The 119479-nt window shown below is 49.7% G+C and overlaps 1 protein-coding gene across 1 annotated transcript; it reads right to left on the minus strand.

Annotated features, from left to right (window-relative positions):
* Window positions 1-6782: 6782 nt before the first annotated feature.
* PAPPA2 (pappalysin 2) lies at window positions 6783-94612 on the minus strand (the record flags this gene model as incomplete). The annotated part of the gene is made up of 22 exons (XM_080348536.1): window positions 6783-6857; window positions 8991-9089; window positions 22798-22869; window positions 26115-26224; window positions 27312-27444; window positions 28048-28216; window positions 33753-33966; window positions 35769-35946; window positions 37555-37726; window positions 46648-46867; window positions 47090-47225; window positions 50249-50386; window positions 51571-51764; window positions 52017-52108; window positions 54222-54350; window positions 54895-55387; window positions 57154-57275; window positions 58853-59045; window positions 59782-60075; window positions 66967-67112; window positions 88045-89107; window positions 94129-94612. The coding sequence occupies 22 exons, from the start codon at window positions 94610-94612 to the stop codon at window positions 6783-6785; spliced, it is 4926 nt and encodes a 1641-aa protein (XP_080204662.1).
* Window positions 94613-119479: the final 24867 nt, after the last annotated feature.

The raw sequence follows: 119479 nt of genomic DNA on the forward strand, positions 1-119479 counted from the left end.
CCTTCTTCATCCAGTCCCAAGATTTGCACTGGGGCTCTGCACATATTTCTGTTCTGCTTCAAAGCCCTTGCGTGGTCAACCAAAACCCTGCAGCATCATCAGCTTCGCTGGGCTGGACTCTGCTCCCTCTGCCTCAGCTTCCCCATGGACTGGGAGATGGACCACCCTGAAGGTCAAGGGGAAAGCCACCATTCAAGGTCCTTCAGCAGCACTTTTGGACAGTTAGATGGGATTCAGCGTCCCCATCCTATGATGGACCACTCGGTCTGCTGGTGGGGCTGTGTTTTTCCTGGTTGACCACCTCAATGTCATTGCACCCACTGTGCTGGCAGATCCTGCTGATGTGGCACATCCATAGGGGCCTTTTTCATGATGTTCCTGGCTTTGTGAAGGCTTCCTTCTTTGTTTCCTCCCTCTGGCTTTGCAACTCAGAATTTTGCCCAAATTTGGATTTTTCTTGCCCAAATCCCTCAATTAAGACATGAGCCCAGCTCAGCAGCCTGCCATGGGGTCCCAGACCCAACGGGGAGGTGGGGGCTGCAGACCTGGCCTTGGTGGGATGTGTTACCTGGGGCTTGCTCACGCAAAACAGCCCTGAGATGTGCCCATCCCTGCAGAGCTGCCGCAATCCACGTCTGTCCTACTGTTGGGTCTGCACAGAATTTTCTCTCTTGGACTCCTGGTTCTTCCCTTGTTTTATTTCTGAATTAATTGATGAACCTCTGGGTCGTTATCATTTTTTTTTGCTGCACCCGTACCTCTGTAATAGCATTACTACCTTTTACTTGTTGTGGAGTTATTTAACATATAAAGATGGTTTGGTCCTTTTCTTTACAAAGATGGCTACAATTCCTGTTCCTTGATGTTCTATTAAAACTCTAATGTGACGTTTTACTACTGTAGATTGAAAGTAGGGTGCTTTAGGGTGAGATAACCATACGGCAAGAAACACAGCCCCCTTCTGGATAACTTTAAAAAAAAAAAGGTTTTAAACAATAGCAACAACAACAACAACTAAATCATTGTAACACTATGTAAAACTCCAGATAGTAATTTAACTGACTATTAAATGGAGCTGTTGGTAATTTGTGGCTCTGGCAAACTGGAGTGTTTGTTTGTAGTTTTGGTCCAGTTGGTGTCATCTTTTGGTAGGGGATGAATCACTCCCAGCTTTCGAACCCAGGCACGTTTTCGCACGAGTTGGGCATTGTCCTGTCTGCCCACAGGGTGAGCTGAGTCCTGAACCACTCTATATACGCAGCCAGAGCCGTGTCCTGCATCTCACCTCACGTATCTGCTATGCTGGGCACGGGAAGGTGCGATGCCTGCAGGAACCTTCAGGTTTTTAGGGGGGGAAAACTACATTTATATATCCTTAGCAAGGGGCTCTCGGTCCTGGCTTTGCAAACCTTCGTGGATGCTGGGAATGCAGGAGCAGAGTCAATAAAAGCTCCTTTCAGCCTTTTTAGGACATGAGGTGGATGTGATGGTGCTGGCTGGTGGTCAACCACCCCCTGAGAACTTCTTGGTCCATCTGGCAGACTTTTGACAGAGGATTAGCAGTGTCAAGGACATTAATGTTGTAGGAACAATGCAAAAATCAGTGCCTGAGCAGAGGCAAGAGACACGAAAGATGCCTTAAAAGTCCCTTACGGTGCAGTGTTTTGTCTATCGCTCAGCCCATCGGTGCTTGTAGAGGCTGTCCCCTTGGCCAAGTCTGCTGTGCATTGTCACCTGCCCTGCCAGATGGGTGGGACACTCGCTGAGAGCTGAGCATTGCTGCGGGCATGCAGACAGGGTGCCTGGGGGACACAGGAGAGAGGGCATTTAGGGACCATAGCGCAGGAAGCCATAGGAAGCCAGACTTCATTACATCTCATGGAACAATTTGATTTTTAACTTTTTTTTCCCTTCTTCCTACTGCTAAATTGCAGGAAAATAAGCTAAAAATACACCCAATACTTTCCTTCTGCTATTTTCCGTGCAGTTAAGCGCTGTGGCTGCCACTGGCTCATTGCGCAATAATCCGTGGCTGTGGAATGAGACGTGAGGAGGAGGAAGAGAATGGCATGTAGTCGGCGGCTGCTCGGTAAGGAGGTCTCGTCACACCTTCACCAGGGCAAAATCTCCTTGGGGTTCATCTAGTTTGTAAGCAATGGGGGTTTGGAGAAAGGCACCCCAAAAAGGCAGCGGACTGCAAAAGCTGCCTCACCAACTGACACAAAATGGCAGCTTTTTAGGAAGGGTTTGGTAACATGTGTGCATTGGTGGAAGGGTTGCCATTGGCCAGTGGGCCCTCTTCATCCTCAGAAAGCATGTACCAGCAGATATTTCTGCATTTCAGTGTATGTATGAATAATGTGGCACCTCTGGGGCCCTCACAGAAGGAACCATGTCCCACCAGGTCCTGCTGTCTGCCCTGTTTCTTACCAACTACCTGCATGGTCTTCTCCATTGTAACAGACAGCAAATCTTTTCAGATTGAGTGTGTGTTGCTGGAAGAGCCACCACCCTTGCTCAAACGCATGTCCCCCTCATCCTGGGGATGCAGGGGTTGGTGTCTCTTGCCTTGAGGCCGGGTGTTTGGCAGAAAGGAGGGGACGGGATGGGAAGACAGCTTGTCACTTGGCCACTGCCGTAGACAGCTGCTCTTTTTGATTTAAATGCGAGACCTACAACTGGTTTAAAGACATGACAAGGGAAATCAAAGATAATGAGGAGACTCAGGATGAGTTGGCTTTTCCCTGCAGGCGTAGAGCCCCTTTGGCTTTTGGGCATCTCCATTCCAGCCCCGACCTCTGTGTGTTTTTCACTCCTTTCCAATATTTCTGCCTGCTCAGCCGTGACTCACCGTCTCCACCTTCTCTTTGCAAGTGAGGCATGTGGTGAAGGAAAGAGAAATAGCTCCTAGCACAGGTTTGGCTTTTTCAACCCCTGTGCTGAGCTGCAAAACAGCAAAGGGTTTCCTTGAGGGACCATCTTGCCCTTGTCTGATGGGGTGGTTGAGGCTTGAAATGTCCCCAGAACAAGTCCATCGGAAACGCAGCCCGGATTTTGTTAGCTGCCATTTGTGCTTGCTTGTTCTGCTCATGGAAAACAACCCGATTTTTTCTTTTTCAGGGCCATTTTACTTGTTCAGTTGAAATTGTCTTTAAAAAGAGGGGAAAATACCCATAAATGATGCACCAAAAAACCCCTGAACAGTGGAAAAGCTAACAGGCTGGTCCTGTTGCAGATGTGGCCACTAGCTGTGACCACTGCAGACCATTGTGGCTCAGTGGCTACATAACCAGCATTGTGGGAAACCTGGCTGGCTGGGAGCCACTGTGAATTGCAACAAGCAAAGATGGGTCATTTCATCAAATGCTGCAAATCTCGTTTTCCAAAGCACCAAAAACACTGATTTGGCCAACTGCACTGAATAGATCATTTGTGGGCATCTTTGAAGTCTTAACCCATGAGGACCCTGTGGATGTCTCCTGCCTTAGTGAGATGGGATGTTTGTGGGATTTGGGGCTGTCCATGGGAGGGGATTCAGCTGGTGCTGTGGCATCAGTGTGCCCTGGTCCCTGTCACTGTCCCCGGTGCACTGAAGCAGAGATGGTACCTCGGGCTCCAGCATCTGATGTTGAGGATGGAGCTGCCTGGGCACCATGGGATGCCACCCACCTTGTGCAAGGTTTGCCCAGTCTGTATGTACAAAGCTTATCTGCTTGCTTAAAATTAAAAAAAATCCCGAAATCTTTAAGTAAATTTTTGTCTTTGCTTTTAAATCACTTGCTGGGATTCTCTGTCCCAGGTAGGTGGTGTGTGAAAATACACCCCCCCGCCCCTTGAACAGGGAGAGCATTGGAGGGGTCTGTGTGTGCTCCCAACCGAAAACCCAAAGGATGGCTCCCACCAGGCTGAGACAGTGCTGGGAGAACCCATGATTTGGGACAGAGGAGGGCATGTCGGACCAAGGAGCAGCCAAACCCCCTCCCACACCCGGCCTGGCCCACCTTGGGTGAAGCAAGGAGGCAAAAAGAGGTGGAGGATGAGAAGATTATTTATTTTTTTTCATAGATTTTTATAAAAAATAATTATCAAATACAAAAAAATAAAAATAGCAGCAGCCTCCCTTGTGAATAAAACCCTAAAGGGAACAAAAAAACGCTCAGTGTCGCTCTAGAAGAACAATATTTCAGTACGTAGAAGCGATTCGTTCACGAGAAGCACAAACCTCCGTCAGCCAAGCCAGGGCCTCTGCCCCTGCACCCAGTTACCCCATCCCTCCACCCACTGGTGAGCAAGGACAAGCCATCGCTGGGACCAGGATTTTCACACCAAAAGGGTAAAAATTTGGCATCTAAACACAGAGGCATGAAGGTAGTGCTGACACCAGGCAGGGAAGGGTCTGTTATCGCAAGATGCAGGGACTTGAAGTTCTCCCATCTCCCTCTGCGTGTCACCCTCATCCCACATCCCCACCGTCCCCACTGGCTGGGGTTCCATGTGCCCTGAATATCCCCATTCCTGTGCTGGTGGAGCAGGACAGGCTGCTTGAGTTGCACCTTCTGGGGGGGTATCAGGACCAGAAGAGTCTCAAAAGGCTTTTTCTAAAAAAAGTCCTTGGTTTTGGGTGTTTCTTTTTTTGATCGGGCAATGGATCACTGTCAAAAATTGCAGCGCTCTGCCAAACTGACAGGACATCTGGGTGAAAAGCCCGGGTGTTGTCACCTGTGCATGATGGGAACCAAAATGTCAGTGTGTCCCTGCTGCAAGATGCGGTGGGACCCATTGTGTCCCCCCCCATCATATCTGCCTCATCCAGGGCAGGAGGTGACCTGCCATGAAGGCAACAGGACACTTGGGATCACAAAAGGACTTGGAGGACAAGACATCCCCTGACTGGACACTGGTGGGATGTTTGGGCTCCTCTGCCCTTAATCCTGTCTTCCAGCCAAACACAGCTTCAGGAGATGCCTGACAAAAAGGGAGGGGGAGCCAGCGAAAGGCAAAGGATGCCTTGAAAATCCCCAGTCTCTCCACACTGTGTCACCCTCTCTCTATCACTTGTGCGCTGGAGAAACCCGGTTTGGAGCCTGTCTCCACTGGCACAGGCTATGCTGAGAAGATGCAACTGGGAATCTGTGATCCTACACTGCGGTCCCTTCTCTGCTCTCCTCTTCCTATCCCTTTTTCTGCCTTTTTTGCAGCACAAAACCATCATAGAACGCCAGCTGGAGCCAGGCACCTTCCCTACCCACTGCCTCTATGGGGCCAGGTGGCCAAGCTGAGCTTCTGATAGGGACAGAATTTCTAGCTGGGCTTCTTTGGGGCTAGAAGATTTTAACTTAGTGCCTATAGAAGTAAGAGACTCATGAAAACCAGCGACTATATGTCCACCATGATGGGCCCAGACACAGAGAGGGGAAAAAGGAAAAATCTCTATGGGAAAAACGTGATACTCAAAGTCTCCTGAAATGTCACTGGGGTCCTGTCTTCTCCTTGCGTTAGAGGGTCTGGTCTCTCCTCCCAGAACTGCTGACAACACTGTTGAAGCTGGTGTTTGGAAAGGTGATGTGGGGAGAGGAGGAGAGGAGAGAGAGGAGAGGAGGAGGAGAGGAAGAGGAGAGAGAGGAAGAGAGAGAGAGGAGAGGAGAGAGAGGAAGAGAGAGAGGAGAGGAGAGGAGAGGAGAAAGAGGAGAGGAGAGGAGAGGAGAGGAGAGGAGAGGAAGAGAGAGAGGAGAGGAGAGGAGAGGAGAAAGAGGAGAGGAGAGGAGAGGAGAGGAGAGGAGAGGAGAGGAGAGGAGAGGAGAGGAGAGGAGAGGAGAGGAGAGGAGAGGAGAGAGGAAGAGGAGAGGAAGAGGAGAGGAAGAGGAGAGGAAGAGAGAAAGAAAGAGAAAGAGAAAAAAAGAGAAAGAAAGAGAAAAAAAGAGAAACAAAGAGAAAAAAGAGAAAGAAATAGAAAAGGAAGAAAAAGGCCCACCTCATGGTCCTTCATTTAGAGCATCACACAGCTACTTGGAGTTGCCCACTACATCCCTTTCCTTGTTGGGTGCACGGTGGCCGGGGGAGCATGGCACAAAGGGACGGTGGCCTGTCCCTGCTCCCGCTGCCACCCACCCTGGGAGGTTTCTCCTGGCATGGCCTGGGGATTTGGCTTCTCTCTCTGTCCTCCTTCCAGCTCCTTCTCAGCCAAGGAGGGGAAATTCCCTGCTCCTCCCACCCCAACCTGCACTTTTCCCGGTGGTTTGTACTTCACAGCAGCATGGGTGTGTGACAAAGGATATCCTTTCTCAGCTTCATCAAGAGCAAAGAAAATATAATATATATTTATATATATTATATATATGTGTATATATATATATAATTAAGTTTAAATATTGGCAGAGAGATCACAACTACCTCGCCCTTGCTAAAAGCAGCCTGTACAGCAGAAGGGGGTGAATAGTGACAAAATCTAGAGCAAAGACAAGACACACAGATGCCAGACCAGGACAAATGTCCATGGCAGCAGCTGGTCTGTCACTGTGGGAGCCCAGCCCAACATGTGGCTGAGGTGGCACCGGAGACCTCGAGCGTGCACGGGGTCCCCATGTCCCGGGGAGCAGCGATGGGGACCACCATGCACGTGGATGCTCAGTGGCCTTGACCGTCCCCTCCGTGCACAGCCACTGTCCCCCTGCCCGGCTGTTCCTTACACCCCTGGTACTCCGCCGGTCCCCAGCAGCCCCCGTTGCTGCCCCATTGCTCCTCCAGCGCTCGCCTGTGACCAAGAGAGGCCCTTGGTGGTGTCGCTACTGGTTCTCCTCTGCTGCTGGGTCACGGCACGTGCACTCGTCCTGATCACAGTCCGCAGCAAATGGGATCACCTGTGGGGACCCAAGGGAGATGTCAGTCTCTGCTTGGAGCTCCCTGAGCCTCCAGCACCCCAATGCCCCTGCAAGTCTTATCCACCCCAGTATGGACGTCTGAGCCTGTGGTCCTGTCCCTCCAGAGCTCTGCATCCAGCTCTGGAGCCCTCAGCACAGGACAGACATGGACCTGTTGGAGAGGGGCCAGAGGAGCTACAGAAATGCTCAGAGAAATGGAAAGAGTTGGGGGTGTTCAGCCTGGAGAAGAGAAGGCTTCGAGGAGACCTTATTGCAGCTTTTGGTTCTTAAAAGGAGCTGATAAGAAAGATGGGGACAGACTTTTTAGCAGTGCCTGTTTCAATAGGACAAGGGGTGATGGTTTTAAACCACAACAGGAGAGATTCAGGCCAGACATGAGGAAGAAATGTTTTACAATGAGGATGGTGAAACACTGGCCCAGGTTGCCCAGAGAGGTGGTGGATGCCCTATCCCTGGTGACATCCCAGGCCAGGCTGGATGGGGCTCTGAGCAACCTGAGCTGGTGAAGATGTCCCTGCTCATGGCAAGGGTGGCACTAGATGAGCTTTGAAGGTCCCTTCAACTCAAACTGTTATATGATTCTATGATTCAACCTACTCCTGGCTCTTCCAGGCTCAGCGAAGCATGAAGGTAGCACAGCCTTGTCTTCTACACATCTTGGAGGAGCTCAGCCAACCACCCAGCTACAGGGGCTGTCCTCCACACTGCCTCACATAGCAGCCAGGGTAGATGTGCTTTAGAGATGAAGAAAACACAGGCAGTCTGGAGTCTGTGCCAGCAGAAATGGTCTTCAGTGCGCAGGCAGTGGGTCCATCTAGGGTAACTCCCAAGCTGTGCTGCTTTGAGACATCTCGTGCAGGTCGAGAGGATCATCGCACATTGTTTTCCCTGCGCCACCTGTATGTGGTTGAGCAAGGTTGTGTGACCTTAGCTGGTGGCAGCAGAGCAAGGCAGGAGGCACCAGCAGAGCATGGCAGGAGGCACCAGCAGAGCATCTGACTCTTGGTTGACAATTGCCCGGCCATGGGAGCTGAGAAGACCATTTCCTCCAGAGGTTTTACACCCACCAGGCTCAGAGCCAGCAGTATTTCTTACTGTGGAAGCACATTTGGTTTTTCACATCTCAGACCAGTGAAAAGCTGAAGCCTGTTTGGTGTTTGAATCCCGTATTCCTGTGTCTGTCTTAACAGAGACATGCTGGAGGCTTGTGCTGTAGGAAAGTTGGGACCTGGGTGGGGTATGAGCTGGGGCTGGGTCTCCTTGAAGCCATGGGACTGAATCCCCCCACCTTCCACTGCAAACTCACCCTTTATTTTGGCCAGAGATCCAGATATCTCAGACCTCCTGAGAGCCATGCCTTGCTCCAAGATGTCATGATATTGCTGGGGATGTTTCACTCATCACTTGGGTGTAAAGTCTTTTCTCTCCTATCTCAACTGGATCTTCCCAGGATTTTATTTTTCTTTTTTTTTTTTTTCTGTGTGTGTATGCGTGATGAAAGGAAAAATGATTCAAGCTCCACAACAAAGATGAGAAGATCCAAATTCACATATTTTTGCAGTGAGAAATTATCTCGTGTCCTATGGTTTGTTTTGCTGTTGGATATGCTTAAAAAGAATGGGCTGTGAGTGCTGGAGAACAAATTAGATGGGAGGGGAGGTTGTGATGGGAGACAAAAGAAGGGTCTGTGCAACCCCAATGCCAAGGTGCTCCCTCTATGCTATTCCCTCTTCCTTGCCTCCCCAGGAGAACTGGAAGGGAAAGACAGCCCACACAAAAAATCTCCTGAGATTGCTCAGTCATCCAATAAGGTGACACCATGGCTAGTGCTACATCCTATGGAAGTCATTTCTTTGGAACTCGTTTCCCAAAACAAGAGGGAATCCCATGAACCTCACTGGGAGCCAGACTGAGCTTTCAGTCCCGCTGGCCAGAGCCCAAACCGTGCTATTCATCAGTGAGATGACGTCTATCTGCTTCAGCTGGCTTGGGTTTAAAACCATGGGTTTGTTCTCTGTTCGTGGGAGAATTGCATTGCAGGCCCGGCTCCACGGCCAGCGGTCACCAGGTAATCCTAAATCCTGGCCATTGCCATGGAAGATGCTCACTTACCTTCCTGGAGGACAGTGTGGAAGAGCAGCAGTCACCCCCGTCATACTGGCAGTACGCTCGGTTGTTGATGGTGTCGCACCAGCCGTCTGCTTGGAAGGGCTAGGCAGAGAAATGAAGGGGTTATTCAAAGGCATAAAGTTGCCCCCAAAAGCAGAGATCCCAGCTCCTCAGAAAAGTCCCTGTGCACCTCTGATAAGGGCCAAGGCAACACCATACACAACCTCTTCAAAACCAAAGGGCACCAGAAGGCTGGTGAGACATCTGGTGTGTATGGAGGAGCTGTTACTCAGAGGGCAACAGCTGTAGCTCGAGGATCAAGGAATGGTGTCAGGAGACAAATCCACATGGCTAGAGAGGACCCCAACCTGAAAGACGTAGGTCCCCAGTGCTTCCACTGTCACCCAACCAGCAGTCAGTTCACCATCTCATCTGCTTGTCCAGCTTCTCACACCACTCTCACCTGTCTGCACAGTAATCCAGCTCTTTGCATGTCCACAGCTGGGAAAGGGCTCTGTGAGAAGCTGACCCAAGTCTTCTCTCCACCACACCTCCTCCCAAAGAGATGGCCCTGAAGTTGAGGTTGGTGACCTGGCTTGAGCAGCTACATACGGAGAGGCTGTTACAAAGCTCAACAGAACATCCTGCTAGAGGATCTACTTCAGGAAGGTGAGTTCTTTATCTCCCTTGGAAAGGTTAGGCAATGTCAGAAGTTCCCCAGAAGTACTTGCACTCAAGGCAAGCCAAGCATTGGCAAGTGCTGGTTGCAAGAGCAATACCTTTTCCAGAATGCTCTGGATCTTAGCCCAAAGAACACATGCCTAAATTCCTCTAGACTCTCCACTGGAGGCTCTAGCCCTGTCCCCAGAACATGGCTCCACCAAATCTTGCCAGGTTGGACTACAAGGCTACTTATCTGGTGGCCAGCTGGGACAAAGAGAAGGGATCTTCATTTAAAACTAGCTCCCTGCAGGCAAAATCCAGCTCTCGAACTAGCAGAGAGGGCACCAGCCTACTGATAACCTGACTGATAACCTGAAATACTGGCAATGAGGCCACCTTCCAGCTTCAGTCTAGGCCATCTTCCTCCTCATGTCTCTTTTTCATGGCCCAAATCTCACCCTCTGTAAGGAATCCTTATGGTTCAGTGGTGAGGGACTTTGCATTGCCAAAATAATGGTGGCTTCTCTTTGCGTGGCACAGCCCAGTGCCCTTTGCCACTCTCCTGTGGGTCACTGTCAGCTCTGCCTGGACTACCAGGGATTTGTAAAGCCCAGCTCAGATAAATGCTCCCTCTCCAACAAGCCTTCTTTACCTTCATCTCTAGCATGACAACAGAAAGCTATTGCAGCAGGTTAGCTTTCTGTCCAGAAATGTTAAATGGCACAAGCAGCCATTCAGAAATCCTTTTTATTGTCGTTTAGTTATGTGAGTCATCTGATCAGAGAAGAGAAACAAGCAACTGGAGCTGAGAAGCAGCCAACTAGGGCTGAGGAACAAACACTGTGCGACTGGTGCAACACAACAATGTCCGTGTGAAGGATTTGCAATGAGCCGTCAGGAACAATCTGCAGCCGACCTTTATTCATCACAGACACACATCAGCACTGCCAAGCAACAAATGAATGTGCTAACAGCACCGAGAGGCCATTCATTAACTGAGTGATTAGTAATGAAATGCTTCTCCTGCTCCAGGCTCTGTGATGGTAGCTACTGGCCCAGCGACCATGGCCAACCTCCAGCACTGCTGTCATCAGAAAGGGCTCTTGGGGGAAACCTGGCCGCCCCTTTGCTCATGAGAACAGCCAACCTTTTTGCTGGATCTAGTGGCCCCAAACTACACCTGGGCTTCAGAAAACACCTAGAGGCAGCCGTCGATGGACACCCATCTGTGGCTCCCCTAAACTGAATGGCAGCCAGCTGAAAAACGTCACCGCACTGCAACAGCCCGGCATGCACAGCACCGAAGCCAACATGTGGGACTAGTGATAATCCCAATAACTCTCACGAAAAAGCCAAGCCAAAACCAAGGAACCAATGTGGCTTTTTGTCATCATGACTCACAAGGAACAGAAACGGCCTCAACCCAGGCTGATGTCGCTTTAGGAAGCAGCAGCAGGGATTATGGCAAACCACCGAGTCTGGCTGTGCCATCAGTACCACCGTCCCCATGCCAAACCCAGGCAGCCACAGAGAGGTGGCATTTGCCCGTTAGATCTCACACAAGAAGAAAGAGTGCACCTGCCTACAGCTGGGAAACTGAGGCACAGCCGGGTTAGAGAGCTCATTCAAAAACAAGAAGGGATTTGGCTCCTATCATTGCTGTCACAAACCACATCCAGAGGAGACCAGGGTGCACCGTCACCAAGGCAATAGGGTTAATCAACACTCCTCTTCCATTGAAAAGCATCAGTGGGTCTGAAATGATGGTGAACAAAGGTCTCTGAGACATGAAGTAGCTCGGGCACCAGGAGGGCTGGGACAGGGATGTTGGGGCTCACAGGTGCAGGGGTGCAGGCAGAGAAAGGCTCTTCTAGGTGTGATTTGCTTTTGCAGCCTTCCCCGCAGCGGAGTTTTTCCTTCAGCTTTGCTCCATATATCATGACTCACAGGCAAAACAGCGCTCGCCGCTTCGGTAGTTTCCATACAATTATGGGGAGGGTTTGCCCATCGTGCTGCACAGGTCTGAAATGATTTCCAGACCTTGTGTGCAAGGTGGGGGGAGAACAGAGACAGGGGACAGGACAGGGAAGGAGAGGCTCTCCATTTCTCCCTACACCTATTAGGGCTAATTGCCCCCTCCTCTCAACCCGCCGGAGCCCGTACCCCACCCTAAACAAATACAGGCTCCTATGGCAACACTTGTTGGGGAAACTTAACAACTCATGCTCCAAATTACGTTGGAAAAACATCTGAGAGGAAAATAAAAAATGACTAATTGGACTCAAGGCTCAAGAGAGCCAAGCGCAGTGCTTGGGAACTGCTGTCCCTGCTCCTCACCCAGCGCCTGAAGCACAGGGAATCCCATTGCTTTGCCTCATCGAGGATTTCCAGATCATAGAATCATCAAATGGTTTGGGTTGAAGGCACCTTCCCAGCTCCCCCATTGCCATCCCTGCCATGAGCAGGGACATCTTCACCAGCTCAGGTTGCTCAGAGCCCTGTCCAGCCTCGCCTGGGATGTCTCCAGGGATGGTTCATCCACCAGCTCTCTGGCCAACCTGGGACAAGCTCTCACCACCCTCAGTGTAAAAAAATCTCTTCCTCATGTCCAGCCTGAATCTTCCCTCCTTTAGGTTAAAACCATCAGCTGTTTCCTATTGTAACAAAGATGGTTTCACGTTTGCAAGCAGAAAGAGCAAAGTAAGGTGCTGGTGGGTGACCCTTGGAGGCACAGGTGCCCTCCTACTTGCATCAGTCTCGTTTTGGTCTTCAGAAGTCACAGCAATGAGGACACAGGCAATGCGATGCTCTAACAGCAGGTGATGTGAGAGAGAAAATCCCACACAGAGTCTGTTCAGCCTCTGCTTGAGCCATGTGGCTCTACAGGAAGCAATGCCAGCGGTGGGAGAAGGGAGGTTGGCCATGTTGGTGACTTGCAAAAACACCTGACAATACTTTAAGATGCTAGCAGGAAAAAAACCCACCACATCAATGGCCAACCATGGCACACAAAGGCAATGGATGTGAACTGGGGAAATGGCCAGCTGGGTTTTAGTTACCAGAATACGCATCCTCCAGCATGCAGGGAAAAGAAACTCGTTCAAATGGCTCAGATAAACTGGGAAAAAATGAATACGGTAACCGCTGCAACTGCTCCGTGCCGCGGTGAGCGATCAGGAGCTGCTCGGCGAGGCAGCGTGCCACCAAGCCGGGCTGTGTCAGCAAATCTCCCCGCTCTCGCCATCCATCTTCCTTGTTTACCCAGCCTGGAGCTTCCGCGGGGCGTGTGGGAGCACGTGGAGGTGCAGATCTGGCACGGCCGGGCCCCAGCCCCGCGCTGCCGCCGTAAAAATAGTAACTGCCAGTCAAGCGCTTGGCAATTGAAATAGGCTAAAAAAACACAGGCTCTCAAAGCTGGGGACAGGCACAAATTAAAAGAGAAAAAATTATTCTTTTTTTTTTTAAAAAGAGGGAAGAATGTCACAGGCAAAGGGGGGATGTGAGGAAGGGTGCTGAGATCCCGCTGCATCCTGGGCAGAAGCATCTTGGAGGACTTGGTGGTGCTGTTTCTCTTGAGGCTGCCCAGAGATGCTGTGTGAGGAGCAGCATCTCTGCATGGCCTTTTTCCACCACCCCTGTGGAGTCCCCAAGCGGGCTGTCCCCTCCCCAGAGCTGGTGTCCAGCCCCCAGTGCCATCAGCAAGGTGGGCAGGCTCCAGGTACTTTCCTTCAAATCCACCTTATACCTAGGTTGATTCACTGTGAAAGAGAGTGAAAGGGTGCAACACAGCGAGGGAAAGACAGAACACAAAGAATAAAAGAAAAAATAGAAAAATCACAGATGCCATCAGTATCACAGATATTTCGGTGCTGCGTCATGGGCACTTCATGAACATTATTTCCCAGGAATGCAAGTTTTGCTCCGGTCGAGTAGACCTGAAGGCCCGGTACCTTGCTTTTGGCAATGACCTGTTCCAGATGCTTCTGAGGAAGGTGGAAAAAAAGAACAACAAAAAAAAATAATCAGCGTGCACCTGGCCAATTGTGTAACTGAAGAGCTGAAATGAAATACTCTCTTGTTGGGATGGAAAGTGCTTGCGATTTCAATCTGCCCATAGCTAGAGAAAGCCCAGAGCCCAGTTTCAGGGGATCAAGTCCAGCCTTAATAAGGAAAACATTTCCCTCAGGCTTTGGGAGGTTGCGCAGGTCCTGGGCTTTGCCACCATGCTGCTCCGGTCCAAGGAGGATGTGCAGTTTGCTTTCATGTGTGGATTTTGCTGTCCTTGCATCCTTCCCTTTGGGCACCAGTGTTTCGGGCATTGATCTCGGTCCATCTGCATGCTGAGACACGCCATGCAACCCTGCAGCTGGGGAGGTGCCGGTGTCCTTGTCCTTCTCAGCTGTTGCTCTTAAAGCAGTCCCAGAAGAACATCATTTCAGCAAGGGATACAGGCAGGGACCAGCTCTGGAAAAGCTGCTGCCATCAGATTCATGCCTTCTGCATCAGCTTCACCACCATCAACTCTTGCGATGAGTCATTAATGGTGGAAAGAGACAGGAGGAAGGTGGCGCAGCAGGGGAGAGAACGGTGATAAACCTCTGCTGGAGAAATGTCTCTCCTCACTGTGCACATGGTCTTGAGGGATGTCAGCCCAAACCAGGGCTGACAGAAACACAGAATGTGAGCCTTGATTTGCCCCGGGGCTGATGTCCCTGCTCATGGCAGGGGGTTGGACTAGATGACATTCGAAGGTCCCTTCCAACCCAAATTATTCTATGATTTTATAAAGACCGCTCCAGGGGTCTAAGATGCGCAAGAGAAGCCATGTCCCAGGTGCAAGGCAGGGAGGGGGCAGGGGTGTGTGGGGAAAGGTAAAAAGCAGGAGGCTTGGCCAGGGATGGGCAGAGGGCAGCTTCTCCCTGCCAGCTGCCTCTCCTGCCTTCCTTCCCACCTCAGCCCCTACCCACAATATTTCAGAAAGCTCTGGGAGGTCCCTTGGAGGACTTGAAGAGTACCCAAAGCCTTGTTAAAGTTCTGGTTCACTTAAAAGCTCCCATGCATCCACCACTCCACAGTCTTAGCTTGCTCCCCAGAAATTTCCCCTCCGATCCCTTCAAACCACTGTTTTCCCCACATAACACAAGAGCTGGCATCTGTGCCTTCAGCCACAGATGTGGCAGGCACTAGTAAAAGTGATGCTACGGCACAGTGTCCCCAGGACACATCCCTTTCCTTGCACACACGCTCATAAGGCAGAGAGCTCGGCCGTTCTTGGCTCCCCCCGCTTGCCCAGGGAAGTTGACTGGGAATGCAGACTGTGGGAGGAAACGACAATGTTCATTGTTTGGATTAAATATTTTTCTTGGCCCTCTCTCTGTTGCAGTGTGTCTTCTGGGCTTTTTTTTCTCCCCCCCTCCTCGACACCCCCAGCACACTCACTTTCCCTCTCTCCTTCCTGAGCCTCTCCAGCACACAAGGAGGAAACCAGCTCTGAAAAACACCGAGAGGGACGGAGAGGGGACAGGGCTGGCTTCTGCTCAAAAAGCGTTTTGGGATGTCTCGCTGCCCTGAGCCACTCCGAGCAGCGACTGAGCACTACCTGGCCCATGGCAGCCCTGCTCTGGAAATCTGGCAAGAGGCACCTGGGACCAAGGGGCCTGAAAAACAACAAATAAATTCCTACAAACCCAGCACTTCATCCTCTATTTTTTATGACTCCCAGTTTTCCCAGTTTCTGTCCACTGAGCCATTCTTCTGTTCCTTTTGAACCATGGGGGGTGTCTCCTGGAGCCACATGCCTGCAGAATGGCTTGTGTGTAGACATCAAGGACCTGCCCCATCACCTCAGACATGGCCAGAAAGCAAAACAGAGAAACTTCAGTTGTTTCCAAGCTTGCTGGTGGCCCTGAGCCGCCCACTTGTCAGCTCAGCATGCGGACTGCTTTCATTGCATCTCAGGTCTTCAGGAATATCTGCTCCAGCTCCAAAATCCTTCTCCCCAAGCCTTGCTAAGGAAACAGAGGCTTGTTGCTTGAGAAAGTACTCCATGTACTCTCAGGAATGCTTCAAGGAAGGGGTGACAGGCTGGAAGGCGGCATCCTGCTGTCTGGTTTCGGTCTATGTGCCACCACTTGCACTGCTGTGCCCGAGGCAAGGAACAGCCCCGCTCCCAGCAGCCTTGGTATGCAGCTCCAGGTGTTCTTCAGGACAAAGAGGGTCCTTTGGACACTGTTTTCCTGCAAACATCTGGGCACTGTTTGAATCGGTCTGGCTTCATTTGGACGCGATCAGTGTCTGAAGGGGGATGAAGAGCACAGGGTTTAGACCGCTGCTTGGTGTCCAGCCTGAATGCTGCTGTAGATGAACACACTGGGAGAGCAGGTCCTTGCTTTCATGGTGTCTGAAAGTGCTTCTGTGTCCCAGGCCAGGATTTGGTTTGGACACATTTCCGCAGAAGTATGTGGCACTTTGGGCTACTGCACAGGATGTGTTTATCCCTGTCCTGCTTTGTGACTCTCTCCTCGGGGACTCCACATCCCAGCAGACACCAATCTGGAAAGGGCTTTGCACAGTCCATGGGGACAAGAGCAAAGAAAGGGATGGAAAGCTGGTGTAGATGAGCACCATATCAGAGCAGCTCTTTGCTTCCACTAAAGAATTCTGTCTGTGCTCTGTTGTTTTTTTTTTTTTTTAGGGACATATGGATGAGGTTACTAAGGACATGTTTTAGTGCCAGAGTTAGGTTATGGTTGGACTTGATGATCTCAAGGGTGTCTTCCAACCAAAATGATTTTATTCATGGCAGGATCCTCAGCCTCATCCTTTTTGCACCCTGATCTCAGTGCTAACGGGAGAAGAAAAACACAAGCAGGCAAGAACAAGCCAAGGGGAGCCCAGGAAGATGCCATGTGTGTGCCAATAGTGCCCCTGGCAAGCACGGTGGCTCCTGGAGATGGGTCCCCAGCACTCACCATTCCCAAGGTTGCTACAAACACACACGAGAGAAGCCAGGGCTTCCCATACCACCAACACCAGCCCGCAATCCTGCCCTCAGCAGCTCGCCTGCTGCCGTGGATTAGATCTCCTGCCAAGCCGTTTGTGCAAAATATGTTGCAGGATAGAACGGGTTATGGAAAACAAGCCCTGAAAACCACAAGGGCCTCCTGACCCACTTGTATCTGGTTTCTGCCAAGTTCTTGTTACAGATCTTAAACAGAAAGAAAAACAATGTACAAGGGATGAAGGAGCTGCAGGGGAATGAATGTTCGTGTTAGAAGAGCAGTTGGCTGGGCTGCGCTTGGGGATGTTTGTTTATGATCAGAAGTGACCCATTGATTTTTTATTTCAGCGGGTGCTTTCAGTGGTTTTCCACTCCCTCTGTATCACGGGCTGTATGACTGTGACTGTTGGGAGAGGAAAAAGTAGGACATGGGCAGAGATGGAGGAATGGCAGAGCTGGAGAAGGCAGTACGTAGCCATGGGTTGGGGCATCCCAAGTGCAGGTTTGGAGGAGCTGAAGTTGCTTCTGCCTCTTTGGGTCTCCGCCACCACCGGTGTGGTGCCTGAGTGCTCTGGTCCTGCCTGTGCCAAAAGGCTCCTCTCTTTTGGGGCCATGCAAGCCTGTCCTTGCACCATGCTGGTGTGTAGTCAGTTTGTTTCCCTCCGTTTGCTTTGTCTCTTAAGAAAATGAAGTTTCCACAATCACACTCCACGTGCGTGCAGGGGACAGAGACCTTCTCACAGTTTAGGAAAAAATATGTCTCAAGTGAGATTTTTGGAAGACAAATAAACCTCTTGGGGCTCATCCCCTGAAAGGCTATATCCCACACTAAGCAGCCTGTGCTGCTCAACCCAAGAGTAGCATGAAAATGTACCCAGCAGGTACATAGAGAGCTTGTGTTCCACCTCCCCAGCATGAAGGGCTTTGTCCTCACAGCTCAGGCATCAGGTCTGGTCACAGAGGGAGTCACAGCTGTTTTAGGGTCTCCTTGAAGGCAGCTGTGGCATCCCCTTAATCATTTTGATTGCTTTCCCCAATTCTGCTCCATCCTCTTGAGATGTGGAGCCCAACATGTCATGTACTACCCACAATTCAAATGTACCAGAATCTAGGGCAACTCATAGTCCTGTTTGGTCACCTGGATCACATAGACTTTGGTGACACTCTTGAAGAAATAGCAGTCACATCCAGCAGGATCCTCTCTGCATTTTCAAAGCCAGATGGCAGATAGAGGAAGAGTGCAGGCTGGATAAAGATGACACAAAATGCTCTCATGGCGACAGGAGATGAGATAATGATGAACATCACAAGAGGGTGACTAAATTCTGGGCATACCTAGTTGCTCTAGAGAGTCTCCTTGGAGATGCAGGGGTGCCTGTAATCCTCACTGACTTAAGCTCCAGGAAAGCAGAAGGTGGTCTCTTTCTGGGAGTGGAGCATCCCACCAGCATCATGTTTCTGCCTGGTTTCCTGCACTGAGCTTTGCCATGGTACAAAATCAGAGCTCCCAGGTCTGGGAGGACGGACAACCAAGGGGCCCCAGCCTCATGGATGGTGAGGAGCAGAGGCAGCTTTGCCCAGGGAGCAAGTCACACCCTGTCCCCCATCACGCTAAAGCACAGTGAGATCCTGGTTTTAGATGAGACTTCCCACTGTCCCTACCACATCTGCCTTCTAAGGGGTTAATTCTGGCTGACAGGTGCTGGACACAAGCCACAGACATGCCGAGCAAGGGTTTTGTGCACACCGGTGGGAAACGCCAAGGAACTATTGGGGTCCTTGACTACCTGTTGCATGGAGAGACTCAAGAACAACTTGTAACCACAAATACACTTCAATCCTTATCTCATCGTTTCCATCACAATACCTCAGGAAAACCACAAAACAGGGAATGAATTATAATTTTACAACCATGATAACATCACCGGCAACAGGCATGAGGGCAGTGAGACCTTGTCCTCATGGGGGGAAGACCTGAGAATTTCCAGCAATTCATGACAGCTTTCTGCTATGGTCCATCTTCACCCAGGGTGTGAGGCAGAGACCAAAAGTCTCTGCACACAGACAGGGCTGCTCAGAGCAAAGCAAACCTCAATGAGAGAAGGCTTTTTCACCTAAATCACAGCCACACTGTGTGGGAGACAGAGGGGTGCAGAGCTGGTGAGCAGCACAGACTGGAAGATGCTCTACAGCAGCCATGCTCATGCATAGACTATTCTGGACCATGGCAGGAATAGTCCAAGGGAGCAACCTGGATCACCGTACCTGCTGCCCCCTCCTCCTCTGAAGTCAACTGCATCGCTTGCTCTTAAGCACAGGAGGAGAGCTGAGAGTTGGTCACCTCGTGATTACTTAGGAGAACCTGCTCCAGATGCTGCAGACACCTCCCTCAGCAATAGAGCACACCACCAGGACCACGACCACCTCCTCCCAAACCACAGTGGGAAGGAGGGAGTTCCTCTCCTCCTCCACCCAGCCCCAAGCCCCCTCCTCCTCTCTCCTCCAGTGCTGCCATCTGTTTTTATACTGATGGCAGGGGATGAGATGTTCCACTGGCCCTCAAGACGCAAAGCGTGCTTGGTGCTAACTTGTATTCCTGATGGGCTCCTGGAAGGGTTTGCATCCCTCCCCTCCCTCCCTCGCTGAATTATGTGCTCCCTACTCTGGGAATGGGGAACTTGGCAAAATGCAGCGAGAGAGCGGGAGGCAGATGGACGACCTGACTAATGGGAAGAGAAGGGAGGTTGGGAGAGGAGCAAGAGGGATAAGCAGGCAGGCTGATCCGTTGCCAGCGCACGCTAAAGATGAGCGAGAATCTCTCTATAATGCCACTGCAGAGTGATCTGAACTTCCCAACACGAGGCAGGGCTCTGGCTGGGGAGGTTGGGGCTTGCCACCGCTGTCATGGCCCAGCCCAAAGTGACTCCAACCAGGGACAGACCGTATGAGCAGCCAGGTGACCTGGATTTATCTTATGTAGGGTAGTTCCCCGCACTGAGGCACCCAGATGAGAAAGCTGGACAGGTTGCCCAGAGAGGTGGTGGATGCCCCATCCCTGGAGACATCCCAGGCCAGGCTGGTTGGGGCTCTGAGCAACCTGAGCTGGTGAAGATGTCCCTGCTCGTGGCAGAGGTTGGACTGGATGAGCTTTGAAGGTCCCTTCCAACCCAAACCCTTCTGCAATTCTATGATCCAGCACACATTTGGCAGTCGATGGAGAGACAATGGCATCTCTGAGGGGTGACTCAGACCTCAGGTGACCTGCACAGTTCATGGGAGTAGCATTTCACTGCCTAGTGGAGTGCAGAGACCCGGCTGCTAAAGGAGGAGCCTCCAGTGAGGGATTATTGTGAAATGAGGAGGAACCTGGGAGTAAGATGTCCCATGGACATGATAAGTCAAGCTGAACCACGTCAGACCCAGCAGGAGCTCTGTTCTGCAGGGGCAGAACATTTCCCGAGCAAGTAAATCAAGGGGAAAACAAGGCAAGGGGGACCCCACACAGCAAGGACAGAATACAGGTTATATTCCATCTCTACCTGCATCTCCCTGTCTGATATCCCCACTAGAGACTGTGTTCCAAGTGAAACAGCCTCCAAGAACTGCAGTGCTTTTGGTCACAAGGATGGAGACAGGAGAGGAAGAGGAGTGAGGGTGCAAACAAGCACAGCTGAGGTAGAAACAATATTCAGGGCATTTTCTGTGGTCAAAGGAGGGGACTGGTAACACCTCCCTTCTTCCCAGTGCCAAGCAGCAGCTCCCAGAGCAATACTTTGAATAAGTTGCTTTTGGTAAGAGTTATTCTTTATGGCAAGACAAGGACTATTATAAAAGACACATGAAAAAATGTTATCTGAGAAGACTTGGCTTATCAGCCCAACCTTAGAACTTGCAGCATCATAGAAGAAAAGCCAACGAAAAGAATAATCAAAGACACGTATGTGAGAAGTGAGGAGGAGGAGAACAGAGAGGAGGCAGCTGTATCAGAAAGGAGAGCATCAGAGCAAAAGAAACTATCTGAGGATGAATCTTCATTAGTATTACAGTGAGTGACTGTGACCTTAAAAAATAGGCCTGTGCTGAGGAAATCGCTAACGAGGAAGAAGACATTATTCCACAGAGGAGGATCAGGATATCTCACAAAATGTTAGATGACCCGAAGACTAGAGAGAGAAACAGGATGACATTCACTTGTATAAAATTGAACGGCAAAGCTCTTGTACTGATGGTAAAACATCTGCTGTTAGCTTGGAGCTCATCAGTTGGAAACAAAGGACACAGAGAAAGATCTGGGTGTACTTGCTGACCTCAGGACATCTCTGAGCTGCCAGACTGATGCAACTTGCAGAAATAACAGATAAAGTCCTGGGTCCTATCAAAAGCGACATTTCCAGCACAAGGAAGCTTTGTGCAGGGCTTTGGTGAGACCTCAGCTGGAAGACTATGTACTGCCTGCTCATTCTTGCTAATTGAAAGCAGAAAAGACATAGAAAATTCTACAAGAGCAAATAAGAGCATGGACTCTCCACCTTCTGGTAGGACATTGCAAGACTTTGGCTTGCCTAACCTCCTGTGTGCTAAGCCTGCTGCCTAGGATTGCTTTCCAAGAGTAAATGAGGATGGCAAGTATCCAGGAACAGAAAGAGGTTGTGCTGGCTGTGACCATGTTTGGGTGGCTAAAGAGAAGACAGTGACTGTTACCACGAGATGCTGGATTTCAAGTACTAAAGTTTTGTACAATAGTCTCTCCATCTCGCATGCAAAGCAGCCGGAATTTTTCACCATGCTCTACAGGACGTCTTCTTGAAGACATAGACCCAAGGTGAGTTGCAGGAACCATAGAGGAGGAAAGGCTGGGGTAGGTCAGGTGTACCTGAGCCTAAGGGAGCATTCTCAGACCTGTGTGGGTTTTCTCTCACCTGAGCTGCACAGAAAGGGAAGAAGGAACACCTCATGTCCCATCTGTTTCTTTTTTTTGTGAGGACTAACTCTCAGAGAGCACACGGAGCGGTTCTCCCTTGCTAGCAGAACCAGACAGGGTAACACCACAACTACCTGGACTGCTCTGCCACATAAGCCCATCCTACTTCAAATACACTGCCCCAGAACCAAGCTAAAACCTATGGATCAGAAAGACCTGGAGCCCCCAAAACACTAAGCTCTGATACTCAACCACCAGATCCCTCATTCCCCTGTGCTCGCAATCCACACCTTCCAGTAGAGACACACAACGCAAACATTGAGTTTGGGAAACAAATGCTGCACCTTCTGGTGACCACAACATCTCCTTCCTGGGGACGTGCCCCCTGCAATATCGCCCTTTCTCCCACACTTCAGTCAAAAAAGAGCTGAGCTAGGCAGAATCAGTGAGCAAAAGCCATCATTTGCATTGAAATGAGCACATAAAAAGAAATAATCAGCAAAACCCAAAGCTATTTTTGGTGTGCAAACTTCGTTTACATTTTCCTTTTTGGTAAAAATCCCAAATTTTCAATGTACAACATTCCAAAATACCCCCCCTTTTTCCTTTTATCCTCAATCATAATAACAACTAGTGCTTGACAAAGAACTGCCTATTTTTCATTTCCTTTGCGAACTGACTCCAAACTGCCTATGATTTTCTCCTGCCTGGTCATTACTCAAAGCAAAATGAGCAGCTAACCAATTTCTGCAAGGAATTCTTTGTCTGCAGATTCTTCAGGAGCGGTTTGTTTTGCATGTACAAGGCTGGAAATCCTGGTTGTTTTGGTTGGACGCGTGAGTCATGCAGGACTTTTCTGGACCTGCCTTACTCTAGAACTGCGGTTCTGGTTAAGGAAATATTCAGGCTTGGAGTCAGCATGGGCTTTTTTGGGGATACCCCTTGCCAGTGAAACCCTTTTGCTAGAACATTCTTCCCGGGCTGGCCAAGAAGAAGCAGGCAAGGAAGGAAATGGCTTATTCTGTAGTTTTTGTTCCCCAGCATCGCCCTGGCTGCAGGGAACTGGACCCAAGGATGCTTGTTCTGGTCTCTGCTCTGCCAGCAAGCCCTGGCCCAGCTCAGAGCAAACATGAAGTTCAAAGCCCTCCAGCTTTGTGCTGGAGTGAGTTTTCATTGCCAGGAGCTCTCCTGTGAGGAACAGGCAGCTCGTGCTGGGGGGAACTTACCTCGCAGGATGGGATGCAGTGGATGACAGAGGGATCTGGGTACCACCGCAGCCGGCCCGTGCAAACGATGTGCTGAGGAGGGAAGGAGAAAAGAGCTGTTAGGTGACATGGCAGAGGGAGGTCAACAGCCACTGACACTCTCTGCGTTGCTCATGGGGGTGCAAAACAGCAGTGGCACCCCCAGGACCTCCCCCTGCACCCCTGCCCAGTGGGAAACCCTTTGAAGCCCATCAAACTCAAAACAGATACACCTGGTTCACCCACAAACAAGGGTACATAGAATCATTTTCATTGTAAGAGACCCTCAAGGTCATTAAACCCAACCATTAAGCCAGCACTGGCACTAATCCCATGTCCCCAAGAACCTCATCTCCACATCTTTTAACTCCTCCAGGGACGGGGACTCCACCACTGCCCTGGGCAGCCTGTTCCAATGCCCGACAACCCTTTCCAGAAAGAAATGTTTCTCAATATCCAACCTAAACCTCCCCTGGTGCAACTTGAGGCCTTTTCCTCTCATCCTGTCCCTTGTTACTTGGGAGAAGAGACCAACACTCTCCATGCTCCAGCCTCCTTTCAGGCAGTTGTAATTGTTCAAGGCAGAAGCTAGACAGACATGTGTGTGTGTACATGTATATAGATACACAACAGATAGGACAAAGGGAGATGGCAGAGACCACCAAAGAAGTGGGTTTGGCTGGCAGTGCCACCTCATGGTGGCTGGCTTGGCCATGAGCTGATGGGATGAAGCCACCTGAGGTCACACAGGCTGAGTCTGCCATCACCTCTCTGCATGATGCTGTATTCACCAGCTTCTTGCTCATATGGAGTAGGGGCTTAGCCAGTCAGTCATCACTCAGTACCTGCATCCATTTGCTCACCGACCCCTGCTCAGGCTCTGACAACTGGTCCTGGGAGGACTCACCTCCCCACACCTGACCTGGAGCAGATACACCAGACTCACGTTCACTCGCGGGGCTGAGGTTATCTCTGGTATTTACAAGGCACAAACTCAGCTGTTGCAGCCAACTGGATGCAAGAGCGAGATGCGGAGGGCTCAGTTTCACTCTGCTGGAACGCCTTGTCCCGCTCGTTCAGCGGGGTTTTGTGGGGAGCACTCGTGATTATACAGGGGGGAAGAAAAGCCCCACCACACATGCAATTTCCTCCTTGTAAAGCTCAGGCAGACTTTGAAATCTGAGGCCCCATAAAACGACGGCTGGCCTGCGAAAGTGTCCTAGGATGCCCTTCACTGTGCAGGAGCTGCTCGGAGGGGTATATACATTTTCTCCTCGCCTTTCTCTCGTTTGAAAGGTACAGCAGCAGGACAGAGCAGCAGGGCTGATGGGGATGGGGCAGCTCTGCCCATGCAGACCTGCTGCAGGTCCTTCTGCATGTTAGTCCAGACTGTGATGGGGTTGGGGCAGAAGAAGAAAGTTTTTACACTAAGGGTGGTGAAACACAGGTTGCCTGGAGAGGTGGTGGATGCCCCATCCCTGGAGACATCCCAAGCCAGGCTGGACAGGGCTCTGAGCAACCTGAGCTGGGTGAAAATGTCCCTGCTTATAGCAGTGGGTTGGACTGGGTGAGCTTTGTAGGTTCCTTCCAACTCAAACTGTTCTATGATCAGATCGAGGTGCTGGCTGAGCCAGCCAATTCCTGCTCAGCCCAGAGGATGTTTGCATTCTAACCCTACTGGGGTGTTTCATATGTGGCTGTTGTGCAACCTGAATGGCATTTTAGCTTACTCGTGTTAGAAGATTCATATTCCAGGCTTGAGGACAAACATCCTGGGCTGTGGGATGCAATGAATCAGAGCTGAAAGCAAAACAGGACCATGCCCCTCCCTGAGTGGCCTCTAGGGGTTTTGCCCCATCCTCTCCATCACCTCAGGACCACAGCAGCTCCCAGGAATGGCAGGGTTTGGAGGAGCAAAGTGGGGAGAAGAAACAGGAGCTGGGGCAGAAAAGAAAACAATTTGGTCTAGGGAGAGAGCTCCTGGCAAGGGGGAGCACCACTTCTTAAAATAACACCCCTCCTCCTCTCTGCAAAATGCCTCCCTCACACGAGAGCCCACAGCAGCAGCAAAAGAGCAGCCGAGTGCCACCGCCTCGGCGGGCCAAGCCATCCGATCCCTCAAAGGCGAGGACTCCTTCCAAGGCTCGTGCTTAACCAGCCCACACCCCCTGGGCATCCTCAACCCCCCGGCAGCGATCCGCCATGGGTCTGATTCAAGGCGACGTACAGTAGTATCCGCAGGCACGATGCTGGGCCTCCTGCGGCTTCCCGGGAGGAGGGGAAAGCATTTGGATGAGAAGATTGTTTGCTTTACTTTGTTCCACCTCCTTCCTCATGCATCTCATTTTTTTTTTTTATTTTAAGAAATATTACCCCGGCGGAGCTGCGTTTTGGGAAAGTCGTGCCCATGAGGATCCAAACTATTTGAGCTATTTGAGCTGTTTTGCCTACAAAATGAGTAAGAGGATGGGGAGGGAAAGGCTCCCCCCGTTCCAGCGGCAGAGGCAAGCGGCTGACCAGCGGGTCCTGGCAGCCAGAGACACCTTCCCTGGCAAAAAGATGCTTCTGCCTGGGGTTGGATCTCTGCTGCCAGGTAATTGGGGACCTGGGCTCATCCCGTGCCAGGGGTGGCTTTTGCTCTCCCAGCACCCTGGCTGACAAGAACGGCAGCTTAGCGGGTTTAGGCATGTGGCAAAGTCCTGAAAAATCAAGCAGGATTCCTGCATTTGCCTTCATTCGCTGCGGTATCCTGCGAGTCCTTGAAAGCTGGCGTGGGAGCTGATAACTTGTGCTGAGCTTTGGTGCGGGAGAGCAGGAGGCCATGCAGTGGCATCGGCAGGGGAGGGAAGAGAAGGAAGGAGGACCTTGGCTATGGAACCTGGCTATGGGGAGGAGCGGGTACCTCCAGAGCATGCAGCCTTGGAGAGGACCAGCCAGACCCAAGCTCACTTATGCTGCTTGCCATAGAATCATAACACCATTTTGGTTGGAAGAGACCCTCAAGATCATACAATTCAACCGTTAACCCATCCCTGGCACTAACCCATGTCCCTAAGATCCTCATTTCTGCATCTGTTCAACTCCTCCAGGGATGGTAACTCCTTCCCTTTCTGGGAAGAAATTGTTCCTAATATCCAATCTAAACCTTCTCTGGCCATTTCCTCTTGTCATTCCAAGTCTTACCCTTTTTCACCAAAGATGAAGAGATTTGGATTAAAAAACACCAGACAGAGAGGACAGGGGCTCCACTCTATGCTGCCAACAAACTCCCTGCTAGAAGGATCCATCTCCCCATTTACCTGGACTCTGGTGGGCTGCAGACGGTGATCCATCGTCTCGGCAGTGAGGTTTTCGGGCAGTATGACAGGGTCGCTGGGCGGTACGATGCAGGAGGGTACGCACTCTGCACCTGCAGGAGGAGACAGCTCTGAGGACTTCAGCAGGAACCAGGCAATGATGTTCTACAGGAAGGCACTGGACCCACACGTGTCTGCTCCTTGCAGAGGCAGACGTAGAAGAGACCTTTTCCCTCCCAACCTGGGATGACAATATCTTCCTCAAATCCTGAATTACACAGGAGCCTACAGGAGCTGTGGCCAACTCCCTTCTCCCAGATGAGAGGAAAATTGAACACAGCCTAAAAGATGGATTCAAGTCCCAGTGGCAGAACATGGGATACAGCACAAAAATAAGCCTGGTCTGGACACTGTGGGATGTTTGTTGACAAGCTAAGAAGGATCATTCATAGCTTTTCTGCCATGCTGAATTCCCACTGCCTTCCTATGACCCAGGAAGAAAAAAAAAAAAGCTGCAGAAAACACCTTGGATAACTAAGCAGACCCCAGCCTCACATCAGGTCTGGCCAAGGCTTAACCTTAGGCCCTGCCCTTAGACTCGCCTCAGCTGGTTTTCATCAGACCCGGGTGACCGGTGTGTTTGCTTTGGAGTGATGTGGGCTTTGCCCAAGTGCTTGGTCCGGCGGGATGCCAGACAAGATGTAACGACTGTGACTTGAGCACTGCAGCTTTTCCTGAAAGCACAAAGCGACCAAGTCCTAGGGAAAGAAATGGAAGATGTGGTCCCTCGTCTGGTGAAAGCACCCTGTTACACACAATTGTCACAGCAGCTTTTGTCTAGGATCTGCCACATTAACCCTGCAAAACTCAGCAGCAGTAACAAGTAGAGAGATCTTGGGGAGATGGAGGCATAGAGATTAGGAAAGCTATTGCAGAGGGCTGGGTTTGCCCTAAGGACAAATCTCTGCTCCTTCTGAAAAGAGAGATGCTTATAGCAGGGCCAGCTTTAGCTTTGAGCCTTGCCCATGGGTACCATGCCTGGCTCTGCATTTAGAAAAAGGATGGAGGAAAAAATAGGATTTTTTTCATAGATTAAGTGGGGATTGGTACAAGAAGAAGAGTCATTGTGACCTTCAGCTCTTTAGTATGGCTGAATCAATATAAGGTTTAGTTTTCTGTTTAGCTTCCATTGGCCCTCACCTATGCCATGCCCCTGCTCACACTTGTACTCCACGAAATTCAGCTCAGGGGGTGGTGGGCAGGTGCCCCGTAAGCTCTCACACAGCTTGAACTCCTCTGTCCATAATCCCTCCTTGGTGCAGATGATGGGAATCTGCCAAACAGAGGGAGAGAAGCTGGTGTTACTGCTGACAACTGCCAGTGACGTCCTGAGGGAAGTTCTCCAGGGCAGCTGGGTTTCAGCCATCTGCTCCAGCCTGTGTGTGCTTTGCATTACTTACCAGAAAGCAAATTGCTTGCCAGCTGCTGCTGGATCCCACCAGAAGGAATCTGCCTGGTGGGCAGCAGCTTCCACACCCTGGCAAGCCCCTCAGATGGCCAAGCTGTTGCAGGGACCCTCTGCACAGCTGGGTACAGGGAGCCCCACTGTTTTCCAGTACTGATCTTTTTAGCAGGCTGTGTTATGACAGGGCAAGGGGTGATGGTTTTAAACTAAAGGAGGGGAGATTCAGGTCAGACACAAGGAAGAAATTTTTGCCCCTGAGGGTGGTGAGAGCCTGGCCCAGGTTGCCCAGAGAGGCGGTGGATGGATCCCTGGAGACACCCCAGGCCAGGCTGGACGGGGCTCTGAGCAACCTGAGCTGGTGAAGATGCCCCTGCTCATGGCAGGGGTGGCACTGGGGGAGCTTTGAAGGTCCCTTCCAACCCAAACTGTTCTATGATTCTACAATTTCTGCCTTGCCACCAAGTCACTCACCTGCTGTTCCTGTGGCTGGCAGCTGAGGACACACTGGCTGTCCAGCTCGAAGCCCTGGCTACAGTTGTACATGCCCTCGAAGACGGGAGGGGGCGGCTCGCAGACCACGGGGACACAGTGTCCCTCTTCCCACTGCCCACTCTCCAGGCACTGGATCTTCAGGAACTTCCTGGAGACACACAGACACCAGACGGGGCTGCAGCACCCCAAAAAATTCCCACCTTGGCCACACCAAGCATCCCACAGAGGCAAGAATAGCCTAGAGGACATCTCTGCTGGAGCACAACCAAGCCCCCTGCCTGGGACTTGCCCATGCCATCCCACCCCTCACCATGGGCAGGTCCTCCTGAAGGGACAAGCTCACTCTCAACCAGGATCTTTTCTTCCCCTTGCACTGGATGCTTTTCCCTCACACTCACCACCCCATTGCTCCCCACCTCTCGCAGTGCCCCTGAACCATTCATCTCTCCTCCCCATCCCCCGGGCTGCTTTGTCCCACCGCCAGCAGCTACAGACTTTGCTGGATGGAGTGAACCTCCACCAGTAAATCCTGCTGGCCTGCTCCCAGCTACTCCTGAGGCTCCTCTTTGTATCCCAGCCAAATCTGTCAATCCTGCTGTCGCACTGCAGCAGACCGATACCATCCTCTGCTGCTAAAACAGCCCAGGTGCAAACTATTTGCCAAAAAAAGGATGAAAAATAAAGGAAGAAAAAGTCCAGGAGTGGAGCCCACACTCTTTTCAGTCTCCCATCCTTGGCAGCGATGGAGACACCGCATCTTTTACATCAAAACCCCGTGAGGGCTGGCTGAGGACTACTCTCCCAGAAGAGGACACATCATTGCAACCCCAGACTTTGACGTACAGGTTTTGACAGCGCTGACGGGCTTTACCTGAGCCAGTGCTAATTGCTCCATCCTTAATGAGACTTTTTCCACCCCTGCTCTCCTGTGCTTTGTTACCAGACAGTCTTGCTCCAGCTGCTTGCCCCTGCCCTCTCCCAGCACCAGTGCCAGCAGGCAGAGCTCCAGGCACCACATTATGGAATCTATAGCATGCTGTAGGTACAAGGAGGGGGGTTTAACTGGGTTAGAGAAATCCCTGGAGGGAGGCACTAAGTTGCCCTTTGTCCTGAGTGGCAGCAGTCACTGATAGGGGGCAGGGATGGACACCCAGCTGCACCCCAACGCACCGTGCAGAGTCACACAGCCCAGAGGGGACCCCATCTGCACCCCACAGTCAGACCTGGGGCAGGAGCTGGTGCCCATACCCATCATATTTCTGCTGCTGGATGGGAAGTATGAGAGATTTTTCAAACATTCTTGACTTTCTAAATATTTGCAGCTCTTCAATTTCCCCTCAGAAATCCTTCAGAAATCAGGGCTCCATTTTTCCTAGAGACTATGAGTGGGACTGAGGGTTCCTGCTGTAGTGAATTCCTACCCCAGCAGGTACCGTGGAGGCAGGGGGAGCGTATGGGACGTGGCAGGTCTGCCAGCACAGAGCTCTGCACAAATCTCCCCACCAGACCACAATGGGACCATGGTGAGGCCACCTGAGCAGCAAGTGGTGCTGCACAGTCACCCTGAGAGCCTTGGATTGACTGATGCAGCTATATGTTGTTTTGGAAGGATGCTGAGGAGGAGCAGTTCTGGATCCCATTGAAGGCATCTCTGGTTTCAGCCCACCCATAACTTCATTTTCTTGGCTGCTCTCCCTTTCCACTAGGATGATGGTCACTGCCTTGTGAAGATGTTTCCACCAGACCTTGCCTCTTCCAACATCTGAGCACTTTGCTTTGCCCACATTTAAAGGCAAGTGAAGGTACTGATCCGTGTTGGATGCCCGGGTCTTCCAGCAGTATTTTCCCCTTCTTGAAGTGCCTGGCAGGCAGGGTGTGAACCATTTGTATGACTTGCAGAAGGAAGATCACCAGGGGTCAAGCTGATGGCGTTATGGCAACAGGAGCAAACTGGTGGTGCAAAGCCTCATGCAACGACAATGCCCCAGGCACTGAGCAAACTCCTTTGCAAACCAGGAGGATCCCAGCCACTTGCTACTTCTCACTTCCCCACCATCCACTGGTGTATAACCGATACAGCCATCATACCTCCCTGTTGCTCCTCCAAATTGCAGCAGAGGCCCTTTGCCCAGGAGCTGTGGGAAGACCTGGGGAGAAGCATGGAGCATGGGGAGAACATGCCGGGGAAGCTGCAGTTTGCACAGGTGCACACTGTGGTTCAGGGCTCCACCATCTTCAACTAGGGCTCCTTGTCTTGATGTGGTGCTTGAGCGATTTCAGGGCGGGGCTGGCACTATGCACAGACCACATCCCACATCTCCCCAGATATAAATACAACCTCATAGAAGCTTGAAATTTCCAGACCCTCCATCTTATTCTGATCTGGGTTAGTAGCATTTCTTGAGGATTAATGAGGAACCCAGGAAAACCAGAGTCAAAGCTTTTCCCTCCAACGAGGAGGGATGGCTTTTGGGAAGAGGAGGCCAGGGAGATGGCTGAGACCGGCCAGGGCTGTGTCCAATGTGCCGGCACAAGCACTCGCCTGGCTCTGGGAGCTGAGCACACAGGAGCCTGGCTGGGATCCAGCTGCATACTGGGGTGGCCAAGCTTGGGGGAATTGATAAATGAACATAAAGCCTCATCTCACATGGCAGGAGACTGACAGCCTCAAAAAGATTAAGGGGGAAGCAAGGAGATTTGCTGGTAAATTGAAAGAAAGCAATTGAAAGTTTGTAGGACCTCCACTGCCGTGCTCCAAACAGCCTGGGCAACCCGGGCTGTAAATCTTCATCACCTTCGAGGTGGACGTGACACAGGAATCCAGCTGACAGCTTGTGTTTTCTTTACCTGGCTGCTTGGCTCCCTTGGCTGTGCAGGTGTTTTGCTTTTTTTTCCTGTCAGGGCCAGACATGGGCAGAAGAAGCGAGCACCCCACACCTCAGCACGCACCACAGATGTACGGTGGCCCTGTGCCCTACGAAACGCTGATGCTCCCTGGTTGGGCTGTCCTGCTTTGCCCGCTGTGATCTCTCCAATGTGTTTCCAGCCTCCAAGTCTGCTAATTCCTTCCAGTCTCTTTTCTCCTCCACGTTCTCTCGCTCCCTGTCCCTCTTTCATGGTCTCCATAGTCTTTGAACAGGGAGAACAGGTGAAGGAGACAACATCTCCATGGAAGTTCATCATGGGGCTGGGCTGTCTCATGGCTCCCTTGATTTCTGGTCAAAATGCAGGCTAAGACTTTCAAAGCTGCTTGAAAAGACTTGGGTGACCCAGTTATTCTTTGCTGTGTTCCCTCAAGCTAGCAGAAGGGGCTCAACCCCTCATAAAGATAAGCTTTGAGATCCCCAAAAATCTCTTCTCTCCAAGGAATCATCCCACATCGGGCAAGTGAAGCAACAAGGTCTGACCCCAAGGTTGTCCCCAAACTGAGAGCACCCTCATCCTCTAAAGGATGTCTGAGATATTTCTGTTAAAGAGCTGCTTCAGATGGCACTTTGTGGTGGAAGCAACAGCCAGGACCATTGCGGGCGTGATGCCCATTTTCCCCCAAGTATCTGACCTCTGACTTTCAGGCTGGCTCTTTTCAATGCTGCAATTCTGGATTCTTGAGGATTCCCTGTTGACAAGCAGTGATTTCTAAAGGACCTTTCCTCACCTAGGTTAACAGACAAAAGTATCTTCTCCAAGACAGTGTATTTCTTCAGCCTCTTTCCCTTCCACTTCTTCATCCCCTTTCTTTTCCAAGTATTTCCAAGGTTGAGCTAGTTGGCTGGCATGGGGAGTCTTCCATGTCAGCCATGGATCATGCCTGACTTTTCTCCAGTGATCAGTACACACGGGGAGTCTTACTGGTACCTGTCAACACCTGTATGACACTAAATCCTTTAGTAAGGCTGGTGCTTGCTGGGTTGGTGGACAACAGGGGGGCAACAGATCAAGAATTGTGTTTGCTGAACCCAGAAAGAACTTAGAAGACTTCAGAAGTCCCCCAAAACATCATCAGCTGAGACCCTGCTCTTTTAGCAGCACGTTGGGAAACTCCCACCCCACTGGTGCCGGCCCCTTCCAGAGCTCTCCATCACCTTCTCCAACAACTTGCTTTCTCCAAAACCGGCCTGAACAAAGCAAGGAACCTCTGGCTCTGGCAGCTCCCATCCTCTGCCTGCCAGGGCTGGAACACTAGATGGATTTCCAGCAATCCAGCACTTGACTGGCCGGCTTACTGGCTAGTAGCTGTTGCTGGCTACACGTGCCAAGGGGTTTGTACTCATGCTGAGTACGCACGCAGAGCTCCAGATGAGACGGTACACCAGCATTTACACTTCCAAGGAAAGGCTTTTGCTCTGAATCAGACCACTCACATAGCACTTAATATGCATGATAAGAAAGCAATAAATTTTCTGTTAATAATTTATTTTTTTTGCTTACTGTAATAGGATCATACCCTACCATCAAATATATCAGACAAATTAGTAGTAATGATAATACCAAACATGAAAGCATCATGTCAACAGGCATTGCTATGAATATGCAAACCACTTTGCATGTTTTTCCTTGACTGGTGTCACAGGCTGCTCAGACCCATGGGGAAGTCACACACACATCAGAGGAGCATGGGGAGCTCCCAGAGGGCATCCTTCTGACCAGCAACTGCTGCAGCACGACTGAGGTGGCCTAACTTTGCAAGCTGCATTTATCTGGTTGCATGGCCAGTGCCTGAAATGCCACAGGCACACAAGCTGCTCCACAGTTTGCAGAGCGGTCCATGTGATTGTAGCCACCATCATAATTTGCTCAGCTCCCCTTGGCCTAAGAAATGCTCCTAATGCTGCAAAAAGCTGTTTACAGAAACCACTTCCTTCATTACGAGGCAAGAAATCTGGCAATTGCTTCCCAGTGCACAACAACTCTACCCCAGAGCAATGTAGAGATGAAGTCTGCATCCAATTAAAACTGGAAGGGGGCATTAAACAATTAGCACATAATTACCTGATGTGGGCTAGTATCAAGACTCTGGGGAGGACCTGGTCAGTGCCAGGGAATCTTTAGTGACCGTACCCCACGGGGACTTCAGCTGGAGGCATCGCGGAAAAAATTTACTCCCCGAGTGTCACGATACTGCCTGGGCACAGGGCTAGTGAATCACCAGGAATTTTTCCCCCTGAAGCATTGGGAAAAATCTTCTCCAAATGAAATGTCAATGCTTAGGATTAAATTTAGCCAGGAAGTACAGCAGGTAAAATGTTAACCCTGACAAGAGGCAGTCATTCATTCTTACACCCCCCAGTGCCTTGATCTATGTTTTATCACTTTTAGGAAAAACAGCAGCTCCAGGAATCTTCCAGCATCTTATTACATCTAATTACCTGAGAGTCCACAAACACTTCTGTAGATGTTTAATTTTCAGCAACTGACAAATACGTTGAGGTGCAGGGGAAAATTCGCGTGCTTTAGGTTAAGGTACTTAACGTACACATACATACACGAACCAGCAGCTTGCATCTTGTTCCCACCTGCTTTCCCCCAAACCAGGGGAATTCCTCTCCTGTCTCAACAAATCTGCATGACTAGAGCAAGCTGCTCTGCCTTGTACTTATTAAATCAGCTCTTTCGGACAACCAGTGTACCACCACCTTGTTGGGAGGAGGAAAGAGATGGTGATAACAGATCCACCACAGACTTACTTCTTAGACTTGCCTGCTGCATTCTCAGCCACGTGGTATCCAGGCTTGCACTTGTAGCGACAGATCGAGCCCACGTCATGGTTGCCCTGGAGGCATCGTGGGACCAGGAGCTTGGCGTTGGCCACTGCAGGAGGTGCGTCACACTCCAGCTTGCAGTAGGCTTCGGGGAGTGACCAGAGACCGTCCTCCAGGCAGGTCAGCCACTGGTTTGCTCCTGAACCCAAAAGAGAAATGGCATGTTGGGGTTACAGCTGACTTAGGGATGGAGTCCTGCTGGGGGAAGCTCAGAGCAACCAGCAAAAGTCCTCTTGTTAGGGTGGATACTGATGCCAAGGGAAGCAAGATCATGGACTTTGGGTAAAGAGCCTTTTCTTAATGTCCAACCTATCTTCCTGCCATTCCCTCAGGTTCTGTTGGTGGTCACCAGAGAGAAGAGCTCAGCATCTGCCCCTCTCCCCTCATGAGGAAGCTGTAGACCACAATGTGGTCTCCCCTTAGTCTCCTCTTCTCTGTGCTCAACAAACCCAGTAACTTTAGCTGCTTCTCATACAGCTTCCCCTCCAAACCCTTCACCAACTTCATGGCCTCCTCTGGACACTCTCCAGTAGCTTTATATTCTTTTTGTGTGATCACTGCTGTGCCTACAACTGCTCTGCGAGCAGGGACTAAATCTCGCCTCCACGTTGCACCTGTGCTCCCAGCGGACCAGCACTGTTGAGGGTAGGCCCCCACCTCTTAGCACCATGCAGCCCTGTCATCCTTTCCTTCCCTATTCTGGCATCTATGAGCATGGAGAGCCTGCCCGTAAGGACGTGAGCCTTTGGGGAGAACAAGCATCAGGCACGTCCCTGCCTTGACAGCTCATCCAAGTTGGCTGGACCTCTGCGAGGTTACCCCCCCAGCTTGGCAGCCTCGGCCAAGCAGCACCAGCCATGGCGTCAGCTGCTGGAGGTCACCCAGGGCGCTCCACCACGGAGACATCTTCCCTCCAAGGGAGCCCGTAGCAAACCTCCCATTGACTTCAGTGGGAACAAGAGCTGAAAGATCAGATGGAAGCCCTGCCCTCAGCTGACCCACCCAAGGCAATGGGCATCGGTTTGTGCAGAATTTGGGCTGTTGAGCTGTCGTTTGTGCGCTACCCTTTGATCAGTTCATACTGGGGATCTGCCAGCATCCCTCCTGTCGTGAAACGAGACCTTAATTCCCTGCAGTTTTTGCTCCTTAGATTAAGTTAAAAAAAAAAAAAGTAAACGATTTTCATACGTTTCAGCTTAAATGTCTCTATAAAATAGGACGCCCATTAAAATGATTTGTTGTATGCGATTGTTCAGAGCAAAGGCCCTGGTGGAAACTCACACAAAGTCCCAATGCTTGAAGCTGTCAAGGCAATTACCCCCAAATCCCCCCCAGCTCAGCCTCGCATAGACAGGAACAGTAGCTCTCTTTCTCCAGCTTGGCTTCAAAACATTCCTGCGGCTCCTGATGGAGTCTGCAGAACGAGAGCCAGCCCGTGGTGTGTCTGGGGGACTGCTGTGTGTCTGGGTGGACATCTCCCAGCCTGCTCTGCAGCTGTGGGCATCAGTCTCTACAGCTTTATACAGCCCCAGGCCTCCTGAACCACAAGATTTCCCACAGCCACCAGGCACCGAGCCACCCTGGGCTCTCTGAAGTCCTTTCTTGTCTGTCTGTACACTTCTTGTCTCCTTCACACCCATAAATGCTGGAGGCTGCCAGACCTCACCAGCTATCAGGACAAGACATCGCTATACCTTGAAGGTGGATAGATAAGGGCTGTCAGCCAGGGCATGGCAGTCAGAGAGAGTGTCCTCATGCTCTGGTGTCCCCATTTAAGGGAGATAGATGCCCACCACTTCAGGAGGTCTCTCAAGAGCCCACCTGGCTGGCAAAAGCCAGGATAACTATGAAATTCAAAGTTGCAATGCTTTGTTTGAACATCTTGGGACATGCATGGAAAGGTGGCACCAAAAAGGGATCCCTCAGCACTCCAAACCATACCTTGAATCTTGGCTGGGTGGATGCAGGAGAAGGAACATCTCTTCAGGTAGGTGGTCCCCTTGGGGCAGGAGAACTCAGCGTAGTACACATGGGACTGGTCAGGGACACCACAGTCGACAGGGTCACAAGTCACAGATCTGTCCCACTGTCCTGAGCTGCACGTCAGCACCACCTCCTGCTGCAGAGAAAGCAAAGCTCCATCAGAACCCTTTGAGTGAGCTCTCAAACCTACTAGTTTGCCACCACAACAGAAAGATCTGACTGAGGTTTCAGGACAAGGAAGACTCTACCCCAATTTTGACTCTCCCGATGTGCCTTTTCTCCTCATTCTGGACACTGAGCCATGAAGCCCTTACCTGTTCCCAGGGTGATGTTTGGGGGTGAAGGCAGTGAATGGCCCTTGGGGTAACACACAAGTCACCTGCACAAGAGACCTTTTAATGTTTGGTCTGTAGCTGCTGGCCTCCAGGTGTAGAGAATGCTCAGGAGAGAGCTGTGTATGTTTCCTCAAAATGAGGAGGGTCACACGGTCAAACCAGTCACATCACTGGAGGGTTCAGGACAGGGCACAAGCTGCCATCTGCTGTGACAGCCACATGGCATCTGCTACCAAATGCAGAAAAACTGTCACCTGATGCAAATTGTTTTGTGCAGTTCCATTTCAGAGAAGGGGAACATTTTTCATAGAATCACAGAACATTTTGGGTTGAAAGGGCCCTTCAAAGCTCCCCCAGTGCCACCCCTGCCATGAGCAGAGACATCTTCACCAGCTCAGGTTGCTCAGAGCCCCGTCCAGCCTGGCCTGGGATGTCTCCAGGGATGGTTCATCCACCACCTCTCTGGCCAACCCGGGACAGGTTTTCACCACCGCCACGCCAGTGTAAAAAGTTTCTTCCCCCTATCTGGTCTGAATCTCCCATCCTTTAGCTTAAAACCATCACCCTTTGTCCTATCACAACGGGCCCTGCTAAAAAGTCTGTCCCCATCTTTCTTACAGGCCTTTTTTAAGTACAGAAAGGCTGCAATAAGGTCTCCCTGGAGCCTTCTCTTCTCCAGGCTGAACACCCCAACTCTCTCAGCTTGTCCTCATCCTGACCATGACCCTGTCAAGGTGACTGCCCAGACCTGACTCAGCTCAGCTCCCATGGACACATCAGTTCCAGGTCTCCTTGGTCAACAGCCAAGAGCCTTGGTGGCTTGTGGCTTTTACGAGGCATCTCCCAGCCCTCTGGAAAGCAGGACAAACTGTTTCATGGTGACCCCTGTGCTGCCCTGCTGGCGTGGGCAGCATTATTACAACACAACACAAAGGAAGAAAAGCTCTCTGTACTGTCGGCTGCCTTTAAATATAGTTGCTCTGCAATGACATCATTTTTTCCTGCGCCACTGACTTCAACTTTAAGAAAGAAAATGTCCCAGGGATGTTTAACCCTCCCAGCAATGGCTATTTAGGAACAGAAACATCTACCTCTCCCTCTGCAGGAAAGCATCACCCTGGCTGGGACATCCCCTGCAGCAGCTTTTAGCCTGGCAGAGCCATGATCTGCATGCAGCTCTGGGCTGGGAGAGCTAGGACTGTGGTGAGGGAAGGAGAATGGTCTCCAGAGCAGGACCACCAGCAGGGAGGTCCAGCACCAGAGTTTCCCTTGTGCTGAGGTTTGTTGGAAAAGCAGCAAGGAGGTCAGGGCTGGAGCAACAAGGTGTCCTAGGGTCACTGCAGCTACCTCAGTGTGGTTAAACATTTCTTAACTAGCACCTGGTCTAACAGGTTATGAGGTGCACTCACCTGAGTGGAGCTCAGGCTCTTTCCATCACCAGAACGGGGGATGAAGCCTTTTTTGCAGGTGACAGTGCACACCATGTGCCTGGGGCCGTTGGAGGTGCAGTTGAGGGTGGCAGCGTAAGCGAGCAGGGGCCGCGTGCAGCTCCCCGATCCTGCGCAGACACCGTGGATACAGCTGTAGAGAAGAGGGAAGGGATCAGCAAGTGGGTCCCAGGGCTTCTGCAGCAAGGAGGGGCTCTCTCTGGGTGGCACCCGCACGGGATGCTCAGCAGGTCACAGATGCATACGGAGATGCACACATATCCCTCAGTCCCAGCTTCTTCCAGGCTTGAAGTCTCCTTGCAATCACAAAAGAGTCTGGGTTGGAATGGACCTTCAAAGCTCATCTAGTCCAACCCTGCCATGAGCAGGGGCATCTTCACCCAGCTCAGGTTGCTCAGAGCCCCGTCCAGCCTGGCCTGGGATGTCTCCAGGGATGGTTCATCCACCACCTCTCTGGGCAACCTGGGACAGGTTCTCACCACCCCCAGTGTAAAAAATTTATTCCCTGCATCTGGCCTGAATCTCCACTCCTTTAGTTTAAAACCACCACCCCTTTTTCTCTTGCAACAGACCCTGCTCCGAAGTCTATCCCCAGGTCAGAAAAAGAAGTTGAAGACGCCTTTTTAAAGTCTATGCTGATAGAAGGGCAACAGGTACATCAAACCCTGTATTAGACATCAGAGAATCCACAGAGGATTCTCCAACTGCAAGAAAACACTTATCTGGAGAACAAAACTCTTGTAGATACCAAGGAACCACCCATGAGATGTTCTTCAAATGACACACAGTTCCCCCAGACCTGGCAGCAGAGCTGCCTGAGCTTCAACAGCCACCTCCTCACCACAGCAGCCTCCCACCAAGGACCAGCCCTTTGGTTCCCATCAATTAAGCATCACAAATAGTCCCACAGCAAAGAGGAGTGCTGGCCAGGGTGCTATGGTCTCCATCAGCAAAATGCAGCCAGGAAATTAATTACCCAGCATGGAATGGGGCCAAGACACATGTTTGACACAACAGGTCCCATAAGAAAATGCCCTGATCATCCGGTAGTCAGGCTTTAGCTTTTATGAATTGGTACTAGTGGAGAAAAAAAAAATTACAGGAGCCCTCCTGAAGCAGGGCCAGAGGTGCTGCAGCTTCGGGTGACAACAGGTCACAGAATCACAGTCCTGGGGAGAGAATGGAGGGAGGTGGACCCAAATGTCTCCTCTCTGCTCCCAGCTTTTCACTGGTTTTGTGCCCTGGGTTTCACCCAGGGGAGGCAGAGGCAGCCTTGGCCGCTTGTGTTTGGTCAACCTCTCCAGCCAAGGATGCACAACTAGGAATCCCACAAATGACACCAGGGGGAGAAAAAATAATAATAATAATAAAAAAAATATATATATACACATAATTTCTATAAATCTGTGCCAACACAGACGTTAAGGGTGCTGTTGACTGTGCTGTTGACTCTGGACAGGTCTACCTAGCCAAAGACACGGTGGAAACCTGCAGGCCACAGCCCTGTAAGAGCTGGTGGGCACGGGAGGGGACCACAAAGGAGAACAAGAAGAAAGAGCCTGTTTTTTCAATGCAGACCTGTTTATGAAGTGAGAAATGGTTTCGGGGCAGCTGCTGCAAATTCTTTCACTAGCTTATATTTCCATTTGCTTCCTTTTTAAAGAATTTGTTTTATGAGCACAGCGTTTGTCAGGTCATTAGCTTCTGAGGGCATCTGGTACCAATTGTAGCCCTCTCCCCTCCCCTCCTGCAGTCACCTTCTCCGGACAATGGCTTTGCTCCCTGCCGTGCCCCAGGCACATGCATACACACACGATCCTGTCCCCAACCCCACCACCCTGCAATGGAGTCCTAAAGCTCCCTGTGTGTCTCTGAACAGGGGATGAGCTTCTCCTCCTTCCAGCCTTGCTCTTGCATCCCATCTTCTTCCTCATCAGCCAGAGACGTGTGAGGAGCTGCAGCTGGTGCACACATTGCTCCTACCATGGTGCTTGGTACTACATCAACATATCACAGCAAGAAAGTCCTGGGTGCATCTCAGCACATGGGGACTATCCAAGCCAAATCGCAGACCAGATGTTGGGAAACAGGGCTGGGAGATAAGCAGTGGGTTCACCAAGCGTGCGTAGGCTACAGGACAGCTGGGTGGCCACTGCGGGACCTCAAGACGCCCAACTTCCTCTGCTCCTGAAGTTGCGTTGAGTTACAGAGCATGTGCTCATGACACCGCTGGTTTGGAGGGGGTGGTGGCATCTCCAGGCACATCCAGCTGGGCCAAGTGCTTGTGCGGAGCAGCTTTGGTGGAGCGATGGTATGGCATGTTGTCTGGGACAGCCTTTGTTAAATAACAAATAATGAAATACCAATCGTTTTCAGCACTACTGGGCACACTTTGGTTTCCCACCAGGTCAGAAACGTAACCAGCAGTGCTGGTATAAAGCAGATCAAGAGATCAGCAAGTTTCTTACTGTATTATTATATATGCAAAACGTTATACAGATTAGTTATACATAAGGGAGTGATAATTAAAGGTCATAATATCATAATCTTTCTTCTTATATGCACCACACACTCATGCACACATGCTATATGTGCATACAGATATATTTTAGAAAAAATTAGCCTTCTCTTTGCCCCAAAGATGACTAAATTATCACCATTTTCTCTGTGACTAACACCACCCCATCCCACAAATACCCTGGTTTTACTTTGGAAATGATCCAAAACCTACTGACTCAAGTTCTAAGAAGTTGTTCTCACCCTACATGTAGCTTTGAAGTCTGGTGCTGCTATTCCAGACCTGAAGAGGGGCTCATGTCACCCAAAGCTGTCTGATTTTCTCAAATATATCAGTAACCTTGAAAAAAATGTATCGTCTCTCCCTACAGACTTTACCCTGATGGTTTTCTTTATCGTTATCAGCATCATTGTGACTATCACTGCAATATTCTGGGCCAGGACAGCCTTGAGCCTGATGCTGTACAAGTGCAGGACAAAAAAAAATAATTAACAAAAAAATCCATGTGGCCTGGCCCCATCATTTCCACATGCCTTCCAGGGTTTGGGTAATGTGACGGAATAAATCACTGTTCCCAGCCGCTGGAACACCCTAACGAAGGCTGGACGAGGAAATGGTGTAGTTAGCCCAGTTCTGATCTCAGCATGAAGGAGCTCTTTCTCTTTTTGATGATAAATGAAATTCCTGTATCACAGCTGCAAACTCCTGACATTTGGCCATTTCTGATTCAAGCCGTATAAGATGCGGGACAAGCCAATTTTTTTTTCCCTGCATGAAACATCCAAAAAAATTTCCATTTTTATCCCAGCATCTTTTGAAGCTCAAACAATTTGTCAACAGTGTTTTCACAAAATATCAAGGTTTTTCTCCTAACTTATTTCACATCAGCACCAGCCTGCATGATTTTCTGGGCTCACCAAGCCTATCCATAACCTATACATCAAAGAAACTTCCAGATCTGGAAATGTGTGAAATTCTGCCTAGCAATGGCCCTAACTGCTCTGAAATGATAAGAGCTTTGTTCTGAAGTGAGACCAATTCTACAAACCAGGGCAAAACTTTCCCTTTGGGATCCTTCATCTTTCTATAATAAAAGCAGGAGGCATCTGCCACCAATGGAGCACGTTGAACCAGTGGTGACAACACTGGTAGCGAAACAGTCTGTTGTGACAAAACCCAAATTCTGAAATGCTGAAATTTCCCATTTTGTAAGCAGTTATTTCACAGAACCCAGAAAACAGTGATGAATCCCCAAATCAAGGTAAGCCAAGCCAAATACAGCACAGCTGCCTGAAGTATAAGAAGTCATCCGTAAATTGCTGCAGTATCTACCCAAGCTTTCAACCCAAAGATTGCTGCTAAAACAGCCCTTACCAAGCTCCAGCTCAACCAAGAGGAAACTATTACAAGTTCATTTCATGGTGCAATTTTTTATGGGGTTTTTTTGGGTGGTGGGGGGTTATAGGAGATGTTGATGGAAAGGTAAAGGCTTCAGCCAAATCTCCTGAAGTTATAAGTAATCACTGCACATACCCTGGTGGAGTCTGGATTGTGGCACTGAACATCAGTGAGATAAAAGATGTTTACCCCAATGTGGTCTAGCGAAAGAAAATAGCTAGGAAATGAGGAAAGGTGTTTTGGAAATACTTGGGAATTTCTCCCTTCAGGCATGTTTCTTGGGAGAGGGGAAAGGTCTCACTTTTCCAGTAAATCTGATGGCAACCATCCTTGTGGGAGCAGGCTACATGTACAGACCCAACGGTGGTGATGCTTCTTGATTACAATCTTCCTTGAGGTTGCCACCTCAAGAAAAGATATTTACTTCTGTACGTGACTCCCAAAGAAACTTGGCAAAAAAAAGATAACATCCCTGTGAGTCATCCACTGTCATCCACCTCACAGATCGAGAAAAGGCACCAGTAAGATGTCAAGTGATGTGCTGGCCCCTCCAAAGCCATAGTGGGAAAGATAGAAAAGGAAAAGAGCAGATCAACCTTAATACATTTCCAGAGAGTTTCTTTCCATGTTTTTTTTTTGTTGCTTGCTATACGAAAATAGGTTTATAGAAGCACAGAAAGTGAGGCTGAAGGAGATGTCAACTTTGGGCTAGCTAACCTTATTTCTGCCACCTCCTCTCTTGTCCAGAGAAGTGCACTTCTGATGTACATCCACCACCAAGGACACAGCAATAGCAGAGGGATTTCAAAAGGGAGCTGCCAGCAGAAGCCACAGCTAGATTGCAAGACTTACACTATGAGATTTAAGAAGAAAAAAAAGTATTTATCATGACAGAGTAGAGATAGTGAGAGGATCGGGTCGCTCTGTACAGGCACACACAGAAAAGCAGTTTGCTGGCAGGAGGCATTTAGACCTTTCTGACAAGGATGGAGCAAAAGTAACAACTTTCATCTTGAAATCAGAGACAGCTTCTCAGCAGAGAGGGTTACTGGATATAAGAATAGCTCAGCAGGGGAGATGGTGGACTTGTCCCCTCCTGCAACCTGTAACATGAGATAAGATAGCCTGCTGAAGCACACATTTAATCCTGTTTCTGTGGAAATGGGCTCTGTGTTGTAGTTCACCTTTCCTTGATGTATCAGGGGTTGGCCATGCTTAGAGCAAGTTTATCAAATTGAGTGGCCCTTTCCATGAGGTGACACCAAGCAAGCTGCCTCTAAGCTTCTGCTTCTTGTTGAGCTTCTGCATTTGACTCAAGATCAAACTGATGAAAAACTTTTGTATTGGGAGATCTTTCTTTTTCCCTAGGTGAGACTGGCTAGTCTCAGGGAAGGGCAGAAGTAGCCTTGAGCATCCTAAAAAAAGCCCATATAAAGCATTAAATTGAAGAAGCTGGCTAAGCTGCAGAGAACAAATGGAATTGGGCAGCCAATTAAAATGGTCCCTGCACCTCCACCTGCATGTGTCCCTTGCCATCTTCCAGCTGGACAGTGAAGCCACTCATTAAAACGAATGATCAGGTCCTACAGTGGAGCCTTGGCCACCATTGTCCATCAGCCAGTCAGGGACACACAAGAGGAACACCAGAAGTCAACAAGCTTTGCTGCCAGAGAAGAAGCACCTTGATAGGTCTCCAAGGTAGAGCCAAAGCCTGAGATAAGCCCATGTCCTAGAAAAGGTGGTAATAAGTATCCTAGGCTTGATTCTTGAGAGTTTTTGTCCTCCAGACCATGGGGAGAGGATGTGCATGGTGCAGTATAGACACAACCTGCTCTGATGTGCCTTATGCTACACCTGGGAGAGACAGGGAAAAGATGTCCAGTCAACATGTGCTGTCCTCATGGTAGACAACTCTATGTTGGCTGTGCATACAAGAAGACAGAGTGAGGATGGAGGTACATCTTGACCTGAGTGTGCTTTAGCCCATCAGGGGTGATCCTGGGGTCCCAAAATAAGGGCCCATCTACTTTGTGTACGGTCCAAAACCATAGGGCACCCTAGGCCAGAGGGACAGAAAGGATAGGACAAGGGGTGATTGTTTTAAACTACAAGAGCGGAGATTCAGGCTGGACACAAGGAAGAAATGTTTTACATTGGGGGTGGTGAGACCCCGGCCTCAGTTGCCCAGAGAGGTGGTGGATGAACCATCCCTGGAGACATCCTAGGCCAGGCTGGACAGGGCTCTGAGCAACCTGAGCTGGTGAGGATGTCCCTGCTCATGGCAGGGGTGGCACTGCAGGAGCTTTGAAGGTCCCTTCAACCCAAACTATTCTGCAATTCTATGAAAGACCAGCATCTCTACCCAGGAACCCCACAAATTTTCACACCAGCACAGATGCAGTTCATAAATTGATCCTGCATAGATTTGGCCCCGGAAGAAAGAAAGAAACAAAATAAAACCTGATTGGGGAATGACCCTCCTCTCTTTGCTGAATAAAGTTTAACAATTGAAAATATGTAAACAACCCCTTCCCTCCATCTGATTTTCTTTCCCTGACACCTACTTGCCCTATAACAGGGATGCAAACCAGATACTTCTTGATGCACTAAACCCACTTTTGGGGAACCAGAGGAGGCCACTCATGGAGGAAATAGAAACACAATGCAGACTGCATTTTCTAGCACCTTTCCTGTTAACTTGCCAAGGCATTTCCCAGCATATGCTAACATAAAATTTTTTTCAAAGCTAAAATTAAACACAATGGAGGAAATTAACAATGTTCCCCTGGTTCAGTATATAGCCTGGACCAAGATAAACAGGAGGCACTGTGGCTCAGTTTTAAAATATTAAGAAAAGGATGAAAGTAGAATACTTCGAGTTTCTGGGTGAAAACTCTCTAGAAGTCTGTTTTCTGCTTGACCCCATCAGGTTGTGATTTGGTATAGAAAGCAAAGAAGAGGCCTGATTTGCTGGCAGAGATGGTAGAGAGGGGTCCTGGTGCTGGGAGCGAGGTGTATTGGAGGGACACCACGCTGCCCTGGTCTGCAACTCATTGAGGGTCCAACCTTCAATGCCTCAAGAGAGTCCGAAACCAGAAGACGACTCTTTTTTTCAAATAAAATATGTACTTTTCTAGCATCAAACACCTGCTGCATCCCAACCTGGAGATGGCTGCTTCTCATGAGGAAAAACATGATCTCTTTGTTTTCCGCAGCCTGCAAAGCACTTTGAGATCCTTCAAGATGAAAGATGCTGCAGAAATACCAAGCTGTCACATATTTATTATTTTGGCAATGAGCTTTTCTAGACCGAAGTCAGGAAACCTCATTTCTGTGTTGCTTTTGTTACTGTCCCTTTCTTGGGTTATTTTAGGAAAGCACATGCACATATTGTATATACGAGGCTTGGTGCGTGCGAACAGTCAATTCAGTTCCTTACAGGAATAACAGATCTTCTGTGATCTTTTACAGTTGAGTGTCTCTAAACTTCTTAAGATTTTATATTCCTTGATATTTTTTTCCCCCCAAGACTCCACCTGCCTTATATGAAATGGATTATTAGCCCTTAAAAATAAAAATACTTCTGTTTTGGTGATGAAATAGATTTAAAGACATATAATAAGGAGGGGTTGCTTGAATGTTTCCTGACTTAACAGAAGCAGATCCTTTACTATTACTGAAACTATTGGAGACTGTAAGCCTAACCCCCTTCTAAATATTCAAGCCTTTTGTCCAGAAAAGCAATACTATAAATAGCATTTCCTCCTTCGAAAACTCTGGGGATCTGATTTACTCTGAGTGTTTGCGAAGGGCACGTGTGTTAACCTGCAATTCAGCATTCTGCAGCTAAGCCGACGCCACAGGGACCCCACAGGATGGCAGCGAGATGAGAAGTCAATGTTCTTAAAAGGCCTTTAAAGATGAAAATCACATCTATTTTCCTCTCTATTTGTCCCTATATGAGCTTCTCCACATCCATCGGCTGCATCTGGTCAGTCTGTTCCTCCTCGGAGGCACTTCTGAGGGGGAGGGGGAAGCTCTCAAGCAACGAGAAAGCAAAATTATGTTAAAAGGATGAGAAAATGTAATTGAAAAACCACATCAGTTGGCTGGGGTCTTAGAAGCCTGTGTGTACATAGCTGTAAGGGCTACCCGGAGGAAATGGACTGCATTTCAGGTGGACGCTGATCCTTTAATGTAAGGCTGAGAATAATATTTATATGCTGACTCAATAAGATTTATGTTTCTGTGTAAATCACACATGCACTTAAAAAAAAAAAAAAGTAAAAAGCAACTGCAGGATATTCATGGCTTCCAGAGCTTGACATAAATCACTTGTACCATGATCCCACAAGCTTTTAGACAAACACATGCATGCTCATTCATTATCAGGGATGTTCATCCATCCAGGGCCATCAGCAGAAGAAAAATGACAGTAGCAGTGATGCAATGACCCCGGTCAAAGCCCTTCGCTTCTAACACCCCCACAGCTCCAGCAAAGTTGGGACCCAAAAATTAGTATACTCCTTCTGCCTTCTTTATTTAGTGTATCTTGGACAACAATCCTCTCATTTGCTGCTCTGTAAACACAGGCAGATGTCTTTGAGTGCCAGACATCAATAAATTAAAGTGCTGTTGCCACTATTATTTTTATCACCGAGTTATGACGAGGGCAGTATGAGACTTGGGGAAGAAGGAGACTGAGGGAACAAGTGAAGCTTCATCCTCACCTCCTGCAGTGCGGGGAAGCCTAGGAGGGATGGACGGATGCTGAGCTTATAAAGCACGTGCAGAAAAAGTCTACATTTCAGCTTCAGCAGTAACCCCCAGCGATAACTCCTTTAGCAGAGGGAGCTTGGTTTTCCCACCAGGGAACGGTCCTTTAATGCAGTTTTGTGCAGATGCACAGGCCATGTGCAAAACCTATATTCCTGCCTCTCCTGCAGTGAGATAAGCAAAGACTGTTTGCACTGGATTTTCCAACAGCACCTCGAAAGCCACCTGAGAATAGTCAAGAAACACTCAGTGAACAGAAAAAACAAAACAAAACTAAACTAAACTCTAGGACTGCAGCACAGAGCCCCAGAAGATAGAGGGGCTCTAGATACCCATCAGTACATGCCCCAGGGAGACCATACCTGTAGTGCTGGTGGCCTTGACCCTCCTCGTGTTGCAGGAGGCAGGTGTTGGGTTCAGAAGAGCCTGGCTGAGCTGAGGTCCGCAAGGCCACGGCTGCAATGCCCACAAGCGGGGATGAGAAGTTGAGCAGCACCGAAGCAGCCCAGGGAGATGGGTCCTCTTGGCCACGGGTGATGTTGATGACAAGGGGGTTGTGTTGGCATGACAGCTCATGTATCCCTGCGAGATGGGGCAAAGACAGATGCTGCTAGCTCAACTCCAAGGATATTTTATCTGCTTTTGATTTACCTCTTCTGCTCCCCGACACATCCAAACAGACAAGCTTGGGAAGCAGAAAATGCTGCAAGGGGAGGGACAGGGGACACCAGCACCCAACTAAGCAATGGTGGGTGTCCCTGTTGGGACAGCATGGACTGGTGCCATAGCCCATAGGATGCTCACCCAAAGAGTGGTTCAGCCCATCTACATCGCTCAGCTGGACAGTCACCCTCGACTTGCGCTGGTTGCTGGGGATGGTGCCGTCAGAGGCCAGGAAGACCAGGAGGGACGTGGCCACCACAGGTCTCTCAAAGCACACCTGGGCAGGAGGGCAAGAGAGACCCTGAGAGCGTGCGTGTCAAATACAGCCTTTCTGATCCCGCAAGTGCAATAGGGAGAGAAAGAGGGAACACTGGGAGAGAGCAGGAGCAGGGTGAGGGGACTGGAGACTGCAGATGTGCAGGGCAGCACATGGTTGGGAAGAGAACAGGGAAGGCTGTAAGAACAACCCTTTCCTTACCAGTTCCCGTTCTCCCTTTCACTAGTCTTCCCCATGCGTATCAGTCCTGCCTTCCCATAAATTCATGGCATCTTCTCAGCTTCCACATTTGCTGCTCTTAAAATTGAGCAACACCTGCCCGAGACCTGGATAACCCCTTTTCTGCCCTCCCTTCACCAGGCTCCAACTCCCACCCTGCACAGTGCCAGCCAGGCAAGCGAGGCACCCAGAGAGCACAGCTACCTGTCCTGCCACCCAAATATTTCCATTAAAAAATAAAAAAATAAAAAAAATCCAGAACCCACAAATAATGGCTCCAGTGCCCAGAGTGACTGCAAACTGTCCCTCAGCCAACGCGCGGACAGATTTGTGGGATGAAGCCCTGCCTGCGGGGAGAGCCGACAGCTCCCCACTTGTCTGCAGCCCCAAAGGCTACAGGAAAAACCCACAGCATCAATCATGGCAGGGCAGATGTTGTTCTTTGGAAGTAAGAGGATAGAAATGTTTTTCTCCCCCACCCTGGTGCCCCCCACCCAGTGCTGGGATGTGTTTTGATCAAGGCCCATCCTATGCAGTGTTTTTGTTGAGAGAGGCCAGAAACATAAGGCGAAGGTGTATTTGGCAGGAGGACGAGTCTTGGCTGGCTGAGCACAGCCCAAGGAGCAGACTGCGGGAGCAGAAGGGACAATCACCCCATTTGTGATGGCAGCTCAGCCTCGAGGGGTTGGTGCCACACCAGGCATTGCTCATGGTCTGCTCCAAGGAGCCCCCCAGGACAGAGCTGTAGCTGGGAAGCCCCAAGGAACCAGCCTATTTTAACTCAAGCACCTGCTGCCTGCTTCTCCAAGCAGCTCTGATGGTTCCTCAGGGGAGGAGAGATGGTTGGAGATGTCAGATGAGACTTTCCCTGGACTGCACAGCTTAAGGTGAAGGGTTTAGTCTTTCCCTTCCTACATCTACCTGGAGGTGAAAGACACTGGTTCCAAGTTAGACCAACAGCAGCTGACTTAACTAATATCCCATTTTTTAAAAAAAATATATATTATGTGCCTGGCCACAGCAGGCTACCATCTTAATTTTTCTCCCACTCCCACTTTCTGTTTAATTCCCTGCATGTTCCACATCCTGACTTGCTTACAAGTGATTTTGATTTCTTTCCTCATTGGATGTGTTAGAAACTGAAAAAAAAAAGCATGGCCAGAAATCTGCAAATGGTAACAATTCCCACTTGCAGGCAGACCCAAGGTGCATGGCAGACACATCCTCAAGTGGGACAACCATCCCTCTTGTTCCCAGCCCATTCCCAGCATGACCCAGCCTTTACCTTGCTCGTTGGTGCCACCTCTTGAGAAACACTGTAGGAAGTGATTCCTACCACCCAACGAGTTTTGTGGTGTGGCTCTAACCTGGGTGACACAGGTGTAAAGGCTTTAGTACAGCCATGGGAGGTGGTGGCCACCAAACACCATGCACACGTGGGTACCCGTGTGCATGAACAGCACCAGTCCTGTCCAGGCAGGAGGCTGTAACTGTCAACAAGAAGCTGTCTTTCCTAACTCAATATGTTACCAATCAGGCCAACTCTATTAAAACAGGGAAAAAAAAAAAAGAAAGAAAAAAGAAAAACAGCATATTTATTACTAGTCCATAAATAATTTTATGGGAGGAAAATAATAGCACTCCTAAAGAGAGCATGGAGAACCAGTAATGAAAGTCTTTAATATAAACATGCATAGAGGAAGAGAACTGACCACAAGCTCCAATAAAACTGGAACACGCTTTAACCCCTGCTGAGAAGTGGGAAGCCAGCTTTCATCTAGGTAGGGCAGACAGGGAGACAGCTGCTTTCTCACCAGCAATGGAAGAAAGGAGGTACATTTGTCATGGCCAGAGACTGAAGCTGGAAAGTAGGTTGTGAGCACACAGACAAGGAAGGAGGAGGGGGGGAAGCTGTTAGAAGGAATTCTTTGGAGAGACAGGGGACCTCACAGACAATAGCAATGTTTATTGACTCAGGTTTGACTATTCACCAAGTCATCCGAGCGCCTTGGGGAGAGGTCCTCCCTACACGACCTCAAGCAAAGCAGGGCAAGTTGGCCCTCAAACTGTAGAAGCAGCAGCATGGCAGAGCCTAGCTTCCCACTAATATCAGGCAACAGCCACAAAACCTCTAAACCATGGCTGTGGTCAAAAAAACAACAACAACAAAAAAATCAACACTAAAAATTGCTTTGGCCTAGCCCTCAGCTCTCTCTGCCCTACTGGGACAGAGAGCTTGGACCCTCCAGGCTCCCTTAGCCACCCCCATGATGATGAGCATCCTCCCAAAGGCAGCCCCTGGGCCCCCATCAGGCTGTAGGACCAGTATCTTGGGCACAGAAGTGTCCCTTTTGGTCTAGTCACCAGTGGCAGGAGGACCTGCATGCTACAGCTTGGGGTTCTCAGCAGCAACTTGGAGTGCTCTGGACCTCTCAGACTGGCAGAGTATCTCCAGGTACCTTCTTTTGCTCTGCACAGCCATGGGGAACAAAGGCAATGAGAACTTTAAACCCAGCTTGTGCCCATCCTTTGCAGGTGTAATGGCACAGGGCTTCTGGTTTTGGGCACAGCCATTCTCCTGGCAACCTGCCCCAGGATGGGTTTGCTGTTCAGGGTGAGAATTGGGCAAGACCTGGCCAAAGGTATTTGGGGTTTGTGAAGAGTTCAGCAGGACATCAAGTCCTACCTGAGTGGGTTTTAAGACTGCTGTAGCTCCAACAGGATGGAGAAGGATGGGTATTTGTCCAAGTGCTGGGGCAAAGACAAGCAAATCCTCCTGTGCCTGACCACACATCTTTGCTTACCTTGAGCCAAACTCCCTCACCACCCAAGGGCATCCTCGCCTCATCTGGATCCTGAGCGTTATCTTGGCTGGGAGCACAGGGGAACCAAGCAGCCAGGGAAAGGTCCTTCGGCACATCATGAAGTTGGGATTTACAGACCTGAAAGGAGATGTTTATTTTAATCCAGAAAGCAGCAAGGGAAGTGAAAGAAACAGTACCTACAGAACCTCGAGGAAGACTCAGCAAACATTCAGAAGGATCCCAAGATGGTTCCTAGCATGAAGACAATTAGGATGTGGGTTTCTAATCAGGAGTGACGTCACCACCCACACATGTGCACAGGAGGCCTTTGCCATTTTGAGGTGCTGCAGATATGCTGTTTAAGCACCCTACGGTGTCTGTGGGGCTGAGTAGGAAACAGTGAGCCAAGCTGTGAGATGGTCTTCACAGCCTCCTGATTTTGGCTGGGCTGTTGAGATCTGAAAGTGTGATTCATTTGCCCAAATGCCCATCTTCTGTACCATTCGATGCCCTGTGGTATCCCTGACATCCCCATAGGTCTGAATGGCAAAACCTGAGAGATAACTATGTTGTTCTAGCAAAGCAGACACCTGAGCACAAGGCATCTCATTGAATATGCACACCTAGGGAATCTGATCATGCTATAGGTCTCAAGAGGATTGTTCCTCATATCAGGTCAATAGAAATGTACATATAAAGGGCTAAGTATGACCTCTCTGCACATTAGTCACCCTTCTTCAGCGTGCTTGGAAAGAACATCCACACATCACGATAACACCAATATCAGGTGAAATCCCATCCTAGCCCTCCCAGCCCTGCTCCAAAGCCCATATAAAAGATGGGAATTCTCCCACTGATCTTTTTCCTTGGCTTCCGATCAGACAGTTTGAAAGCAGCACAGATGCTGATAGGTGTGTGATTTTATACTTTCTGGCCCTGACCTTATACGGTATTAGATTTATGGGTTTTTTTTTTTTTTAATTGACATTTGGACTACTCACAAAGTTAAAGTTGTGCATTTTGGCTGGTGGGACAGTGGTGGTCACTGTTTAGCAAACTGCATGGTCAGGGGAGATGTTCCCTGCCTTGATGAAACACTCTTCTATGTATAGCAGTTCCTGGGCTTAGAGTTTACTGTAAGAGGGATGTGAGAAATGCCCAGGTCTTCTACTGGCATGGGAAGACAGCAATGAATGAACAATTCCAGAGCTACTCTGAAGATTTTGGTTTTACCGCAGTACACTCTTGCAGCAGTGACTTCCCCAGTTTTACTGCGTGGGCTTTTATAGAAAAGCCTTTTTTTTGGCCATGCATTCACTCACCGTAACAGCAGGTTCTCCAGTGGCCAAGGCAGCAGGGCAGGACTTTGTATCCTGATGGGAGGCGTAGGCTTTCACTGCCCACAGATCCACGTATCCGTCGGGTGTGTAGGGACCGCAGTCCAGGATGCTGCTCGTCTTCTCAAAGGGCTCACACACACCATCCCCATCGTGCACATAGCACAGGCTTGGTTCCCCTGCAAGGAGACCAGGGATGACCCATTTACAAACCAGGCTCCAGGCGCAAACATCTCCTCCTGTCCCAGAAGGTTTGCTGGCCACTTAACCCTGGGATTTCCCACCACCTGACAAGCTCCATGGATCACTCCAGCTGCAGATCCACGTTTTACTGTGATGAGGTGCATCACCCCGTGCTTTGAAAAGCAGCATGAATAACATACAGTTTTGAGTCCTGCCTAAAAAGGCTGTCTCAATCCATTTGAACTCACCAACACAGTTGAAGCCTTTTTCCTTTTTACACTTCCTGGAACAGCCATCTCCATCCAGCAAGTCCCCATCATCACACTCCTCCTCCAGGCTCCTAAGAGGACGACAGATGTGTTAACATCACTCTTGACCCAACACTCCTGTGCACCTGCCCAATTATGGGTGAGGACCCCATCTCTTGGTTCCATTTTCATAGAAGCAAGGAGAAGAGGAAGAACCACATGTGGAATATGTTAGAGGAAAGAAAACAACATATCTTGCCATGTGATAAAAAGAGGTTGAAAACAGCATATGGGAGAGGGCATGACTATACTGTGGCTTTCTTATAAGGGCTGAAGCCAGAACCACAGGAGAAAACTAAGCTATATACAGTGGAGGAAGTAGAGAACAAAGCATCTGAGTAACCTGGAAGTCTGAAAAAGCTAAAAAATACAGAAAATTGGCATAATTAGCCCCAGATGAAGCAGGTGAGCCAGCCTGGCCTGGGATGTCTCCAGGGATGGGGCATCCACCACCTCTCTGGGCAACCTACGCCAGTGTCTCAGCACCCTGATCTTTTTTTTTTTCCTTATATCTAACCTGAATCTCCTCCTTTAGTTTAAGATTCCTTGTCCTGTCGCAACAGTCCCTGCTAAAAAGTCTGTCCCTGTCTTTCTTATCAGCCACTTTTAAGTATGGAAAGGCCACAATAAGGTCTCCCCAGAGCCTTCTCCTGACTGCACACACAGGATGTTCAGGTTGGACCCCTGGTATTGTTTAGTCCCAGCTCAACATTCTCCCCTAGAGCCAACAACTAAACCCACATGCTGCTCTGCTCACCCCTCCCCCGTGGGATAGGGAGGAGAATTGGGAAACAAAGGACAAAACTGGTGTGATAAGAGTTTAAGGGAACAGTGAGAGGGGAAACAAAAAACAAACAAACAAACAAAAAAAGGCGACCAAAAAAAAGTAAAGAAAAACACCAACACACACAAACAAACAAAACAAACCAAAAACCAAAGAAGCAATAACGAAAAAACAGGCAAAGCGCTGGGTCTCAGCACAACCTCACCACCTGGCGAACCCCGAGAGAACCAAGAGCATCCGGCCCGCCCCCAGCAGTGAGACTCCCCCCCGCCCCGGCCAGCCTTGTTTTATGGCCGAATATGACCTTATATGGTACCGAATCCCCTATTTGGCTAGTTTTAGGTCAGCTCTCCTGGCTGTGTCATGCCCCCTGTGGAAGTTAACCCTGACTCGGCCGAGCCAGCGCAACCCCTGATCCAGACTCTGCTTCTCCGTCTGCCATGCACATGGTGTTCAACATAACACAAGCTCTACAGTCCAATCTACTGGAGGAAGTCAGTGCAGCATGTTCAGCCAAGTACCCCTGGGTGGAGGAACAACCCCGTGCTTCCCTTTGGAAAGGATGACATCTTAGAATCACAGAATAGTTTGGGTTGGAATGGACCTCCCCCAGTGCCCCACCTGCCATGAGCAGGCACATCTTCACCAGCTCAGGTTGCTCAGAGCCCTGTCCAGCCTGGCCTGGGATGTCTCCAGGGATGGGGTATCCACCACCTCCCTGGGCAACCTGGGCCAGGCTCTCACCACCTTCAGTGTAAAACATTTCTGTCCATTTTCATCATCCTTCACTCACACTATGCTTGCTTCACTTGCTAAAAATTATACTCTAGAAATAACTGTGGACATAAGCAGAGAACTGCAAGCAAACCTCTGTTTCACATTTCTCAGTTGGTGTCCTGCTTATTACTCCAAGATCATGACCTTTGCAGATGACTCCTTGTTTCTAACACTATGTTTAGAGCCTTCTGCTCAGCTTGCCAGAGTCCATCCCAAATGCTCTCTGAAACTCATTCTTGACAGAGTTTTTGTTAAGATGTACATGAACTAGATGAAACTGAAAGACTGAAAACATATCTTTGTTTCAAAATAGGGCAGAGTTCAATCCTTGTACTGCAGAAGGTACCAAGTTTCAGGATTAAAACATGACTTAGAGGCCACATTCTACGTTACCAAAAGGTAAAGAGAGGTCTTGTTGATAAATTGAAGGGCACATTAGGTTTGGTTTGTTTTTTCTTTTATTTTTTTTTTGTGTGTGTAGTTTTTTGGGTTTGTTTTTTGTTTTGTTTTTAAAATTTTATTTTAATCTACAAGCCCCTTGAGCTCCTAGAACCTCAGTTGAGAGCTTAGGTTTCTTGACTTACGTGGTCACCTTCCCATCCCCACAGTAGGGTGCTCCGTGGACGTGGACAAGTGGTGGAGAGGGTTCTCCTGAGGTTGTCCCAGAGACTGCCTGCACCTGGTAGCGGTACACCTGCCCAGGCGTGACATCCCTGCAAGAACAGAGAGGACTTGACCAAACAGCAGCAGGAGAACCACCCAGACATCTGCAACAGATTTGCTCACCACAGCTATAGAAATCACATGTTTGTGCCCGGGCAGCACCACAGCTTGACATATATTTTCATACTCTAAACTGCCAGAGGCAGGGACTGTGGGAAGAGGGTCTCTGCCAGGTCATGCAGAGGGCCTGCCGCTTATTTCCCTCGGGTCTGAGCTGGGGAGCTGGCGACATTAACTTGAACGATCATTCTGCTAATCATGTTGATGGGGAAAATGTTGCTGGGTTTAATGAGCTCCTCATAGTTAGCCTGGGCTCCTAGGCAAGGGTTGTGCTAGCATGATGGCTCTGCAACAAGCTTCCTGGATGCTGAATAGGGAATCTGCTCATGGCACTGAATACAGTAAATCCCGTGGGGGGAAGAACACAAAACACAAGCAAAACCATCCAGGGATTCAAAGGCAGGACCTGAGGAGGTCCATCAAAGCCACCCCAGCCACCCACTCAGCCTGTGACAGAGCAGCCTCATCACTCACATGTCAATGAACTGCCGATGTGCCTGTGCTGGAGTGACAGGGGACCCGTTTGCAAAGCGGGGGTCACGGAAGACTCTGTACTGGATCAGCTTGCAGGAGGAGCAGAGTGAGCTGTGGGGCATGGAGGTCAGCAAGGCCGTGTCTATCTCCATCCTCTCGTCAAAGGTGTAAATTTTGACTCTGGACACCTTTTTAGGGATGTTGAGCTTCACAGTAAAGGGGACATCACAGAAGGTGTCCAGGGGGCCCAAATGGATTGACTCTCCCTGCTCTGTCAAGACTTCGATGTCAGACAACACCTTGGGAGAGCCTGTGGAGAGGTACGTGGTCCAGAGGGTGAGGGAATCAGGGTAGACAGGGTGCAGGAAGCGTAGCTCCAGGATGCAGCCATCTGGCTGGGGACACGGCACTGTCATGTTCATGTGGTACAGGTGAAGCTCCGGACTCCAGGCTTGCAGACTGGGCTCACAGGGCTGATCCACATCTGGGGGCCCTGGGCAGAAGGGATGAAGACAATGGTGGTGAGAACCAGGGGACAGTTGACCTCACAGGGGACCCAGATGAGCAATCCTCCCTGCAGTACGCCATAGATGTGGTACCACCCATAGAGATCCATGGTGGATCTACCATAGATGGCAGATACCCATAGGTGGGTAGATTTGCATAGAGAGGCACCCATAGATGAGTACCAACCATAGAGAGGTGATAGATGCCCCATTCCAGGAAACATCCCAGGCCAGGCTGGACAGTTCTCTGTGCAACCTGATCTGGTTGAAGATGTCCCTGCTCATGGCAGGGGTTGGACTGGATGAGCTTTGAAGGTCCCTTCCAACCCAAACTATTCTATGATAGATGCATGCAGAGATGGTGGCATCTGCCCTAACATCCTAGAAAGCAATAAGCGCCACTAGTTGCCCAGCTCCTAGCTATGCATACAAGCATCACATCTGCCAAGCCTTGTGTCTCACAGTCCTTTAAGAAACAGGGGCAAAGGTGTCCACGCTGTAGCTGGTCAGTGTCTCTAGCAGCTCTAGAGACAGCCTGGACACAGCTGGGGGACACAAAGCTTGCTCTGTAGTGTCATGGGCACTAAAGGCTTGCCAAAGGCACCTGAATGTCAGGTCCCTGTGGCTTCATAGGTTTGAACATAAGCTGAGCAGAGATTGAAGCTTTTCACAGGCACATACTGGAGCAAGCCACAGTTAGGAAGGGACCAGGTCCAAGACCAGCCAGGGAAGCAGCTCTGGATGACTCTTCATGTACCAGGACAGTGCCCAGGCTGACCTCAGATGCCCAGCCTGCCTCTCCTGCTGAAGGATTAGCATTCAGCAAGAGAAACGCGGGGTTGGGATTTCACTCTCAGAAAGCATCACTTGAGTTCATCATCCTGGAGTAGAAACACCCTTGTTTTCACCAACCACTGGCAGCATTCCTCAGGACCCAGTACCAATTCAAAGCTTGCATCCATTAAATATTAGTCTCCCCAAAACCATAAAATGTTTTATAACAAAGCAAACAGGGACTTGTGATAATTGCAGTTCATGCATAGGATAAAGCAATATCCAATAATTCCAGCAACAGTTTTAATTTGCCAGTGAATCAGACAGGCGAGGGAAATGGGAACCACTGACAATAAGTGAGCTAAGCATTGATTTGTCTGGTATCACTGAATGAGCACAAATTAGATTGTTTCTTTAACTTTACCCACCGCTCCCTCCCTAAACTTGCAACACTAGCAAGAGACACTTAAAGAGTTTTCAGACACACAATTTCAGCTATATTCCAACACTCCTCTTGTCAAAGCATGGGCTACATCTCAAAGCTGTAATAATGCCCAAACTGCACTTTCTCCGCAACCACTCTCAGTTGACTTCAGTGGCTCAGACAAGCAGATGCACAGAACTAACAGATCTTCTGTCTCCATGTGGTTCAACAGCAGCATGTCCACTACATACAGCCCAACATCTATGTTGTAAGACTTCTATTTCAGTGAAATGCCCCTGCCTTTGACCAGTATCTCTCATTAACACCTTTCTGGGCAATGACTGGAGTTAATATTGGGGTGTTTGCCCAAAGCCAGCTGATAGTTATCTCCCAGGCACCTAGAAGTCCTTCCTGCCCTAAAGAGCCTCCCCAAAAAGGAGACAAGTCACTCACTAAAAGAAAACAAACAAACAAACCAACCTCTTTTTCATTTCCCAACAGGATCTCATCTCTGTCTGGGGGATTTACAGCCAAGGAAAGAGAGAAGATATTTACCTTCTGCTTCTTCTGGGGTCCAGTAGCCAGAGGAATCACAGACCCGAGGGGAAGAGGCCTCGTGCACGTACTGACGGAAGGTGCCATCCTCTGCACAGTCATCACAGAGTGTGTCCTGCTCCCTGCAGACAGAAGACAAAGGCATCGGCCTGTCTAATCATGACCAGTTAATTTTCCATCCACGTTTATCCAGGCAGGTTCAGATGGGAAGTTGGAAAAGCAAAGCTAAGCGATCAAGCAGCCTCTGGGCATCTCAACCTGCTTGGAATAAGCTTCAAAGATAGGAAAACAAAAGTGTCTGTGGGACAAGCTGGGTTTAATTTCTCCTCTTCTACATGTTCTCTGGGTAATTTTGGATGAACCACTGAAGAGCCTGTTCCCCACCCACAAAGAAGAGCAAACAGACTTCAACACTTTCCATGGCGATGCCTCTGCAGTTGGGTAGGCACACTTGGGTCTGTTTCTGCTAAACCCCAGAGTCAGGTTTTGGGTTTCAACACTACTGTAACAAAAAAGGGTCACAATAATGCAATAAGAAAATTAGGAATAATTAATAATTAATTATATCTATATTATAGAATATATATAATAATATCTACTATATATAATTAATATATAATAGTAATTAATAATTAATAAGGAAAGAGATAAGGTCCAGCCTCAGCCCATTTCCTTGACCAGTTCATCTCAAGGGATGCAGGACCCTTACCCCAGACCAGCTCCTGACCTGGTTATGAGCAAGAGCTGGCAATGGATACAAAGACCCAGCACCTGCCTTCTAGACCCATGTTTTTCTGCTCCTAAACCACTCCGCTCCCCACCAAAGCAGTTTGTCTGGATGACCTGAGGCCACCCAGCACCCACGAGGCTCTCATGCCTGGGTAGGTAACAGGCATATGTTCTTCTCTCCAGGCCAAAGGCCAATTGTGGAGAGCACCAGTTCTTTGAAAAGGCAGCAAACACTGACCTGAGAGTGTCCCAGATGCCCTCAAACAGCATTTTTCTTTTAATTGCAAGAGACAGCTTTGTGAAGCAGCTTTAAAACAAGTTCAAGAGCTCTTTAACATGCACTTTGAGTCCCCTGTTAAAACCATAGACCTAAAACCTGGAGGAAACCAAAATGTTTTAGTAAGAGGAGCTACTGAATAGAGGCATTGGTGGTGTATCCACGTCTCAATGACTCCCAGCACTGGGGAGAAGAACAACCACCCGGTGCTCAGGACCATGCACTGCTCACCAGCCAAACGACTCTGGTTCCTCAGCCTTGTTTCTCCAGCTCAGAAAGTTTCCTGACTTACCCCCAGTTAGTTACACCGTGAGTCCGTGACAGCACTAGGAACGAAACCCAGCTCTTGCGGTCTGAGCTCCTTGCCTTAACCACAAGGCTGCATTTCCTCCTGGTAAATAGCTATTTTATACAATAAGTGCTAAATGAAGCTCATTTTTCACTCTGTGATTTCACTCTAGGGTTTAAGAATTGGCGTTGCTTCCCGACGCTCTTTGGCTTCTCCCCCAGGCACCCCGACAGCAGAAGGCTTGCAGGAGAGCCCATGTGCCAGCGGGGCCATCATAGGACCCCAGCTCTGCTGGAGGCAACCAAGGGGAATGGGATGGGGAGTCCTGCACCATAAAGGGTCCCTTGTCCCTTCTAGCAGGCTCCTGTGCAAATCCGCGCCCACGGCAACAGCAGATCCCTCACCTCTCATGGATGACACCGCTGATGGGAGGCAGCCAGTAGATGCTGAGGGAGTCCCACGTCTGTCTCGTGACCATGGGTGGGATGGGGATGGGCGCGGGCTTCTTGCTCTGGCCCCAGCGCTGGTAGACCAGGTCCAGGTAGCAATGCATCCGGGCCACTTGGTTGGGAGTGAAGGTGTTGGTGCAGTCATCATCTGGGTGGAGAGAGATCAGGCCGAGGGTGGCAGGGACCGGTCATTGGGGCATGGCAATGTGCACCCTTCCTGATCTCCAAACTCTCTTTTGGGGACCTCCAGGGAGACCTGGGAGACACCAGCATGTGGTGGCTCTCCTGTCAGGACTCTGCTGTCATGTGTCCCCAAAGCCACAAGATGGCACTGCCTCAGCAGCTCCACAGCCCTGCACTTGCCACTGCAGCTACAGGACGTCTCAACATATGTTGAGCTTATGCTCCCACCAGCTCTAAGGCCTGGGCAGTGCCATCATCCTCATGGGACTTGCAGTGGGTCAGCAGGGAGGGACAGAATTGCTCTTTAGGCTTCGGTCCTCCTGGACTGCCTTTGGAAACCAAGTTAAAAGGGCTCAACTCAAAGGTCAAAAATTGTAATAGTAGTAGCAGTAGTAATAGTAATAATAAATAATAGCAATAATAAAGTTCCTTCCAGACTGGAGAACAAAGGCACACCACCATGCAGATAATAAGGGACTAGATACATATTCAAGGACAGACTGGCTGGAAGGGAGAGAGGGAAACAACCTGCAGCAAGAAAGGGGCCAAGAAGCTCTGCAAGTACAGGCTGCAGCATCCCAATGTACCAGGAGGGACTGCATCAGGTGCAGAATGAGGGAAGAGAATATTGGTGGAGGCAGAAGGGAGAGAAACTCAAGCTTCTAGGGAAGGTGATCCCTTTTCTAAGGACAACCAATTACCTGTGTAACTCATGTAGTTGTTGAAGGGCGTTCCCGTGAAATATGTCTGGCCGCAGGTGTCATTGGTAGGGTCTGGATCCCGACAGAATTTGCTCTTTGGGGTGGGGGCAGTGTCGGCACAGAGGTCTCCTGTCTCCATGGACGGAGTTGTCTCCCTGCAGGGATCGTCACAAGATTCCCTCTCGCTCACTCCCTTAAAGACGTGGTACAGCCCCAGGACGTGGCCCACTTCATGGATCATGGTGTTGGTGTGGCCGTGCATACCGTAATAAGCAGGGTTGAGGACAACTCCACCTGGAATTGCAAGTGCAGAGAACGTCATCCAGAGAAAGAGGGAGCAGGTAGGTGCTGTACTCACCTGTACTAGGTAAAATTCCTCTCGTGCTTCCAGGTCACAAATGAGGTGCCAGATGGAGACCTGAAGATGGATCTGTTCACCTCTTGTACAATGGGAAGAGATCTCTTCCACCCTCTTGCAGTGGAATGAGGTGGGTGGTTTTTCTTCCCTTTCTGATCACATCACTCCCCCCAACATCTTCAATAATTTCAGCTGCCATTTCCCCCTGTATCTTTTTGCATGTTTATAATTCAATGTCTGCTTTGGTTCACACTTCCAATTGAATATGAGGTTTGGAGCCAGGGCGCCAAACTGAGACACATTGTGGGTTTACAGGGATAATTTTTTATACCAGAGAAGACCTTCTCTAGCCTAGACAGGTGGCTGAAGCATACCAGTCCACATGGCAGGAGAAGAGGACAAGGTGCTGAGCAAATTCCTGAAACACTGGGCTGTGCCAACTAGAAGCCACCTACAGCACAAGTCTGTACAAAGATTCAAGCACACTGCCTCTAGCCACTATTCAGACAGCATCAATGGTCTGCTGCTTCACCCTCCAAACCAGACCCTAAGGAGTAAACTTAAACTCATACGAGGTGCTGTTGCAATCCACTAAACCTCTACCACAAACCTGGCTCAAATTCACTGTGTATTTTGGAGTGAGATTTTCCAAAACAAAACTCCTGAAGATCTCTTCTTCTCCTTCGAAAAGGTTTGTGTGGGCAAAGTGCTCCAAGCAAACCAGGCTAGAACCCCTCCACTCAGAGTCCTACACCTCTTCATGGTGGCACCCCAACCCATTGACTCAAGGGGGCACAATGGGGCAGGTCATCTCCAAGCCAGTTTAGTGCAGGTTCAACTGTCAAATATGCTGGAGCATGGGTATGGGCTAAGTCCACCAGAAACTTCCCAGAGCTGGATGGGACCTTGATCCTGCCCTAAGCTGCCCCTAGCTGCAGGACAAGGTCCTTTTCCTCTCCTGCCCACCTGCCTGCGAAGGGAAGAGCAAGGATCAATGATGCTGAGGAAAGCCAGGTGGAGCAGAGCCTTCCCTTTGTTCACTGCCAGCATCTCCAGCTCCTGACCTGGGATGTCACGCCCTGTACCACATCTGCTGAGAAGCTGTCCACAAAGGATGCTCAAGAACAAAACTTATAGCTCTTCTCTGGTCTCCTTTTATTTCTTTATTTTGCCCAAATGAAAAATCTCCTGGAAAACTCTGCATTTTTCTCCTTGCTTTGTGATTTTTCACTGGGCATTTCCTCCCCTTTCTTCTTCTCATTTCCTTGCTCCATCCATTTCCCCATGCTGCCTTACGGTGCAGGAACAAGGGCTGGGGAATACCAGCAAGACAAGGGGGAGAAAAGCAAACTCCAGGCAATACCTCCATGACATGGGAGGCTGGTTTTACCCAACTACTTTTAGCCTAGACAGCTTGGATGGCAGCACAGTGAGTAGTTGGCTCCAGCACAGCTTTCTCTCCTTTGCATGGCCCTGGAGAATTTACTGTGCCAGCTACCTCACAGAGCCTCTGCTACTGCATCTCTGCTGCTGATTGCTGCCCTCTCCAGAAAAGTTAAAACAGGCAGAGGGCCACCATGTGATACCATCTCCAACCACAGCATAGACCACTCAAAATCTGCTCCTGGATCAGCTCTGTGTGCTACTGGACAACTTCATGTCCTCAACTACAGGGCATTCCTTCCAACAGGACTTTCTTCATATCGCTGTGTCCCTGGCAGGACACCAGCAAGACTGTGACTCCTCTGGTGGAACCACACTGGAGGAACCCTGGTTTAGGGTTGGAAAGGGGCCTTCAGAGATGCCTTGAACAATTCTCTCAAGCCCAACAGGGTTGCAAGTGGGTGAAGAAATAAGGGTGTTATCTACTATGGAGCATCCTGTGTGTATAACTCATGGAATAGCTGAGAGATACCACTGACCTGTGAAGTGGCACCATTTCTTAATTAAAAAAAATCACATTTGTTGTTTTTCTTCCCTACAGTGCAGACCTTATGCCCACGGCATCTCAGCTTAAGGCAAAGGATGGGTCACAAAGTAGCTGCATTCCCTTTCTACCCAACTGTAAAATACCAGAGCAGGAGACCTTGTGTCCCATCAGTCATTTCTTGGCCATTCAGTTGACTGGAGATGGGCCACAAAAAGGTACAAAGGTGGAAAAATCCTTTTGGGACCCTCATGTTGTATCCTGTCAATAATTAATGTTTTTGCAAGCCCCTCAGTTACCAGGCTTGTAAATGCTATAGATAGCAAAGGGCATCCCATTGACGGAGAACCCAGTGGGCATATAAAAAAACCCTGCTTCTCATTTTAATCAAAACATGGCAAGAGAGAAGAGAGAGCAGAAAGAAAAGGCGTCTCTGCAGCCAAACCCAAGCCTAAGCAGGCAGGGAGCTGCCTGCCCAAAGGTCTGGAAAGAGGAATATGCACAGGGAAATAAAATAGCGCTCATAAACAAATAAATGAGATGCGAGAGCCATGCACGCATCCTGCAGCACTAACCACGAGGAATGAGGCTGAGCACCGGGGGCACAGGAGGCCCTGTGACCAAGCAGCCTCCTCCAGCAGAAACCCAACACTTCCCACGTGGGAATAAATAGGATTCCAATACAGGGAGGGAGAAAAGTGTCACACAGGAGGGATGCCAAGGCTGGGATACCCCTATCCCTCCCTCCTCTCTGCTGGCTTCCCCATCCCATTCCTCCCCTACACTCCACAAAAGAACAGTCATTTTTAGGGGGTTGTTTTGTTTGTTTGTGGGGTTTTTTTGGGGTGTTTGTTTTCGGTTTTTTTGTTGCTGTTGTTGTTTTGGTTTTTGTGGTTAGTTTTGTTTTTGTTTTTTGTTTTTTTAACAACTAATTAAATGTCAGGATTAGAAACAGCATGAGAACTCTGCCTTCCTCCCCATCCTTCCATTCCCTGTCCCTACAGCTCCCTGATGAGCTGGGAGAGTTCCCAGCTTTGGACTGGGAAGTTGTATTTCCCCTCTGCAGGGTCCTGGCTGTGAAAGCAAGATGTGGAAATGTTCATAACATCCTGACAGGACCAGCCTCCCCTCTGTCTCCTCTGCAGATCAGGCTTTACTTCTCCCCTCTGCCTCCTCCTGCCCTGAGAGATGGGCTAAGCTGGGCTTTAAGTGACCTCTCCCTTTCATGCCTGAGAAACAGCCCAAGGAGGCCCCCAGGGTCAACATTTATACAATGACACTAAAAACTTCAATATCATATCCCTGTGACACCAAGAGGGTCCAGCATTCCAAGGCAGGGGAACAACAGTCTTCTTTGAACTTGCCCACCCACCTGAGGCCAAGCAGCTGGAAAGCTTCAGGTCTGGCCCCACAACATCATCTCCCTCCAGACCAGACCTAGCAGCTGAGGCTGCAGAGCTCACCATGTCTCCAAAGACAAGCCCAAACTCTGCACGAAGAACAAGAGGTGCCCAGTCCATTAGCACTGGTGTGAACTCCACCTTCACTCACATCTCTTGGAACCTCCCAGACTCAGAACCTTGCCCTGCTTCCAGTCATTACCAACTGCAATGATAAAGACCTCTGGATCAAGCCAGCCCCCAAGAAGCCAACCTGTTCCTGGGTCAGGGCTGTAGCAGAGGACACATGCTCGAGCAAACACAGGATCTTTAAACAGCAAACCACAAAGCTGAACCTGTATCATCGGGCCAGTCTTCCCCAAACACTGAGTCACAGCAATTAATGGAACAAACGCATGACGGTTAGTCAGACAGGAAGATGGCCGTTGCTTAAGGTACCTTTGATGGAACATCTGGCCTTCCTTCAGGATCCACTGATCGCAGCCAGATATATGAGCTGGCCTCAGCTTATATAACTACAGAAAGTATTTATAACATCAAATATTCACAATTCCCTTGCCTTTCGACCATGTTTATGCAAATACAGTTCACATGCAGATACACATGAAGTTTAAAGCATCTGCATTATTACATTTTTAGGGTTTTTGAGGCAAAGCACTGTGGAAAGTTAAGTTTTTTTACAGAACAGGACTTCTTTGACTCCTTCTGTTTTGTAGTTTAAAAGATTTACTTCTAAGTTCTCAGAAAATTCATTCCAGACTCCAAGCAAGAACTCTGAATTTGAGAGGAGCTCACTGTGATGATGGTGGAAAGACTGAGACAGTATGGTTAGAGGGAGTGGTGCAAACAGACCTGAGATCTTCCACCTCTGTTGCTAGCTAGCTGCAAGTTGTCCCTGTCTAGGAGCTCCACAGCAGTTGAAATATTGCCTATAGAACTGCCATAGCCCAGTTCACCCTCTGCAAGTCAGTAATTATCTCTTATGTTTCAACAAGTGTAGTTGCTGTTGGTTGGTATTAGTACTGGTCTAACATGGTAAACTATCTCTAAACCTTCAGAGAGGCTGCCTGAAACTCACATTTTCTCAGGAAAATCATCTGGAGAAAAGCAATAAATCTCTGAATAACCAGTATAGGATCAGTCACTTAATTTCTGGTAGCCCAAAACAAGTATAGGTGAAGAGAAGGGAACAAAAAAACAATTTACTGTAGAATTTCAGAAGTTGAAGAGGACCCTCTTGAAAGACATACTCAAGGGTCATGAAAAAATGGTTTCTAAGGAGTTCAGAGTCCAGACAGCAGGTTAAAATAACATTGAAAGAAGAACTGATGGAGAACAATTTGGAAACAGCATGTTTAGTGAGCTTTGGGATGAGAGGAAGAGTTGAAATAGAGGAAGGAGATGCAGTTGGAGACAAAAAGTCTCATAGTTATTCTCTTGAAACATCTAAGCAAGTCCAGTTCAGAGAAACAAACAGGGCAAAATCTGACCAAGAGTATCTGTAGCAAAGAGGCAGGTTGTCTTCTTGGAGAAGTTGAGTCAAGCTTGAAGAATCTATTTAATTCAGTAGGAGAACCAAAGCAGGAAAGGGTCTGAACTTGCATAGGGAGAAATCAGCATGGCATTTCTGCTCCATGGGAGGAGACAGTGACATGGGGGGAGCAGGGCCTGTGTGCTGACCTTAAAATATTAAGGTCTGGATAGAGAGGAGATTAGCAAGATTTGGTCCAAGGGAAGGACTCAATCTTCTTGGAGACAGGTTTTTACGTAAGAAAGGGGTCTGTCTCCATCCCTGGTCACTGGTAGATTTTTAAAGCTTGGGAATTTTTCCTCAAACTATTATTCAGTCCTCCCAAGGTTTCCCTTGACCTTTCCTCACTGCTTTACCTTCACATCTACTCAGACTCTCCAGTAGCCCCTTGTGAGGGGTTTTTGACAAAGGCCATGTATTCATGACCTGGTGAGTCCTAAGTTTCTTCTATGCTGGACAATAATGTATGTTGTGTGCAGTAGAAAACACTTGATGACGTGGTGGAGCCTACTGTTTACAGAGAACAGAGTCTACCACCCAGCCTCACAAACTCATTAAATCCAAAACCAAGGACAGTCTTGAACCAAAGTCTTCAGTCTGTGCCAGAGCCTCAAGGAAGTTGAGATCCAGCTTCATACTTCAAAACTCTGGCACCGGAGCCAAGACAACACCCCTTTCTCCTTGAACCTCCGCGGACAAACGCTGATCCAACATTTCCAGATGGTGTCACCTCTTCTGTCCCTGGCTGGACACAGACTCTGACACTGGAGCTAAATGCAAGCTTTTGATGAAACCAGTCACCCCAAATACCCTTCCGTACAACTTCTTGTGAGCCATCGGGAGGGGTTTGAGAGGAACACATGGGGCTGAAGCACTTGCTGTAGTAAGATGACTGTCAAACTGAGCCTTGGAAGTGATTTCTGGAAGCTGAAGGAATAAATTTCATGGAGATTTGCCTTCCTCAACAAGCAACTGTAGCAATAGACTATTGAAAAAACAGCCCTGAAACTCATTGAGGGAGGGAAGCTGGCAAAAAATAACTTTAAAACAGGTCTTTAACAGCAGTGTAAAACTTTTAAGGGCTGAACATCACGCACTTGTAAAAGCAGAAGGTCTAGGTCTGCTGTGCAGGTGTCAGGAGTAATTATTTCCAGTTACTTATTGAGAAACACTTTAGATGTTTTGACTGCAAAGCATAAAGGGCTTTGCCAGAAAAATTCCAAAATTGAAGAGGTGGAGGGAAAGGCAGGAAAAAGAGACACAGCAGAAGTAGGAGAAAATACACAGTACATTTACATTCTAGTGAAACAGTTGCCGTTTTGACTATTTTGTAGCCTGCCAGGACTGATGACCCGAAGGATCTGCCTTGAGTTCACTGAAGCCAAGGAGAACATTGCCTCCAGCAGGTAGTAAGCCAAGTTATAAAAAAAAAACATTTAATTTGATAGTCACCCTCACATTTGCAGTTGGATTCAGAAGTAGTCTGTGATTACTGCTCTGGAGTGCTCAAATCTTGAGTCTTGGCTCTGAAATCACTGACAGTCTTGGCTTATTGATTTGTCATTAAGTGCTGCAAAGCAAAGTTCACCATTTCCAGAATCCTGGAAGATAGACCTGAAAGGTCCCAGACAAGCCAAGTGCAAGTTGAAACCCCTCTCCACAACCTGTACTGATGATGAACCTGAAGCGCTCCCCAAGCTCTCCATCCCACTGTCTCACTGCCTTCACCACTAAAAGTTTCTCATAACAACCTGGAAGTCCTGACCACCTTATCCACATGGACATGGGGTACAGGCAGCTCCTTTCCTTACAGCAGCAGCTTTTGGAACACCCAAAGGCTGTTGCCATTACCTTCTCATTAAACATCCTCAACATTGAACCAAATCATGGCAGTCTCTTTCTGTAAAGTCAACGAAGAGGGAGGAAAACCAACAACCCTGAGACCCCATGAGTCGGGTAGCTTACTTACCGAGGTGACTAAGGGCCTCTTTATCCCATGGCCAAGTGGCAGCACCAGCCAACTCTTCCCTCACTGAACTGGCAAAATAAACATTGAGGAAGTGGGTGCTGTTCAGCTGCAGGGCCTCCTTCAGCTCCTTTACACTCATGTACGCCCTGCAAGGACAAGGGAGAGGAGATAATCGGCATAAACTTCAACATAGCAAGGAGGAAAAACAGGAACCACTTGTAGATATCCTCAAAAGGGTGCAGCAGACTGGAGACTCCACCCTAAACTCCATGAAACCAGCAGCATTTGGTAAAGTGTGGCAAAACTCTGCAAGTTTCGGCAGGATGTTCCATGACACTACCAATTCTGCTCTGTAAGGTGCAAGTCCTGCTAGTGAGGGGTTTAGATGGGAGGCAGTCATGCAAATCTGAATAAGTTCTGCTAATTACGGTAGTTTTGTTGACATGTTCTACTCTTAGACAAGGTTTTCCAACAACAGGGATGGAAGAGATGACAGCGAATAGGATAATAGGAGGCATAAAGGGAGAAGAAAGGAAATGCAGAGGTCAGTCCTGCTGGGAAAAAGAGACATCCATTTCTAAACAGCACAAGAAAGTAACGAGCTAGAAGAGATGTGTGGGCAATAGGTATTGCAGCAGAGCAGTAACACTCATGCGTATGTCTGGGTATCCATGAAATGATCCTCACAATGTGACATGTCTCTCAGCACTTGGAGAAACAAACCCAGCAGTCAGGAAATTTAGGTTTTTCTCTCTCCCCCCTGCACAGGTCTCTGTTGCATTGACCAGTACACCAACAGTCCCAGCGCTGATCTTTAGGGAGCTCAGGTCCTCAATTGTATAAAAGGAGCAGGACCTAACTTAATAATAACAATAGCAATTCCAATAATAATAGTAGCAATGGGACTGTAGGGCCTTGGGTTGTGCTGCAAATGCCAGATACTCTTTTAAATAATGTACTACCATTTCCACCATCAGTGCCATTAACCTAATGGGCTGAGACAGCACTAGGACAGGTAGCCCCTAGAAGACATTGTCTCTAACTCTCTAAAAGGTGTTGCTAAGTCTTCAAAATCTGAGGACCCTGACCTGTGAAGGTATGAAGAGATTCTAAGCAGGGAAAAAAAACTCATGGAAAGGCTTCAAAACATCACTGTGGAATGATGATGGAAATGCACCATTGTGGAAATATGTCATAAGAGTGACTAAACCTGCAGCATAAGGCCAACAGCAACATTAAGGTAGTGGAAAGCATTTCACTTAATTCCCATGCTTCCAGGAGCAATTGGCATCTTTGAGCTGCAGGGAGAGATTATGAAGTGAACGCGACTGTTTCTTTATACTGGACTAGCCATGAAGGCGCACCAGCTATATTTGGACAAACAGCTTCTGTAGAAGTGGTGTCCATTGGTGTATTCCTCATTGCATTGAATTATGGAAGGAAGGACCAAAAGCTGAGTTACAGGCTAAAGGGAAAAAGGTGAGTTCTCATCCGAGATGTGAAGTGAGAAGGGAAAACCAATGAGAGATGTACAAATACACTGTTTGAAATGGCAAGATCCCTAGTCAAGTTATTATATTGTACCAACAGGCTTGTTTAGAAAGAGAGAGGTTGCTACAGCAAATGGAAGAGAAGGAAAAAGTGAAGAAAAGAAGAGGAGGATTCCAGAAGTAGACTAGAGCAGGATGGCATGTGGAGCAGAGCTCCACAAAACCCAAGGGCCACTTCCCTGGATGTGAAACTAGCAGAGACTTTCGGGAGCCATTGCATTCAGCGGTGTCAAATATTCACAGAATCATAGAATAGTTTGGGTTGGAAGGGACCTTCAAAGCTCATCCAGTGCCACCCCTGCCATAAGCAGGGACATCTTCACCAGCTCAGGTTGCTCAGAGCCCCATCCAGCCTGGCCTGGGATGTCTCCAGGGATGGGGCATCCACCACCTCTTTGGGCAACCTGGACCAGGGTCTGACCACTCTCAGTGTCAAAAATTTCTTCCTCGTATAGTCAGGATCTGCTGACTACCTCTCCCCTGCCAGTCAGCCCCAACAGGCCATTCTGGGCTGGAGACATCTCACCCACCTTCCCAGCAACAAAACAGCTCTGAAATGTCAGTCACTTTAGAAAATCTTGGCCGGACTACATGGCAGCATTTAATGGTGAAATGAGATGACCAGCTTGTCTTCACCAGGCCCTGAGATCTCCCACCACAAAGAAGCATTCCCAGAACACTTTCCCCAGCCACATCAACTTGTGGAGAGAAAACTCTCCCAACCGGAAACGGCAAATTAGGAGAACATGATCTCTCCTCTGTGATGTCTCGCCTGAGCATCCCAGACACGCGCCACGCCGACGCCATCCCTTCAACCCAACCAAGACGGGAGCAAGCTGGGAGGAATAGATAGGGAGAAGAATAAACAAACCTGAAGGACATATTTGTGGCATGACTCGGAAGGAAGAAAAGCAAAAATTTCATAGAAATAGAGTGTAAAGGAGAGGGAGGGGGGACAGAAAGTCTCCTTCATGCACCCGAGCTGCTCGGGGGACACAGACTTAAAAATAATGTTGATTCCTGACCTATGATATCTTGGAAAAATAGCCCCAAACCCTTCCAGACTGTCCAAATTCCGAGAGCTGACGTCAGCTCTATTCAGAGGGATATTCCCGCCACCCCTCTTCTGGAGACATGATGTTTTTCTGGCTGTCGCCTGCCATTCCCTTGACACTAGCTACATTTTTTGTCAACCCTTAATTATAAATAACAGTAATTTCCTTCACTGAGATATCTGAATGGTTCAGGGTTGTGTTAAGGGTAGGGGAAGCACCAAGAGATGCTCAGATGGGTTGGATGGAAAAGGAGAGGAAAGGACCCCAATTTCATCCACTACAGCATAGAAAGCCCAAATATCCTGTCGGCCTTCCCTAAGACATGAGCAAGACCAAAACAACTTTAGAATGGGCAATCCTCAAACATGGATTCCCCTCAATCCACATTTACCACTGGCATCCTTAGGTTAGACAAGGAGCACATAACTGGCGTCTTCGCCCATCGCTTCCAGCCAAGGTCATGCTCTCCATCTTCTTCAGCGCTTCTGTGATTTTCCCCAGAGGGAAGGCAGAGCAGCCTTAGGTCTCCACAAACAGCCTAAATGACAGCCTTCTCCTCTGCTCCCCAAATAGCTTCCCAACTCCTACAAGACCAGAGTATCCCAAACTAGATGGTATTTACAGCAGGGCCAGCACTGCAAGCTAGCACAGAAACACAGGGAAGGCCATAAGGACACATGAAGGCACAGCTATCAGCTAAGAAGGGAAAAAAACAACCAAACAAAACACAACAAAAAGAACACCCCCCCAAAAAAAGGACCCCAAAAACCAACCAACCAACAAACCCAAAGAAACAAACAAACAAACAAATTTAAAAAACACAAAATTTTTAAAACTCACACACACAAAACCCACAAAAAAACCCACAACCACACAAAGAAAATAGGGCAAAAGACAGAAGAAAGGCAGAGAATGGCCAACAGGTTTGCCAGATTCAAAGCAAGAGTGTTTTTTTTTCCAAAACTCGGCAAGCATGTAGCTTCATGGTGGTACCACCTTGACCTGTGGAGTACTCGCATCTCTGCGAGAGCAGAGCTTACAAAAGCATATGCAACAGTAGATAGAGGCTAGGGATGGAAGGGCATTATTAGACACGAGCACGTGCATGAACACCATCTGAAATAACAGTATTTGAGGGAATGAGTCCAGATACAAGGGCATCCCTCATGACAGGTGCTCACCAGTGATAGCATTGACTTAATGTTGTGTTGAATGACACTAGCTGACAACTTGACTCTAAGGCAGGCTTAGGCACCACACCGTGTACTGCTTCACTTGTGGAACTTGTGGTTGGCAGAAAGCAAGATGGAGAAGAAGCCTGGACCTTGTATTGCTCTACAGCAGCATGGTGGAACCTCCCTGATGCTTCTCTGGTCCTGGTGCTGGGTCAGGAGCACATGGCTCTGTATGGGACATAATGATGTACTGTCATTGTGTGACGCTTCTTGCTATCAAGAGAAGGAAAGGAAGATGAAGTCTAGCAGCTTCAGTGACTGTGTCACCATAGAATAGTGGAATCTGAAACTCATAAGTCCAGATGTAGAGGACCTCACAAGGTCATCTAGTCTGACTCTCCTGCACAAACAGGTCTAATTAAATTAGGTTACTCAAGGCCATGTCCAACTAAGACCTGACCAGCTTTGAAGACAGAGGTTTCACAGTTTTTCTTGGTAACCTATTCCGGTATTTAATCACCCTCGTGGTAAAATAAATAAATAAATAAGTAAATAAATTCCTAATTTCAATATCCAAATGTCTCATGCTCCAACCCACAGACATTGCTTCCTGTCCTATCATCAAGCATCAATTCTCAGAGTCCTGCTTCCTTTTCTCTGTGTCACCCCATCACATCATATGGGAAAGCCATCAAATGAATACAGCTTTGCATGGAAACCTGTTACTGCACTAGACCTTACCACACTGAAGTCCCAAAGCTTCCTTTCTGATCAGTTGAAAAATCATGCTCCACACATGATCACAGCCCTCCTTTGAGAGTCCTCACTTCCTTTTCTCATGCTTTTCCTTGGACAATTTTGTCCTGGCCCATGGGGCATACAGCATCTTCCTACTTGTTGCTGTAAGTCAAACTTCAGGCTGGCTTGGTGAAAGAAGATGACCAGACACACTCTCAAGAGACAGAGCTGTCATTGCTTTTCCAGGTAGCAATTTCTGGCAGCAGTGACAGAATCACTGCTGGCTCACAGGTAGGGGAGAAGAGAGGATCTGCTAATCTATGGGGCAGTAAAACGGACAGTCAAGCTGTAACACAAGCCTGATGTCATTTAAGGTAGGAGAAGAGCAGCAAGAGTGGCACTTTTTAGTGACAGTCATATCATAACAGGAAGACTTTGAGCCACAAAGTTGGCCATTACATCTGAAAGGCAAAAGGTGGCACTTCCAAATGAAAAGCAAGGCCAGCATGTCCCCTGTGCAGTACCATAAATCAAACTGAATTATCTGGGTACTGAAAAGGATGTAGTGTGTAATGCCACAGGAATTCCACTGCAATTCTAAAATAGGAGTCTTTTCCCTGTAGACATTTCAGAGGAGATGTGGGAGTGGGGTTGGGTGGAAGCTGTCCAAGTGCCCTCCATGGACAACTGGAAAATACTTGAGACCCAGCCAGCTCCAGCTAACCAGCTAACAGCCTAATGAAGTCACAGGGGATTCCTGGCTCTGCTTTCATGTCCTTCACCCACCCCAAGGAAATTCTTCTTCCTTCTCCCACCAAGCCATAAGGGTCCCTTTTCCACCAAACCTATGGTCGACAAGCAAGGAATCCCTCAGAGCTCCCAGGAACAAGCACCAGCCTGCAATAACATTTTGGATTTGTGGACAACACATTCCCCCAAGGCTGCAAAGGATTAACACAACACACAGCAACCTTGCTTCTGAGGCAGGAGCCCAAGAGCCACAAATCAATCCATGAAGACAGGTGCTGAACCAAGTGGTGTGACTGTTTTCAGAGAGCAGACTCTCTAAACTCTCCATATCATCAGTAAAGAGAGGTACTCCTCCAGATGGTGAGCCAAAGTAAACACCTTCTGATTCACCCCACCAAAGGACTCTTCTCCATGGTGACTCCATAGGGGGGGTCTAAAGAGATAATCATCCAGGACTGGACTCTCTGCTTGCATACATGAATTCCCCTTGCTGCAATTTGTGAATCCTCATCCTTGTTCTCAGCACATGAATTCCCAGGTGATGCTCATCCTTGCTGTCCTGCCCTGCCACAGACAGACAAAGCACATCCCCAAAATGTCAACAGGACATGGTACCATCTTGGCACAGCATGCAAGCCAAGATGGGTTGGCTTTGTCTGTCTCCAGACTAGACTGACAGTGATTCTCACAACCACAGCTGCCTCATGCTCTGGGTGTACCTGACCTGAAGTTTCTGGCATTAGGGCAGCTGGGGGGGTGTTTTATTTTTAGGAAAAAGCTTGAGTCCTTCTGTACTTGTTAAGACTACTTGCATCCCCATGACCACGGTCTAGGAGCTCTGACTCCAGCCCAGCACTATGCTGGTATGCCACAGACATCTCTGCCAGCATCGTGACAACTTGACAAGGCAGCAACATCCAAATGACTCTCATCTGGACAGGCTTTGGTAATGGAGCCAGACACAAAACACATGCCAGAGGTGGAGGGAAGGGACAGCCAGACATTCCCCTGGGATCATGGGAGGCACAACACTGCCAGAATAATACCCTCTGTAGTTCTGAGGAGTCTCTCATCAGCTGCTGGATGTTGGACTCCAGCCAAAAAGCATTTGTGTGCTCAAGGGATGAGGGCATCACACATATCTCAGACACGCCTGGAAAATCCCACCTCTGAGGCACTGACAGCATGAGCAGAGCAGCCTAGGAAGACACCATCACTGGCAGCACTGCTCAAGATACAGCTTAAAATTTGCAGCAGTGGCCGAATTTTGAGGTGTCAAAGAGGGCGACAGGGCAAAACACTCCTACAGGAGGGCCTTCAGGATCAGGGATTTCCCTTACACATGAGCAATTCCTGCTGGATTCGGAGGTGACCCTCAGCCTCCATGTGGGAGGTGGGTTTGGCTTTGGGCCTGAAGCAGTAGCAGATACTGCAGGGTCAGAGTGTTATGCTGGCAAAGCTGCAGGATGGGATCAAAAAGACAAATTGCGGTTCGAGACTGTGACCCTTCCCTATAAATTTACTGGGGAAATGGACCGAGAAGGCTGCAGATCTCTGGCACACAGCAGGCAAGATCCTGGTTACATCAGATGGTGCTACGCAATTTCTTGAGGTCAGATTTGGGCAATAAAGACAATAACATTAGCGTTAAATCAGCAAGCCCTGCAGTGCATCTTGCCCTGAGATAGGCTGAAGAATAAGTACTACTAACAATGGCACAGCCCAGCTATTCCTGGAAGTGTTTGCTAAAAAGTTATTCACTAAATCGTCACTGAACCAGCCAAAGGCAACGCTATTTTAGACCTGGTTTTGGTAAGCAGTGTAGAAATTATGGAAGAGCTGCTGAGAGAAAGAAAACTTGGCCTGAACTAATAGAGAGTTGATTCAAATTAACTTAAATGAAGGGATGAGCACAGATTTTGAACTAAGAAATGAAAATGAGAACTGAGCAACAGACGCTGCTGCATCTGAAGTGCTGGGGAGAACGGAGCAAAATGGGAATTCCTGAAGGCAAGCTGACCCCAGTGAAACTGGAGAGGGGGTGGGGGGGAATTAAAAAAGACCCTTTTAGAAATAAGAAGAGCAACAGGAGGAAGGAGCTGGTCTGCTGAGCAGGGAAGGTGGAGCTGAAGCTCAGCACAATTGAGATGCATCCCTGGACAAAATTAACGCATGGTCTTCACCTTTATTCTGGAATGTGAGGCAGAACTAGAGTTCCCTTCCAGCAGGGTACAACAAGATTAAAAGCATCATAGTGGCTCAGAGCTCAAGATAGAGGGGAAAAAGGATGAAGTGCAATTTAAGCAGGGTGGAAGATAAAATGTTGGGGAGGTGGCAGTGAGTCCCAGTTCTGAAAGGGATGGGATGCAGTGATACAGAACAAGGGGCAAGAAGCAGGAATAGAGTGCAGAAATGGAAATATTCATAGATAAATACAAATAATTGGATGTAATAAGACATTTGCATCAGGAACCTGGGGAAATACAATGCCGAATCCAAGGGACCAACCACAGGGCATGTGACTGGAGAACAGCTAAAATTATACAGGCTGATGTCTACAGGGGTGAAATAATGAGACAGGCTGCTCTGGTTGTCCTCTCTCTTAAATCCACCTGCAAATTCCAGCTGACTTTTGGGTATAAAGTTTCCACGTTATTCCTTTCATCTTCATACCCCACCTTTCGAAAAAATTGTGGAAATGCATAAACCCAAGGACTGATGTAGCTGTGATCACCCAAAGGCCAGTGAAGGACATGCAATGTCATCTCTGGGGAAACTCTGAATACACTGCCCAGGATGACAAATTTTTAACCAGCTGCCTGCATTGAGAGATCCCAGACCTTGCTGCTGTGAGTGCAGGCAAAGGCACGCTGCACTTGGTGGCCTTTCTCTCAGGAAGTCATCGGGCATCAAGGACTCACCTTTGCATCTAGCACCACTCCAGGGCACCTGACTGAAGGAAACCCACATTAATTCCTCCCCACCAGCTTGCTCAGATACTGTTTGCTTTTCTGCTGTGCTCTGGTTTTGTCCCTGGATCTTGTCATAGCCCATCGCAGGGTGATGGACCGGTTTTGGGGCTGGTTGCATGTGGCACACTGGTACTTATGTTTCGGCAGTTGAACTGAGGATGGTTTCCCCACTAACTTGCATTGAATACGTGATAATTAACCTTGCAGGACGGTGGGCACCCTCAGGACGGTGATGAGTGCACGGACCCCAGCAGGTCTGACCACCCCTTCAGATACAGCCTCCTTGTGTGGCTTCTAGCAGGAAGTCTTGCCAAATTTAAGGCTTCTCTTTGAGGATGCTAAAGCATCTGCCTCATCAGCCCCCATGTATTTTGACCAGCACTGCAGGAGTGGGGACCTTCCTCTCATGCTCCTCTGAAGGGACAGGGATGTTCAGTGGCTCTTCCTTCAGCACAGATTAGTCACATGTGCATCAGATGCTTGGATCATTGAAAAAACAAAACAAAACACAACTGGTTTCATGATGCTTGCACCCTCAGGCCAAGGCTGGTTTACCACCTCCATTCAGCTGCTGGCTGCCACCCACATGCTGGGCACCACAGCCTGTCCAGGGCCTCTTGGGATGGCTCTGCTGGGAAATCCACCACATCTCCATGTGCCTGTGTAGGTTTCCTGGCTATAACTGAGGTACCACCATCCCTAGGACATCTTAGGAGGAGGTGAGGTTTTTCAGAACCACTCACTTGGACCCAGGCACCAGGATTTGGTCCAATTTGCACTACAGTTTCCCCAAAAATCCAACGGTTATGACTACTTGATAGACCTATAATCTCTCCTGAGCTCCCAAAGCAGTTAGTCCTGCACTGCAGAAAGCACCAGCACCAACCATCAACAATTTCAGAAAGTTCTGGTGCCTGACACAGAAACCATTACATTATGAACCTAGGAGAAAGTCCCATGTTTGCGCTAGGGGTAGAAGTCTACGCTTTGCCCCAAGGAGAGGAGCCCACATGTGCCTGTTTGCCTGCCTCGAATTCATTTATTTTAAGAAGGAGGAGACCAATTCACAACATTGTCTCCTCTGTTCCCAGCCCAACTACCATCTAACATCACCCCTTTGCTGGATGGAAAGGGGCATCTTTCTTCAGTGGCCTCATGGAGGAGGCATCTGCACATGGTCCTATAGCACAGACATCATCCTCCAGCAAGAAAGGGCTTGGAGAGATGACAGGGCTGTGGGACGAGGAGCTCTGGATCAGGATCAGGCCCTCATAGAGGAGAAATCCTGGGCTGCAGTGAAGCTGATTGAAGGAGATGTGAAAGGAGACAAACAAGGGGGACATGGCCTCTGGCTCGGCAGGGACTACCTGACCTCTTCTCCACGGGGGCACGGCAGCTTTTGGCTGATGTCGGCAGCCAGCCCCATGTCCTGAGAGTTGTTGCTGTCTGGCAGAGATGGTAAACAACAAAGTCCTAATTGGAAAGGACAGCTGGATCGCAAAGCTCCCTCCTGCACTTCTCTGCCCAAACAAGACAAGGGAGTTGGGGCTGGGACCCCTTCCTCCTGCACTGCTCTTCCCCCATCCTCAGTGCCTCCCCTGAAAACTGCCCTCAGAGGGGACAACAGCCACACTAGTGGGCCCCAGCCTCCTGAGTTGACCTGCCAGAGCCATAACCCTCCATCACCAGTGCTCCGGTGCATGGGAAGAGCCACCAGCAACGTTACGGTGGGGACATCTACTCTTCCCACCTCTTTGCCCCCACATCGTCAAGCCAGCCTTCCATCTCTTGAGCTACTTTTCACCCAGGGATCCCCTGCAATCCTGCCACATCGACACCCCCACAGCCTGCTTTAGAGTCCACCACAACACCAGCCCTAAAGGTTTCCTTCCCAGGGCAGGGACAACGATCTGGAGGAAGGAGGTCCTTATCTTTGTGAGGCGATCTTCCCAATGGCTTTCCTCACACAACCTCAGAGGTGCGACACTCCTGTAAAATTCAACACAGAAAACCCCGTGCCACCAAGAACAGACCCACAAATTCAACATTTCTTACAGCACTTCAGGCCTAAAGTATCATTTGGTTCTGCCAAAAAAACAAAGCCTGTACACACTCAGAAGTTAATACAAAAGAAGCCAAATGCTTCCCAAAAAGCTCCCACAGGAGGCTGGCTTTGAGCTTGTGTTAGCACTACCGATTCAGTCCATGAACCTTCCTTTTCATCCCCGCAGGGAGGACAAATCCATGCAAGTCCCATAAACTTCCTGGCTTGTGTGACAATTCTTGTGTTGCTTAAGCATAATGGGCCATCAACTTTCCCCTGGGATAAATTTGTCCCGGCAATTTGCGCTTTAGTGCTCTACATCTTGGGGGAGCTGATAGCATTTGGGGTTTCTTTTAATGGGAGTCGGTAGCCATGATCAATTGTAGAAGCCCTATTTCCACGGAAATGGGTATTTAATAGATTTTTGAAAATGGTGGCTATTGACCCAATGGGCCTTAATGGCTTAAAAACCATCTGATTGTAATACGCGAGAGTAAATGCATATGATTTTCAAATGCATACTGGAATAGGTAGTAAAAACCTTTTTAAATTGCAGGAACCTGGTCAGTAGGGAGTTTCCATTTGCTTGTTTGGCCTTTCTATTTCTATCAGAGTGAATCATGGCCATCTCTTCCTCAGAGAAGCTTGCCGTTTCCTCATGGCTGAGATCATCTTCAAACATGCGACCCATCAAGGTATGGGGATGCCTTTCATTAGACTGGGTGGTGATGCAGTCAGGCTTTCAGAGTGGCTCAGGTCCCAGCTGCTCTTGTGGTGTGAGCAGAGGACACATGGACCACCTTTCATTCTCCATGTACTCCCCATTGCTACCAGTGAGAGCTCCTTAGGAGCTGAAAAGCCACACATGCCTCTGATTCCTCGGTTTAAACTCAACCTACAGGCTGCCAGTTGACAATTCTACAGTGAAATTCCCAACCAGAAATTTTGGTTTATCCAGGTTTAACATGTACCAAAAACATCAATAGGAGTGAAATCCAAAGGAATGTACTAATTACTAAGAGTGAATCCTGGAAGAACACAATAATTTTGGTTGGAAGAGACCCTCAAGATCGAGTCCAGCCATTAACCCAACACCAACATCAAACCATGTCCCTAAGAACCATCTTTTCAACCCCTCCAGGGATAGTGACTCCACCACTGCCCTGGGCAGCCTGTTCCAATGCTCGACAACCCTGTCCTTGAAGGAATTTTTCCTAATATACAATCTAAACCTCCCCTGGCAGGGGACTAAACACCAATATTTATTTCATGATATCTGTGAGCACTGACTGAAACCCCCCCATCCCCACTAAGACATATATTTAGGGTTACCCACACCGGTTCTTCAAAGTCTACAAAGGCTCAGCACCTTGTGCCCATCACAGGGACAGGCCCTCTCCCACTGATTGTTTTCACGAGCCTTGGCCACATAGGTGGCCAAGACTTTTATCTATTTGAAACCAGCCTGTAGCTTTAGCCATTGCAAAGAGGATCATCCAAGCCACACATGTGCAGGACAGCAGCGCTATGTATGTGTCACCTCTGTAGAATAAGTCAGACAAAAAATCACCGAACTAAAACCACTGGATATTCAGAGACATCTGTCCTCCTGCTTCAAAAACCCAATGAAGAGGAACTAGAGAGCTCAGAGCCAGAGCCTCATTGGTGGAATAAGGAGACAAATACTGCAGGTCACGACCTGCTTCCACCCCAGCAAGGTGTCTCCCATTGCCATCCCCAAACAGGTCCATAACACAGTGTCCTCTTTTGCTTGCAGCAACATTCAACTCCACCCCCTGAACCCCAAGAGCATGAAAGGAAGGAGCAATGCTGCTGGCCAAGTGCAGACTCTGGGCACAAACCCCAAGTCTTACAGGTGCCTGGGTAATAGGACCCTGCTGGGTTGGGCTTTCCACCTGCACCCAGCACTGACCTCTCACTCTCAGCAGGCATGAAGGAGGCTCAGACCATCACAGTGGCCTCTGAAAACCCATAGTCATCCCACCAGAGTATAAGCTTGGCCATCTGCAAGAGCACGGACCCAACAGTATAGCTACAAAATTGGGAAGATATTGCACATCTACAGGGCTGCATGAGGGCTGGCTGAAAGCCTGGTCCTCAAGAAGGAGAGGGGAGATGTCATCCCAAAGCATCATCCCTGAAAACAGGGAAACAGCATTGGCTGGGGGAAGTTCATTAGAAGAATTCAAAAGAAGGAGAGTTAAATAATTGTTTAGGGGAAGGGAAGGAGCCCTGGCAGGGAGGAAGGCAGCAAAGCAGCTGTGGGGGGAAGGAGGGAGCCCAGTATCACCCTGGGCTGCAGAGGACCAGAGCCCAGCTCCAGCATCATCCCAGCTCCTGCACACACCGACACACTTTGGACAGGCTCACTATCCACCTCGCAAAGTGCTCGCCTTCTTTTGATAACGCTGATGCTGGCTGGCGAGATGCTCACATTGTGCAGAGAACATGTGAGAAGCACTGGGGGAAACAGAGAAATACATTTACAGCTCCTTGTGGTTTTGCAAGGCAGAACTCAACAGTGGCAAGTTATTCTAGAGCTAGCTCCAAGCTAAACAAAGCCAGGTATGGTTTGCTTTCTGCCTGGATTGTTTGCTTCAAGGAAAAATAAAAAAGCTCCCAGGCCAGGACAAAGCACTTTTGGCCTGTCTGAGGTTGCACAGATAAGCCCTGTCCCATCTAACTCACAAGAGTAGATCTGGTGTAAATCAGCTTTCTCTTACTTTTTGCCTGCAGCAAAAATACAAAGCAACATTTCAGCTTTAGGGAGGTCTTAAGGTCTCTGCAAATAAGTCAGGGTCCCTAGTATAGTTCATGATCTGCTGAGTGAAGGCATAGGGGACAACAGTCCTGGTCTCCACAAGCACCACACGGTCTTCACCACTTCAGAGCCTCAGGGCCAAGAGGCTCAGCAAAGCACACTGGACAGAGCATTATGTAAGTGAGAGCATCATTTCATTCCTTGCATTTAGCCAGGACCAAGCAGGTTCATCTCCTTTCATTAAATGCTTCTTTTTCCCATCCAGGGACAAGGAGGCAAGAGACCAGAGCTGCAATGCCAATAGCAGCACCTCATTGCTGCATGACTGGGGGGGGAAATAAGATATCTAAGACCGCTGTGCCTCAGTTTCCCCAGCTGAACAGCTGGGATTACCCTCACCTGCAGCACAGACAGGTGTCGGCAAACATCTTAGAAGACATTATTTTTGCCATGCAGTGTTTTCAGAGGAGCTTGGAGAAGTTAAGCACCCACATCCCACTGCTCTTCCATGGAAAGCAAGTGTCCAGCTTTTCACCAGGTACCTCCTCTTTTCCCACCCACCCGCCACAGCATGCTGCACTGTAGGACAGAGGAGAGATGGTGGGAAAGAGGAAGAGCTACAGACTGAATAAGCATGGCGGAGATGACCCTACAGCACGTGTCCCAGAATGGATGTACCACGCTACCACCCAAAGCCCATCTCCAGCCAAAGTGCTGGCGCAGATGTGTGTCACCACCATCCTCAGCAGGAGGTCTCAGGAGGCAGAGTGCATGTGGACCTCTGTGCTAGGACCAGTCACGACTGGAGAGAAACACAGACTAACAGGAGGCAGCTCAGTCCTCTCCTGAAAGTAGGCATGGCTGGTGCAGAGGGACCAGATCACAAACTGCTTTCTGCATGGGTTGGGAAGGCAAAGCCCCTAGCTTCAGGTCATCTCCAAAAACTGTTCTGGTGACCAGCAGGTGACAAGCAAGAGTCAATTTCTCTTCTTTATCCAGCCTCCCTCACTAGTAGGGCAGCAGAAAATGAAACACAGACAGTGCAAGGCTGGGGAAGCATTTTTGATGATGCTGAGATGAGCCCACAGCAGGATGCAACGCACATGTCCATCAGCAGGGAAAGGGTGGGAGGAGACCAGAGTGTCACCTTTCCATCTCTGGCCTGCCTCATCTCTTCAGACTGAAAGCCTCTGAGTACAGACAGGAGAAGGACCCTTTAACAGGGCTGACAACAGTGGAAGAATTTGCTGAGCAGAGATTATGGTCCCAGGGGCATAAAGCTAACAGCTCCCAGTTCCTCTGCAAGAAGAACCACACAGGCCTGTGGTCAATAAACCCCTATCAGGCACTCTTCATCATGACGGTAGTGCGCAGTCTTGCTGAAATACATGGAATTCAGCTATATTCACTCTAAACTTCTCACCAAAGGGCAAAAACTTGCAGCCTTGATATTTGTCAGGAAAGGGATTGAGACAGAGTAAAAAGAGGAAATCTATTCAAAACAAACATCTCCCCCCCTGCTTTATATATATATATATTATTTTTTTTAAAAAGGGAAAAAACAAGTCTCAAGTCTCCAACTTATTTTTAGGTCCAGGCAATTGGGTGTCCCAGCCGGAGTGCAGTGCGCACAAGCCAGCATTCTAAAAATGCCTTCCTCGTGGATATAAAAAGGACACAAGATAATTTATTGGGGGAGGTTTTGTAACGTAATGATCATATGTTAACCACAAACAAACAAACAAATCCAAGGCTGCCTCTGGTCCCCAGCACAGCTCTTGGCAAGCAACTGCCACAAAGGCTGAGCATCCTCACCCTCCCCAGAGCCTCCCAGCAAAGTGCCATTACTTGTTGCCCCATCACCCACAGGGGCAATTTGATTTCCTAAATAACGATGGCAGCTGGGTCAAGAAAAACCAAAAGCAGTATGTTCACTTAACAACTCCAATGGCCACAGTTCAGCCTGCCAACCCAAACACGGGCTAAATCATCCCGAAGATCATGTCAACGCCAAGCTGGTGGAGTCCCACCATATGACTGCCAAGCTCCCATTTCAGTTCCTGGGGGTCTCACCAGCCTGGCCACGGTCTTGGCTGGGGTCCTTCACCCATGGGCAAGGATATGGCTGGATGAGGAGGAGCCCTGGTGGGGGCTGAACATCAGCACAAAGAGTGACCCCCCTCGCCAAGGCCTTGGACACACGCTGTTCCTTCACAATTGCCATTTCAATACAATCAGCCCCCCTTAAGTGAGCCCCGGGGACAGTAGAGTTTGCTAGAACAATAGCTCACATCTGGGACAGCTGTTTTCCCCAAAAGCACCCAGGCTGCACACAGCCGCTGGGCAGACATCCTCTCCCCTCACTCACACGGGGATCATATTCTCCCTCTCCTGTCCAGCAGCCACCCCCAGGGGACCTGGAAGGTTCCTTGAGGAACCACCCAACAGCTCCACTTGCAGGAGTGAGCAAGACTCATCCTCCAGCAGAGGTTTATTGGAGATTAATCCCCAAGCCTTTACCTTGGGAAGAAGTGTATTGCTGTAGATTTCATTTCCTACTTTTAGCACCCCAAAATGCATGGAAGAAGCTGTTTTGCCTAGCACCAAAGCCAGGCACTGGGAACCAGTCCTTGGACCCAGACACTTCCTCACCTTTATGTTCCTCTTCCAGCCATGCACTTCTGCTTCCCTGGAGTAACACAACAGACATCTGCTCCCAGTGCTATAAAGAACCCTCTGCTCTCAGCCAGTGTCCCTGAGACCTTGTGCTCCTCAGAGACTGTCTCAACCCTGGAGCCCCCACCACCCCCTCCTCTGCTACTCCAGACCTTCTCATGGACCTCTCATCATTTCAAGTTACAGCTCACGGCTACCCTTTCCTCTCCATTACCAGCCCATGTGAGAGAGGTTATAACCTCTTTCTCTTACATCTTTTTGAGAACAAAAGCACCAAAGGATGCCTGAATCATAGCCTCATTTGTGAAAAATTTTGGGAGACACAAGACAGCTCTTTTCCAAGAGCTTGGAAGAGTTGCAGGAGAAAACCAAGAGACCAACACATGCAACTTCCTCTGAGAAAGACAAGATCAAGACACATAAGGAAAGGAACAACCTTCCCAGCAAGAAAGGAACCAGAAAACATAAGAAGGAAGACCAAGTAAACAATATATATATGTCTCAGGGAAAGTGAAGATAGCATGTGGAAGGCAAGGTGTGCAGATCCCAACCACTATCCAGAGGTGGCACAAATGTAAACCCATTGCAGAGCCCACTAAGTCACACCGACCAAGCACACAGTTCACGCATCTTGCCACCACCCTGAGTCCTTCCTCCTGGAAGCACCCAGAGCTCCTCACTTTTGGCACAATGCACCAGACACTAAGGGGTTGCTACATGCCAAATACTCTCCAGTGTACTTTGATCGAGAAGGACAAAAGCAAATTTAGGGTCTTCAGCCCTAAGCCAGGTCTCTGGATGAGCTGAGTCACCCAGAGATACTCTCTCATGGATGTAACCTCCAAGTCCCATCACAAGCAAGCAGTTTGGTAAACATCCTGCCCTCTGATATAATGGGCTCTACCAAGGACAATCCCTTCTACCTGTGCCAAGTTTTGAAATCAGTAGTCAATGGGAAAACCCAGAGAGAGTAGGTTTTCTACAGTTTATGGAGTTAAAGGAGTTTATGAGCTCAAGTCCAGCCACTCTCATTAAACTTTAAAGCATCCACCAATAAATCATCAGGCTCCAGCAAAAAAACCTGTTAATTACTGTACCTCCCCAGCCCCAGCACATCTACTAGAGGAGAAGCAACAACACCAGCAGCCAGTGAACTCGTCACTGTCACCTTTGAAGCCACTGAAGTGCCCATCTTCTCATCACCACACTTTCAAACCCTGAGACTTGGTTCTATCACTTGAGACTTAGTCCTTTGGGAACCACCAGGCCAATATTGGGACACAGGCCAGTAGAACTCCAAGATGCGCCAGAAGGAGTAAAAATGCAGCCAGAGCTCAAGCCCTGAACAGGGGCACCTCCTAAATGTGCTCCTTCATGGGAGCATCAAGCAAGCAGATTGTCTCTTCCACTTCACACCTCACAGGCAGCAAATTCAACAGCACACAGATAACACATCCCTCCATTTGTCCCTCAAGTGACCAACCACCCTAAGCAGCAAGTGAAAGTTTCTACAGATACCTACAATCCCCATTTGAATCTATGCCCTACAACAGTGTCGGTGATCTTAGGTTGTTGTCAAGACTTATAACTTTACAATAACATTACACATACCTTCCCTCTTTCACTGTGAGAAAGAACTGCTGAGGATTCCTGTAGCAAAGGAACATGAAGGGGAAGTGAGCAGCTAATTTGAATGTTATTTTACCCTCTGTTTGGGATTAAGGTGTGGGTGTGTCAGCTACTGCCCCAAAAATGGTATCCTGGCCCCACCTGCTCTCAATTTTACACCTTTTAGTCCAACCAGCTAAACATCTCCTGACAATGGGCTGCCAAAGTGCCAGAGAATAGCTTGGAGTGATTTGTTCATTTTCCTGGGCTTGTCCACAAGAGACACTCAGTGATGTTAATCTGGATCAGCTTTTGAAGGCACAGCTTAAACAGCAGGAGGCTCCCAAACAGCCTTAACCCAATTAAGCATCCTTCCCTTAGGACGGGAGGCCAGCTAAGCTTTCATTAAAGCCCATCAAGTGTCCTGTTAATCAGGTACACTTCAATGTCACAGCTGTGGCCATCCCAGGGGAGGCCACCAAGAGGCTGGAGAGACCTGGTCATTTTTTCACCTCCTTTTGTCACTTTGGTTATTTCTGCCATTCTTTTGGGTGGTGAGATGGAAGGCCCAGCAGCTCTGCCCTTATCTGCTTTGCTCTCCAGACTCCTCTCCAGGTTTTCTTTTCACATTAACTGTGTCACACACCAGACTAACTGCCCAAGGGGGACCCTCACTGAGTGTTAATTGCTGTTAATGAGCTGTTGCTTCTTTCCTTCCAAGAGCACCAATTACAACAGCACTCAAGCACTGTGAGAAGATGCATGTCTGCAGGAAATTAAGGCATGTTTTACACCAGACCCTGGCATTGCAATGGCAGAATCTCTGGCACATGCTTCTCCAGCAGGTATGACTGATGGAGCAGCATCCAGCTCTCCTCCAGCTACAAAGAGCTGCTGTCCACATCGAAGCACCAGGCCCCTGTTGTGCCACCTTTCTGCAGTTTGTCACATTTAATTTCATGTTATTTCTGCCATCAGGGCTTCCACCCTTCAAATCCTTCTATAAATTCCCCCACTGTCCCCCTCATCATCATAGAATCACAGAATAGTTTGGGTTGGAAAGGACCTTCAAAGCTCCCCCAGTGCCACCCCTGCCGTGAGCAGGGACATCTTCACCAGCTCAGGTTGCTCAGAGCCCCGTCCAGCCTGGCCTGGGATGTCTCCAGGGATGGTTCATCCACCACCTTTCTGGGCAACCTGGGCCAGGCTCTCACCACCCTCAGTGTAAAAAAAATTCTTCCTTATGTCTGGACTGATCATAAATGTTCATTTAAGTATAACACCTTAAGGGCAAATCCAGAGGTACTTGCCCAGCGGGAACTCTCACTGAATGCCCTCCCTGTATTAAGGATGCCTGCTCATGTATTTTGGGATTCACCCACCAACTTTGGCAGAAAATACCAACCTGGCCATGTGCTTGGGCAAGCTCAAGCTTGCTTTGTTTTTTCCCAAACCCATGCTACCAATTTCCCAGTGGTTTTCTCACAAACATATCTATTCTCCTCCAGAAGCCAGGGTACCCTCAGCAGGGATGAGCCCAGGTGTCCACCAGCATTTCTGAAGAAGCCAGCAAAAGACAGCTCAGAATTGCTCAGCAGCAGCGGGATTCCACTCATGCCCCCACATTTCCCAAATGCTGGGCACACCGGATTTCATTTTTCAGAGCTTAAGCTACAAACAATCAATCTTGTCTCCTGCACAGGCCAATGAGGTCTGCGGAAAGAAAATTGCAAAAGATTTGTTATTTCCCTAGCGTTCCCATTTGCCCATTCCTTTCCCACAGAAGCAAGGTTTTTGTTTTATTTTGTTTTGTTTTATTTCTTTCCCAACTTTCTTAGGAAAATCCTGACAAATGGAAGCCCTGATTCATACCAGCAAAAATTTGGCCTTTTTTAATTTAAGGTGGAGCCCTTCTCGTCTGAGGATGAAAACATTTCTCTAACTGCACACAGAGAACAAGGACCAAGCTTTTACCCTGCTGAAGCCAAGGCCAAGTGGCCTTGGATGCTCATGGCCACCATGAGCCGAGAGCCGTCCTGCAGGCAGGAGAGGCAGCATGCAAGCAGGAGAGCTGCTCATCATTCCCAGGCTAGACATGGGGAAGAAATTTTTTACACTCAGGGTGATGAGACACCAGCCCAGGCTGCCCAGAGAGGTGGTGGATGCCCCATCCCTGGAGACACCCTAGGCCAGGCTGGACGGGGCTCTGAGCAACCTGAGCTGGTAAACATGTCCCTGCTCACAGCAGGGGTGGCACTGGATGAGCTTTGAAGGTCCCTTCCAACCCAAACTATTCTATGATTCTGTGCTCAGAAAAGCACTACCCATGCTTGCCCACAGGGATGGGAAACAGGGGACAGGCAGGTACAGGGGATGGTGGCTGTCACCAAAGAGACTTCCAGGGATAGGAAACCATCTTCTGGGGCAGCAGAGAAAAGAAGCTGTCTTGAGAAAGAAAAGATGTATAGCCACAGCCTACCTGCTCCCACACCCAGGAAAAAAAAGGAAAAAAGGTAAAGGAGAAGGAAGGAGATCAAAGTGTCCCAAAGACTTTCCCTTGCAGCTTTTCTCCCCAGATGCTGCCATCGTGCTGCACTGTTCTGGTGGTCACCTCTGCCCATCGCCAGGAGCCAGCAGCAGGGAATGAGCAATTTTCTCTGACATCAAGACAAAAACTACTTAAAAAAAAAAAAAAAGCCATGATTTTTTTTTTCCCTTCCCCATCTCCGGACAGAAAGCACATTTGGCAGAGCCCTGAGCGCTGGAAGCCATCAGCAGTACCACCAGCACTTCAGAGGCTCTGGGAAGAAGGGCAAGCGTGTGCAAGCCACTGACTATGCCAAGGACACTGTCCCCACTGCCCTGGGGTCCCCCATCACATGGAGGGGCTCCCCCTTTCCATCCCGTCCCAGCTGCTGCCTCCACAGGGCCCCGGGGAGCACAGAGGTCACCTAATGTTATGCAGGGCATTTTGCACCTGTGGCACACGTGAAAGGCACACGTCCTCCTCTGTCACTGAGCAGCCATCCCATGCCTTGCCTGAAGAGGGGGATTTGCTCCCAAACCAGCATTTGGCTTTGAGGTGCAGGGTTTGTTCAGCCCCTGCTTGTCCCCAGCCAAGGGCACCTCCCCATGGGCATTGCTCCCTGGGGTGAGATTCAGGGAGGCTCATGCACACCGAAACCCATCTTTCCAAATCTTGCCACTTGCACATACAGCATCACCTCCTTCTCCCTACCCCATCACTCGGGCAAAGATATTTTGAAAACAAATGGAGAAATCAGGCTTTTAGACATATCCAGGGAAGGTGAGGAAGGGGTGGCAATCCCCCTGCTATATCCCTTGCAGGGGGGTCAGGGGACACAACACCCTTTGCATGGGGCTGCTCTGCCCACCCCAGGGTGCCCACAGTCCCACTGGTGTTTCGCTGGAGAACAGCAGCTCTGCACTGGAAATACCCCTGAGGGGAGCTCTCCTTCACTCCCTACTCATTTTGGGGTGGAAAAACACTTAATGGCAGGGTGTCACAGAGGGGTGCCAATCCCACACTGTGGGATTTACTTGCCCTCAATGACAAGCACCCCTGTCCCATGGGAAAACACCCCTCTGCCTTCTCACCCTGGAAAGTGGTGGATCAGAATCAACATCCAGGTGCAGAGTGGATGTCAGGGAGAGGGTGCACCCCATCCCTCGACATGCCACCCCCCCACCATAAACCCCGCACCTACCGCTGGGGTGAGTCGGGGTCAAAGCAGGTCCTGGCCACATCGGTGAACCGTGGGTCACAGCAGTCCCCATCATCAAAGTCATCCAACATGTTGTTGCACTCCATGTGGCAGATGCCATCGCGGCGCTTCCAGGAGAAGCAGCGGCCGGGCCGGCGACAGTCCCCGCCGTCATAGCCGGTCAAGGGGTGGTCGCACTCAGGGTCACAGCGCTCATTGCCCACCTTGCTCGGCTCGCAGCCCAGGAGAACGGTGCGGTGGCGCAGGGAGGAGTTGCGGACCTCCAGCAAGCTGAGCTGCCAGGAAATGTTGTAGGGTCGGAAAGCTTCATTCAGTGCCCGGTGTTGCCGCCAAACCTGCTCCTGGCTGACTGTCGGCCGCCCGCCGTCGTCCTCCACCAAGTTCACCACGCGGTACCGCACCACCTTCCCACTGCGCAGCGGCCAGTGCCAGTTGTACTGGGAGACCAGCTCCACATTGTCGCAGGCGGTCTGCCCGCAGGTGGGGGGACCCAGCGGCCGCAGGACAGGGGACGGTGGGGATGGCAGCACCCGCTGCTGGGGGAAGGCGCCTTCCCGAAACGGCACCCAGTGCTCCTCCGGTGTGGCGAAGCCAGCGGCCAGAGCCAGCCCTGCCACCCCTCTGGTCACCCCCTCTAGGAAGGTACGCTGGAGATGGGGTTGGGACAGGGCCCTCTGCCACAGGGCCAGCCTGGCCAAGTGTCCCCGGAAAGTGTGCGCGGTCCCCCAGGCATCCCCCCCCAGCAGCAGTGTGCGGCAGGAGGACATGAAGGCGCTGTGCAGGGGACCCTCCTGCCCGCCGGTGCGGCCCACCCGTGTCCCGTCCACATAGAGGGACATCCACTGTCCGTCATAGCTGGCAGCCAGGTGGGTCCATGCCTCAGGGCGGTAGCGGTGGTAGCTGGTCACCTCGGTGGCAGCAGCCGCCCGGTCCGTGCGGAGGGAGAAGAAGAAGCGGGCGTCCTTCTTGCCACTCAGCTGCAGGGCACGGATGCCCAGTGCCCAGCCCTTGTCACTGGCCACGTGTGAGCAGTTGTCAAAGACACCTGCAGCGGGGACGGGGATGGGGATGGAGAGAGAGAATTGCTGGTGAGGACCAGAGAGCATCGCCACTCCACCTTGGAGCATGATCTGGGTCCTCAGCAGTGGGACAGCTTTTAGCAGGACTGCAAGGGAGCTCCTGTTGCTGCTACCACTGCCATGAGTAAATCATTGAACAGGCTAGGTGGAAAGGGACCTTCAAAGCTCCCCCAGTGCCACCCCTGCCATGAGCAGGGACATCTTCACCAGCTCAGGTTGCTCAGAGCCCCATCCAGCCTGGCCTGGGATGTCTCCATGGATGGGGCATCCACCACCTCTCTGGGAAACCTGGGCCAGTGTTTTAACAGCCTCAGAGGAAGGCTGGGCAATGGGTGCAGAAACAAGGGACACCCCAGACCCCGTCCAAAACCATTTGGATGAGCAGGTGGCATAGCCAGCAGGGATGGCAGAGGGATGGAGAGGAGAGGAAGAGTGCAGACAGGAGGCAAAGCTGAAGAGCAAGGAGTTTCTGACCTGCTCTCCATAGGAGCCCTCCTGTGGGATGAGATTAGTGGCCAAGCTTTTTATCTGTGGGCCAAAGCTTTTAAGAATTAGAGCACAGCAACCCAAAGCAAAACAGCCTCCTCTGGGGACTCCTTCCCCAACAGCTCACAGGCAGATTTACAGCTCTCCTTTATGCTCCAGTTTTCCTCCCAGTCATGCATCCAGTGCGGGCAGATGAGGGTCAGAGAGGGGGATGCACTGTCTGCAGCCAGGCGGGTGCAGTCCTCAGCCCCTGAAGCTTTCTCGAGCATAAATCCATCCCCAGGAATAGCTTTAGGCTCAGCCCTGTATGCCTGAGCACGTTGCAGACCTGTGCTTTAGGCTGAGCAAGACCTGGAGCTTTGCCGACTTTCCCCGAAACTCAGGCTGCTGAGTGCCCGTGGTGCTCGCAGGTGCTGAATGCCCTCGGGAATCCATGGCCACAAGGCACTTAAATATTGGCAAGGGCAAATGGACCCACATGCTGCTTGAAAAAAATGTCTCTGGAGTCCTAAGTCACCACAGCTGGGATGTTCATGGGGTCATGAGATGGGATGAGCATCTTCCAGGAGCTCCTGCTCTCCCACTCCTCATCCCAAAAAATTTCTTCCATATGCAATGGTACCTTGATGCTCCCAAAACCTGTTGCCATGCCCAGAGGCCTTTTTTATGCTCCTGCTGTGATATTTCTGATGCCACAGAGTGCTTTTCCCTACTCTACAGGTTCTCCTGTCCCTCACCATGCTGCTTCCATCACATGCACCACCTGCCAATCTCCATGGTGTCACAGCACCACAGGCCAAAACAAATCACTGCTGCCCTGTCCTGCTGCCTCACCTGTCCCTGAGGATGCTCAGCATGATGCTTTGGGGAAACTCTACCTGCCACCAGGATTTCAAAGAGGTAGAGAAGGATAGAAACAGGAGTTCCAGGAGGAGCAGGACCTCTTGGCTTTCATCCAGGGGATGTGACTGAAACCAGGTTACCATGACCCCACGTCTTCACTGTCAGCCCTCATAAATGTGGCCAGCAAAGCTCACTGCCCTGCTGCACCCCAGGAAGCAGCACCCCTCCCTCCATCCATCCCTGTCACTGAGGGCGAGATGGGTGGTGGCCTCTTGGCCGTCCCACAATCGTACCCAGCCCGGGCGTGGATCCCTGCCACCGCTCACTACAAAGCCTCCGTGGGCGGATGGGCTTCGGCCAGCTCTTGTTTTCTGGTGGATTGTGAAAGGGAAGCAGAAAGAGCAGGGGAAGCTGAGATGGGGAGAAGCCAAAAAGCAGGAGGCAGGCAAAGGAGCCTTGCAGGGATGAGAAGGCAAAGCTGGAGAGTGCTTTTGGGCTGGGTGCTGGCTGAAAGGTGCTTAGACCTGCATGCTCAAAAGCCATCTCCTAGTATTTGGTCCTTGCTGGGGCTGAGGAAACAAGGCTTGATACCTCATCTCATAGGAAAATTTATGCGTTTCACCTTGAAATGATATAAAGTGCCCCAAATTTGATTAAACACTAAGGAAAAAAATGGGGTAAACAGTGTCAGGGGTGGAACAGCATTCTAGGGTGAGTGTGAGTGAGCATTATCACAAACCCATCTTGAGGCCAAGCCCAGCCTGGAAGTGCCTGACGAGTTCAAAACTGTCCAAAAGAACCTTATGTGAGGTCTGGAGGCTTCCCCAAAGGGATGCAAGTAAGGCCAAGATCACGTCTGCAACAGTATACCAGTGAAGCAGAGATGTCCAGCACCAGGTCCTGACATCTCACAAGCATCTCCACCAGAAACCGCCAGTGGACCATTTTCAAGAGCCTGAAATTTGCCAGAGAACTTGGTATTTTGTCATGGGGCAAACCAACCAGGAAGGGAAAGAGCCATTTGTAGAGGAAGTGCAAGGTGATCTCCTCAGCACCTGTAAGAGCAACTCTGCTCTGCCAGGTGAGAAAGGGGAGCTCTAACCTGTTTTGTGATGTTTGTATGTACTTAGGGTGATAATTCTGGGGTTTAAAACAAGAGTTGTTTGCAACGGTAGACAAAATGAAGAGGAGGTTGTCTGCCAGGAACAGTGTCTGATGGAGAAAAAGCCTCGAAAGAGATGAAGTGCACCACTGTATAAAGACCACACTCAAAGCAGCAACTTCTCCCATGGGAGCCAGGAGCTTTGCAGCTCGAGGAATAGTTCAGCCACACTTTGAGACTCAGATACCGGGGAAAATTATCAGCTAAAGCTCTGAAGGGTCTGACAGGCCAAGAGCACAACAGGCAGCCTGAGAGGGTGGTCACCCCTCAGAGCTTGTGCTGGTGAGCATCTTGGGAACCTGAGGAGGGCACCTAGACTTAGACACAGCAGACGTCTGGGAGTGCTTGGTGAGGGATCTTCTGACCCAACAAAACCATCTTTGATCTCAGTAAAATCAAACCTCAGCCTGGCACCAGGGGAAACCCCCTTGGGGTTTACCAGAAGCAGATCAAGTGTGGATGGAGGGATGACAAAAGGAGGAAAAAGAAATTACATCACATGAAAATACTATAATCTGCTGCTCAAAATGAGGAGGACATGGAAGAGGGACCACTCTCCTTCTCTGGTGGCAGCTGTGGCAGGGTGCTGGGGTTATACCCCAGCAGAATTCCTCCCATGCAAGAGGGGCTAAGAGGGATGAACGGCTCCACCAGGGTGGCTTTAAAGGCAAAATGTGACATCTATGGGAACAAAGCCTCAATTCCTGAGCCTTCAGTCCAGGCAGCAGCCACATCAACCAACAGGACAGCTTGCTTTGCCCAGACAAAGCTGCTCACCCTGTCCTTGCCTCCCAAGCAATGACTCTAGGAGATACTCGGCTCTGCCCTGCTTTCCTCCTGCCTTCCCTCATGCACAGACACCTGGAGCATCTCCAGCTCCTCCACAGCTTTGGACCACCTCAGTGCTGGGTCCGCTCTCCACCAACAGAGCAGGAGCAGCAAGTTGGAGGCAGATTCAGCACTTGCCGAAGGGCTGGCAGCCACCTGCATCACCTGCTCACATGAAATGCTCAGCGACACTGGCCTGTCCCTCCTTTGCCACCTGCACCCGGGCCCCGCGGCCTCAGCTGCAGGGAGACGGTGAGAAACGGCCAGTGACTCAGGCAGCCGGAGGTGCCTGGGGCTGACTCAAACCCCGGAGCAGGGAGGCTGGGGGATATTACCCGGGTGACTGTCAGTGCTCACAGGCAGCACCCTCAGTGCTAATAACCATCCCACCCTCCACAATGAAGTTAACAAAAAAAAATAATTTAAAAAAGACAAAACACTGGAAAAAGCAAACCCCAGCACCTGCAGGCCAGACCTCCAGATGCAAACAACTCTGCTGCGATGCAACGGCTGGGAAGTACGTTCCATGCATCCCGAGCTGCTGGACCCCGGTGGGAGGGCAGACAGCGAGGCAAACACTAGGTACACAGCTGCTTTCCCCCTCTGCCACCCAGCTTCTAGCCTGTCCCTCCTCCCTCTTCCACAGCAAAGGTCCAGTTGTTGCCCCAATAAACTATGGAGATAAACTAATGAAAGAAGCCAGGCAATGTGTGAAGCAGAGTGGCGGCTCAATGCAAGGATTGCAAGTGGAGGAAAAGTCAGGATAGAGGGAGGGTTTCCCAAATGAGCTGGTTGGTCAGGATGGCACAGAAACACAGCAGCCCCCGTGCTGTTCTGAGAGGGACCCCAGGCATCCCATGGGAGCAAGACATCTTGGTGCTGCCACCCATTCCCAGCCCCGTTCAGCATCACTGCACTGCCCTGCTGTGCTTTTACCCTGCCACAAACACCCATCTTGGCACAGCCACATGAAGGTGACATCTGCCCGGCTCCGTGCCCATCCACTCTGTCTCCTAAGGCTCCCCATCACCTGCCTGTTTCTTAGCTTGGTGAGGTGAAGGGGTAACTCCCGGTAGAAAAACCTTCTGGGGCCTCCCTCTGCCCCGGGGGGGCCGCTCTGCAGGGCCCTCGGGGCCAGGTGCCCGGGGTTTGGCGGGGGGAAGATGATGCCGGGGTCGGGGCCGTACGTGCGGCGCGGCTGCCACCGTGCGGCCGCCCGGCCCGGGGACTCGTCGGGACCGGCCAGGGCGGGTGGGGAGCGCACAGACCCGCGGCCACTTCGCCCGGTGGGGAGCCCCGGAAAGCCTCCGACGTGCCTGTGGCCAGCGGAAGGAGGAATGGGGTGCGGGTCGGGCGGAGCGTGTTCCCCAAAGGGACTTTACAGCTCCTGGCGGGAGGAGAGGGAGAAACTAAATAGGAGCCGGAGAGGCCGGGCTGGAAGGACGGGGCGGGAGGGAGGGAAGAGAGGAAAGGGGATGTTTTAGGGTTTGGTATCAAGGGAAGGAGGAATATTTCACGCCTGGTGTGCTAAGGACACGGGTGGGGACGCGTGGTGTCACCTGCCACAGCGCAAAAGGCAAGGCGAGCCCCTCCACGGGGGTTTGGGGCGGGGGTGAAAAGTCGGGTCCCCATCCCTCCCTGCCTGCCCGCCGGCGGGACGGAGTTTACCTGCGATGATTGCCGGGTTGCTCTGTCCGCCCTCCGCCTTCACCCACACCTCCAGCGTGAACTCCTCCCGCGGGATGGCGGGCAGCGCCTCCGGCCGCGCCGCCAGCTGCTCCCGGCCGCCGGAGAAGTACAGGGCGGGCAGCGACCGCTCCCGGTGGGGGCTCGGCACCTGCGGCTCCCGGCCTCGCAGCTTTTCCCTCCGCACCTGGCTCTCCGCCTCGCCCCACGGCTCCTCTTCACCTCCCCCGACTCCCCGCGCTCTCCGGCCCCGCGGCCGCCCGGAGCCCGGCGGGGTTGCAGCGCCGAGCACCCCGGGACCTTGTGGGTACAGCCCGTAGGGGTGATGCGGGGGGGCGGCACGGCGGCTCGGCCCCTCCATCCCGCAAGCGGAGAGTCGCGGGGATTCGGGGGGCCGGGGGTCCCCGCGGGCCAGGCTGAGCAGCGCCAGTAGCAGCGCGGCCAGGGGGGCCCCGCCGAGCAGCATCCTCCTTGGGGACGAAAGGGACCGGGGCGGGTGGCCCCGGGGAATAGGGGCGCTCAGGGGGGCGGCGCGCGGCAGCACTGGGGCATCCTCCCCTGGACCCCGCCGCAGCCGCTGCCCCCAACTTTTCCCCGGCACCGCTCTCCTCCTTTCTGCTCCTGAGGGAGGAGGAGGAAGAGGAGGAGGAGGAGAAGGAGGGTGAGAGCACCGCGGTGGGGACCCCCCTTTCTGCCTGCAGCCGGGGTTCCCGGGGCACGGCGGCCAGTCTGCGGCTTCTGTGCGCTGCCCGGCTCTGCCTGCGGGAGCGGGGGATGCGTTAGACGCCCTTATCTAGAAAACCCCGGGGCGCTCCGCTCCCCCCCGCCAAGGAGGTGTGTGGAGGGGGGGGCTGCTTTATTTAAAGATGATTATGTCCAATCTAATAAACCCCGAGCGGTGCATCGCCCTCCTTTCCCTCCGCCCTCCCGGGCTCTGCCCAGGATGCTGGCGGGGAGGGGATGCGGAGGGGACCCAACGACCGAAGGGCGTTGGGTCCCCTCCGCATCTCTTCCCGCCCCCGGGGATTTGGGGCAGCACCTGCCCTGTCCTGGGCTTCTCTTGGCTTGACCCATCAGCCTTCCCACAGCCCCGCTCGCTGCCTCTCTCCTTCCCCGGCTCGGCAATAGGGCTCTTGGTTCCTTTTTTTCTTTTATTTATTTTTTTTCTTTCTAAATTGAAACGTGCCCATGTTTTTTCTTGTTGGAGCTCAGGGTGCGATATCTGCCTGCCCATCTCACCTCCATCCTCTATCTCCATCACCTGGGGTTGAGAAAGAAGGCAAAAGGAGAGGACACCCCCCTCCCTCAGCCCTCCCCTGGCAAAGGGAAAGGTGCTCTTGGGCTCAGCATGGGCAAAGAGACCCAGGGGTCCCTCCTGAGCCAGAGATTTTGCTGCTTTTTCTCTCTCTTTTTTTTTTCCTTCCCCAAACAATGATCCCCTCTGTTTGACACGTGCAGAAAGGTGGGCTGGAGACACCTTATCTGGGTGAGAGGAAAAAAGCCACATCCAAAAGCCAAAAAAAACCCCAAAACAAACCCATAGATGCACCGAGGGAGCAGACACTGGTGGGAGAAGTATCTCACTCATCGCCCTGCTGGAGGGTACAGCACCGGCGCTGCCAGGGGAGAGCTGCTTAAAGACAAAACAAGCCCCCAAAGATTCCTCTTGGTTCCCAAAACACCATCACGCCAGCACGCGGCGCGGGAGACTAAGAAAACTTCAGTAAGAAGATTCAGCAAGAAGAGATTTTTTTTTTCCTTTCTTTTCATTATTATTATTTTATATATATATAATATTTTTTTACTCTCAAACACTATCTGTGGCGGTCAGTCTGAAGCAGGGTTGCCAGCGAAAGCTGAGAGGCCCCTTCCAGGGTACAGGCTTTCAAACCAGCGAGGCAGGAGGGAAGGGATTTAAGAACAAACAGCAGGAGCTGGCTGCATGGGGCTGGGGTTGGTTTGTTGGGTTTTTTTGTCTTCTCAAGGTGGGAGCGTGATGGGAGGAGGTGACGGGGGGCTGATGCTTTAGTGGGGGGATAGAAAAAAAGTACCAGTGCTGGAAAAACTTGAGGGTTAGGAGGGAGGTGAGCACTGTGCTTCACCAACTCCCTGGGAAGGGGGAAGCTAGATGTAAGGTAAGGGCATGGGCATGGGCTGGAGGTTCTGGACAGAAAGTAAGGACACACAGAGGGCAAACAAGGCCAGGCAGAGCAGCGATGGTTCATACAAAGGAGCTCGAGGAGCTCTCGAGGACCTTTGGGGTGTGAACAACATCCAAGCACAACACAAATGCCCATCTCCCACGGGGAGGAGGTGAGAAGAGGTTTGCAGCTCTCCTGCTCGTACCCCACAAAGTGGTACCCGTTCGTCAGCAGTGGGGACATGGAGACAACCCAGCTCGGCACTTGGCACTGGGGAGGTGACCCAGCAAGAGTGTTGTCCTGGGGCCAACGCCAGCAAGAGTTGCTTGTAATGCGTATTCATTCAGGAATGAACTAAGCTCCTGATAGCCCTGTCTACCAGGGTCTGATAAGAGAGGATCCCACGGGATGGCTTGTTTTGAATGGTGGTAACCTTATTAAGCAGTTATTAATCATCTTTCTGCAAAACATCCTGCCCTATCCGGTCATCAGACCAGGTACTCCAAGGAAGCAAGACCATGAGACCCTCAGTAGCATCTGCTGCTTTCTGAGGGGTTCGGCAGCGCTGCCTCCTCAGGGACAGCCTGGCTGGGACAAATCCAGCATCAGAGCAATAAAATCCTCCAAAAATGCACCCAAGCGATGCCTCTATATATAGGCTCTGGCCTGGGTTAAGCCGCTTGCTTGACAAAATGACACCCGCAAACAAATAGCTCTGCTGGCTGTTGGGCTGGTGTGGAGCAGGAGCTAGAAAGGAGGAGTGAAAGCCCACCAAGGAGACCCCTTTTTGGTGGGGAAGATGGGTGAGAGCAGAAGAAGCCCCCCCCCCATCATGCCAAGCCCCTGGCTCCCTCTGTCCTGCCTGCCTGAGCCTGAGCCTGTCCAGATTTAAGGAATCATCGGAGCAGGCAGGCAAGGGCATGAATCATTCCCGGTGCAGGCTTCAGCGCAACCTGCGTCCACACGCAGGCAGGTTCCCCTCACAGCTTGGCTGCCAAGGTGGGGCCTGGAGGAGGCTGGTGAGGATGAGGAGGGCAAGACCATGGGGGCACCTCACTGGGTTGGGTCAGCATCTGGGGATCAGAGATGCTGGGATGGTGTTCCCATGCCAGCACCACTGCCAGCTACAGAGTAAATCCGTATAATTTGGGTAGTTTACACATATATATTTTTTCCCTTAAAAAAAAAAAAAAAAAGGCACAATTAGCTTGGCCAATGTGATGATTTTGCTGCTTGTAAAGTGAAGACTGGCCCTGGGGATAAGCCAAGGGACTCAAAGATGTCGGAGTGGTGGCAATGTGCCCTTGTCACGTTTTCTGTCTCTCGAGGAAGTCAGGTGGCATCTGTTAGAGGTCCCAGCTCAGAGCCAGGCTGCCTTGGCCAAGGAATGTAATGACTGGGCATCTTCCAGGAATCCTTGCATGCAGCATCTGGCTGGAGATGCTCATCCCAGGCAGGATCCAGCTGCAGTTCAGATTTGCTCAGGAGTAAGAGAAAGGATGCTGGATGGTGGGAATCAAAACAAGATGCCGAGCCATGGCTGTGGGGTGACCCCAACAGAGGAGCGGGGTTTTCCCTGTGTGGGGAAGGCAGAAAGCAGCTCTTCAGCTGGGGTAGAGGCTGAGCCCTGCTTTTCCCCATGCCTGTCAAAAGCCATCAAGAAATGCCTTCCTCTGCCGTGACTCCTCTTCAGGAAACCACTGGTGATCTTGACATGGGGAATAAAAGCTCCAGGAGAATTCAGCTTTTTTTGTTCATGGCCAGGCAGGCAAATCTTGCGAGCCTGAGACAGCAAGCCTCAGAAATCAAAGCCGCGAGCGACAGCAACCCTGCTCAGGGCACAGCCTCAGCTCTGCCTCCTCTCCCTCCCGAGTCTGCCTGCCTTTCCCAAGCAGATTAGGAGCCTGTTCAAAGGCGCAGGACCCCCGGAGGTCAGAGACGCTGGCCTCCCGCACCAGTGGTTTGCTTGGGAACTCACTGTGTTTCCTGCTCCTGGTGGGTCTGGAGATAAGCCCTGGTGTGTGGTTGTCACCAGTGCCAGCACTGGCAGGAGTCTGCACACCTTAAAATCCAGCAGTGGAACCTCCAGAGCCCCATCTGTCGTGTGTTTGGGCCCCGAAGTTGGGCACATTTTGTAAGGGACAAGAGACAACTGGGGAGACCTCCCACAGGTATTTTCACCTGGATTCTCCAAGGTCTGACAGGAAGGCTGGGTCCCTCCAGCCCCTCCACCCTACGACACCTAGTAGGCATTCCCTGTGCTGTTTGGCCCTGTGAATTTGGTGACAATGCTTTCTCCAAGCCCCTCTGCTGAATTCAGCTATACCCACCACAAGAATCCAACGGGCCAACCTTAACTGCTTTGGCAGCAGAGTCAAGGAATGAACACAGCGAAGAGCAACCAGCCAAGGATATGTCTGTTCCATCCTCCTCACACCTCCCATCTGCCTCCCCACCTTTGCTCAGAGCCACACAGCCTGCAGACATCCAGCCCCACGGCAGCCCCACTGCAGCAGGGATGGCGGGAGCACATGGAGGAAGCCAAAGAGCTGAGCACTCATCAATGCAACAACTACAGCCCTTTGTAGGTGGTTTGGTGCATCATCATCAGGTGCAGCTATTTCGGAGCAAACCTGGGTGTCACACTGAGCCCCGAGCTGCAGCAGAGCTGTGCTTTGCAGGGCTCTTGCAAACCTCCAGTAAAAACCATTTACTTCCATTTGGGAGGTGAGGATGATACAGAAGCTCAGCAGGATGCTCACATCTCTACATCAGGAAGACGTTGCCTATACAGTAGTCTCCAGGGGTCTTTCTGCAAGCCTGAGTTTTGCACTTCAGCAAGAACTTGCAGGTGCTAAATTAAGACCATCTAGAGAACAGAGCATGACCTTTGCCAGATGGGGTGTCTCAGATATTGAAAATTATTCCAACCACTCACAAAAAGCAGGGAGTTATCTACTTTTACATAATGTAACTCTTCCAGAAGCCATGGAGGAAAAGCATACATAAAAAAGAAGAGGGAGAAATGGAATCAGCCTTTCCCTTCCATTCTGCCACTGTCGTTGGGGAGTTTCAGCCCCATTAAGTCTGGATTCTTCAAGTGCATCTCCATATACCAGCTGGGTGAGCAGCATCTGCCAAAGAGAAGAGCGTCACGATGCCACCCGGCTCCATTGCCAGTGGCAGGGGCAGGATCCTGGAGGAAGATGTGAGCTCTGCAGACACCTGCAGAAGGAACATATTGGTACAAACACAGCAGGGACTGGCTCAGGCTTCCAAAATCCCAGCCCAGCAGAGCCAAGGGCTGCCGGCAGGAGAGCACCGTGCTCACGGCAGCTCCAGTGGTAAGTCCCGGTGAAATAATTACACGACCTTGCCACCTTTTCACCGTCCCACACCAACATCTGCTTGTTAGTCCCTCTCAGACACTCTACTCACACGATAACATCTCTTCGTTGGTTGAGCATGACTTTCCTTGCAGGAGTGTCGGCGTAATTACTTGTACAAACATGCCTCGCCATCTCCAGATAGCCTTTGCTCTGCCTCTTGCATTTATATACACTTTCACAAGTTGTCCGTGCAGAAAAGCCCTTTGCCTGAGCCAATCCATAAGACACAGAGCAAATATTTAATCCAGCACAGGTACCTGAAGGACAAGAGGAGGGGAAAAATGGGTCATGCCACCCTGGCACAGCAGCTTTGCAAAGCTCAGCAGCTCCTCAAACTCCCATTTTAGCATATCTCCATCTGACCCCAGCCAGGGAACAGCTGCTGTAAGAGGAAATGGAGAAAAATGAAGAGAAAATGAGCATGCTGGCTGAGGTAGAGATGAAGGGGCCATATTTCTGAGCTTTGCCCTCAAGGTAAAGCAGGACTTTTTGGCACTGCTCGGCACCGTGAATTAGAGGTGTCTCCTGACTGCTGGTCCAAAACACGCTGTCACTGCGACATTCTCTACTTTGCTCCCAGGCCAGCGAGGAGAACCTGCTCTGTAATTTGGCAGCAAGCAATAAAAAGAAGCGTGAAAGAGTCAGACTGAGCTCTTAAAAGCTGGCCAGCAGGGTTTTAAGTATTTGGGTTTCGGACAAGATCATCACAATAAGGAAACACCTCTGCCCTCCCCACTCATTTTCAGAAGAGATAAATAAAAATAGACTTGCTGGGAGAGCCATAGGCAGGGTGGCGAGGTGGGGGAAGCTGTGTGTCAGCCACTGAAGCAGCTCCCAGCCTCCGAGTCACATCTGTGCCACCAGCCTGTGCCACCCAGTTTGTTCATGTCCCACCTTGGGGCAGGTCAAAGGCCTGGTGAGAAGATGGAAGAAAGGATGAACACACACTCATGTTCTTCTCAAGCAAGAGGAGTGGTTTTAAACTAAAGGAGGGGAAATTCGGGCCAGACACAAGGAAGGCATTTTTTATACACTGAGGGTGGTGAGAGCCTGGCCCAGGTTGCCCAGAGAGGTGGTGGATGCCCCTTCCCTGGAGACATCCCAGGCCAGGCTGGATGGGGCTCTGAGCAACCTGAGCTGGTGAAGATGTCCCTGCTTGTGGCAGGGGTGGCACTGGGGGAGCTTGGAAGGTCCCTTCCAACCCAAACCGTTGTAAGATTCTAAAAGGCCACTGTGGCAAAACACCACGGCAATCTTGCCCCAACGCGAGGGGAATCCTTGGGCGCCTACGTCCGAAGCAGGCAGCAGTCCAGGCACACCACACACACCCATGTGTGCTGGTGCGGTGGGGACCCCGGCACCCACCCAACACACTATGGTTCTTGGTCTCCCCCCAGTGACCAGACCACATATAACAAAGCAGCAGATCTGGCTGATGATGCACAGGAGGTTTCCAGCCTTGTGAGCAGAGCTCCTGGCTCCCTGTATCATTACCAGGTAATTATACTAATAATTACTTCTCTGAATCCTGCCAGGGAATTAAGCCCTCTTACTGGGGTGGTGCCTTGCTTTTGCATTTTTGGAAGCAAGATCCTATTTCCCTCCATACACCAGCACTTGAAATGTATATATTCGTTCATTAAGGAGCACCGACACCACTGTGGCAAATGACCTGTCAACAGATTTACAGCAGGAACTAAGTCACTGCCTCCAAGCCTGTGCTCTTAATGTAATTAAAGTCCTCTGTTTGGAATTCATTGCTAATTAATATTCATGCTCTGTTCCCCATCTGCCATTCCCATGTTGCTGGTTCCTTCTGAGATTGATCAGAGGGTTATTAAGGCAATGAGCAGACTTAGAAGGAGGGGGGCGGCTGGTGGGATGGGTTGTATCAGCTTTTGGTAAAGGAGCAGAATTGCATCCAGGACCCCGGCTGCACCGGGAGGGGATGGTTAGAGCATCATCCTGGCTTGCTCCATTGCTGAAGGGAAATTAAAGGGCTGGTGGGAGTCATGGATCAAGAGATAGACACCATTGGTTGGCTCACGGGGTTTCGCAGGGCTTGTTTCTCCTCTCCAGTCCACAGCTGCCATGGCATTTCCATGTGTCTGCAGCACAGATCCTGACAAGATCAGATATACATGGGAATATCCACAGCTCCTGTTTGAGCAATGTTTTCTGGTGAAATCAGGCACACATGGACCTCCAGTTTGAGTGAGAAATGTGTCCCCATGTTATGGACTGGGAGCCCAGTGGATGCCACCCCGCTGAGCCATGAACAAACTCAATGCTCTGCTGCATGAAGAGGCCAGGCTGGAGATGTCCCCACAATGCTGACCCTGTATCACCCCATGTCCAGATGCTGGACATGCTGGAGCTGAGCATCCTTTGAAACTAAGGGCACTGCATATACTGTGAAGCCTCTTGAAGACCCTCCCTGCTCCCAGGTGCAACCCAGGAGAACGGGTGGTCTGTGGCTGGTGCAGACAGGTTGGCAGAGGAAGGCAGGTCTTAAAGACATCCTCCTTCGGCAGGAGGACACGGCTCCTCTCCCTGTCCTGGGCACCTCTTCTTCCCCAGGAAATGGGCTTATGAGAAAGATGGAAACAGATGTATTCACAGGGCCTGTTGTGATAGGACAAGAGATCATGATTTTAAACTAACGGAAGAGAGATTCAGGCCAGACACGAGGAAGAAATTTTTTACACTGAGGGTGGTGAAACACTGTCCCAGGTTGCCCAGAGAGGTGGTGGTTGCCCCATCCCTGGAGACATCCCAGGCCAGGCTGAATGGGGCTCTGAGCAACCTGAGCTGGGTGAAGATGCCCTTGCTCATGGCAGGGGTTTGGACTAGATGAGCTTTGAAGGTCCCTTCCCACCCAAACTGCTCTATGATTCTGTGAAAGGTGGCACAGGGACGTGGCATCTCAGGATGGAGGTTCCCAGGGGACCCAGCCAGCCACCGTGCGCTGAGTGACCCTGACACTGTCGCAGAAGCACGAGTGGGGTTTCCTCAATTAACGAAGCCCATTTCAAATGGCTTTTAGATCCTTAAACACAATCATAGGACTCAAATTGGATGCAAAGCCAAGGCCTCCTGGCATCTGCTGTTTATACATGAACAATCAAAGTGATTTATTCATCTACCTAAAGCATGGTTGCTCTTTGACCATCCATCCATTATTCTTATCTCTCTGTCCTATTTAGGAACCCAGCAATCCATCTCACCCAACCTAATCTACGCCAAACGACTTTGTGAGCCGCCGTGCTCCGAGTGGGCTCTGCCGTGGCAGACGACACGGGGCTGGTTTCCAGCAGCGCTAACGCAATTGCATTGACGTCAACCGGAGCTGCCCGCCGTCACCCTCCGAGAAAATTAAAACCTAGGACGGGCAGAGCTGAGGCAGGCGCTGGAGGGCTCTGCGGTTGTCATCTGGGCCGGATCTGTCACCGGGCTTGCCATGCAACATGCGGACCCTGTGCCATCGATCTGCAAAGAGCCTGTTCAACCCAGACAACTTCTGGTGTCTCCTGATTCAATTGCTAAAGGAGGACAAGTGGTGCAGTCCTGGGATGGCATCTTTTCATTTGTGACTATAAGACTCTGCTGCTCCTATGCCTCATGAACATACAACAGGCACAGCTGTCCCCAGGGTCTCCAGCTGTCCACAGACCTCCTGTCTCCTAGGGGAGAGAGGTTTCCCATCTTGTAGAATAGGAGTGAGTGAAGCACCGTGTCGCTGCTTCCTCCCTGGAAGTGTTCAAGGCCAGGTTGGACGGGGCTTTGGGCAACCTGATCTAGTGGAAGGTGTCCCTGCCCATGGGAGGGTGGTTGGAACTACAAAATCACAGAATCACAGAGTGGTTGAGGTTGAAAGGGACCTCTGGAGATCATCTAGTCCAACCCACCGGCTAGAGTGGGTTCACTCAGACCACATGACACAGGATCGTGTCCAGGCGAGGTTTTAAATGTCCCTGGAGAAGGAGACTCCACAACCTCTCTGGGCAGCTTGTTCCAAGTTAGATGATCTTTAAGGTCCCTTCCAACCTAAACCTTTCTATAATTGAAGGCCGAAAGCATGGTCCCATTGAGAGGGACCCAATTTCACCTCCCCAAGTGAAGCACAGGGTGTGACAGCTTTCCAAAGGAGGTTGAGGAAGGGTGCTGGCCACAGGTAAGCCAAATGGTTTTCCTCTGGCTTTTCTCTTGGAAATAGCTGACCCATTTTAGATTAAATTTTCCAGGGAAGTTCAGGTTGAGGCAAATCCCTGGCAGACAATTTCTACCTAAACGTTCGTGTTTTGGCATTGGTCTAATCAACGGGAAATGCAGCCCTATAATGGGAAATATTGGGTAACCTCAGTAACAAGTAGTGTTATCTACCCTGTCTAAAATAAAACCATCAATTCTCATTAATTTGCCCTCTTTGCCTTTGCAGAGGATTTCCAGATTGGAAAAAATAAAACAAAATAAATAAAAAGAGGAGCAGAAAGCAATGGAATTAGTCAACTCCCTCCGGACTTGAGTCACTCCAGATCTGTGTGATGGCATCTGGCAGAGCAAGGAGAGGTGTTAGGTGCTATGGCTGGGAGATCGCTGAGCTCAACTAATAAACAAGAAAAAGGTTCTTGCTGCTGCTGTTTCTGAGCAGGACCTTCACAGTTGGGTCATCTCAGAGGAAGCTGCTGGGTCATTGAGGAAAATTAAGGGGTCCTGTAAAAGGAAAAGCAGATATTTTCATGGTATTTGAAACACGATTTTCATCTGTGCAGAGTGTGCAAGCAATGCTCTTGCATCCAGATTCTTCACAGCATTGATCAATGAGGTTTACAGCCAGTCTGAAAGCAGGAGTCAACAATTTCTTGTGAAAGAGCCTGTTTTGAAAGATTTCCAGCCCGAGTAATTAATGAGGTTTGGATTACCCACAGAAGCTCCTGGTAAGCATCTAAAATTTGGGGAACCAAGAGACCCCCAAGGCCAGTGCCCACAAATGGGTACTGGGATGCATGGGTTGTATTCCCAGTTCTGCAGCCAACTTGGTAAGTCAAAACAACATGAGATGACCTCTGCAACCACACACCATCTCCATTGTTGCCCTGGTTGGATGGAGACAGAGGTACTGAGCATCTCTGCTGCCAACACGGCTGCAGTGCTCACGCAGTCCAACCCAGCAACCCACCAACACCTTTTGAGATGTGATCTGTTGTCTTCTGGAAATTCCTGGCTGGGTTGTGCCAAAAGATCACCCAGGTTCCAGAAATCCATTTTGCTGTAGAGTGGGATGATTCGGTCCACAAGCCTGGGCTACTTCATAGCTGGTGTGAGTGTGGGGACACTCACCACGCACTTCAAGAGAAGTCCACAAACCAAAGAGGTGCTTTTGTGCAGTGAAACTATTTTCACTGAGCTGAAGTCAAGCAATGAAATATTCATAGGACACTAAAGCATTGGGCTCACCGGCTGCCTTCTTATGGGAATTCAATAATACTGGAGACAGCCTTAATTCAATATTCAAAAAGCCTCTTTCTCTTTCCCCTTCTCTGCATCTCCCGGCTGTCTCTTCGGGCTCAGAGATCTTTTCAGAAATCTCACTTTTATACACTGGATGCATTAGTGGAGAGAGAATGGAGGGAAGGATGGATAGCAGAGAGGAGAAGTGGGGGGAGAAGGGGTGGGAGCGCAAGGATGGGGACCACACACAAAAGGGCTGGGGATTTCTGGTTCCCAAGCTGCCTGGTGATGCTTGGCTGGATGGGCTGATCCAGCTCTTCCTAAAGCCACATCTGTGTGGCTTTTTCAGGGTTGGACCCACACTTGTGCTTAGACATAGCTGGTTAGGAGCCAGCTCTGGTCCAGGAGCTGTGTGTAACTGTGGTCACGCAGTCCTGTGCTCCCACCAATAGACCCACCTGGCTCGGTCATGATGTCATGCTAGCAAGACCAAGCCCATTTTTGGCTCAGCATCTATCCTGAAAACAAGAATAATGGAGATGGAAACTTAGTTCACCAGCATGGACTGGTAATCAGGAGAGCTTGGATCAGATGCTGAGGAGGGGTAAAGCTCTGTGGCTGCAGTGACGCTGGTGCCATTCAGGTAGCTGCACCCACATTGAGGACACAGACACTGGCAGGGCTCTAACGAGCCATTTTGGTGCTCTCGGCGTGCTACAACTCTTGAGCGCTGTCCTGGAAGAGCAATACTGACACCTCCCTCCCCGTTTCAGAGACAGCAAGGAGAAACCCATGAACCTCTTCCAAAAAGTCATGTTTTGGGTGGCATTGCACTGACTTAACTGCCAGAAGCCAACACTGACACACAGATTCTCCATGCCAGGAGATGGGCACTGCTTTGCAGTGGGATGAAGCTGTAGCTCTGCTGGTAGGACCTTTCTGCCCATTGTCAGGAGGGACAATACTCAAGGATGTCACCAAAGCTCTTCCAGACATCGAGAGGTCAGGGGACTGCTTGCTGCCCCTCAGAATACAAAAACAGGGGGCACCAATGGATATGAGCAGCAGGAGCTGGCTCCCCACACCATCCGTGGATGCCACAGGGGCAGGACATCACATGCACTAAAGCTTCGCGTGGTTCAGACAAATTCAGGGAAGAAAGTCTCCCATTGTGACCCACTTGTCACCCACAGCTTTGGAAATTGATGCTCTCTAGGTACTGCAAATGGGAGAGTTAGAAAAGCAACAGCTTTCCAAGCACTTAGCAAGGGGTTGGTGTTTTTTTTTCCTCCTCGTAGGATCCTTTACCAGAGAGTATTTAAAATCAAATTATTTACTCCACAATGGATGGTTATTTGGTTTCTTCTGGCATCTCCCTGTCACGAATGCCCTCAAGCAGCTCAATTTCAACCTTCAGAAAACGTCTCTATTAGCATTTCATCTTGTCAAGCTCTTTTTATAGCCAGTCTTAAGTGGAAGCTGCTCGATGGCTATCTGCCACACTGGGGCACACAGGCAGATGCCAGCTAGCAGGGACAGAGCATGGTCCCCATGCAGGATGTGCCAAAGTCCCAACGATGGTACAAACGATACATAAAAACCGAGAGAGATGCATGAAAATTTGGTCCATGTTCATGTGCTGGGATGAGGATGGGGAGCTCAGCGTGGCTCAGAGCTGCTGCACACCTCCAAAAACAGGTGGGAGACCTTCGGGGGGGAAAATGGCCAAAAAAAAAAAAGAGATTTTTTTCCTTACTTTAGCATCTCCAGGCCTGATGCTCATCATGCAAACACAGTGAAGATATTTATTCTTCCTGTTTGATCCTTTACAGATTCTGGTTGCAGCTGTACTTTGAATTATTTTAAAGACTTTCTGGCAAATCACTAGTCCCACAGATCATTGTTTTGGAGCAGATTTTCCCATGCATTTGGAGCTGGTGCAGGTCTGATGGGGTCCCAGGAAGGTGTCCTTGTTCCTCACCTGCTCTGCTGGTGCTCTGAGTGCATCCCAGCCATGTCACCCCATAACACTCACTTCCCACCACATCTGGGCACAGCCTGGGACATCCCTCTGTTGTGTCTTCAAGTTGGATGGAACAGCTGGACCACATCTCCCAGGGGGCACATGGACTTCTGGGGCAGCCAGCACTGCCTGGAGTCACCTGGTCCATGAAGATGAGGGGAAGATAAGGTGCACATAAATGAAGCTCCCAAAAGGCACTGTCAGTCCATTGCCAAACAGGAATTCAATGGTGTCAGGCCCAAACATTTCTCTGCATGATGTAATATGTCAGATACAGCACATTAAACCACAACCCTACCATCAATACAGCTATAGCATTGGTGTGTGTCTGGGCTGGAGAGGTAAGACAGGTATTCTATCCCATGGTAACCTGTCACTGGAGGTGGGTAGTTAGTAGCTGGAAAACTAGTTGTTTTGTGATGAGCAGAAGTGATAAAGCTTGGCTTTCTCCAGATTTTGAGTCTTATACTTTGACTCTCAGTTTCAGAGCTCCAAGCTAGCCTTTTTCTGCATTTATGGTCTTAACTGCTTCATGACAACTCTTGGTGAACACCAGAATATATTTGATGGATCTTGCAAACCACATTGGGAACTGAAAGCAGAGACGTGCACTGATGTTTCAGGTAATAAAGCAGGTTATAAAACAGGTCTAAATACGGTTACATGGGAGCTGTGTGGCAGAGCAGAGATGGGATACAGGGTCTACAGTAATGCCCCCCACACCTCACCTCAATACCTTTCTTCTCAAGGACAGCTTGAAAAACCTGAAGTTCCCCCTTTGCCCAAAGCATCTATTATACCATGGCTCTTGGGCTGCTGATGGGTGAAGGACCAGTTCTGCACCCATGAAACACGTGCTGGGGTACCCCCACAATACCAGCTGCTTCCAGCTTTTCCCTCAATGAACCCCCCAGGTGGAGCAACCCACAGACACATAAGCCTCCCAAGAAAACCTCTGCAAGGAATAATGTCCCTGATGGATGTTGCCTGTCTGCATGAATTGTCTGTTAGTAGGTCACAAATTACTCAGATGTGTCTGTTATACCAAATTATTCCCTGATTCACACGGTGTCTTACGCAGGAGCTTCTTGATTAGATTCCTCAGTATCGAACATCCCGGTTCATTGGCCTGACCTTCTCATCCACGTAAGCCTGCAGGCCATAAACCATCCTTATCCAAAATCTTGACCTCATGTTTAACGTCAACAGACGTTAAATTAACGGAGGTTAGTTAGGCTTGAGCACACACTGGAAGCTAAGCTTTCCTGTACCAAGGCCTCTGCGTGTTTCCCTACGCTGACTGATGACCCAAATTCAGGGATGCCTTTTCCCTGGCTTCAACAGGCTTCAGCTTGGCACACGCATAATTCCTGGAATCAGTTCTCCACCACCGACAATGATGAATCAATCATTTACTTTCTGAACCCGTTCCACAGAATTCCCTCAGCCTTCAATGCACTGGCAGGCTTTCCCACCAGAAGATTAGTTGGCTAAACAGTTCTTGGGATCGCAAGCACCCCGAGTACCATTCCTGCCTTGAAACTAATGGATTTAAAGATTTGAAGTGAACTTCTGTGGGATGACATTTTCCAGCAGTTCCCCAGCCTTGGTGAGAACCAGACTCAACAAAAATGGGTTTGTGGGTAGAGGGTGGTTGAGAAGAAGCATACATGAGGGTTCATGTATGGACACCAGTCAGTCCAGGACAGTCTAGAGAGTGTTTTTACAGGTTCAGCAGACCCCTGGGTACCTGACCTCACCTAGGCCATTCCATGGAAAACTCCATAACACTCAGGTTGAATTCACTTCACACTGGATTTCTGTGAGGCTGGTTGGTTTGTTTGGTTGTCCAAAGCAAGAAGTCATCCAGGCTCCCTCTCTGAAGAGATGAGCAAGAGTTCAGCTCAGAGATTGATTTATCCCAGGTATTTGAGGCAACTGGCTTAGATGTGATGAATCACTCTCAGTTACTTCAATCATCAAGGCATCTTGGACAACAGCTTTTGCTGCAATAACAAGCTTTTGGATGGCTGAAGTTACCTAAAGTGGATCCTACACCTTGGTGCCCATCTGTACCTTTGCAAGTCTCCTCCACTGTCTGAACACTCATTCTCCAGGGTCCACTTCCACACATTATCCTCCACGGTTGCCGCATAAGAACAAAACACCTTCAGGCAGTGGTGGGAGAGGAGCCAGCAGGGCATCCCAGTTCAGGGGGCAAATCTCATTTGGCATTTCCCAAATTTGGCTGCTTCAGCAATAAGGCTGGATCCTCCTGCCAGCACCAGGTGCTCCCCACAACTTCTCCTAGCACTTCATTCTTTTTTTTTCTGGCAGGAAGAGGGTTCCTCAGCTCTTCCCAACTATTTTACTGCAGTTTAAACCAATCAGTCCTTGCTTTTTTTTTTCTTCAAGGGACAGTTTATTCCTTCTCTGGCAGTTTGGGGTGTATTTGGAGCCTGTTTCTGTACTGCCCCAGCACTCCTCTCCTCATGCTGGCTTATTCTTCCATACTCACACATTAAGTTTCAGTATTTCTGAGGCAGCTGAAAACATTACATTTCTTCCAACTCCACAAACCAATTGTCAGCATCCAAAACAGGAGCCCAAACTCAAACGAAATGGTTGCAAGCAGACCTACAGAGAAGGACTTGGGGATACTGGTGACAAACAGAACATGAGCCAGCAATGTGCACTCACAGCTTAGAAAGCCAGTTGTGTCCTGGGGATATCAGCAGCAAGTCATGGGAGGAGATGCTCATGCCCTACTCTGCTCTCCTGAGACTCCATCTGAAGTCCTGCATCCACCTCTGGGGTCCCCAATATTAGACAGACATCGACCTGGTGGAGGGTCACCAAAACAACCCAAGGGCTGGAAGACCTCTTCTCTGAAGCAAGGTGGAAAGATTTTGGGTTGTTTAGCCTGGAGGAGACTCCGAGTAGATCCTTTTTACAAGGGCCTGTAGAGACAGCACAAAGGGTAACAGCTATAAACTAAAAGTTGGGAGATCTAGGGTAGATATAAGGAAGACATTTCTTATGAAGAGGGTGACGAGGCAGTGGAAGAGGTCACCCAGAGAAGTTGTGGGTGCCCCATCACTAGAAGTGTTCAAGATCAGGTTGTATGGGGCTTTGAGCAACCTGATTTGACAAAACATGTCCCTACCCACAGCAAGGTGGTTGGACTAGATGACCTTCAATGGCCCCTTCCAACCTATTCTATGATCCTCAGACTATGATTTAGATTTAAGATAAATGACTCTGCTTAAAGATGCCCAGCTCCAAAGCCTAGTAGGAAAGCTCAGTGGGGCAGGGGACCCTCAGCACCTCTGGCAACCACATCATACCAGCTTGAGTGCCAAAATGGGGCTGAGGAAAGCTGAAGTCTCAATATCAGGCCAGGTGTGGGTGTTTATGTATTGGCATAATGTAGAGCATGTTTGCAAAGAGAAATGAATCATTTTTGCCTATCAGTTTAATTGTTGAACACTGCCTTTCTCTGCAAACTATTCAGGAATAGATGACAACTTTCTCTAATTTAGTCATTAGTCCTAATTATTCACTCCATCTCTCCTATTAATAACATGCAGCCAGCAGATTGACAGTAAACAGCTCCATGCAATTATTTTGCTCAGTGAAGTTTGAAACATGAGCTGTGCCAGGTATTTCTGATGGGGCACAGATTGCATGGCACATCTCTGCCTGCCCACTGCATGGCTATGAAATCCTAGAACCGGGTTCCTGGTGTGAATGCCCCTGTTTGCAAGATGAACCCATGCCAAAAAGCTGCCGGTTCCCAGACTCAATGGCATTTGCTTGAGTATCTGTGAAAAGTGAATACACAGAAGGACCAAAGCAAATATATTTTAAACAGCTCAATAAATCATCAGTCTCCACTTCGCAGGAGACTGTTTTCTTTAGATCCACAGTGTACCCATATATTAAGTGACAGTGAGAGAATTTGCCACCTGAAACTAAGTGATTCATTGCAAAGGTACACAAGGAGTACCAAATATTTAATTAGCATGATGCTAATTAGCTACATCACATTGCTGTCTTCCATACACACTGTGATCTAAGCAGGGTCAGGCACCTGAGCAGCGTGTGCATCCCTCAGCGTTTCCTACCCTATGTTAGCTGGGCAAGGATCCTGGACAACACCAAACCATCAGTAAGTTACTTCAGGTTTAGCAGTTTTAAGGCCATAGCCCTAGATTTCACCTTTAGCAGGCAACAGAATTGTGAATCTCCTTTATGCAAATAGAGACTTACATTGAAAGCCTCATATTAGACAAAAATTGACAGCTCACAAGCATGCCCTCATTCCCTGGAGGAGGTGGCTGCAGCATTAACTTCAGACAAAAAAAATCTCTGCTAGAGAAAACATATCGACTTCTGGTGGGGAGAGCTCCTGTCTTGGTTGTAAATTCACTCAAGATGCAGAGTTTATTCAATTATTGGCCATCTAGAGAATGAAATGTGGCTTCACTCCAAATATCAACTGAGCAAGGGAGAAGATGACAACCAGATTAACCCTTCATTTTCTCTCCAGCTACACACAGGGTGGGCAGCAGGATAGTACCAAGTGATCCTACATACATGTCTCACACATCTCCAAGGTTAAAGCTATTGGCTCAGTCCCCTGCATGCAGAAAGGGCTTTTATACTGGCTCTGCCTAGGAGGGCAGGTGGAAAAAAAATCATTTTGATGTGGTACCCTATGGGAGGATGCTCTGTTCACAAGCCCCTTTTGTAAGGGGGACCCCATGTAGTACAAAGGGGCCTCTGTCCTCAGGGGAGACCCACGGCTGTAAAAACAAAGAGAGACACCGGGAAAGCGTCTGGTTCATTATTCCCCTTTGAAAAGCTCTCCAGCGTCAGGCTTTTTAAAGGGAGACTCTGGGCAATGAAGGGGGTGTGGATTAACATCGAGATTCATTGGAAGAGGCAAAGGGGGGAGCTGGCAAGATGTAAATCCTCACCAAACGCCCTGGGAAGTGCAGAGGGTCTCAGTCTGGCAGCAGGGACCACATGCCAGCACACGGGGCTCCTGGGAAAGGCCAGAGCTGCAGCGGTATAAATAGTTTGCTTTGCTCCTCCAGGATGCATCTGAAGCACTTGAAGGGCACCACTGCCAGAGAGGTCACCTTAATGTCACTGGTTTTGCTGGGGCTGTGCAGCCACACTCACTGGTGGCTCTGGAGAGAAAACAAACACCAGCCAGAAAAGCTTTTAAATGTGCTGCTGAAAGTCTGTTCTCAGCCATAAATACAATATCTGCTAGAGGAAGAGAGGCTGGGGAAGGCTATATTGTGTTTGGGATGCTAAAGCACAAACCTGCTGCTTTCTGGGAATCTCTTCTGTATGAGGCTGATCTGACTTGGCTCTCACAGCATCATCCTCACCACTCGCTGCAGCATTCCTGCAAAGCAAGACTTGCTCTCGGGGGAACTGGGGAGCAGAGCCTTTCCTGGCAGCAGGCAGAGATGGAAGCTGGATCTGTCCCCTGCGAGAGGGCCGGTAAATGGCCTCCCTTCCTTTTGTCATTACCTGGCAGCAGCAGCCCTGCCAGGGCTGGGAAGCAGCAGCTGCAGTAACCGGGTACAGAACATTTTCGCCTGGGCTGAGCTTGCCCTCTGATGGCAAACACTGGAAGTGAGAAGAAACAGGTCTCCCCCAAACACATCCTCTCCCCTAGAGACCCAGGGTGGGCTCCCCCTCCCCAGTTGAGCTCCCTGAAGCTAATAAAGCATTTCAGAGTGCCGTTGCTGCCATGAAGGCATCCTCAGCTCCTGGGCTGAAGGTTGTCCCAGTGAGGGCAGCTTCTCCAGGCACCCCCTTGGCCATATAATAGAATCATAAAATCCTTTCAGTTGGAAGATACCCGTATATCATCGAGTCCAACCATTAACCCAACACTGGCACTAAACCATGTCCTTAAGAACCTCATCTATGTGCCTTTTAAATCCCTCCAGGGATGGCGACTCCACCACTGCCCTGGGCAGCTTGACCTCCTTTTCTAGGAAGAAATTGTTCCCAACATCCAATCTAAACCTCCCCTGGTGCAACTTGAGGCCATTTCCTCTCATCCTATTGTTTGGTACTTAACAAAAGACATCAACATGCTCCAAGCTCCTTTCAGGCAGTTCGGAGATCAGAAGGTCTCTCCTCAGCTCCTGTTCTCCAGGCTGAACCCCCCAGGTCCCTCAGCCACTCCCATCACACTTGTGCTCCAGACCCTTCACCAGCTCCGTTCACTTCTCTGAACTCACTCCAGTAAACTCACAGCTTTCAGATTATGAGACTGATGCCCTACCCCAAGCCAAGCTCAGAGGCCAGGGGCTGGCGGAGGGCAAACAAGGCAGCACAGGAATGCTGTAGCATCACAAAGACGGCAGCAAGGCCACAGAATGCTTTAATCTCTAGCTTAAAGGAGAAACCAAAGAACAGGAAGAGAAACAAGCAGTTTTTGCCATCCGTCTATCAGCTCACCCAAATCCAGCAGCTGACTATTTTGGTGGGGTCATTACAGCACTAACCACCATGACCTACCATCCACCCAGCTTCACAGAGAAAGCAGGCAGGGGAAGCAGTGAGGGCACAGCCACAGCTGCACTTGCCAGGGAGAAGAGAGTTGTCTCGTGCAGAGGGACAAGCCAGGACAGGGGGACCCCAGAACAGCCAGGCACTCACCAAGGGTGCAGCCTCAGGAGACCTGAACACAGCAAGAAGGGCTGAGCACCAGTAGCAGGGTCCATCACCACAGCAAAGGAAGAAGGTCCTGGGTCCATCAAGGAGCAGCACAAGTTGAGGCAGGACTGAAGACTTGCCCAGGTTGCTTGAAGAGGTGGTGGATGCCCCATCCCTGGAGACATCCCAGGCCAGGCTGGACAGGGCTCTGAGCAACCTGAGCTGGTGAAGATGTCCCTGCTCATGGCAGAGATTGGACTGGATGAGCTTTGGAGGTCCCTTCCAATGCAAACTGGTCTATGATAATTCTATACATATAGCACATGATCCAGGCAGAACTAAGGAGACTAACCATTGTACCACATACCAAGAAAAGTGAGGAGCCCAGGCCTGACCTTAAATACAGCTCCTGGGCCAATGGCCAGGGGGTGTGTGGGTGGAGGTCCCAGGTGAAGCTGCTCAGGATAATCAAGGCTTTTTTCTGTCCCAGGGTCCTGGCAGCCAGTGTGATGCGGTTTGGACAGAGCTTAACCTTCTTCAAATGCCTTTTTTCTGCCTCTCCCCTATTCCTCTGCTGAGGGTTCTACCCTGGGGGTCACCTCCACAGTGACAGAGCTGCTGGCTGCTTGATTGTCACAGGAATTTGCTCCCAAAGCAGGTGCTAAGCAAGGACAGTGCTTCCTCTCTGTTCACATGGGAGGAGACATAGAGGATTTGACAGCTGCCAGTCTTTCTCCGCTGTTTCAGATTGAAGGAAAAGAAAAGCAGCCATATGAGCATGGAGGCTGCACAACCCAGGAGGGAGTGATACACACACGCACCTGGGGATTCCAGGGATGGATGTGGAAGACATGTATAGGGGATGTTAAAAATGAGGGTGTTGAAAGTGTAGATCAGTGGGTGAGGACCAGGGGTGGTGATGACTTTAGGTGCTGAATTTCATGCGTGGTCCCCGGCATCCAGCCTGAGCATCGCACTGAACTTCCCTGGCCACATGTGCAGGGAGGGATGAGAGCAGCAGCACCTTAATGAATGAAACCAGACTGGAAAATATTCAGTCCGGTCAGCCCTAATACCATCACTGGACAGGCTTGAAAATCCTGATATTTGAAATAGATTTCTCTATATATGTTTCACATCCTAATTTTTTGAAATCTTACAGCTTACTTTTCCTGCCCTGCCCCTATAACCACGGGGGGCAGGCACATGCTTCCCTAGAAACACCAGAAAGCACCATGGCTCAGGCAAACACCAGATCTAGGCAGCCGGGGCTGCAAGAAAACATCAGCTCTTGGAAGCCACACAGTCAATCCTGACAGGTGGCGACACTAAAGACAAAGACTTTTGCCATTCATAACATAATGGAGAGTTCACAGGAGGTAGCATCACATGCTGATGTTCAAAAAAACAATTGCAAGCCACAAAATAGACCCGTTCCATGCGCTAAGGGCACATAAACTACATCAGCATCAATCATGTTTTGTGGGAAAGAAATCACCCTGGACAGAGATGCCAAATTAATCTTTATTAAAATTATTAGTGCAGTTACACAAGGAATGAATTTGAGCATGGTTGTGTTTAGGCACGGTGTATTAGCTGAGAGCGGGGCTGAGTTTGGCCATATTTGGGGGGTGTGGTGGGAGCAGGCATAGCGGGTAAGGAATGGCTGAGCCTTGCCGCTGAGTGAGAACCAGCTTTGGCAGAGCTGCAGGGTCCAGACACGCACCTGGGGCTGCACAATCCCAGGGTGGGCCAAGCCGGTGTGAGAGGGAAACCAGCATTAGCCCTCCTTAAGCCAAGCAGGGCGTTTAGTTAGTATTTGCCCAGAAAGCCCACTCTGAATACAAGACTCAAAGCAAAAGGACATGCCATAAGGGAACCATCGCTCTGCCCCCAGGTACATATATTACAGTGTGGTGTAACACGATGCTATCCTTTTTTTTTTTCTTTTTTTTCCCTATAAAGGGAATTTCATAATTCTGAGCAGTCAATGATGCGTTTCTGTTTGTGTAAGTCAGAAATGAAGCCAGGCTCCTCTGTTGCTTTGCTTCAGGACGCACACTTTGACACGGCAGCTGCACGTGCATTTCTCTTTGTGTCTCTGTAGCGCCTGGAAACTTTGGAGGCAATATTTCAGTATTACAGAAGAGTCACCAAATGATTTTAACCTCATTTTAGTTCCATCAAGTCAAATGTGTCTTCAGAAGGCGTGAATAATGTAGTTGCAGTGAACAGGGATGACACCTCTCCAAGATAACCTTTTATTTTTCTACTTTTCTTTTTTTCTTTTTTCTTTTTCTTTAGAAGATCGGTGCTTTTGAAACACAGCAGTAAATGTTCATATTTTATTTTGATGATCACTTCTGAAAACTGTTAAACCACTTTTGCTCAAAATCTCCACAGCAAATGGAGGAAGGCTGAGGCTGCTGCATACAATTAATGGTGTGTTATAAAGCATTGAAAAAACATCTTTTTTTTTTAATAATAGTGTATAATCCTAATTATAACAGATGTCACTAAGCATCCTGCCCCCGGCACTACTTGGTTCTGTGCTACTGAACTAGAAAAGAAGTTAAAAAAGAACAAATCAACCAACCAGGCAGGTCCACCACAGTTTCTGCTGTACTCATATCCCAAGCAGCCCGCTTCAATCTAAATGATATGTTTTAAGAATGAAATATTCCTTCACAGGCAAGCTTCAGATGACGACCAGACGTGTACCTGTGTTGCTATAAGAGGAATTAGTTCCTACGTCTCTGCCAAAACACAGTCAGTAAGCACATTGTGCCCTTTCCTTGGGAGCTCTGCACCGAAAATCTGAGACGTGCCCAGGTTTCTCCCATTTAACAGAGGTGGGGGTCTACCTGATGGGTAGGAACTGGGTCTCCTAGAGAGCTTTGCTGCAGCTTGGGTTTAGAAGAAGCTGCCGACAGCCTAATTTTCAGATTTACAGAGCATTAAGAGTTCCAATTGACTCTGTAACCAGGTGATGAATCTGTCTACGCTTCATTTTTCTCAGCTATAAGAAGGGAGAAATGCCATTTCTGTCACTTGCTAGCTGGGAGGTTAATGCAATGATTATTAATAAAGCTCTCTAATGACCTCTGGAGCAGCATTTCCCAAGCCAGGGTGGCGGCTCCTGGCAGGAGCGGCTGCGCTCCTGAACAGACTAGCGGACCCAGTGGAAATTAGGTAGCAGCAACGGGCTCAGAAACAGAAGCAGAAGTAATTTTGCTAATGAGTCTCCAGCAGTTGGGAGCAGAGTCCGGGAGGCGACTGTCATTTCCCCCAAACATGCGGCCCACACGTCACTCTGTGTGGAAGAAGTCACAGCCTCCCTGCATGGTGATCCATGCAGAGCATCCTTAATGATTTCTGCAGCTCTGCTTCTGCTGGGCATCACACCTGCAACTGCCTGTTGCACAGGTAAATGGAGCTGCAGTCATAAAAGTCACAAAATCGGGACTTATAATATGGAGGATTTATGTACCCAGAAGAGCAGAACCTATATTGCTATTAAGGTTCATTCATCTATAGACAGTACTTGTCTGCTCCTTCCTTCAATGTCAGGATTAGCGCGTCATCCCTCCTTACACAGGATCAGAACCGGTATTTCTCTGCTTCAGACCTGGTGAGTGAGTGGCTTCGAAGGCTGGAAAATACAGAAAAGAGCAGATTCTTACAGACAGTCTCCCAAAATGCACATCTCTCAGGAATACCAGTTTCATTGTACAAAGTAATTGCTAAGGGCTATAGCTGGAGATTATTTATCCCACAGAAACTTATTTGTTTCCAGACTGTCAGGAACAGGTCTTGTTTACATGCTGGGTAGGAGGTGCTTGCCTTCCTGCGATCCACATGCCTTCAAAGGCAGAGAGATATAATATTATATCCCCTTTAAGAGAGAAAAACCTCTCACAGCTGATCTATCGTGTTTCACTCTTGTATTCCTGCCACCAAGTCTAATAACAGACTTGTCAATACTTGGACAGCAGCAAATTAATTCTTAGAGCTCATTTTGTGCTCATGGGGACTGGAAGATAACTGATGCACTACTGCTCCAGCAAACTTTAAAACCAGGAGACTTTATCCCAGTACAATGTACAAAGTATCTCTGGGAAGCAGCATCCAATCTTCCTTTAGGCTGCACACATTGATCTTGGAACGGGTAACACAGGGTAACTCCAGGAAAGAAATGTCTGCAGAGCCAGTTCTTCACTTAGAAGGCCTCCAAGAGCTTGTAACGACATCCTAAAACTCAGGGGGTCAGTCTTTCGGTGCTGGAGCTGCTGGGTGCCACACTCACTGCCTGGCCTATGGACAGAGGTGTTGTGAAGGCCAGTTACATACACACGTAAGTGGGCATATATTTGATCTTTATCAGCTTTTACCTGTGTCATTTTTTCCTCCCCGGAGCACAGCCAGTAGTGGCATCAAAGGATAGCAAGACTTTCCAAGGACCATCCAGTATTTCAGTATACATAAAGCATGCACAAGTGCTACTGCCAATACTACTGCTTAATACTGCTTTGTTCTTCCCTTGGAAACCTAGAAGTCCATTGCAGATACTCATCCATAAAGTTTTTGGTCCCTCTGGAAGACAAGGAAATGAGGTTTTCCTTTGTCTTAGCAATAGCAAATATGATGCACACAGACACCAACAGTCAGGCTCAAAGATATTTATGCTCTTCTCTTTTACTTCTACTGAAAAAAGGGGGAATTGATGTGTTTCACTGTCTTTACGGAGTTAGTCCTGAGACCTGCCACTCCAGAGGCTATTTATTGAAAACAGGAGAACACGACTAAAAATCCACAAACCAAACCACCAAAAAGAACACCAAAACTATAAAAAGAAACATCTTAATAACAGCAACAAAAAGTTAAATCATGGGAATGACTAAAATGGCAGATGTCAGCTAGTGAAGGTGAGACTACCAGCCAGAATTTCAAAGTAAAGCTGCCATAGAATTTCCTGGGTTGCACCAATCCACATTTCCACAATAACATTCCTCACAGAGACTGCTTGGGTTTTGATGACTGTCTTGGGATTTATTTTGAACATTAGGGTTAAATACACGGAGGCAAACATCCAGTGGTATTCAAGCATAGTTGGGAGGTGAGGGCAGGAGGAGCAATCCACAGCTCTCCATGTGCAGCAGCATCTCTGGAGCAAATCAAGAGCTGCATTTCACTGCGTTCCCTTTAGCACATTTGTGAACCAGTGTCCCTGACACCCTGCTGCATGCCAGAGAGGTCTCCTGGCCAACACTGACTATCCAAAGCCACCTTTTTATTTCTCTCAGACCAGTTTTATCAGCTCTCATACAGGTTTTACGGCCCACCGAAGGCTCACTGTACTGGCTTCGCTGGAGAAGTGCTGCAGATCTGATCTCTTTGGGTGTTTTCCCATGCCCGGGTTTAGGATTACCATCCTCAGGGAATGCCCTTGAGTTTCTCCAGCTGCCTTTTTAACCCTAGACAGGTAAAGCTGACTGCGGACAATATAGTTACTCAATGCAAAGCAGGTGATATGTTTCTATAGGTTGTTAGAAGAGAAACAAAATGGAGCACCAGGTATCTCTTTGCAGTATTTCTGCCCAGGGTGAGAAGTTGGCAAGTGCCATGTTACACGAACCCTT

The sequence above is a fragment of the Nesoenas mayeri genome (genome assembly GCF_963082525.1).
Source record: "Nesoenas mayeri genome assembly, chromosome: 8".
Lineage (NCBI taxonomy): Eukaryota > Metazoa > Chordata > Aves > Columbiformes > Columbidae > Nesoenas > Nesoenas mayeri.